Source organism: Rhinoderma darwinii, chromosome 9, assembly GCF_050947455.1.
Source record: "Rhinoderma darwinii isolate aRhiDar2 chromosome 9, aRhiDar2.hap1, whole genome shotgun sequence".
NCBI classification, from domain to species: domain Eukaryota; kingdom Metazoa; phylum Chordata; class Amphibia; order Anura; family Rhinodermatidae; genus Rhinoderma; species Rhinoderma darwinii.
Window position 1 is genome coordinate 103,279,422 of NC_134695.1, and position 144,179 is coordinate 103,423,600.

At 43.2% G+C, this 144,179-nt stretch overlaps 4 protein-coding genes across 5 annotated transcripts in view; all 4 read left to right on the forward strand.

The window, feature by feature from the left end:
* Positions 1-917: 917 nt before the first annotated feature.
* On the forward strand, positions 918-21,525 carry NUP93 (nucleoporin 93). Of its 2 annotated transcripts, none has more exons than XM_075838683.1 (22): positions 918-1,016; positions 4,924-5,115; positions 5,643-5,760; positions 7,244-7,306; positions 9,277-9,405; positions 9,498-9,572; positions 10,356-10,448; positions 10,619-10,758; positions 10,899-11,031; positions 11,112-11,269; positions 11,588-11,753; positions 12,323-12,416; positions 12,497-12,688; positions 13,143-13,269; positions 15,373-15,445; positions 15,521-15,565; positions 15,779-15,895; positions 17,360-17,478; positions 18,096-18,213; positions 18,823-18,906; positions 21,104-21,232; positions 21,329-21,525. In XM_075838683.1, the coding sequence occupies exons 2-22, from the start codon at positions 4,937-4,939 to the stop codon at positions 21,437-21,439; spliced, it is 2,463 nt and encodes an 820-aa protein (XP_075694798.1). In that variant the 5' UTR covers positions 918-1,016; positions 4,924-4,936; the 3' UTR covers positions 21,440-21,525. The 2 variants fall into 2 exon arrangements, with proteins under 2 accessions (XP_075694798.1, XP_075694797.1); XM_075838682.1 differs by lacking the exon at positions 918-1,016 and adding an exon at positions 1,261-1,323.
* Positions 21,526-33,208: 11,683 nt separating this feature from the next.
* On the forward strand, positions 33,209-82,997 carry SLC12A3 (solute carrier family 12 member 3). Its single transcript, XM_075838684.1, has 26 exons — positions 33,209-33,532; positions 36,987-37,109; positions 38,927-39,002; positions 39,083-39,178; positions 40,715-40,854; positions 40,939-41,049; positions 42,899-43,010; positions 43,110-43,240; positions 44,974-45,058; positions 46,752-46,906; positions 48,605-48,712; positions 49,188-49,311; positions 60,791-60,892; positions 62,451-62,606; positions 64,115-64,214; positions 66,896-67,007; positions 68,950-69,084; positions 70,846-70,952; positions 72,770-72,852; positions 72,924-73,007; positions 74,035-74,136; positions 74,987-75,098; positions 78,138-78,224; positions 79,733-79,868; positions 80,380-80,447; positions 82,600-82,997. Exons 1-26 carry the CDS (start codon positions 33,236-33,238, stop codon positions 82,739-82,741), a joined length of 3,084 nt encoding a protein of 1,027 aa, XP_075694799.1. The 5' UTR covers positions 33,209-33,235; the 3' UTR covers positions 82,742-82,997.
* Positions 82,998-93,415: 10,418 nt separating this feature from the next.
* On the forward strand, positions 93,416-101,561 carry HERPUD1 (homocysteine inducible ER protein with ubiquitin like domain 1). Its single transcript, XM_075838687.1, has 8 exons — positions 93,416-93,658; positions 97,370-97,447; positions 97,562-97,612; positions 98,300-98,424; positions 98,548-98,649; positions 98,889-99,224; positions 99,785-99,890; positions 100,949-101,561. The coding sequence occupies exons 1-8, from the start codon at positions 93,524-93,526 to the stop codon at positions 101,093-101,095; spliced, it is 1,080 nt and encodes a 359-aa protein (XP_075694802.1). The 5' UTR covers positions 93,416-93,523; the 3' UTR covers positions 101,096-101,561.
* Positions 101,562-105,789: 4,228 nt separating this feature from the next.
* CETP (cholesteryl ester transfer protein) overlaps positions 105,790-144,179 on the forward strand; it is a 47,396-nt gene continuing 9,006 nt past the window's right edge. The window contains exons 1-13 of the mRNA XM_075838688.1: positions 105,790-105,939; positions 116,673-116,787; positions 117,764-117,895; positions 120,629-120,699; positions 129,338-129,425; positions 129,516-129,585; positions 131,860-131,920; positions 134,535-134,626; positions 135,323-135,502; positions 137,091-137,141; positions 138,392-138,544; positions 140,110-140,177; positions 141,552-141,594. Of these exons, the coding sequence (XP_075694803.1) occupies positions 105,816-105,939; positions 116,673-116,787; positions 117,764-117,895; positions 120,629-120,699; positions 129,338-129,425; positions 129,516-129,585; positions 131,860-131,920; positions 134,535-134,626; positions 135,323-135,502; positions 137,091-137,141; positions 138,392-138,544; positions 140,110-140,177; positions 141,552-141,594 (1,248 nt within the window). The 5' untranslated portion in view covers positions 105,790-105,815. The remainder of the gene's footprint in view (positions 105,940-116,672; positions 116,788-117,763; positions 117,896-120,628; positions 120,700-129,337; positions 129,426-129,515; positions 129,586-131,859; positions 131,921-134,534; positions 134,627-135,322; positions 135,503-137,090; positions 137,142-138,391; positions 138,545-140,109; positions 140,178-141,551; positions 141,595-144,179) is intronic.

Sequence of the window (144,179 nt, forward strand, 5' to 3'; positions counted from 1 at the left end):
AAATCCATTTAGCCCTTTCCCCGACATCTGCCGTATATATTTGGCGGAGGGGGCGGGGGTACGGAGCAGGCTCCATAAGTTCACCGTGCCGGCTGTATGTTACAGCGAACACTTCTGTGCAACGAGCGGGATCCTGCTCATTTAACCCCTTAAGATTCTGGGGTCAGTAGTGACCAGGGCATTTATGCCGTCAGAAATAGGGGGGCGGCTCCCGCTGATGTCCCATCAAATTTTAAACTGCCAGAATCACTGTTTTTTTGGTCACCTTTTCTCACACAAAACATTTTTATAAAAAGTGATCAAAAAGTTTTATGGTACGAATCGAAAACTACAGCTCGCCCTGCAAAAAATAAGCCCTCACACCGCTCCATCGACCGAAAAATAAAAAAGTAATGGCGGTCAGGATAGGGCGACACAAAACAAATTTTATTTTAAACAATTTGTTTTTACTTGTAGTAAACCCAGAAAAAACAAAACAAAAAAAACAATATAACTTTGGTATCGCAATAATCGTATCGACCCACAGAATAAGATTAACATGCCGTTTTTGCCGCATAGTAAACGCCGTAAAAATAAAACCCAAAAAACAATGGAATCGCTGTTTTTTTCCTAGTACAGATTTTTCCTAGTACATTATATGGTACAAAATTTAGCGCTGTGAAAAACTACAATTCATCCCGCAAAAAAAATTTAAAAATCCACATACGGCCATGTCGACGGTAAAATAAAAAACCGTATGGCTTTTAGGAGATGGGTAGGAAAAAGCAAAAGAGGAAAACCGGCTACAGAGGGACAGGGTTAAGGGAACCAGGACAATTTTTGTTCCTGTCAGATTATTACCTCACATTTCAAATCCCGCCAAATTGCGGCAAGGAACGCCCACATCTACACGAGAACGCCCTTTTATGCTAATTTCCACAAACCCCACCCTGTCGTTCATGAGATAGACCAACAAGAAACCCTAATTTGTGATCAAAATAAAACGGCCACACCGCATAACGAGACGTGGTATAAAGGTAAACGGAGCATGTGATACGTGAGGCCGGTGGTGGACACTATACTGAGCAAATAACCCGAACCAGAGTTCCCCGAAACAAGATATAAAAAAAAAAAATGACAATTATATAACATGGTCGCAGGGCAAAGACTAGTATTGACCAGTCCGCACTCGTCTACCGTAACCACACTCCATATCAAGACTTTTTTCTGTTAACATTTCCTACTGTTAATAAAGTTGTTTGAATCGTATTGCATTCTGGGAGGGACACACGGGCCAATCAGAGCGTTGCGGCTTGAGAGCGGGAGGAGAGCCCCGGAGAAGAGGTATGGGCACACCGGGCGAGCTTAGGCCACGCGTGTAGCACTCAGGGTGCAGTAGAGCTACAAGTACCAGCAATATATGCTGGGAGATTGAGTACCACAGCAAGTGAAAAGCCATGAGAGGGAGAACAGTGGGAGAGGGGAGGGGTGTGTGTGTGTGTATATATATATATATATATGTATATATATATATATATATATATATATATATATATACACACACACACACGTAGGCGGGACAAAGCAGACTGACAGGAAAATATAGTATAATAAAGTGACCACTAAGAGGAGCGACTGGAGGTAGTGATATAAGAAAGTGATCCTCAGTCATAGTCTGTAGTGGTCCTGTCAGAGCTGGAGGTCTCCTGGGTGATGCCCATAGCTACCAATAATCATTAGATAGTGCCACATATTCTGCAGCGCTGGGCAAGTAACAAACAAGTAAAATGTCAAATTATCAAAGAAACAAACAGACAATAGGAGAGAGCTTACAATCTAATGTGCTGGGAGGAGCAACACAACGTGTACAAGGTACTAATGACCGCAATCCTTAAAAAAAAAATCAGTTCAGGCATGGTTAAAGGGTAACTAAACGTTTGACAAACTTCTGACATGTCGGACGTTTTGATTGGTGGGGGTCCGAGCACTGAGACCCCCACTGAACGCTAAAACGAAGCTGCAGAAGTGCTCATGTGCGCCCTGAGCCGCTTAGTGTCTGTTCGGCTTTTATCAGAAATCAATGTATCGGAGTACGGGCTGTACAGAAAGTCTATGAGCCTGTACTTCGCTACATCGGCTTTCCGTAAATAGCCAAACAGACCCCCACCAATCAAAACTTCTGATATGACACGTCCCCTTTCAGAATGTGGCCCCAGGGGCGATCAGCCCCAAGTCCGGCTTTTTTTTTTGCCAGGAAGGAAGCTGCAGCCGGCCAGTAATTTCCCCTGCAGCGGATGAATGACCGTCCTTGTAATCCAATGACTGCTCGTTCAGAGCAGCTCTCCTCTCTGGCTCATAGTGGGGGATCCTGACTCGCGCACTTTGATGTCTATGTGCCCTAAAAGGGAGCGTTGACAAGGGTTGTCTTTATAAGACAACCCCCATAAGTCTTTATATTTTCACATACACTATTAAATACTTAATTATTAAATTATAAAACATCTTGCGCATTGGACATGAAATAGGACATGTTCTATATTTTTCAACGGCACGGGCACCTTCCCGTAAGCATACAAGGAGGTACCAGTGGCCAATAGAAGTCCATGGGCCCGTAATTACGGGCGTTTTTACGTTCCTGTGCATGGGGCCTTAGTCAGTATAAGCGCTAGACAGATAACCTGGCTGCTTCGTACATGATGGATTGAAGTGGAGCCATAATGAAGTTATGCAACTTTCTGAAATAATTTGTGTTGCATTTCAAGATGTCTGCTCCTTGTCGGTGAATATAAACATACTTATTTCTATCCAGAGACTGAAAACCCACGCTGATCATGTGATTCTCACCACATAACTTGTTACAAGAGGGAGCTCTGGTACACTTTTAACCCCTTAACGCCAAAGGACGGATATATCCGTCCTCAGCAGCTGCTAGTTCGCGCAGGAGGACGGATATATCCGTCCTGTGATGGCGCGGGTACTGAGACTGTACCCACGCGATCAGCGGCAGGAGCACGGCTGTTATACACAGCCTGGCTCCTGCTGCAACTGCCGGAATCGAAGCGCGCGCCGATTCCGGCAGTTTAACCCATTAAATGCCGCTGTCAATAGTGACAGCGGCATTTAATGTGTTTGACAGAAGGGGGAACTCCCTCTGTCTCCCGATCGGCTCCCCCGCAAACAAATCGCGGGTCGCCGTCGGGTTTCCATGACAGCCGGGGGTCTAACAAAGACTGTTAGGCGATGCCGGAGGCATGACCTAACAGGTTGCCTGTCAGTTTTACACTGACAGGCAATAATGCTTTGGTATACGAAGTATACCAAATCATTATATATGTGATCGGCACATCGCATAGTGAAGTCCCCTGGTGGGACTAAAAAAAAAAAAATGTAAAACAGTTAAATAAAGTTTGTGGGAAAAAAAAAAATGACAGTCAAAGTCAAATAAAACTACTTTTTTGCCCCAAAAACAAATCACACATACACATATATGGTATCCCCGCGATCGTAACAACTTGACCAATAAAATGAACACATTAATTAAACCGCCGGATGAACGGCGTCCAAAGAAAACACAAAAAACAACGGCAAAATTCTCTCTTTTCTCCCATTCCCCCCATAAAAAATAAAATAAAAGTTAATCTATAAGTCCTATGTACCCCAAAATAGTACTAATGAAAACTACAAATTGTCCCGCAAAAATCAAGCCCACGTACGACCACATCGACGGAAAAATAAAAAAATGACGGCTCTTGGAACGCGGCGATGCAAAAACAAGTAATTTTTTTCTAAAAGGGTTTTTATTGTGCAAACGTAGAAAAAACATATAAAACCTTTACATATTTGGTATCCCCGTAATCGTGCCGACCCATAGAATAAAGTTAACATGTTATTTACGCTGCATAGTAAACGGCGTAAATTTATAATGTGAAAATGAATGCTGGAATAGCTGCTTATTTTCAATTCTCTCCTAAAATAAAGTTAATAAAAGTTAATCAATATGTTATAAGCATCTAAAAATGGTACAATTACAAAATACAACTCGTCCCGCAAAAAACAAGCCCTTATACGGCTATGTCGACGGAATAAAAAAAAAGTTACGACTCTTGGAATGCGACCGTGGAAAAACAAAAAATAATCCTTGGTCATTAACGTGCAAAATGGCCCGGTCATTAAGGGGTTAATGTGTCAGTTGGATGTGATCAGAACTGGCTGTAAGCCTCTGGATGTAAACACAAATGGTTTTAGTCACTGACAGCAAGCAGGGATCATGACAATGGTGAGGAATTAACAGACAAAGTATTGTAGTGGAGAATAACATTCTTTATACTGATATAAGCGCTCCCACTGTACAGCTCCCTGAGTATTTTATTTTTTTAGGGGATGGAGTGCCTGCTATCCAGTTGAGAAAGACTCTCAATAAGATGTTCTCTACCAATCGGCATCTTTGAGATTAGCGGATTGGCAATGCTGATTGGCAGAGAACATCTGACAGACATGGCTCTTCAATACTCCCAAATTTTCCTTTCAGCCGGATGGCAAGCACAGTGTATAACCCCATACTGCACAGTGGACTCTCTTAGTACCCATAAGTTCTTTCTACAGATGTCCTTGTATAGAATGTCCTCGTGTCGTGACAGTGGCAGTACGGCATACAGTTGCGTTCTTGGCATGCTTATTTCATCACTGCTTTTAGATGTCAAAATATTGTGCTACAAAGTGAACAATTTTCACTTCTCTGGTAAAAATGGGTTTCAGAGCTCCATCGTTCTCCAGATCGGTATTTGACTTTGCTGCCAGACTTCCGCCATATATGTTTGATTGACATACGTGTCAAACTTGGAAAAACCCCTACCTTCCTCATTTCTTCCTCCATAGTTTTGGTGAGGGATTTAATTGCATTCCCCTGCTTTGGAAATACTGACTTTATAACTTGTTTTATGACAGATCAGCCCCCAAGATGGATATTGAGGGGTTTGGAGAGCTGCTGCAGCAAGCAGAACAGTTGGCTGCAGAGACTGAGGGAGTAACAGAGTTGCCTCATGTGGAAAGAAATCTTCAAGAGATCCAGCAGGCTGGAGAGAGGCTCCGATCCAGGACAATGACCCGCACCTCACAGGAGTCCGCCAATGTTAAGGCGTAAGGGATGATTTTCAGTTAGGAGTGTATGAGCCTTAGACCCCCATTTATTTTAACTGGTCTGGTTTTTTTTTTTCTGAATCTGGATTGTCTACATTTGACCAGCGTTATACTAGCTAATTTAGTAAATGAGTAAGTGAAATAATGACTACTGTTCCACCTAAAGGTAAACCCTAAGCAAAACCGATATTTTTGGAATGCCTAGTGCAGGGCCTGAGGTGGTGCTGCCCCACTAGGCATAACAGTGTAACAGTTTTGCCTAAAGTGTTCCTTTAATGAGCCTGTCCTCCATTTCTTAAAACTAAATGTGGGATTTGGCAAATCGTGAGGACTATACAATATAAACTGAGCCTATATTTAAAAGCCTAAAGAAGGAATAAGCATAATTGTCTGAAAAGATCTGCACATTTTATCATTGTGACTTTTATTGCATTTTAGACTAGGTGTTTTACAGGGTTGTTTTAGAGTTAACGGAGTGCTAGTGAATTTGCACGGTAAGTCGAGCTTTCTTGCTGTCTCCTCTATAGGTCTGTGTTGTTGGGTTCCAAAGGATTGGACATCTCTCACATATCGCAGAGGCTTGAGAGTCTGAGCGCGGCTACAACGTTTGAACCACTTGAGCCAGTAAAGGACACAGATATACAGGTGAGTGCTTAACCAGTTCAGGTCCGCGCTATTTTGCACCTTCAAGACCAGACACCGTTTAGCCATTTTTAGCACGTGTTAGTTAAATGGCTATAACTTTTTTATTTGTTGGGCTAACGACGTGATTTTTGCGACGTTTTTTCCGTAGACAAGGCAGGTTTCTTTTTTTATCGTTTTTATACACACCTTTTTTGCTATTTTAGAATTTTTATTCATAAAGTTTGAAAATAATAGTAAAAAAAGAAGCTTTTTTACGTTTCAGCTATTTTTTTTTGGTAATAACATAGTTTTACCCTAAAATAGACCTTTTATTTGTAATCGTCATTGTTTACCGTAAATTTTAATATATTACATGTCTATATTAGGGTAATTGGGTCAGCGCTAGCGTTACAACAATGATTGGCGGGGGGAACGTTTTTTTTGGGGTGGGTATTTTATGTGTATTTATTATTTAATTTTTTTTTTTGCACTTTACTTTATTATTTTTTTATTACTATGGTCTGTCCCTCAAAGGTCAAAAAAGGCCTTTGGGGAACTTTATATATTTTTTTTCTTTCTTTTACACCACGTTTTCCACTGTAACTGGAGCTGCACCGCAGCCCCAGTTACAGGGGAAATCAGGCCTCTCATAGGGACGATTGTCACTAATAGGGCTGTGCTGAGTCTAGTTAGACCCAACAGCAGTCTGTCAGTAACAGCACCCGGCGATCATGTGGCCAGTCACATGATCACCGGGAGGAATAGAGACAGCGCCGCTGCTGCTGCCTCTATTCATATACACAGCGTTCATTGAGCGCTGTGTAAAAAGACATCGGAGAAGACAGAAGCAGTGACAGCTGCTTCTATCCTCTCCTCAGGGTCCCCGGCAGTCACTGACAGCCGGAGACCCAACATTCAGCTGCCCGATCGCGCGGGTAGCAAGTTAAAACCCGAGCCGTAAAAAGTCTATGGCTCGGGTTTTAAGGACCCTGACCGCTGGCCGTAAAAATACAGCCAGCGGTCGGGAACCAGTTAAAAAGCTAATGTGACTGTGAGATCTCATTTGGCGGACACAAGAACAATGGCGTTGAGCTAAAATACCGGGAACCTTCACTAAAAGTCATTAATGCCGCACTGAAGCAGATGTGAAAACACAAAGCTGTATATGAAATATATAGGGTAATTGTTATTGGCATTTTATGATCTAATAATAAAGTGGAAGTCTTTTAGCTCTTTGGATGATAATGTAGCTGGTTGTTGCTGATTCAGTAAATGGCAGTGCACATGTTTTATTCAGTACTTCGATGTGCAGTCTGTACCATTTCAGAAATATATTTGCGATACGTATAAGCGGTCTAAGCTGTAATTGCTTTAAAGATTATATGAACAATATTTATATACAGGCATGCCCCGATAAAGTGTAAATATTGGGGCTGTGAAAGAGATTTGACCATAACCTGAAGGTTCAGACATTGCACTGACTTGCTGTGTGTTTTATTTGTAGGGTTTTTTGAAGAATGAGAAGGATAATGCTCTGTTGTCTGCTATTGATGAATCAAGGAGGCGGGTGAGTGTCTCCAAATACACACAAGAATTAACTTTTTATATTGAAAAGGACCTGTTATGTCCTAAAAATAAATAAATAGCAGTTATACCTGGATTCCAGCCTATCCCCTGATTCCAACTCTGTTTTTTTTTTAAATATATATCTCTCTACGTTCGTTCGTTCGTTCGTTCGTTCGTTCGTTCGTTCGTTCGTTCGTTCGTTCGTTCCCCCCACTATCCGCCCAGTTGCTTTTGGCCGTCTATGTTCTATTGAATGAATAAATTGACAATTGCAGTCTCCACCACCCAGTGACAACTGGGGATGTACAACTAAGCCGTTCTGACACGTCACTTAAATGAGGAGGAAGGCAGGAACCCAGTTATGGCCACAATTTGTCATGTCCTCCTTCAAACAATATGAGATGTGAGAAACCAAGGCCATATAAGACTTCCCTTCAATCACTAGACCCTGTACAGTAACTTACATGGGTGTAAAGTCACAAAGTATATAAAAAAGTGAACGGCAAAACATGTATCATTTTTTACATTTTCATAATTTCTCTATAATATACAAAGTGTATTAAATAGTTCAGCTATAACATTAAAACCACTGACCGGTTAAGTGAATAACATTGATTATCTTGTTACAATGGCGCCTGTCCAGGGGTGGGATATATTAAGCAGCAAGTGAACATTCAGTTCTTGAAGTTGATTTGTAGGAAGCAGGAAAAAGGGGCAAGTGTAAGGATTTGAGCGACTATGACAAGGGCTTAATTGTGATGGCTAGATGACTGAGGCAGGTCTTGTGGGGTGTTCATGTTATGCAGTGGTTAATACCTACCAAATTGGCCAAGGAAGGAAAACTGGCGACAGGGACACGGGCCCACTGATGCGTGTGGGGAGAGAAGGCTAGCCAGTCTGGTCCAATCCCAGAGAACCACAAAACTAAAAGTTTCCACAACACTGGACTGCAAGTGGGTGCACGCCTCAATTGGACCTGGTGCACGGTCCTTGATATCAGGCAAACTAAAAGCATGCTTGAAAAAAGTCCTGTTGGACTGAAACGTCGAACGGGTGAATAAACAGCTGATGCTTTTTTGAAAGTGCTGCCTCTGTCCATTTCTTGTTTGCCCAATCCCACAGAAGACCTACAAATTTCACAAAGTTACTTCTGGCTATGATAGAAAGGTGTCAGAATACACAGAGCATTGTAACTTGCTGCAATTGGGACTGTAGCCACACACAATCTGAGTGCCCATGCTGACTCCTGTCCACCGCCAAAAGCACCTATAATGGGCACATACGCAAAAAAACTGGACCATGGAGCAATAGAAGAAGGTGGCCTTGTCTGGTTAATCATGTTTTCTTTTACATCATGTGGACGGCCAGGTGTGTGCGTGCGTGCGTGCGTGCGTGCATGCGTCTTAGTCTTAGCTGGGGAAGACAAAGCACCAGGATGCCCTATGGGAATGTGCCAATGCCTTCGTGCCAGATACCACAGACACATTCAAAGGTCTTGTGGAGTCCATGCCTTAACAGGCTGTATTGGCGACATGAGGAGGAACTACACAATATTAGGTAGGTGGTTTTATTGTTATGGCTGAACAGTATACACATACAAACAGTATAGAAAAAATATATACAAAGTATATGTACTTTGTACTTGGTAATGTATTTTTGCGTAAATACACACCAGAAAAGTCCACGCAGTACAGCCTTGAAGTGATCTCAGCAATGACAATGTCATTCTCCTGAAGACTGGCATAAGTATTGTCATAGAAAATCTAAGGCAGTTGTACTCCTTGCAAAGCATCTGCCACTACAGTCTGGAAGAAGTAAAATATGACAACTTTTATTCTTTTTACCCATTTTGAACCAAAATAAAAAACATATGATATGTAATGTGCTATTTAAGGAAGTTCCCAAAACTTTGTAAGCTTAAATATTACAGCTACACAACCTGCAGCATTTTTGTATGTATATGTTCTCCAGACATTTGCCATGGCAGAAGAGTACCATAGGGAGTCGATGCTTGTTGAGTGGGAACAAGTAAAGCAGCGAATCCTCCACACACTTCTTGCTTCTGGAGAAGATGATCTGGGCTTCTCACAGGAGGCTGAGGTATGAAACAAGTTGTTTCTCTTTCATTCATGGTTTCTGTTTTGATAGTGATGAATTCTGTTTTTAATATTTGTTATTTGCTTCTGCGGCAGACGAGTTACATTAGTGATCTTGGAGCTCCGGGGCGCAGTTCTCTTGATAATGTGGAAATGGCATATGCTCGACAGGTGAGCCAGAATAAAAGCTATTAATAAGGACACAGTGTCATTTTAAAGTGTATCTGTACTTTCAAAAAACGTTTGGCATGTCAGAAGTTTTGAGCACTGAGACCCCCCCCCCCCCCACCGATCGATAAAACTAAGTGGTGTATGGTTTCAACAGAAAGTCTGAGTCTGAACACTGGTCGCCCGGCTTTACAAGGAAAGCAGGGCAGACCCGAGCACAAACGAAGCGGCAGAACACTCACCTGATCGCTTCTGTCACTTTGTTTTAGCACTCGGGGGTCTCAGTGCTCGGACCACCACCAATCAAAACTTTGACCTGTCGCTATGACATGTCAAAAGTTTTTTGAAAGTATAGGTACACTTTTAGTTACTGTATTATCTTTGTTTTACACTCCTTCTGCCAGTGAACGTGACACATACGTTCCCTTTAGTGTAATTTATTGTTATGGTCAATCATTAAGGAGAGATCATTGGTTAAACACTCCTTTCTCTATCCCTGCCCAGAATGCTGTGCAGGGAATGCTGGGACGTTCAGTGGAGGTCACGGGTCCGATATTATTTTTAATGTGTTTGTGCATGGGATGAGTATGGGTTCACCAGGGCTCTGTGAGAGTATATGCTGCAGCTGTTTCTATTTAATTTCTTCAGTTCTACAATAATCGTGGTATTGTTTTAAAAGTATTCAGTCTGAGACAGATCGTTCTTCCACTAATTTCACTATTGCACATAACACCAGGAAACAAAGCATGATTTGTTTATTCCTAATAAAACTCTTGCTCACTGCAGATATATGTGTACAATGAGAAGGTTGTAAGCGGAAATCTAAAGCCAGACCTGGTAGACCTGTGTACTTCGGTTGCTGAGAGATTGGATGATAAGGTAGGAAATCAAACCGTGACATGAAGCGTCCTGCTTTTTTCCATTGGCTTTACCGTTTGTAGTAAATAAAATATACAGTTGTATTCAGACATTCATTTTTCTCCCATTATATGTACCTTGATGATACAAATATAGATATGTACATCATCTTTTTTTTTTTTTCTCTGCAGAATATATCTGATGTTTGGGCGATGGTGAAACAGATGACTGATGTTCTGCCGGTTCCAGCCTCTGATACACTAAAAAGTCGCTGCTCAGTTCAGATGCAGATGACTTTTGTGAGACAAGCTTTAAGGTTCCTTGAAGAGAGGTAAATTTAAGAACAGCTGTCAAATGGTATTTAAAACGGCCGGCTCCACACTAATGATATATTGATAGGAAAGTGTTGCTTTGACCATTTAATATAACTGCTGTATTCTTAGCACATATGTATATGCGATTGATTTCCAGTTATAAAAACTACACAATGACGAGTGTATACGCCAATCTGCAGCAAGCACAGCTGGGAGGTGTCCCTGGGACTTACCATATAGTGCGAAGCTTCCTTAATATCCGGCTTCCTGCCCCTATTCCTGGACTACAGGTGAATATAAAGCCTAGTCCTGCTTTATAAATTATATGTTATCCATGAAGCATAATTCTTAAGAGATTCTACATTTACAGGATGGCGAACTGGAAGGATACCCAGTTTGGGCGCTCATCTACTACTGCTTGCGCTGTGGTGATATTTTGGCAGCACAACAGGTCGTGAACCGAGTACAGCATCAGTTGGGGGAGTTCAAGAACTGGTTTCAAGAATATGTTCACAGCGAAGACCGGAGGTAACTGCAGCAACTCACGACTACTCTTATATTGATGTACCAACAAGCTTCATGGAGAAGACTAGTGCACATAAAAAGGTGTCAATGTTGCTTATAGTAACCACTCAATTCTAATATTTTCCAACCCGTATGGGTAAAATAAATGTTTGAATATTATTGGTTACTATGGACAACGCCTATTATCTCGCCATAATGCCTATACTGTGTCATGTTAACTATTAGCAGTAGCTTTACTATTTTCACCAACTGTCTGCATTTCATGTTTTTGTAGCTGTTCTGGTCTCCACATGTAAATTGAACAGTTTTCTTTTGCTCCAGGTTATGTCCATCAACGGAAAACAAACTCCGTCTACATTACAGAAGAGCTGTAAGGTCAAGCAGTGATCCCTACAAGAGAGCGGTCTACTGTATTATTGGTCGCTGTGATGTTGCAGATAATCATAATGAGGTGGCAGATAAAACTGAGGACTATCTGTGGTTGAAGGTGAGTGGTTATATTTCATTGCTTACCTTATTCTTTAGTACAAATTTTCAAATTTGCAGTCGTATAGACTTGAGAGTAATGAGCACTAAATCCTATAACTATTTAGCCTATTGCCATGTCTGGGTGTATATGTATCCCATGATGTGTCTACAGACGCTGCCCTAGCTTTATCATGTACAGCTTAAATTCAGTACTAACTGGTGTACATCAAAGTATTTCATATTGGACATTACGGAGGAATTCTCGATTTCTTCATGAACTGAGATTTACTCCGTGATCAGACAGAAAAAAGCTAAATTTAAGCAATAATAATGTGTATTAAAGGGCTTTACACATCTCTGAGAACAATAGCACTGAACCGTTCACTGCCTTAGCCATAAGCAACTGAGGAAACCTATTGATTATCATTTTTTCTTATAAAGTCCACAGTAGCATATTTAGTACAAATAAGCAAAGGATGCTTTTTAAATACAATAATGTTGAGCAGGCTCTTTCTAAATATTATATATGTGTGTGTGTATGTGTATGTATATATATTTACAGCTCGCTGTTCTGTGTTTTATGTACAGTTAAATCAGATTTGCTTTGACGATGACACTAGCAGCTCTCCTCAAGACAGACTTACCCTGCCACAGTTCCAAAAGCAGCTTCTTGAAGACTATGGTACGTAAAATACATATATGTGTACAATGAATGCAATACAGATTTGCACAAGATTTTTACATGACTGTTTTGTGTTTCAGGGGAATCTCATTTTGCTGCTAACCAACATCCATTCCTGTATTTTCAAGTCCTATTTCTTACTGCTCAGTTTGAGGCTGCTATTGCCCACTTGTTCCGTACAGAACGCACACGCTGTCATGCTGTACACGTGGCACTTACTCTTTTTGAATTAAAATTGCTTTTGAAATCATCTTTGCAGAGTGCACAACTGTGTAAGTATTCATATGTTAATTGCAGTTATGTCACATTTGTTTTTTATGTTTTTTCTACACATAGCAGTGAACGGGGTCATAGTAATGCAAGCCTGGACTTATTGCATTTATAAGTAAATGTACTGTAGATTGACAACTGCCTTAACAAAATGTCAATCTCCCACTGAATAGATGCAGCTTAAAGTGGTTTTCCAAGACTTAAACATCTGATCAGGATAGGACATCAATGTTTTTTTGGTGGGGGTCTGACCCCTGGGACCACGCTGGTCAGATTAACGGGGCTGCAGCTCCTTTGTTTACACAGGCATAGCGCTGTACATACAAGTATGGCTGCGACTGGTACTGCAGCTCTGTCCCATTCACTTGAATAAGATTGAGCTGCAGTACCAGATGCAGCCACACATACGGGTAAGCCCCTTCATTTTCTGATTGGTTTATGCGTTTGTCATTGTAGTAAGCCAAGAAGGTGGAGACCCTGTTGGTGTCAGACGTCTTAACTTTGTCCGTCTCCTTATGCTATACACCCGGAAGTTTGAACCAACAGACCCCCGAGAAGCTTTACAATATTTTTACTTCCTCAGGTATGTGTCCGTAAAAAACTAATGTCTTAAACAGTATGTCTGCTAAAATCACTAGTAGAGGCTTACCAGAATGACAGGTCTATTCTGCCTCAGATAAGATGCAGAAGAAAAAGGGTGGACAGCAGAGCCAAGTGAGTGGCAGACTTATCTGGGTAGGGTTAATGATGTCTCTGTTCAGCTCAAGTTCCAAACACTTGTTGATTTAAAGAGGTCACTAGTTTAGTAATGCCCAATCCCCTAGCCAATCCAATAGGCGCTGTCACACTGATAATACCAGTGAAAATTGTGTCCCAAAAAGTTTATTTTAAAAGTTATGAGCTTTTTTTTCTAAATATGCAAATGATTCTGTACTTGACAAGTAACTGTCAACAGCAGCGATTCTCCGGAGGTGGAGCCTCTTCACAACCTCTGACTCTGTCCTATCAGCATGAAGCTGCTTCACACAGTGTGAGAGACGGAGGCTGGAGGGAAGGGGGATCACTACAAATAGCCATATCTCCGGTTGTGGACCACCTAGAACAGTGGTTCATAATCTTTCATATGGTACCAGCAGTTCTAGCTGTGAAACATCCGGAGATATCATCAGTTGAAAACACACTCGGGAATGGAAGCTGTATACCATATGATCACACTGTGTTGCTTGGCTGGGAAGAGGAGAACTGTATGATGCTGATTGGACAGCGTCGTACAGAAAAAATTACACCGCCCAGAGTGAAAAGAAAGAGTCCCCTCCTATTTGGCTATTATAGCCAAATTAGCATATTTAGAAAGTGCACGTTACTGCAAATAATAAAAGTTTTTGAAAAAAATCCAACTAGTTATCAGCATCATAGCGCCTATTAGATTAGATAGGAGATGGGGCATTAATAAACTACTGACAGATACTTTTTAATTGTCAAGCATCCCTCTCCTGCTGTGATGGAGGGTTATGGCAGAGATTAAGTTTGAGATTTAGGCTAGTTTCACACATGGCATGGTTTTTTTTAAGCCACAGCCTGGAGAAAGGAAAAGGAAAGAAACGTATACAGGACAGATGATTTTTTTTTTTTTTTTTTTTTTATCCATTCCTGTCTTTAGCTTAAAAAACTATATGAAATACGTCACCAAAAACTGCATCAAGGGCAGATATCCTAGCACTGAATGCCACAGGTGCCGTTTTCCCAGATCTGATTTTTGGCATATGATCTGGGATTGTCCAGTGGTGGCCTCCTTTTGGGGGGAGGTGTTGAAAGTGGTTGAGGAAGTGGTGAAGCAGCCGATCCCCTTTTCACCCAAGATTTGTCTATTTGGGGTGCTGCTTGAAGATCAGTGGACATTCCACATACGTATTTTATTGCAAGAAGTATTGTTCATGGCAAGGAAAACCATCGCACTTCGGTGGATGGATCAGAGACCTCCTAGGGTGACGAAATGGAAATCGTTGATCAATTCCATTATTCCATATGAGCGAGTATTATATAAGAAAAGAGGGTGTATTGGTAAATTTTATAAAATATGGCAGATTTGGTGTGATTCATCGGGTACCCTGTATACTCCGCGTAGATTTACAGACCTGAGGGACCAGCTGCTGCAACCTTGAGGAGGACGGATGTTGCATAATTGGTTACTTATAGGATTTCTATATTTTGTATGGAATAACTCAAATTGGCCTGGGAAAGTATTTTGCCCGCTGGGATGCTATTATGTTATTACTGAGGGTTAACTATGTGATCTATTAGGTTATGACATGTTAAATACCACCGTAGCCACTATGCATCTGTGTTCAAAATTTGTATGACTACATAAATGTGTTTATTTTCTGTTATGTACTATGGACATTTGTATTGTACAATTCTTTCAATAAAACGAGTTTAAAAAAAACAAAAAAACTGCATCAAAATGGCACGTGTGAATTTAGCCTTAACCTAGCTTTTACAGCTGTAGAAGAAGGTTTCTGCTGCAGGAAGCTCCCTCCCATTTAGAGACAAGGCAGCCTAAGCCCTACTCCTTTACTTAGATTTGTTTTTTACATGTATTAAACTCTGAATTATAAAATAGTATGTACAGTATATGTTATTCTAATACTGGGACTAGATTGCATCATCAAGTACATTTTTCTTCCAGAAATGAGAAAGACAGTCAGGATAAGAATATGTTCCTGCGGTGTGTCAGTGAACTGGTGATCGAAAGTCGAGAGGTACAGACGTTTCCAATCTTAAGACTTCTATTTTCTTGCTTTCAAGCTGGCTTCTGATTTTTATTTCTTCTGTAGTTTGATATGCTTCTCGGAAAGTTGGAGAGAGATGGAACAAGGAAGGTAATGGAATTTGTTAATTGTCACATTTGCCATTTACAGCAATATGCAGTATAAAGCTTTACCATTATATGTTCAATGTTACATGACCTAGAAAAATGCCTAGCTTATTTTGTCTGTCTTGTGGATAGTCAAATATTTTCTATGTAAGAAAAAAATATTTATACCTGATTTTAGTATCTTTACAACACTTAACTTTTTTTATTATGTTTGTAGCCTGGAGCTATTGATAAATTTACGAGAGAGACAAATCCTATGATAAGTGAGGTGGCATCTGTAGCAGAACAAAAGGGGCTATTTGAGGAAGCCACTAAGCTCTATGACTTGGCAAAGGTAAATATTTCACATTGTTTACCAGTGACCATCGAGTGATAAATATACCAACAGGCACTGTTTTTTATTTTTTTTTTATTTTAACTCAAATTTTTATTCATGACTTTTCTGAAGATGGTCTATATTCACAAATCACTTAAAGCGGTTTTGCCATCAGGGACATTTATGACATAGCCACAGGATATGCCATAAATGTCAGATAGATGCAGGTCCCGCCTCTGGGACCCGCACTTATCTCTAGAACGGGGCCCCCTAAACCCCGTTCTACCTCTCTGTGCTCCCGCTGATGCTTGTGATTCCCGACCATGAAGAAGAAGAAAATGGCATAGCTCGCTGAGCTACTCTGTTTCCGTAAGTCCCATAGTAGTGAATGGTAGCTACGAAAGCAGCGTAGCATGCAAGCTAAGCTGTTTCTGTAACTACCGTTCAGTTCTATGGGACTTATGGAAACAGTAGCTCAGCGAGCTTTCCTTCTTCATGGTTGGAGATCTGCTGCTTCAGCCACAACGCAGAGAGGTAGAACGGGGTTTAGGGGACCCCGTTCTAGAGATCAGTGCGGGACCCGCATCTATCTGACATTTATGGCATATCCTGTGGATATGTCATAAATGTGTCTGATGGGAAAACCCCTTTCATTTTTCAATCAAATTATTCAGAGATTTCTATTATGGTGTTGTTACTCTGTAATTATCCTCAATAGTACCGTGTTTCCCCGAAAGTAAGACAGTGTCTTACTTTCTTTTTATCCCCAAAATCCCCACTATGTCTTACTTTCGGGGTATGTCTTATATTGCGTTGCGTTGCTCGATTTTCTAGATAGTCACTGTTCATGGTGCTGAAAGAGTTAAACTGTTTCAGCACCATGGACAGTGACTTCCGATCCCAATAAACATGAACCTGTCAAAAAAAAAAAGAAGTTCTGACGTACCGATAACTCCCGGCGTCTTCCTCCAGTCTGACCTCCCGGGATGACGATTCAGGCCAAGTGACAGCTCCAGCCAATCACAGGCCAAGCACAGCCTGCAGCAGTCACATGGACTGGCGCGTCATCCAGGGAGGTGGGGCCCGATGTCGAGAGGACGCGTCACCAAGGCAACGTCCGGGAAGTTCTCGGTAAGTACGAACTTTTTCTTTTTTTCACGGCATTCACTGTCGAGGGTGCTGAAAGAGTTAGCTCTTTCAGCACCTTGGACAGTGACGGGCGTCGACTAGACTCATCTCTATGATGGCGGCTGCGCGAAAATCACGCAGCCGCGCATCAGAAATACCCCCGTGTTTCCCCGAAAGTAAGACATATGTCTTACTTTCGGGGTACGGCTTATATTAGCCGACCCCCCTGAAACCCCCGATACGTCTTACAATCGGGGGTGTCTTACTATCGGGGAAACACGGTAATCTCTGAGAATATCTGACTCCTAATTAGATGCACATACAAATTCCGCTCTTGTTCACCTCTTTCTGCAGAATCCAGACAAAGTTTTGGAGTTGACAAATAAGTTGTTGAGTCCAATTATTTCTCAAATCAGCTCTCCACAGTCGAACAAGGAGCGACTTAAAAATATGGCACTGGCTATTGCTGAAAGGTGAGTAAACCCACTTTCTACTGCACTGTAAGGTGATGCTCAGAAGTTTAAATGTAGGCAAGCTATATATGGCCACGGCAGCTATATATGGCCACGGCAGCCATATAAGACCAGCAGGGTTAGTAGCGTATGTTTAAAATGAGCATATTAATCCTGTTTGGAGTTAATTTTTATGACCGTGATGGATTTTTAGGCTATTTTTATTAAGATGCTACTTCAATATATGGAAGCACAGTTTTATTAAGTATTCACTTAGAGGGGTTGTCCCACATTGGATGTATATTTTGAGAAGGATTCAAAAGAACATTACAGAAACGTCAGCACAAATATCTAGACACAGGAAAGTTATTTGAAAATTATTCCAAATGAGAAATATAAATGTTTTGTGTGGTCTGAGAGATTCAATATTTAATAGTGGGACAACCCCTTTAACAATTTAATATCCATCTATTATTTTAACTGCTTCATGAATCATTACTGTATCTGAAGGGTACGTTTATCCTTCATTGTTCTCATGTCCAATTACATTTAAATCATTAACAGTGACAAAGAATCTTGTTTTTAGATGGTTAATAATTTGATTTGTACATTAATATTCGAATTGTTTTCTTCTCCAGGTATAGATCCCAAGGAGTAAGTGCGGAAAAAATGGTAAACTCCACATTTTATTTGCTATTGGATCTGATGACTTTCTTTGATAACTATCATGCTGGACACGTTGATCTAGCTTTTGATGTAAGTTCACAAAGTAGTGTAATATTTTTACTGCCAAAAAGCCTGAGAAAAACCTCTTTATTTAGTGTGACTGTTTTAAAAGCTGGAATCACACATGTGGTGGTTTTTGTATGAGGTTTTTCAGCCAAACACAGTGGATACGAAAGAGAGGAGACACAGTATTAGTCTTTCCTTCATAATTTTACTCTTTGTGTGAATCCACTCTTGTTTTTGGTCCAAAAAACTGCATGTTTGATTCCAGCCTAAGGCTAGGATCACACACACCATTTTGATGCAGTTTTTGGATTATTTTTTTTAGCTGAAAACAAGAGTGGACACAAAAGTAATGAGATGTATCAGTCTTTTCTTTATACCTTTACATTCTTTTAGATCCACTTCTGCCTTTGGCTAAAAAAAATTATCCAGAAACTGCGTGTGTGTGATTCTGGCCATAAAGGTATAATATTTATTTCATAGCAGTGTCACTGCATTAATAGAAGCCATGCAGTTCTTCTTCAGGATTATTGTTTGTCTATAGTGACTTAAGTTACCTAAGTTGAATCTGATACTTGAAATGGAATGAGTTGAGGCCAATTCTTTTGGATCTTAATAACTTTATCTTATTGATAGATTATTGAGAGGTTGAAGATTGTGCCTCTGAGTCAGGACACAGTGGAGGAGAGAGTTGCTGCATTCAGAAACTTCAGTGATGAGGTAAGTAAACCAGGACCGTAGGATGGCAAACCATGTATGATTGGTGGGGGTTTGGCCACTGGAACCCCCACAGATTTGCAGAATGAAATGCCACGACACTTAAAGGGGTTTTTCCATCAGTGACATTTATGACATATCCACAGGATATGTTATAAATGTCAGATCGATGTAGGTCCCACCTCTGGGACCCGCACCTATCTCTAGAATGGGGCCCCCTAAACCCCGTTCTTCCTCTATGTTGTGGCTGAAGCGTGTGATTTCCGACCATCTATTACCGAGACAGCGTAGCTCACTGAGCTACGCTGTTTCCATAACTCCCATAGTAGTGAATGGCAGTTACGGAAGCAGCGTAGCGTGCGAGCTATTCTGCTTCCGTAACTACCATTCAGTTCTATAGGACTTACAGAAACAGCGTAGCTCAGTGAGCTACGCTGTTTCCGTAATTCATGGTCGGGAATCACACGTGTCAGCCACAACATAGAACGGGGTTTAGGGGGTCCCGTTCTAGAAATAGTTGCGGGTTCCAGAGGTGGGACCCGCATCTATCTGACATTTATGACATATCCTGTAGCTATGTCGTAAATGTCACTGATGGGAAAACCCCTTTAACTCCTTAACGCCGAAGGACGGATATATCCGTCCTCAGCAGCTGCTAGTTCGCGCAGGAGGACGGATATATCCGTCCTGTGATTGCGCGGGTACTGCCACTGTCACTGTACCCACGCGATCAGCGGCAGGAGCACGGCTGTTATACACAGCCTGGCTCCTGCTGCAACTGCCGGAATCGAAGCGCGCTCCGATTCTGGCAGTTTAACCCATTAAATGCCGCTGTCAATAGTGACAGCGGCATCTAATGTGTTTGACAGAGGGAGGTCCCTCTGTCACCCCATCGGCGCCCCCGCAAAGAAATCGCGGCTCGCCGTCGGGTTTCCATGACAGCCGGGGGCCTAACAAAGACCCCCAGGTCTGTCTTCAGCAAATGCCTGTTAGGCGATGCCGGAGGCGTGACCTAACAGGTTGCCTGTCAGTTTTACACTGACAGGCAATAATGCTTTGGTATACTAAGTAAACCAAAGCATTATATATGCGATCAACAGATCGCATAGTGAAGTCCCCTGGTCGGACTAAAAAAAAAATCTCAATCCGTTAAATAAAGTTTGTGGGGGGGGAGAAAAAAAAAAATGACAGTCAAAATCAAATAAAACTACTTTTTTTGCCCAAAAAGTAGTTTTATTTTGTAAAAGTGTCAAAACAAATAACACATACACATATATGGTATCCCCGCGATCGTAACAACTTGACCAATAAAATGAACACATTAATTAAACCGCCGGATGAACGGCGTCCAAAAAAAACGCAAAATACAACGGCAAAATTATCTCTTTTCTCCCATTCCCCCCATAAAAAATAAAATAAAAGTTCATCTATAAGTCCTATGTACCCCAAAATAGTACTAATGAAAACTACACATTGGCCCGCAAAAATCAAGCCCACATACGGCTAAATAAATAATAAAAAAATGACGGCTCTTGGAACGCGGCGATGCAAAAACAAGTAATTTTTTTCTAAAAGGGTTTTTATTGTGCAAACATAGGAAAACATATAAAACCTTTACATATTTGGTATCCCCGTAATCGTGCCGACCCATAGAATAAAGTGAACATGTTATTTACGCTGCATAGTAAACGGCGTAAATTTATAACGTGAAAATTAATGCTGGAATAGCTGCTTATTTTCAATTCTCTCCTAAAATAAAGTTAATAAAAGTTAATCAATATATTATAATCATCTAAAAATGGTACAATTACAAAATACAACTCGTCCCGCAAAAAACAAGCCCTTATACGGCGATGTCTACGGAATAAAAAAAAAGTTACGACTCTTGGAATGCGACCGTGAAAAAACAAAAAATAATCCTTGGTCAATAACGTGCAAAATGCCCCGGTCATTAAGGTGTGGTTAATGTGTCGATTGTGTTCTGCTGAATGGTGGGGGTCTCAGGGGCCAGGCCCTCACTAGTCACACATTGATGGCCTATCCTAAGCATAGGCCATCAATGTAAACTTGTGACAAACCCCTTTAAAATAGGTTCAGCTGTGTCATTGCTGAAAAGTTTTCAATCTGATTCTGCCGACTCGTGTGTTTGGTAAACCTTACTGAAGTTTATGCTGTTTTCCTTTATGCTTTCTGTATCCAGATCAGGCATAATTTGTCAGAAGTTCTTCTTGCTACAATGAACGTATTATACACAAAATACAAGAGGTTGAAGAGCAGTGGCCCCTCTTCTCTTGGTAGACCACAACGGGGATTAGAGGATAAAGACTCGGTGAGTAGAAATCTTTTTTTTTTTTTTTTTTATATAGGTGATAGCTTCCCTTGTTTACACTTGTTACAATTATTTTTTACATTTTATCTCATACAGGTGTTACGCAGTCAAGCCCGAGCTCTTATCACCTTTGCTGGAATGATCCCGTTCAGAATGTCGGGTGACACAAATGCACGCCTTGTACAGATGGAAGTCCTAATGAACTGATGCAGTTACTTGTTTAAACCTCCTACCAGCACTATGTTCTATGTGTTTTTGTTGTAATATCCCAAATACAACTTGTTTGTTTTCAAGATCCTGTGTTTGATTTATTTTATATGAAGTATAGAAAAAAGTCAGCACACCAAAATAGGACAAATGAAGGCAATATATCTGAGTAAATGTGAAAATAAATACAATCTTTCTCGTTCGTTGCATTGGAGAACACAGACTGTGGGTATATGCTGTTGCCACTAGGAGGCTTGACACTAAGAATTAAACTGCAGTCCCTCCTACAGGATATACCTGACCTACAGTCACTGAACTAATCCAGTCAAAGCTTAGTGTCTGTAGGAGGCAGACACTCCTGCTAGTGTAGCAGGGTCTTCACCTTTTTTTATGTTACTTTATTTTTGTATTTTTTTTTCCTCTTTAGCTGGGAAACGGGTGACAATGTCCCCCTGTTGTCCCTTCCAAGGTGAGCGCATGGTGTCGATTCTACTACGCCGTTGTCCCACTGCCTATGGAAACAAATGGGACAAAAGGGCCAGCTCCTCTGTTGCCCACCAGCCCATGGTGCATCCTTCATGTAATGCTCCTCTCCAGTGTTTCCCCTCACCTGAGGGTAACTCACTGATTGAGTGCGCCTCCTGGTTGGTTCCTATATCTGGAAAGAAGATTGGAAAAGTAATTTTATAATCCCTGCCAATGATAGAACCCGACGCTCCCCCTTCCACCAGGCATCCGCTCGTTTACATCATCTCACTGTTGTTAGGCACTGCCCATCGCCCGGTAACATTGCGGCCTCCCTGCCTCTTACTTGCAGAAGCATTCTTCCATACATTGGCGAAATATCACTCGCAGCGCTATCTTGCAGGGAGAACAGGAGCTACATTTTTTGTGGTGGGTGTGTTTTTCATGGCGACTTTCCATCTTTACGAGGATTGGATGTCTGTAGACCCCTCACCACCAGCATCCAATCTCAGCATTTCTAAGGCGCATGTCCTTTTTCTCCCACTCTGTCTCTTCTTCAGTTGGGCAGACGCTGCGTGGGACACAGGTCTTGCTGCCTTTGCCTCTAGGGTGGCGCAAACACGACTACTGAAATCAGGTAGGACCAGCACTTGGGCCCTCTTTTTCACTATCCTTAGTCTCTGAGCAGTTTTTCTTTACAGTAGGGGTCCTTCATCCAGCATACCTAGGTAACTAAGCAGCCATTATCCCCTTAAGGAGGAGTAGTTGCCCTGCTGTGCAGTACCTGAGTGGACTCATCGCCAGATATTGTTTGGGTCACTAAGTAGATGGCTACTGCAATGTCAGAACCTAGTGGAAAGCCTTACTGCCAAACAATCATCAACATTATTTATGCCTGCTCTAAATTCAGCGCAAAATGTGTGGTCAATGTTCTTGCTTGTGTGATGCATGCCTGCCTCCTGGCCAAGCATCTGTGGCCCCGCCATCCCCAGCATTACCCACTCCTGGTACTGTGGGGACTGAACTGGATTGGGCCAATTCCCTTTCTAGGACCGTCAGTGAACATCACACAGTCCATGATGGCCATCTCTGCTCACCTATCTAATCAGCCACATCTGGACTCTTCGTCTATGTCTTCCTCATGTGGTAGATCCTAGAAGTGGGCCAGGTTTACCCGACTGACATCGTTTTTCTTCACTCCCCTCTTGATTCCTCCCCTTCCAGAGAGGCCTTGTCAGAAGGGGAGCTTTCTGAATCGGATCTGGATGAGAAAAAAATCCTCAGTTATCCTCTATTGTGGAAAGTCTTAATAATACGGTCCGTGACACCTTACAGGTCACAGACGCTGTCTATTCATCTGTCTGTTTATTTTGTTCAGCGTCAAAGGTCGCAGGTTTTTTTTTACTGCTCATTCTGAGCTTGAGTGGAGTGGTCTGTAAGGAGCGGAAACTTCCTGACAAAAAGTTTTTTTTCACTCTAGCCGGTTAAATGTTTATGTATCCCTTTCCAGAAAAGGACTTTTCTAAAATCGGGTAAATCGCCAGCGGTGGACCCTCCAGTCTCCCGCCTGGCCAAGACTACTACTTTACCTATGACCGATGCAACTTCATTCCACGACCCCATGGATCGACATGTGGAGTCTTTTTCCAAGTCTGTCTTTGATGCCACTGGTTCTGCCTTGCGTCCAATTTTCACTACGTGGGTTAGCAGAGCTTCCACTCAATGGGCTCCACGATTCCGTCACGGTCTCCTCCTCTAAGCCTCTCAGGAAGAGGTGGTTCATCTTTCCCACTACCTGTCCAATGCGACAAAGTATTTGTGCAAAGCATCTCTCGAGGCGACTTTTATTCTGACATGTTCTTCAGCTTCTATCGTCTCTATCTGCAGGACATCCTAACTGAAGAGTTTGTTGGTCCACAAACAAGGCATCCAAAAGGCTGATCATTCCTTTTCAGGTTCCCATCTTATTGTGACCCGCCATGGGTGGAAAAAGTACTCGTCTACCACAGAGTCAAACATCACGCTCTTGCCAAGAAGACATCCTCGTTTTCAGTCCTTTTGTGCGTTCACCAGCCCTCTGCCTTCCAGATAGCTGTCCCACCAGGACTGGAAGACCAAGCCTTCCTTCAAAGTCTGTCCTTCCTGGCACCCTCAGTTTTAGACTAAGACAGGGGTGGGCTAACCAAGATCCTCCGCCTGATGGTGCGCACCTGTTTGGTTCAGGTGGGGGGCAGGCTTTTGCACTTTAAGGGACGTTTGGCTTTCCCACATCTCGGCTGTCTTGGTTTAGGAAGTGGTATCCTCGGGATACAAAGTCTAATTTACAAGTCTTCCTCCCAAGCATTTCTTCCAGTCCGCTGTTCCACCTTCCAGAGCGGCCGCCTTTTTTTGGGCAATAGATTCTTCTGTTTCGTCATTGTAAAGGATCTGCCAGACACAACTTCTGTGTCGACGCCCATAGGTAATCAGTCTGCACCTACTTCTATGTCTGTGAGACTGACTCCATCTTCCACCACCCAGGATGGCAGGCTTAGGAGTGGGAGAGCCTATCACAGCCTGGCCAGACGGAGCTAGCTCCCGCCCTCTGTCTATTTATACCTGCCTTTCCTGTTCCTCCTTTGCTTGTGATTCTTCTCTGTTTGTTTCCTGGCCCTGCTGCAGCTTCTTGAACTACTGATCCTCTGCTTGTGATTGACCTTGGCTTTTCTGACCACTCTTCTGCTCTGCGTTTTTGTACCTCGCTCATCTCCTGGTTTGACTCGGCTCGTTCACCTCGCTTGTTGCTCACGGTGTTCCCGTGGGCAACTTCCCCATTTCCCTGGCTTCTTTGTACCCTTGTCTGTTTGTCTGTCGTGCACCTATTGAGTGTAGGGACCGTCGCCCAGTTGTACCCCGTCGCCTAGGGCGGGTCGTTGCAAGTAGGCAGGGACTGAGTGGCGGGTAGATTAGGGCTCACTTGTCTGTTTCCCTACCCCGACATTACAGTCATCGTCCCTGTACCTCCAGATCAGAGGCTTTTACTCCTGAACGCGTACCTGCACATCCCAATTTGTCAATCCCACCACCGCTTTCTGCACTTTGCGGTGCCATTACTAGTTTGTGGCTTTCCAGCTGGAACTGGCAACGGCCACGCTCGTTCTCACTAAAATTCTGTCTGTGGTGATGGTGCTCCTTCGCTTACCCCCTACCTGTATGACATTTTAAACACGGCTGTTCTGTGGATACCTTGACCCGATTTGGTTGAATTGTGAACCACTCCAAGTCTTGTCTGTCCCCCTCCAAGACACTTTCTTTCCTGGGCGTGACCTTCCATACTCAGTCCCCCGCCAGCGCTATAAAAACCTTATAATCGGTGCGACGGGGGATGTATATTAGCGAGTGTACCCCCATACTGCAGCGATTATACTGCTAATAATTTTCGGTCCGCACATAACTCCTTTTAAAGGGGTTGTTCAGGGTTAGAAAAATATAGCTACATTCTTCCAAAAACAGCGCTACACCTGTTCACGGCTTGTGACTGACAATGCAGCTGAGCTCATTTTGAAGTTAATGAAGCTAAACTGCAGTACCACGCACAACCTGTGGACACAGGTGTCACTGTTTTTGTAAGAAAGTAGACATGTTTTTTTAAGCCTGGAAAATCCCTAATGTTTTACACAAAGGCTCAGAACCCCTGGCCACATATCATGATTGCAAAGGATCACTCACTCCTGAAAGTCCTTAATGACTATAAGTGTCCTATAATGTGACTGGTAAGAAGATCTTTATCCAGGTACGTTATGAAAGGTACCTATCTCTTTAGCGGGTTGGGTTGATATGAACATTACAACCTGTGTACAGATTTTTTTTCTTTTTAATTACTCTTTGTAATGTATCACTGTGTTTCACTAAAGTCTATGCCGTAGGTTATATTAGCTGACCATTTGAGTAAAGTAATGTTCTAGTTTTATCTACCCTTGATCTCTGTAAACAATTTCGCATATATATTTATGCAAGTTGTTGGAGCTGCAAAGATGCATTCCTTGACCAGCAAGCGTGATTTACAGACTTGACTGAAGTGCCCTACAAGTGGATTTGTGATTAAGTACAAAGTGCACAGTACATTGTTTTAATATTTGGAAGCCGAGTCTTTAAAATAAAAGAGCACCAAAATGTTGCAATGTAAAATGTCACATCACTGATAGGCTTGTGCCACACACCAACAAAAGGCAAAAGATGACGCCTTATGGTTGGCTAAATATCATTTCCACCTACAATCAAAAAGTTGTTGAGTTGTCCCCCTTCTGTCAAGTTGTTAAGGAGTTACATCTTTGCAACACATTTTTCTTCTATTGATCAATGTAGCAATTTTGCAAAGTTTTACTTAAAAATCTTCTACCAAGTTGTTTAAACTCCAAATCAGACCTATATGTCTCCATGGTTACAGACTACAAACAAACCATGCATGTAGTCTGATCCTGCAGTCATATTTCCTTCCACCTGTCCCCTCCTTTCTGCTAAGATTCTTGACTATACATAATCATGATGTACGAGACAGATGACATCCATATCCCTAATACGGACAACCCCTTTTAAATAGCATGTAAACTAAAGCTTACAAATCCGTGTCTTGAATCGTGCTTTCTTTTCCTTACAAGTTACAAATTCTAATACGCCATTTTGTAGTTATATGTTTCTGGTACAGCTGAGTCAGAGCAAAAATATCTAGCTGTCTATACAACCCTCATTGGGGTTCAGCACAACGTATTTTCAAAAATCCTGAATGGTAAATTTGATTAGCTGTGCAGTGATAGAATAACCGGGAATTCATTGCCGCATTTAGGAGCCCGGTTACAACACTTATGTGACGCCATTTAGGAAATGTTAGGCATTTTCAGCTGTCACTGAGAAATGATTCAGTGGAATTTTTAAGGGGTATGTATAATTGAAACCAATTTTTTGTTTGGGTAAATTCACACAGGGCGGATATACTGCGTAAAGGTACGCCGCGTATCTGCCCCGGCGGCCGCAGGGAATTCCGGACGAAAAACCGCAGAAAATTGTGGTGCAGTCTTTCGTCCAGAATGTCCACTGCGGAAAACCGAAACGGAAAAAAACACTCGTTCTTAGGCCTCATGCCCACTTCAGTGTTTTTCTTCAGGGTGCTAGCCGTTTTTCTGACAGCTAGCACCCTGACCCATTCATTTCAATGGGGCCATGTACACTTCAGTTATTTTGACGGTCCCGTTGCACCGTTCCGATCCAAAGTAGAGCATGTCCTACTTTGGTCCGAGATTCCGTGACCGTGAGGCCCATGCAAGTCAATGGGGCCGTCAAAAAACGGAAGGCATCCGTGTGCCGTCCGTGTGTGACGGAGCCGTTGCCTAGCAACGGCCGGGCGGGCAGAAATACATTACAGAAATATATTACACTAATCGTCAGCCACTTGTCTCTATTAATCACTGATAGAGAAAAGGGGCTGCTGATTAAAAATAAAATAAAATGCCGTTCATACGTACGCGGTCGTTGTCTTGGTGACCAGTCCCTCTTCTTCCTCCAGTCCGACCTTCCTTTCTGATGCGGCAGCCTGTGATTGGCTGCAGAGGCGGTCACGTGGGATGAAGCGTCATCCCTGGAGGCCGGCCTACTGGCGTCATCCTGACGTGCGTGACCGCCACTACAGCCTGTGATTGGCTGCAGCGGTGACATGGATGCAACGTCATCGCTGGAGGCCAGACAGGAGGAAAGTAAGTATGAACTTATATTATTTTTTATTTTTTTTATTATTTAATTAAAATTGTATTTTCCGAGCGCCGAGCATGATACTGTCCAGGGTGCTGAAAGAGTTACCGCCGATCAGTGCAGCCCATTAACTCTTTCAGCACCCTGGACAGTACCATGCTCGGCGCACGGAAACACGGAGTGCACACGGGAGTGCACATGGCCGCTAAAATGGGCACACGGATCCGTCAAAAACAGCCGTGAAAACGGTGGTGGAAGTGTGCACGAGGCCTTACACTCTGACGGCCTGCAGACCGGCCTCGTGGGAGGACGTTTTATCTCGTGTGCCAATCACAGGCTGCAGCAGTCTCATGGGATGAAACATCATCCTAGGAGGCCGGCCTGGACGAAGAAGCACAGAATTCTGGGTAAGTATAAGATTTATTATTTTCGTTGTTTTTCGTTTTTTACGGAGGAATCGCAGATTTTCGTCTCAAAAATCGCAACTTATGCTGTTTGTTTTGCAGGTTTTACTTCCCCATTGTATTCAATGGGAAGACCAAAAAAGCACAATTCCACAAATACAATTGATATGCTGCGGATTAAAAAAACGCACTGCGGGTCAATTTCTGAGCGTTTTTTCCCGCTTATCATTTACGCAGCGTGTGGATAAGAATTCTTCAAATCTCATCCACTCTGCTGCTACTGTATTATGCTACGGATTTTACAAAATATATTGCAGAAAATCCACAGTATTTATGCTGTGAACCTGGCCTTCCAGTGCATGAAGAAAAACAAAAATGAGCCAACTTTGCCCATAGTCTTGGTACAAAAAATACCCTACCATTTTGTGTGTGCAGGTCCTATGCAGACCTATGTGTCTCCATGGTTACAGACTAACCATGTGTAGAGTCTGATGCTACAGTCATACTCACTTACATCTGTCTCGTACTTGCTAACATACATGCGGACTCCGCACGACCGAGTATTATATGGTCGTTCATTTAATTTTTTTTCTTTATATGTCCTCAAAACCATATTTAGATCTATAGTTTCCAATTAATTCCGGGGCTGTATTCTCTGGATGTGTACTGCTCTGATGCTTTGGTCAATATTTGCTTTTTCAACCTAAAAGAAAAGTATTGCAGTGTTCATCCTTCGTCTTTACCAATATAACGGCGTGTTCCCAGCACGAGTAAAGTTAATTCTACCAGCCCATAAAATTCCCCTCACCCGGAGGGCAGACAATACACTTTTTCCATTAACTTTTCAGGATACTGCAAGTCATTGTAGTGTAACTGATTTACCCTCTGTCTCAATTGCTCTTGATCAAGATTTTTATCTGTATGGCCAATTACAGCAGCATGTGACCTAAAACTTCAATCATTTTAATGAGCATTGCAATCTGTTGCCTTGAAAATTAAAGTTTTGACCCTTTGTAGAAAGTTTTACAGCAGATCTGTTGGTTTATTTTGTATTGTGTATACAGTACGGCACTCAGTCAGAAGTAAAAGGGGATGTTCGCTTTGTACCAACCCAGATGATAAGATGATGACGGGATGTCCTGTTGTTGGGACCCCCAGTGATCAGCTGTAATCTATGGGGGAACCCAGCAGCAATTGTTCGATTACCCTGCAGTGCCACCACAGGGGAAATTAAGTATTACACCGTTCTCATTTAAATCAACTGTCTGTCCATGTAATCTACTGACATGCTGTGTCCTCCAGAGTAAGAGACGCTATTTGTAGCTGCTGTTTACGCTAGCTCATAGATGAGGGTCTTGAATGGAAAAAAAACGAAAGTATTTGAAAATGGGTATTATAAAACCCCTTTAAGTAGTTGAAGTCATGTCTAAAAAATCTGCATCGATTTAGAAAGGTCTCAAGTGAGCTTTGCGTCTGACATTAAAACCTGGAAATTATATGAAGTTAAAGCGGTAAAGGATGTCACTGTAGCGCCATCCAGCTTCACACATGCTGAATAGCATCTAAATCAGAATATTAAAGGGAACCTGTCACCAGAATTTCATCTATTAAGCCAGAAATACCTGGTGGTAGTGGGTGAAAATTCATTTTTACGTAGCCTATAATAATCTTCTAAGTCGGCTCTGTACCTTTTGTATTCCGCTTTTTTTTAGTGTTCTAGCGCCGTATACTAATGAGCAAAAATGAGTTCTATCTTCATTCCTCAAACTTTTCATAGTTCACTCCGACTCCTTTCTTTTGATTGACACATGTGTGCTATCTCAGGCAAGATTTCGTCATTCAGGGCGGGCCAGTTTTCGGCGGTGCGCGGGCGTAAGAAGAGGAACGAACGAGACTTATTTTTTTAGCATAAAAGGCACGGACTGTTTGCAGACCGTTATTTACGGTCGGAGGAGGAGTTTAGGAGAGGGGATAATGGCAATGAAATTTTGACAGCAGCGGCCAGAAAGGGGTGATTAGAGTTCAATAGGTGAAATGCTGGTGACAGGTTCCCATTAAAGCATTTCTATTATCTATAGTTAGTGAATCAGGAGACTAAAGTTTTTAAAAAAAAATTAACAGTCTTGAGAGGGTATTGTAGTGCAAGTGTCGTGTAAGGATAGGGGGGAAAAATCATTTAAATGTTCAGATGGTTTTTATTTTTGAATAAAACATTTTGGAATAGCGGTTTAATGTTTAGTAGTGTATTAACTCTAATTTCCCGTTCTTATAATATCTCCCAGTTAATTATAACGCTGCGCTCTAGCCTAAGCAGTCCTAAAATGTGTGGACCACTGTACAGTGGTGACCACGTTAGATATCCATACTGCTGTGGATCCATTGTTGGCACTCACATGGATAAGAAGGGTTTGTGGGAAGTATTCATATGTGCCGCCAGGGAGATCAGCATCTCTAGTTCCCTTGGGCTGGAATTACTTGTATTTTTCAGTGGTGTTTTTTACAACTTTTCTTTTACACGGCTTTCACAAAAAAGTTGTGTTCAGTGTTACTATAAAGTCTATTTTAAAAATGATTCAGTGTTTTATTGGAGTTCTTATTGTGTGTGATTGTTTTATGCGTCTTTTCTACATTTTATACATTGTTAAATATGGTATGGTATGCTTTTGATCGCACATCATTGGTGGAAATGAAAATGTGTCATTTCTGGTTTGAGTGCTGGATAGGTCCTGTTCACACCTGGGTCGGTGTTTCAGTTCTGCTCTGTCAGAGGAGCAGAAAAATTAAAATACCGGAACCGGCGGATCAGTTACATGATAGACACCATCGGTGCCCAACGCAACCCATTGACTTTAATGGGTTCCGTCGGATTTCCGTAATGGTGTCTGTGGTTTTACCAGATGCAACAGCGCAGCATCAATTCCGGTATTTTCAGTCCTATCTGTGACAGATGCCCCTAACAGAGCCTCCAATGCAGATGTGAACAGGCCCTTACGTAGTGTAAATACCATGCTATACTGCTTAATTCCTGATGAACAGACGGGAACGGTTTTGAAACGCGTTGTATATCTAATGTTCACCTTTTATTCTTCTTGATGGTGGCAGCACCCGCTGTATTTCTGCTTTTCCTTTCCCCTGAATCATTTGTTTGGTAGCCCCGAGTCCACCCTTTGGAAAACTCTGATTCTTACATGCTACATAGTGTTGTGTCTGGTCATTGTACAGCCAACTCCGGTGAGCGAAATTGTATTGGTTTGCACACTATTTATCCTGGATTTATTGCACTATGGAGAAATAAATCAATTTTTGTATACCATTTTAAAAATGAGAAATCCTACATACACAGCCTTTGTTTTGTGGTGTTTTTGGGCTCAGAACCTTTTTTGTCAAAAAGCAGCATGCTCCAGGGATAGCGTTTTATCTGGTATTTTTTTCCATAGACTTCGCTATAGGACTTCAAAAATTCCTGTATAAAATGTCCCATAAAAAAATACCATTAAAAATGCGTTTTTTACATGCACTTTAAAACACTAAAAAGGAAAAGTGTGTGTGGAGGAGGCTTTGCACACATCAAAGCCCTACTACTGTAACCTATTACTATACTGCTTCATATGGAGTCGTCATGGAGTTGGTTGTATATACCGTTAATTATAGACAGTCAAAAACAAAATGAAACAAAAAAGAGAATGACGAAGATGAAAAGACAGAAAGCAATTCACCCAAATGACATAGAATTAAAGAAACCAGGACTGTCATTTTGCTTTTCTAATAATAGACAAGTGCTCTGGTTAATACAGCCGTGTATTGTGCTAGTAAAGGATGTAAAAAATGCTATGGAAATGTAACTTTATATAATAATCCTGGGTATTTTTGGTGACTACCAAGGGGAGGTATCCACCGCAACCCACTCATGGACCATCTTGTCAGCCGAGTTCCATCTACTTCTATAATATTGATACAGGATCATGTATATCAAGGGACTCCATTTGGCAAAAGGTAAGAAGAGAATTTAAGCCTTCAGTAAGAATCAATTTATCAGTCCTGTGTGAGTGAGACTAGTTGATCTGATGAATGCGATAGTGAATCTCTCGCCAGGCAGTGACTTTAAATGGCGGACGTTTGAATGATGATCTTTAGGTCAGGATCACACAAACCGTTTTAATACAGTTTTTATAACAGTTATTGTCTCAGTTGTTTTAGCCAAACACAGGTGGACACCAGAAATTAGAGGAATCTGTATTTTCTTTATATCTTTACTTCCTTTTGGATCTACTTTTATTGGCTTGAACAATGGAGTCAAAAACTGCATCAAAACGGTGTGCGTGTGATTCTGGCCTTAGGTCGCTGTGGTAATTCAATAACGGATGTGCCATAGTAGTGAACAGGATCCTATAAGGTCTTACATAATACTGTGCTGTGTTTACGTCAAACTATGGTGTTTTTGTTTTTTGTTAACTTCAATGGGATAAAGTTCAGCATAAGGCCAGGACTACACCTAGACATTTTGTAGCGCTACTGATTGATTTCAACTCTTGAGTAGCAGATGTGGTCCACAAGACTGCATGCAACTCGATGTATTCATTTGGACGGCAATAGTTCAAATCAATCAGTTGATGATCATCAATATCAATCAATATGTTGACTATCATGGGTGCAGTCATTTTTCTGAACTTCTCAGATGTCTGTCACGTCCCAGCCTGATATGGTTGCTTTACTTGGGACAACAGATGTAGTAGATAAGAGAGGGCACTGGTCCTATAAGATGGTAATGAATAATCAGTTACTAAATTAAATGGACAAACTGAAGCCAGGTAGATAGCTATTCCCTTGTTAATTGATAGAACTTCTTTATTTATCAATATTGACTACCAAATATTTTAACCTACAAAATGTTGATACAAAAAGAACCCTGCAAAAACAACATGTTATACTATGACATGTTAAGCGGATGGGGCAGTGGTTACTTTTGAAGGCTACTCCACCCCTTCCTCCGTGTGGTTTCTTATCAGTTCTCTCATCTCAATGTGTTCTCAGCTCACTGAGCAACTTTCTTTGGCCTGAGGCTGTGACATTTTAAGTTGAAGCATCTAATCGTCTCTTATTCTGGTTAGTGATTTTCAGGTTTGGTTTCTACTAGTTCCACGGAGTATAAAACCCTCATTCCCATTTTAATGGAATAAGTTCCCTGAAACGCCAGTCCGGTGATGAAATGGCTGAAAGCAGAGATGAGACCACAGTAGAGAGCACCCCATCCAGTGGCAGGTTCACCATCCGCTCCTTGGTCGGCACTGAGGAGAACACCAAATCCCAGTATGGACAGCAAGAAACGGCATATGATACCTTCAACCCCAACAACCTTACCCACTCCAATACCTTTTACATGAGGACGTTTGGATACAATACCCTTGATGCCGTCCCAAACTATGACCACTATGCTCATACTGAGGTGTCCGGAGAAGTAAAAAAAGTCAGACCAACTTTAGAGGACCTTCATTCCATCTTAAAGGTGAGATCCACACAGAGCTGAATAGGTCATTTCACTTTTCTAGGCTGCATTGTGTCCATTATATCAACACGCCAAAGTAACTATATATATATATATATATATATATATATATATATATATATATATATATACACACCAGTAGAAATATATATATATATTTGCCCAATACAAACACATATATCCTTTACCATCCTGTGTGCTATCTTCTACATTGAAACCAACTTTTATCATTTTCTTTAAAATTTACGATTACTATTATAATTTGTACTTTGCACTTTTTTTTTTTGGTACTATTCTAACTTTCTCCTCCTATTAGTTTATCTAATCTTTCTCTTCAGCTTATCTCTTAGAAGATGCTGATTCACCTTGCAGGGATCCAGCTGGTAGTGAATCTTCAGGGCAATGCTTCCTGGGAAAAAGTATGCAAAATAGCTCTCCTCCATGAGGAAGAGAGGTCTCTCTAGTGCCACCTATCGGTGACTAACCTGTAAGTCAATGTCTGACCCTTTATAGAGCCTTGAAACATTTCTCTTCATTCTGAAGCATTTTTTGAGCTTACATAGTTATTCAGGCCCAGCCCAGACACTGAGACCATCCTATTAGCTTGTCCCATATGCTCATTGTCCAGTGGGAGAAAATAGCGTTCAAGCCCTCTGTAGAGAACAAAAACATGTAACTCCAGGACTTCTACTGGCAAACACCCTGTCACTGCTCTCTGGAGTGCTGTGGCATTTGTTCACCAAGAAAGGGAAGATTCTTTTCTTTCTTTGTATTTAGAAACAGGCGTTCTAAGAACCCCACGTGACTTGAATGCCGTTTTTGTGCTCCCTCTGCAGAGATACCTGTTATCTTTGCTGCCAGTGATTCCATTGCTTCCAAGGTCCTACTCCTGTCTTACAGTAAATATATGCCTATTATGTCTCTGTGTATTCTTCTGGGATCTAGCAGTTGTGTATACTTAAGAGTTTTCCCAGAATCGACAATTATCACCTATCCACAGGACACCACCGATCGCACGAACAGGGGGCCAGAACCCCCCCCCCCATTCCTCCTTACTGCACCAGAATCTTGAATGAAGCGGCGGTCGAGCATTTGCCCGACGCCACATTCATTGTCTATGGGACAGACGGAAATAGTGGAGTGCTGTTCTCAGTTGTTTCCGTCAGTTCCATAGACTTTGAACCGCGGCAGTGGCGAGTAACGGGAGGTTTAGGACCCCCGTTCCCATGATCGCTGGTGGGCCCCTAGCGATCCGAAACGTATCACCAATTTTGTGGATAGGTGATAATTGTTGGTTCTGGGAATACCCGTTTAACTGTTGCGGCATATATTATATTTTTATAGTTTTGGATAATGCAAAAATTACTGTAAACAGATCTCTCCCTATAAACCATTTATGCAATTTGGAGGGTGTAACTGTTGTTGACTAATCTATGTATATAAGCTGCTTCAAAGGCTGTATAAATTGATTATTTTAAAGTTACAAACAAGAAAACTCATAGGGGCAGATTTATTACGATTCATACGCCAGTCTTAATATAAAGATCGCTGGAGTAAGAAGCACCTAATTTATTGGGAGTCGCACGCCTCTTGGCACCTATCTGGCTGTCTGTGCACCTGAAAGGGAAATCTATGCTAGCTATGAGCTGACGTAGATTTCCATTATAATTTATGCCAATTTCTGTAAATTACAGTAAATGTTTTGGGTTGTGCCAGGCCACAACCCTTTCACTAAGCCCGCCCACTTTTTGGAAAAGTGGTGAAGGCAGCCTAAAAAAGCCAAAAGTGGCAAAATTGTGACACTTCTACACCACATATCTGGCGTAATAATTCTGCCCTATAGTTTTCATATAGACACAAGAAAGGGAGGATACAATGAAAAGGTAGGGCCAAAATAAGTACTCTTTCCTGCAGACCCTGAGTCAACCACCTACCATCCTAATAGACAGCATGTTCTTTGGTTTGTATATATGCTAGATGCTTCGTTTTTCTCCAGTGCGTTGCAGAGGTTGTAATGTAAACTCAAATAAGTTTGTTAGGAAACCTTAGCATGTTTTATTTAGAATTTTATTTTGTACAGGAATAATGTAGGAGCCACCTTGTGATATGAAACACTGCCCCCTTGTGGTCACATATAAAGAAAAATGCACAATATCTGCAAGGAAATACTGTTCTGGCGGTTTATTTATCTTCAAAAATTTCTGAAAAAATAAATTGAGGAGGATAAATTAGATTATGTATCATATATATATATATATATATATATATATATATATATATATATATATATATATATTTATTGCAATGCAAATGAAGCAGCTTTGTACTTTTATTGTCAAATATCTACTGTTACCCCGTTTGGTCCGCCGTTAACGTGATGACGCATGCCAAAAAGACTCTTCTTCCACTGTCGTCATGCACACATCACCCCATAATTCTGTGTGCGGGTATGTCTTCTCCAACGTCAATATCAGTGGGCCGGCCATTCAGCATATTCATCTGAGCATGCGCCTATCGGCTACCCAGTCGCATGCTCAATTTACCTTACCCATTGCGCCCGTGCCAGATCTCTGTTACAGTGAACTAATAGAGGCGCTCACTATTTGCAGCGAATATTGACTGAGCATGCGCTTATCACAAATTTTTAAACGCATGCTCAGTCCTTTTTTCGTTACAATTCTATTTTACATCTGTAAACTTGAGAGAGAAGAGACACCAGCGCTATGACATCGCTGGAAACTAACGCCGACCAGAAGTGAAGGAGGTAAATAAACGGACTCGTTGGAATTTACTATGGAAGACTTAAGAATTTAATCAAGTTAGGATAAAATGTATTTGGGAAATGTATGGATGCGTTTACAGTGTGGTCAACAGTTTCAAAAATTGGGAAATCATTATCAGAAAACCCCTATAAACATTTGGCCGCACCAAAAAAAAAAAAACACATTCAAAACAATGTGTTAATTCAATCTATTAAAAGTGATATTTCACTTATATGCGCAGTCCTTAGACCTTTTAAATGGCGCAATCAGATAGGAAACCACGTGCCTTCTGACAGATTCCCTTTTAACAACTTTATAATTTACTCTGTGTTAGAATTCCTCACTGTCTACAAGATCTCTGCTTGCGGTCAGTGACCTTTTTCCAATAAATTCTTGCTCTCACAGCTATTTTTTAAAATGCATTTGGGTTAAGTCAATCAATCTGAAGTCAGGGCAAGGGGAGACTTGTGTTGCGGCTATGTGTAGCAAACTGAGGATCTCCTAGGCTGATACATTGTAACAAACCCGAAGCTATTAGGGGTCATGGGGGTGAAAATACTTTTTCACAGCGCTATTAAGTCCATTCATTTTTTCATGTACTTATAGTATGGGATATGCAGCTATAGAGTCCGCTTAGACTTGGAGACGATCATAAAAGATTATATGTAAACTCATACATTTTGTCTCCGCAGCAAGATCATCTGCAGCCTCCTGTGTATGAAGCCAGTAATGACTCTCCTGATGGAGAAGCTGAGAATGTGGTGGAGAAACCAGAAGGGGAACCTGTCAGATTTGGGTGGATAAAAGGAGTAATGGTAAGTTCTAAATAGAATAATGATCTCATGTTTGTTACTTGCTGCATATTCTACTTTGGTATTTTGTATTTTATGGGTAATTTCGAAAGTCACTTTTATATTATCTTATCGTTACAATAAATTATTGCCCGGTTCTTATGCAAGTTGCACTGATTTGTGCATGCTGATAGTTCTGCTGGGCAACCGTGGTGCCCTGCATCTTAACCCCTTAACGATCACCCATACATGTTTCTGTAGAAGCTGCTGAGTGACTTTATTCTGAAGCGCTGTTACTGAGAATAGTGTAGAGAAGACAGAAATGTTTTTTATTTCTTTTTATTTCTGGCTTAAAGAGGCTCTGTCACCAGATTACAAGTGCTCTATCTCCTACATAATGTGATCGGCGCTGTAATGTAGATAACTGCAGTGGTTTTTATTTTGAAAAACGATCATTTTTGAGCAACTTATGAGCAATTTTAGATTTATGCAAATTAGTTTCTTAATAGACAACTGGGCATTTTTTACCTTTTGACCAAGTGGGCGTTGTAAAGAAAAGTGTATGACGCTGACCAATCGGTGAACAATCAGCATCATACACTTCTCTCCATTCATGTCCATTTGCATTAACTGCACAGCGTGATCTCGCGAGATCATGCTGTGCTGTCACATACACCCACATTAACTATACTGAAGTGTCTTGAGAGTGAATAGACATCACCTCCAGCCAGGACGCGATGTCTATTCACACTCCCGACACTTCGGTAAAGTTTCTGTGAATGACAGCACAGTGTTATCTCGCGAGATCACGCTGTGCTGTGTGAGTAAGTCCCACACAAACTTTACCGAAGTGTCGGGAGTGTGAAAAGACATCACGTCCTGGCTGGAGGTGATGTCTATTCACTCTCAGGACACTTCAGTAAAGTTAATGTGGATGTATGTGACAGCACAGCATGATCTTGCGAGATCACGCAGTGCAGTGAATACAAATGGACATGAATGGAGAGAAGTGTATGACGCTGATTGGTCACTGATTGGTCAGCGTCATACGCTTCACTTTACAACGCACACTTGGTCAAAAGGTAAAAAACGCCCAGTTGCCTATTAAGAAACTAATTTGCATAAATCTAAAATTCCTAATAACTTGCTCAAAAATGATCATTTTTCAAAATAAAAAACACTTGTTATCTACATTACAGCGCCGATCATATGTAGGAGATAGGGCACTTATAATCTGGTGACAGAGCCTCTTTAAGGGGCATAGCTATAGGGGATGCGAAGGCCCCTCTGCCACATAAAGAGACACCAGTATTATAAATGGCACATGGGAGGGGGAGGGCTTATTACAGATATTGCAGTGGAGCTAGGCGTTTTAAAGTTGTCCGATACTTTAAGAAATTAACATGGCTGCAGGGAGTGTTATAAAAAAACAAAACACCCATACTCTGTAAAATCCAGTGCCATTGGTTCCCACCGGTCTCTATTTATTTTGCTGCAGCGATGACATGCTGTGCATCCACATGACCGCTGCATCCAATCACTGGCCTCATCGGTGGCGTGCCCTACATGCTAGCATCTCCGCTGAGGTCAGTGATTGCAAAGGTTCATCCTGGCAATCTAAGTATCTATTCACATGTTGCTGTCAGATTTTCTCAAAACGGCTGTGTTCTGCCACGATCTCCCGAAAATCAGACCGCAGTATTTCTGCAATGTGTCAATAGACCCAGCACAGCTCTAACAATTCTCACTTGTCAGGGCCGTTTTCTAACTAAGGCTGGATAAAATGAGCAGTCTAATTTGCCCAGACTACGCTGTCATATTTCTTTTCTTATATCTTTCAGATCCGCTGCATGCTTAATATATGGGGAGTGATTCTTTATCTCCGACTTCCTTGGATAACAGCTCAGGCCGGCATAGGTCAGTACCATGTTTTACTAAGCTACATTTGCTCATATTTAATATTTTATGCATTAATTCTTTGCTTACTCTTCCTGAAGCACTGACTTGGCTTATAATCTTCATGTCTGTAACGGTCACCAGCATCACAGGATTGTCCATCTCAGCCATTTCCACCAATGGGAAAGTCAAATCAGGTAAAGTAATTCTATTCGTAAAGCATTAGAAAAGGCCCATAAAAAATAAATAAAGCCTCAGTTCTACGATCAGCCTTAGTAGACCGTATAAATAGGACTCTGGTAAATCTAGGAGAATGCGGAGAGTTGTGGTGAGATTTCTATCCATCGACAACTATGGCTGAGACCAGCGCAAAATGCGTCACATCTACACCAAATGAGATTGCATTTGTGTGGGGCACTAAGCTCTCAGCAGGATCTTTCTGCTAGCTTGTCATCAATTTTTATGTGGAGCCGTAAAGTGAAGATGTTCACGTTTTAACTCAAAGTTGTTTTCAGGTCCAACATTCTGAATTGATTAATCTTTTAATATCTCTTCTAGTGGTCATATATCTTTAGGGCATGTTCACACAGGGCGGATACGCTGCGTAAAAGCACACTGCGTATCCGCCCTGTGTGCCACACGGTATTCCGGATGAAAAACCGCACCAAATTGTGGTGACGTTTTCCAGTTGGAAGGTCCGCTGCAGAAAAACAGCACAGAAAAAAAAAAAAGGATGCTTACCATGGTGATGCGTCCCTCTGATGTCATTACGCTCTGCAGCCCTGGGATAAGGTTTCATCCCATGTGACCGCTGCAGCCTGTGATTGAATGCAGCAGTCACATGGGATGAAACGTCATCCCAGGAGGCCGGGCCTGGATGAAGAAAGACTTCTGGGTATGCATAAGATTTTTTATTTCTTTTTTAGTTGCGTTTTTTGCGGCAAAATCGCCACGATTCCGCCCAAAAAAAACGCAATATCTTTTATTTGTTGCAGGTTTTACCTTCCCATTTAATTCAAGAGGGAAATCCCGCAATAAATAAGCAGGATTTCTGCAAATACGATTGACGTGCTGCAGATTAATAAACCGCAGCGCATGTCAATTTCTGAGTGGTTTTCCGCTCAGCATTTATGCAGCGTGTAGATGAGATTTGTTCAAATCTCATCCACTTTGCTGCTACTGTATTATGCTGCGGATTTTCTGCAACTAAATCCGTTGCGGAAAAACTACAGTATTTTGGCTATGTCACTTATAGTCGTGCAAATCTATAGATAAAGAATATAAAGTTAAAGTTCTGGCTGATAGGAGCCACCTCTAGGGGGAGCTTACTGCATATACTGTAAGTTGTATGCAGTAAGCATCTAAGCTCCCTCTAGTGGTGGCTGCAGGAATCTAGATTTTTATTTAAACAGTACTCAAAGTATTTAAGAGCAAAGGTAACCTTGTTCAAAAACAATCAGTGGACAGCCCCTGAACTACATATTGTTTAGCCTTTTAGACACTCAGAAGTAAAATAATAAGATATCTGTTCTAAAACTAGCTGGGTTAATACTAGTGTGATCTCGTTTTAATGTGAAATGCCTTTTCTAACCCAACAATGTTGGAGAATGATGCCTCTGCCCTGGTATAACTTCTTGGTGTGTTACTAGTGAACTACTTGTGATTAGTTTCTGCAAATTTAACTGTTGGGGTCTTTCTTTACTCAAAATATGTTGTGTTTTATTACAATTTAGGCGGCACATATTTCCTTATATCTAGAAGTCTTGGACCTGAGCTGGGAGGATCCATTGGACTCATATTTGCATTTGCCAACGCCGTTGCAGTCGCCATGCATACCGTTGGTTTTGCAGAGACCGTTCGTGATCTAATGCAGGTAAAAACTAAATAACCAGGATTAGTAATTTACAATTGATAAATATACGCTGCCATAAACAACATTTATAATTTATGCAAATAGGAAAACGACTCAACCATTGTGGACCCTTCTAATGACATAAGAATTATCGGCATCATTACTGTGACTGTCCTATTAGGGATTTCACTAGCTGGCATGGAATGGGAAGCTAAGGTAAGGATTACAATCGAAAATGGAGTTGGGATTCAGGTTTGTAGGTGGTATGAGAGTTTATTGTTAGTGTCATTAAATATCCAGAATATAATATTTAACACTTCGTTGTCTCCGAGTGTCATACAATTACACTTGTCTATTGGATTACCATTGCACTATCGAATCTCTATGAGCCACAGCTGACAAATGTAAATTCAGTTGTTATAGCGGGTGATCCTTTTTACATAGACATTGAAAATATATGTAGGTTTTTTCTGGAGTTATTATTTATATACTTTAAAAACTTTTTACATGGAATATATTTATTCACAACTGTCCTTGGCCCATGAGAACATATCAACTGAAAGGGGCTATCCACTCTGGACAATCCCTTGTTGCTAGGGGTGTAATTGTAGAGGATACAAAGGTTGCATTTGCTCCCAGGCCCTAGAGCCTTAGGCCCTGTTTACACAGAGTTTTTTGGCGCTGTTTTTTACATGGAAACCATGTCGGAAACTGCGCCAAAAAACGTCCGAAAACACCTCCCAGTGATTTTTCACGGGAAAAAGAAACGTCACGCGCTTACTTCAAGCGTTTCCGTCTCTGACCTCCCATCGACAGCAATGGGAGGCAGATAAAGAGGTCTTCGCTGCGTTTTTTGCCCGCGGCGCTCAATAGCCACGGCCAAAAAACGCTGCGATAAATGCGGCAAAGAGAGTGCAGGCAGGTCAAAATCTGCCTCAAAATTCCTGAAGGAATTTTGAGGCAGATTTTTCTGTCTGTAAAAACGGTGTGAGCAGGGCCTTAGAGGGCCCCTCTGCCCCATATAAGAAGACTGGTCTTAAAAATGTAAGGAACCTCTTATCTCGGCATTTTTACCGCTTAAATGCCGCAATTAATAGCGACTGGAATTACGGGCTGTAATGCTTTGATAAACTGAATATACCAAAGCAGCGATCAAAAGATCACATTGTGAAGTGCCCTGGTGGGAATAAAGTAAAATAAAGTTCATTAAAAAAATAAAAACCAGTGCACAGTAAAATTATATATATATATTTTTCCATAAAGTGTTTTTATTTGTAAAAGTGTAAAAAAAATGACACATATATGGTATTGCCTGCATTGTAACAACCCGAAAAATAAGGTTAAACAAGTTAAATAGACCACATGGTGTTCGCCGTCTAAAAAAAACAAAATGCAAAAATCAACGGTGAAATTGCTTTGTTTTCCATTCCCGCCCCCAAAATATAATGACAGTTAATCAATAAGTCTCATGCACCCCAAAATCGTACCAATGAAAACTAAACCTTGTCCCGCAAAAAAACAAGCCCACATGTGGCTACAGATGGAAAAATACTAACGTTTCAGCTCTTTGAATGCGGCTATGCAAAAACAAATAATTTTTGGTTAAATGTTTTTATTATGTAAAACATAAAAAAACTCTACGTATTTGGTATCATCGTCATTTTACCAACCCATAGAATAAAGGTAAACATGTTATTTGCGTCGCATAATGAACGGCATAATGAACGGCGTAAATTTAAAAACTGAAAAACAATTTTGAAATTTCTGGTTTTTTTTCAATTCCCTCCCCAAAAAAGTAAATAAAAGTTAATCTATATATTATATGCACTATATGTCATTGAAAAATACAAATCGTACTGCAAAAAATAAGCCCTCATAAGGCTATGTTGATGGTCTGATTGACGTCCGGTTATTAAAATTTTAATGTACATTTTTTAAAATTTTCGACCGTTAAATGTTTATTTTTGCAATCGGTTGTCATTGATCAAATTCTAATGTAATATTGTATTTTCCAGTACAATAATCAAGCGACTGCTCCAATGTAGTTTCTATCTCTTTTCCTCAGGCTCAGGTTCTCTTCTTCATTGTGATTATGGTGTCATTTGCAAACTATTTGGTTGGGACGGTGATTCCAGCCACAGATGAAAAAAAAGCTAGAGGTTTCTTCAGCTATCGGGGTGAGTGTTGGAGATGTCACATGACTTGGTTAACGCTTCCCCCTGTTATTAAAGTGTAGAGTTTCGTTGTAATTCTACAAAAACTGTCTCCATATACAGCTGACATCTTCGCTGAAAATTTTGTGCCTCATTGGAGAGGGGAGGATGGCAGCTTCTTTGGAATGTTCTCCATTTTCTTCCCATCAGCCACTGGGATTCTTGCTGGTGCCAATATCTCCGGGGATCTTAAGGTACAATGAATATTGTTGATCACAGGAAACTGTAAAATAGAATAAACTACTTGCAAACACATTTAAATTTAATTGTAGATGTAAATAGTTTGATGTCTACAAGTAAGCGGTACGAAGTTTAGACGTAAACGGTAGCGATGCCTCAAAGTAAACGGTGGCGATGCCTCAAAGTAAACGGTGGCGATGCCTCAAAGTAAACGGTGGCGATGCCTCAAAGTAAACGGTGGCGATGCCTCGAAGTAAACGGTGGCGATGCTTCAAAGTAAACGGTGGCGATGCCTCAAAGTAAACGGTGGCGATGCCTCAAATTAAACGGTGGAGATGCCTCGAAGTAAACGGTGGCGATGCCTCGAAGTAAACGGTGGCGATGCCTCGAAGTAAACGGTGGCGATGCCTCGAAGTAAACGGTGGCGATGCCTCGAAGTAAACGGTGGCGATGCCTCGAAGTAAACGGTGGCGATGCCTCGAAGTAAACGGTGGCGATGCCTCAAAGTAAACGGTGGCGATGCCTCGAAGTAAACGGTGGCGATGCTTCAAAGTAAACGGTGGCGATGCCTCAAAGTAAACGGTGGCGATGCCTCAAATTAAACGGTGGAGATGCCTCGAAGTAAACGGTGGCGATGCCTCGAAGTAAATGGTGGCGATGCCTCGAAGTAAATGGTGGCGATGCCTCGAAGTAAACGGTGGCGATGCCTCGAAGTAAACGGTGGCGATGCCTCGAAGTAAACGGTGGCGATGCCTCGAAGTAAACGGTGGCGATGCCTCGAAGTAAACGGTGGCGATGCCTCGAAGTAAACGGTGGCGATGCCTCGAAGTAAACGGTGGCGATGCCTCGAAGTAAACGGTGGCGATGCCTCGAAGTAGACATAGGTTAATATAATAATATAAAATGTCAAGCTGCATAAAGCATATAAATTAGAGACATTTTGTAAGTTTTGTGTCGTATTCTCTATTATCAGTGAAAATTATCTTTGAGACCATTTCAAATCATATGGAAAAGGTTTTCTCCAATAAAAGCCTTTCCCATCTCTGGCTTCTCAGCTGTATACACTTGCGTATGTCACCGTGGCACACTCTACCGGCATGTGTAGCGGCAAAGAGACTGTAGAACGTGGTGGGTTTCTGTGTCTGCATTGCATTGATATAAACGGCACCTATATTCTGAAAAAAACTCCTGCAGGGCTGTTCCCACACAATGTGTAAAGAAAGTAATATGAACAATGATGACATTGCTTTTTGGGCAATAACATGGCTCCAAACCAGAGCTTCATTCTTAAAGGAGTTGTCTGCTTTGGACAATACATAATGTACTTGGGTCCCCTGGCAATTAGCAGATCCAAAGTATCCCCCTGCTGGCAATCAGCTGTTATTTGTGGGGAAATTTGGCCATAAGTGTTCAGTTTCCCTGCAGCGCCACCACAGGGGAAATTAAGCATTACATAATGTCCATTCAAATCAATGAGTTATGCAGGACAGGCCCTCCGGAGCGAGAGACGCTCTTTGTAATTGCGCTCTGCTCTGCTCTAGCCAAGAGATGAGGAGCCCCTCTATTATCTCTGAATTCCCAAATAGGGTATATGAAGATGGGTTTTCTGGACGACCCCTTTTAGTGCTATAACAAACACACACACACATTCTGTTTTCTTAGTAAGTATAAATTAAACTATAAACTATACTATTCTGAAGTGCTGGTCATATCATTGATGGCAAAATTCACTTTTTTTCTCATTCAGGACCCAGCAGTGGCAATTCCTAAAGGCACTCTTGTGGCCATCTTCTGGACGACATTCTCTTATCTGGTTATATCTGCCACTATCGGTATAAGATTAATAGATAAACAACTACATTATACAACAATAATTGTGAAGTGTGCAATTTTACCAAGAGACTGCATCCAGTAAATACCTAAAGTTACTTTATGTACATGTTTATTAAAACTTATAGTCAATAGCAATTTTTTTTCTGTTTATATCAACAAGATATCATACCGGTTTCTCAGTGATAGACTCCGGCTCTGGTGCCTGAGGTAGTCCAAAAGGCCCCTGTGCCACATAAGAAGACACCAGTATTATAAATGGTAGATGGCAGGGTTGCCAATTGTCCGTAAATTTGCGGACAGCCAGCAAAAATCGGGTGGTTTTTTTCTGCCGTCCACAGTGTCCAGCAGAAAAAAAAAACTCAGTCCGGGATTTTTTTCCCTTCTCCGAATCCCCACCAAAACTTTACACTAAGCATGCGCCAAAATCTACATGCGCAGTGCAAAGAACATGGAGGAAGACTCTGTCTCTGACTGAGGTCAGATGGGGACGGGTCAGCTGACCTCCCGTCACGATGGACCGAGACCAGTCACCAGGCAGAGAGCGGTGGGGGACCGGGTGCGGGTGGAGTGAGACTCAATCACAGCCCCGCTTGCAGCTTTCTCGCACTAAGTGGGATAACTATAATTAGGGTTGTGATTGGTGAGTCCCACTCGAGTTCCAGTCCCAGCGCAGGCAGCAGTCAGAACTGTACAGTGCACCTGGCGGTCCCTGACACGCGGCAGATTCTGCCGTCAGACACCGTGACTAATCATCTGAGCGGGTATTTGACTGTTGCGCTCCGGTGCTTGCGGGAGACTACGAAAGTGAGTGCCCGACTGCTCTGTACTAGTTAAGTTTACATGACACATCAATCAGTTTTGAATATCACAGTCTTTCTAGTGTAGTGGTTATCATGTTTGCCTTACATGAAAAAGGTACTTGGTTCTAAACCGGGCAGAAGTTGTTTATTATTATTATTATTATTATTATTATCATCATCTCAATTGTATTACTTTAATCATTTTTTAATTCAACTTGAGTAGTGCCCGTACTCATCTTTACTATACCACTCATGTGAACCCTTATAAAAAGGTGTTACTTATGCTCTTTATCACTAAGGGCCTGTTCACATCACCGTTCATTTCCGTTCCGGGGTTCCGTCCGAGGTTTCCGTCGGGTGAACCCCGCAATGGAAAGTGAAAGCACAGCTTCCGTTTCAGTCACCATTGATCTCAATGGTGACGGAAACCTCGCTAATGCTTTCCGTTCATCACCATTCCGGCTGGTTTCCGGTTTTCCGACGGAATCAATAGCGTAGTCGACTCCGCTATTGATTCCGTCGGAAAACCGGAAACCAGCCGGAATGGTGACGAACGGAAAGCATTAGCGAGGTTTCCGTCACCATTGAGATCAATGGTGACTGAAACGGAAGCTGTGCTGTCAGTTTCACTTTCCGTTGCGGGGTTCACCCGACGGAACCCCGTAACCGAAATAAACGGTGATGTGAACAGGCCCTTACTCTTGATTTTGTGATGTGTCCGTAAAAATGTTGGTTTGTCCGTGATTTTTAGCTCAGTTGTCCAAAAATTACTGAAGTGAAGATTGTCAATCCTGGTAAATGGGGGGCCTGTTGCCAATTGTCTATTGGGGCTCAGGAGCTTCTGATCTCTGGTCAAATTTGCATGAATAACATACTGTATTTTTTCCTGCAGGCTCCTGTGTGATTCGCGATGCCTCTGGCAGTCTGAATGACACCATTATCGAGGGAGGCACAGACTGTGTTGGGCTGGCATGTGAATATGGGCTGAACTTTACCAACTGTGCTCTTAAACAGAACTGTAAATTTGGGCTGATAAATCATTACCAGGTGATGTTATTACATTACATTATTTTCAGTTCTAATTTTTTTATTGGCTCCTGAAATGTTGACACTTGATACCCTGGTGTAAGGGATGTGACATTTCTGGTTCAGTGTTGAACTTGTCATAATATGATCTCCTAATGACAATGCACATTAGATAAATAGGACAGTCTAACGGTCCTCCGACAGCAGATTTCTACATGCCAAATCCTTTGTTTCCTATGGAGATAAGCTTTGACAGACGCCTCTTGTTTTTCCTTTCACTATTGTAATAAACATGCACACGGAGATGATCGAAGGGTCCTATAACATGGCACGACATGGGCCGTTTAAGCGATCATTACTCCGATTGTTCGTCCCTATACATTTTCATCATGTCGGCAGCGCATCTCCCTGATTATACAGGGAGATGTGCTGGCGAAAACGATGATTTTTAATTTTGCATAAAAGAACGGATCAGCCGATGAACGAGCGTTTGCTCATTCATCATCTGATCGTTGCCCTGTTTACATAGGGCGATGATCGGGAACGAGTGCTCATTTGCCCGATCATTGGCCCGTGTAATAGGGCCTTAAGTGTGCATGTTTTTGGGGGTGTACTGGGAGTTAGCTACTGGCCGAATAAGTGTTTACACAACACTTGTATGACCATGTTTTGGCCATTTGGCTAATAGCTAACAAACAATATAGCAGTCTCATTGTTACGAGTCTGCTGTATTCATGAGGGGAGCGCTTGCTACTGCCTCACCCTCACCCCACTCATCAGTGACTGGCAGCTGCCGTGCATCTGCAGGTATACATGCAGGTATACATGGCAGCCATCAATCACTAGTGAGGGGGTGGGGAGTGCTCCCCTCAAGAACACAGCGGACTCCTAACTATGAATCCACTGTATTCTTTATAAAAGAGAATCCGGCACACCAATTTTGGTATTTTTTATTTTGTTTTTAATGCCAGTGGCAGAGTGTGACGTTTTGGTCTAAGCGACCTTCATCAGGCACTGAGCCGTGCTGGAAAACTGCATAGACGAGCGCTTGTGGTGCTGATAGCGGCTGGCCGTTGTGTCATGGCGCCATGTTTCAAAATTCGTGTGCCGGATACTCTTTTATACTCATCTCCGGCTTGGGCCCCTATCCGTGCAAAACCCCATCCTTCCACATATCTGGTGCTGTCTGAACCTTTACACAAACCACTGTATTCTTTGTTAGCTGCTATTAGCCAAATGCTACAATATGTTTTTGTGCCATTTGGGCTAATAGTTCAACAAACCTATCTCTATACTTTGCTGTCCTTAACATAGTATGTCCTTAGCATAGTTTGATGACAGATCCGCAAAATTGTAAGGGAGGGACCTGCAGTGCTTACGTGGTCACCCATAACATATCATTATGTGAATTTGAAAGTCCCAGATTTTGAATGAGGTATATATTCCAAGTAAATACATAATGTAGCAAAATAAAGTCGGTCGTATATGTGGCATTTTTCAGCCCGGTATTTTATCTGGGCGATAATCAGGTCATGTAGGGGAAGATGTCGACTATTCCTGATATTCGGACGTGCTGGACCTTACACAAATCTTTTCCAAATAATGAGTGATCAAAGATGAACAAGAGTCTCATCGAGCATCATTAGTACTGAGACATCAGCCCATGCCTGGCCTGCTGTGTGCAATGTGAGATACTTATACAATGTGTGTGTTTTGCAGACTATGAGTATGGTATCTGGATTTGCCCCTCTTGTTACTGCTGGAATTTTTGGTGCCACTCTATCCTCTGCTTTGGCTTGTCTTGTCTCTGCCCCTAAAGTATTTCAGGTACAGTATAATACTACAGTATGTATGTGTCTAAATATTATCATATGTTAATGTGTGGCTGTAAAGAAGATCACCACAAGAACCCTGGAACAGCGGTCAAGGAAGTATAATCCTAATGTGCAACTAAGTAAGGATCTGTTTATACTGCCATTCAGATTCAATTCCGTTAGGTTTGCATTGGCTCTGACGGGCAGAATAGTTTAATCTATAGTGTCCATGATTGGAGGATCCCATTGAAAGAAGCCTTTAGGATCTGTTACAAAACCAAAAAGATCCATCATATCCGCCAATGGGAACAATGACGCCAATGTAAACAGAACCTAACACTAAGAATTTCAATGAAAAGAAATTAAAATATTTCCTTATCTGAACTTCAGTCCTAGAGCAGGATATACAATAAAACAAACTTGTTTTAAACCTCATTTTGCATTATTGTCAATATCCAATCATTCTGTTGTTTTTTGTCTTACTGCAGTGTCTATGTAAAGACAATCTCTACCCGTTAATTGGCTTCTTTGGGAAAGGATATGGAAAGAACAATGAGCCAATTCGGGCATACCTCCTAACCTTCGTGATCTCATCTGCATTTATTTTGATCGGTATGTCTATCGCATTACAATGCTACAATATATTGTGTTACAATTAGTACAGTATCTCTGGTTCAAGCAGCTTCTACCTAAATCTTGGGTAAATGTGCAATGTGGCAAACTCTCACTATAAGAGGATTGTGCATAAAATAAAAAAAGTCTGTGTGTGTATCTCTCTCATATATATATATATATATATATAGTGTATATGTGTGTGTGTATATATATGTATATATATATATATATATACCACACAAAAAAATGGCGACAGCACTCTGCGAACACTAATGTCGCTTAAACCGCTAAATATGAATTGCTGCTAAATCTACTTACAATAGGGAGGTTCTTAGTGCACATTTTGATCAAATTGTGTTTGCTCGCCTGCCACCACAAATTGTCCCCCATAGGTGGGGACCTACTCTGCACATACACCCAGAACTGGGACTAAGCCTACATATATCTGGGGATGGTAGGAACCAGCATTAAACTAATTAAAATCACCCAGGGCAGAATGGGAGGAGTGCAAGAACAAAAAATGGAGGCAGTCACTAACCCCACATATATGAATCAGATAAACACAAAAGTTTGAACAGCACATTCCAACAAAATGATACAAAACGTGTATACAGGTGCAAGAACATCTGTGACTGCAAATTTATACAACACACAAGAAAATGGCGACAGCACACTGCGAACACTAATGTCACCTAAGCCGCTAGATATAAATAAATATGCATTACTGCTAAATCAACTTACAATAGGGAGGTTCTTAGCGCACATTTTATATATCTTGTGATATATATGTATATAAACACAATCACACACACGAACACACTATGTGGACACTCCTCCTAATTGTTGAGCTCATGTGTTTTAATCAAGATTACTGCAAACAGGTGCATAATATCAAGCACACAGCCATGCAATGTCCTCATAAACGTGATAGTCGCCATAGGGAAGTATTGAGTGCACTACCTGTTTACCATTTAGTTGCCATGGTCAATAGTGACCGTGGCCTGTTAGCCATTAGAATGAGGGGGCTAATGAAGGCCCCCAGGTCTGCCATCTTTGCACTCCTATTAAGCCCTCAGGAATTCTGAGTTAATATAAGCGTCCGGTGTCCCAGTTCAGGACCCTCATCTATTAGTAAAAGGGGAGAGCGGCTGCACAGATTACAGTGGATCGATGGCAGGTCCCTGCAGAGCAATACTTTATGATCTGCTTGTCATCAGGGGACCCTTCTAACAAAAAATTATTGTCCAAAGCAAATGACCGCTTTAAATGTTTTATTTTTTTTTTAAATCAAACAACTCTTTATTAGATGTGAACAACATAGAATATACATCAGGTACAAATCAACAAAATACATAGTCTCTTTGGTTACAATATACACGATGCATGCATAACCCACCTGGACCACCGTCACAGTACTGTACACCCCATATCCCTCCCTCCCTTGTTTCTTTGCACCCGATCTCTTCAGAGAATCTACCAAACCTCTATCCACCCCTTCCTATCACTCTCCCTACCCCCATGGGAATAGATGTCAATACAGTCCAATCGTAAGTCATCCACTGCATCTGAAAATAGACCCCTGTTCCCTCCCCCCAACTCACCCATCCCCCCTCCTCGCAGTACCCCCACCGTTCCCAGGCACTACCAGCCAACCGTCTCGTTGCATTAGACATGTAGAACAAAAGCCCTTGCAGAGTTACCCTGAGGAGGCTCCTACTGACCTGCCGTTCCATGACAGTGCAACCATTTACCCCATTGTTTATCATATATATCCGTTGTTCCAAAGATACCGTACGGTTAACATAACTCACTAGCTCAGACACCTCCGGGGGATCCGCTTGTAACCAGTATTTTGCGATCAGTTTCCTTGCATGGTATAGTACCTTTTTGATAGACCGTAATTCAGCTCTATCCCCTTCGGCCCCACCCATACTTCCCAGAAGAAATATCTTAAGGTCCAACGGAAAGTCTCTACCATACACCCTCGTTACCATTCTTCAAACCTCCTCCCAATATCCATTTAGTATTGGACAGCTCCAGAACATATGTTTCAAGTCCGCCCCATCCGACGAACATCTTGGGCACTCCATCGTTGGTCTAAGCCACATTTGCCATAGCACCTTAGGCGTTCTATACACCCTATGTAGAAGCGTTACGACCTCCTATGTGCTACACTGATGGAGAGGACTTTTGACGATTCAAGTATCTCTTCCCACTCGTCCTCAGTAAAAGTCCCCACATCCCCTTCCCATTTGTGTTTGATCTCTGCCAGCGGATCACCAAGAAATTTGGAGAGCAACGTACCGTACAGCAAAGATATAAGCCCTTTTGTGTCTCTCGCCCCCAATACCTGCTCCACGACCCCCATATTGGAGCAGCTCAGATCCACAGATCTAACTTGGGCTTGTGCAGCGTGCCGCAATTGAAGGTACTGGTAGAACAGCCTATGTGGGAGTCCAAACTCCTCCTGCAATTGTGAGAACAGCTTAAGAATTCCTCCTTCGTACAGCTGACATACTAATCTGACCCCTTTGTGTTCCAACTCCTGAAAATCGTCCAAGGTGTTAAATTCCCATAAGTACGGGTTGTCCCAGATAGGCATGTAGTTTGAACACCCTGGAACTCCCAATAATTTCTTGCATTCCCACCATACCTTATGTAGCAATAACAAGGTCGGTTTTCCCCTCGCCTCCCTCTTCAATTTATGGGATTCTATTGCTTCCAACAGATCAGTGTGCTGGCCTAAATAAAACAGCAATTTCCCACTAGAATCCCATCAGTCCCTATCCTTCCATCCTTTGAAGTGTTGCAGCTGAGGCGCCAAATAATATATCCAAGCATTCGGTATAGCCAAGCCTCCATGTTCCGTTGGCAACTGTAATTTTTCCAATTTGATCCGCGGAATCCCCCTTTTCCACACCAAGTCTCTGAACAAGTTATGTATCCTCCGGAACCAGTACTTAGGCAACCACACTGGGGCATTATGCACAACATTGAGAATCTGAGGCATATGAATCATTTTTATCAAGTTTGCACGACCTAACGCTGAAAGCGGCAGCCCAAGCCAAATTTTTGTCCTATCTTTCAGTTTTTCTAACAATGGCTTCACATTTAAAGCAACAAAGTCCTGTACCCTTGCCGAGACTGTGATCCCCAGGTATTTAAATTCCGTCACACAAGGGACATTTACCCCCCCCCCCCACACCACCAGCGGCGTACTCAGAGGCTTAAGTGGCAGCAGTACCGACTTGTTCCAATTAATTTGTAATCCCGAGAACTTACCAAACCTTTCCAATACATTCATAACCACCGGCAACGACCGGTCCACCCCTCCCAAAAATAGCAGAATATCGTCAGCATATAAAGCTATACGCTCCTCCAAGTCACCATATCTAAACCCTTCTATACCCGGATGTTGTCTCACTACATTCGCCAAAGGCTCAATCACCAACGCAAACAGCAGCGGGGAAAGTGGGCACCCCTGACGTGTCCCCCTCCCCAGATCAAAGGCTTCCGACATCATTCCATTAGCTCTAATTCTAGCTACTGGTTCCTTGTATAGCAATTTTACCCATTTAACAAAATTCCTCCCAAATCCAAACCGTTCCAAAACAGCCCATAGGTACCCCCACTCCACACTATCAAACGCCTTAGCGGCATCCAAAGACAGCACTGCTCTAGACCGCGTGTCTCCAGTATCTGCCTGTATGTTCAGGAACAATCGCCTCAGATTAACCGCCGTAGACTTCGATGGCATGAACCCCGACTGATCCGGTCCAACAATTGTAGTCACTACTTTTTTGTCAGTCTATTAGCTAGAACCTTTGCCAAAATTTTTACGTCCGAGGTCAACAAGGATATTGGTCGGTAAGATTCCGGTTGTGTCCGGTCTTTCTCATCTTTAGGAATAACCACTATTGCAGCTTCGTACATCGTCTGCGGCAGACGCCCCTTCGCAAAACTATCCTGGAACACCCCCAGTAACTCTGGCAAAAGCACATCCCCGTAGGTTTTGTATAGTTCCGCAGGTATGCCATCCATCCCCGGAGCCTTTTCATTTGCCATAGAACTCACCGCCTGCTGCATTTCCTCCAGAGTTAGTGGTGCATCCAGCATCTCCCTATCCTCCGCCCTCAAAGTAACCCATGCTATGCCCTCCAGGTATTCTGCCAAAAGAGCCCCCGAATAGTCTACTCTGGAGCGATACAACTCCGTATAGAAGGATTTCAACACATCCAATACATCTCCCGTTTCCCCAACCAGTGTCCCATCTTTATCCTGCAAGCGATTGACAAATGCGGCTTCCCGCACAGGTCTAGCTATAGTAGCTAGCAGTCTGCCCGTCATCTCCCCCTCTTCATAATACTTTTGTTGCATAAAAAGCCTTTTGTTAGCCGCTTGTACCATCAGATGTTCCCTTAGTAACTTTTGGGCGACCTTCCACTGAGCTAACGTATCTGCCGTGCTATTTGCAACATGCCTTTCCTCCGTCAATGTCACCCTACGCGTCAGGGTTATGCCCACTTGCCTTGATTTGTCCTTTATGGCCGTGATCTCCCGTATATACACCCCTCTTATATATGCCTTCATAGCATCCCATAGGAAATCAGGAGGAACCGTACCTGTATTAAAATCAAAATACTCTCGCAGACTCGCAACTATTTTATCCACCCCCACCAATTGTATCCAGAACGGATTCAGCCTCCAGTGCAGTCTCAACCCTCCCACCTGCGGACTAGTTCTGACCTTCAGCAATACCGGGGAGTGGTCAAACAGCGAGCGCGGTAAATACTCCACCCCCTCCACGTACATAACTCCCAAACCATTGCTAAACCTCAGATCTATTCTGGACAACGAGCCATATGTAGAGGACACACAAGAATATTGTGTAGTGGAGGGCCACTTCGCGCGCTACACATCCGTGAGACCAACCTCTGTCATATTTCCCAAATTGTGTCAGACCAGTGTTTCCCACCCCCACTGCTTTCGGAAATTTATCACGCCCCTTGTCCATAATGTTGTTGAAGTCCCCCATTAGTATAGTCGGAACCACAGGCCAACCAGCCAGTCGCTCCAACATCGCTCGTATAGGAACTACGGAGTACGGGGGAGGCACATAGATTACCACAATAATACATTCCCAGTTAAATAATTTACAATGTACCCCAACATACCTGCCCTTCCCATCACTGAATGAAGCCAAACAACTAAAAGGTACATTTCTATGGACCAGGAGACTAACCCCCCTTGAGTATGTGGAATGAAAGGAATGAAAACTGTGCCTAATCCAAACCCAATGCGCCTGTTGCGCCGTATCATTGGTAAGATGCGTCTCCTGCAATCCCATCACACCAGCGGACTGTCCCTTCAGGAAATCAAATATAGCCCAACGCTTTGTTGCCTCCCCCATACCTCGCACATTCCAGGACTAGAAATTTACCCTACCTCCCATTCGGTCATTGCTTTTATTTGACATTGGTATTGGCCACACAACTCAATGAAACTCGTTGCGTACTGAGATTCAAACCCCCCCCCCCCCCCCACAAAAAAAACATTTCCCTCCCCTCATTCACCTCCCTCACCCACCCAACACTCCAGAAACTTACCCTCCTAAGAGGGCCAGGGCTGGCGAAGAAACCTCCACCAGTATGACATTTCAGCTTCCAATCACATTGCAAAAAAACATTAGCAATATCCACCCCTTCATTGCACACAGTGTATCCCGAGGAGCTCCGATCCTCCCGCCACCGTAACACAATATACTGGTATAAAATCTGAAAAACATACAATTGCACAGAACAGTGCCTTATTCCCCCCCTTGCAGTGTACCCCCTTCCTTTAGTAGCGGAGTCCCTTCAGGAACCATCCATCCCAGGATCACGCAGCAGCTTCCTCCCGATCCTGACGAAGGCGATCCTCATGACTGTCCAGCCACCTGAGCGCATCCTTTGAGTTCTCAAAAAATTGCACTGACCCCAGCGCCGCCACCCGAAGCTTCGCGGGGTATAGCATAGAATACTGAACACGAAGAGTCCTCAGTTGTTTTTTAATGTCCAAAAATTGTATTCTCCTTTTTTGAATCTCAGCAGAGAAATCTGGATAGAAGGAAACTTTCACTCCGTTCACACTTAGGTCCTGTCGTTCCCGGGCTTGTCGTAGAATCAAATCTCTATCTTTGTAATGAAGTAGCTTCACCAGAACGGGTCTTGGCGGCCGACCAGGTGGGCCAGGTCGAGTAGGCACTCTATGGGCTCTTTCCACCGCGAACAACTGGGTCAACGACTCCTTACCAAACACCTCCAACAACCATTTTTCAAAATAAGAGTCCGGATTAAACCCTTCCACCTTCTCAGGTATCCCCACCATCCTCACATTGTTGCGACGTAAACGGTTACGGTTCTCTTTCATCCGTTTTAGACAAAAGGTAATTAACATCCACGGCCGTTGCATTAACATCCCTCCTCATGGACAGCATTCTATCCTGCAGCTCGCTAACACGGCCTTCCACCGCCGTCGTGCGCTCAGACACTTTTTGTAGATCATGGCAGATGATGGAGATATCTTCCTTTATCCCCCCCACCTGGCATGTAAGTTTGGCAAGCGTAGTATTGCATTGGCTTACCGCTGAAAAAACATCTGCCAATGTGGGTCCAGGCTTTTCCAGGCCTTGTGGGCCATCCTCCGAACCGCCTCCCGAGTTTCCTGGTGTATCCTCTCCGGTCTCATCCTCCATCCGACTCCATCTGTGTCCGCAGTGGCTCAAACCGGGACCCTGAGCCTCCAGCCATCACCTCTCTACCACCCGACGTCCCTCTAGGGGTACCAGACTTCGTGGGTGTCTGCCGTGCAAAGCGCTCCAGTCTGGATGCCGCATCTACTCTCACATCTCTGCTCTCTGCAAAAGAGCACGTGTCGGCGCCATCTTGTGCTTTCAGCTCACCGTCGTCCGCCACTTTAGATTTCCTGGATCGGGTCATAGCAGCCGCAAATGGTCCGGAATGTCGTCCCCAGGGTCTCCTCCGTCTCTCCTCCTGTGACAGGTACAGTACCCCCAGCAAATTTCACCCACAGGATAAAGATTTAGGATATCGGCAGCGGGATCTCCGGATCCTGCTGCTGCTCACATACGCTGCTAGGCCACGCCCCCGCTTTAAATGTTATTAATCAGGTTCTTACCTAGGGTTGCTGTAAATGCTTCGATGCTCCATGTCACAAAGATCCAGTTATTATGGAAATGTTCCAGAAAACTGACATTTAGTTTACTTTATTTTAGTGGCCTGCACAACCTTAAAGAGGCTCTGTCACCAGATTTTGCAACCCCTATCTGCTATTGCAGCAGATCGGCGCTGCAATGTAGATTACAGTAACGTTTTTATTTTTAAAAAACTAGCATTTTTGGCCAAGTTATGACCATTTTTGTATTTATGCAAATGAGGCTTGCTAAAGTACAACTGGGCGTGTTTACAGTAAAAGTACAAGTGGGCGTGTATTATGTGCGTACATCGGGGCGTTTTTACTTCTTTTAATAGCTGGGCGTTCTGACGAGAAGTATCATCCACTTCTCTTCAGAACGCCCAGCTTCTGGCAGATCACGCTGTGACGTCACTCACAGGTCCTGCATCGTGTCGGCACCAGAGGCTACAGTTGATTCTGCAGCAGCATCAGCATTTGTAGGTAAGTAGCTACATCGACTTACCTGCAAACGCCGATGCTGCTGCAGAATCATCTGTAGCCTCTGGTGCCGATGTGTCCTCGCTCGTCTGACACGATGCAGGACCTGTGGAGTGACGTCACAGCGTGATCTCTCGAGAACACGCTGTGTCTGCACTGCCAGAAGCTGGGCGTTCTGAAGAGAAGTGGATGATACTTCTATACACAACGCCCAGCTAGTAAAAGTAGTAAACACGCCCCGATGTACGCACATAATACACGCCCAGTTGTACTTTTGCAAGCCTCATTTGCATAAATACGAAAATGGTCATAACGTGGCCAAAAATGCTCGTTTTTTAAAAATAAAAACGTTACTGTTATCTACATTGCAGCGCCGATCTGCTGCAATAGCAGAAAGGGGCTGCAAAATCTGGTGACAGAGCCTCTTTAAGGTTCCTAACCTAATATAGGGCAAACTGTGGGTATACAATATGGCTGGAATCATGTCACCAGGGTACAGCACATTTCCGACACCATAGAATACAGGCCATGACACATAGGGGCCCTTATAAAGGTTAAAAAGAAGTCAAACTCTCACTGAATATTCCTCCCATAGAATCACAGCATACAGGACATCTTACTGGTAAATTGATAGAACAGATGCTGAATCTGCTCCTCTCTAATATTTTCAGCATATCTGTCTGCACCAGTAGGCAAGATTTAGAATTATATTGGTAAGAAATTGTGTGCTGTTTTTTAGCCAAAAAAAGGCCACACAGAAAAACTAACGTTTTTTTGAAAATAATACAGTGTGCTTATTTTAGGTGGCGTTTTTCACATTGCAACTCAAGTGATGTAAAGAGGCTCTGTCACCAGATTCTCAAATCCCTATCTCCTATTGCATGTGATCGGCGCTGCAATGTAGGGAACAGTAACGTGTTTTGTTTTTTTTTTAAACGATAATTTTTGGCTAGGTTATGAGCTATTTTATATTTATGTAAATGAGCTTTTCTAATGAACAACTGGGCGTGTTTTCTCTTATTTCCAACTGGGCGTGTATTGTGTTTGTAGCAACTGGGCGTGTTTACTTCTTTCACTGCACAAATCACACTGTGCTGTGGATCATGCTGGGCTGGAACAATGAGAAGTGCAGGACACTGATTGGTCACTGATTGGTCAGCGTCATACACTCCTGTACAACGCCCAGTTGGTAAAAAGTAAAAACGCGCCCAGTTGTCCATTGAGAAACTCATTAGCATAAATCTAAACTAGCTCATAACTTGCTCAAAAATGATCGTTTTTCAAAATAAAAACCACTGCTGTTATCTACATTACAGCGCCGATCAGACTATGTAGGAGACTGGGCACTTATAATCTGGTGACAGAGCCTCTTTAACCCCTTCACGACCAGCCCACGTAGATTAACGGGCTGCCGTGCCGGGCTTTTCCCCTGCAGCCCGTTCATTCACGGGCTGTCAGAACAGAGTGCACAGCGCTCTCCCTGTGCTCTGAATCTCTCAGCACACGCTGCTACTAGCAGCCTAAGTGCTGAGAGAAGACATCAGGACCGGATTGGTGTCGGTCCTGATGACGTGATCACCATGATAAAGCTATCATGGTGTTCACAGCAAAGTTTGTTGCAGCAACAAACTTTCTGTGCTGTTTGTTACAATGTTTCTCCTCCCTTCTGAGACAGTGGGGGAGAAGAAGCTGTGCCGAGCAGCTGCTGTGTGTCTCGTATAAAGACACAATGACTGTGAAACACACAAATAACACCTCCACATAGATAGTTTAGTGCAGGCAGCTAGTTATAGTTTAGGTAGATTGTCCTAGTCTGAGTACTATTAATTAGTTAATAATCAATTAGGGCTTATAATGTGTTTGTGTGTGTATATATATATATATATATATATATATATATATACACACACACGTAATATATATTATATATAGACATATTTGAAATTTGTTAATACTAAAAATTAATAATTAGGGATGTTATATATCTATAACATCATATAGATATATACATACATGTAATATATACGTATACACACATATACATATATAAATCTCTTCATATATTTTACACGTCTGTAAATTCTAAATACATTGATTCATTGTTAGGCTGTGTTCACACGGAGTTTTTTGCAGGAGGAAAATTCCTCCTGCAAAAACTGCTCCAGACGGTTTTTGCATAGTGGTTTGACAAAAACTCGCCAAAACACTCGTCGAGGTGTATTTTTTACCCTTCTGACTGATTGAAATGGGGTTTTGGAGGCGGAAACCGCCTCAAGATAGGTCATGTCGCTTCTTTTTACCGCAATGCGTTTTATATTGTAATAAAAAGGAGGCTTCAAAATCCTCTAGTTGCTCCTTTGCTTCTGAGGCCGGTGTTTCAGTCCACGAGCACACTAGGGCCACATGTGGGATATTTCTAAAAACTGCAGAATCTGGGCAATAAGTATTGAGTTGTGTTTCTCTGGTAAAACCTTCTGTGTTACAGAAATTTTTCTATTACAAATGAATTGTAAATTACACCTCTACTTTGCTTTAATTCCTGTGAAATGCCTAAAGGGTTAAGAAACTTCCTGAATGCTGTTTTGAATACTTTGAGGGGTGAAGTTTTTAAAATGGGGTGAATTATGGGGAGTTTCTAATATATAAGGCCCTCAAAGCCACTTCAGAACTGAACTGGTCCATGAAAAAGTAGGTTTTGGAAATTTCTTGAAAATATGAGAAATTGCTGCTAAAGATCTAAGCCTTGTAACGTCCTAGAAAAATAAAAGGATGTTCAAAAAACTATGCCAACATAAAGTAGACATATGGGGAATGTTAACTAGTAACTATTGTGTGTGGTATTACTGTCGGTTTTGCAAGCAGATACTATCAAATTTAGAAAAATGCAATTTTTTGCAAATTTTCTCTAAATATTGGTGTTTTTCACAAATAAATACTGAATTTATCGACCAAATTTTTTCACAGACGTAAAGTACAATATGTCACGAGAAAACAATCTCAGAATCGCTTGGATAGGTAAAAGCATTCCCAGGCTATTACCACATAAAGTGACACATGTCAGATTTTAAAAAATCACCTGCGTCCACAAGACCAAAACATTCTGTGTCCTGAAGGGGTTAAAGATCATGTGATGCAAAGATTCCTCTTTGCAATACATTACTTTTTTCTAAAAAAAAAAACGCAACACACATTGACACTTGCGTTTTATTAAAGAGGGAATAAACCTATGGAGGTCTATGGGACAAAAATGCCTCAAAATTATGCAAAACCCTCCAAAGCCAGGCTTGCTGCGATTTTGGTAAAACGCCACTGATTCAAAAAAAAGAAACGCAAGTTATAAATAAAAAAATGCCATTTTTGTAGGGCGTTTTATATTTCCTCATTGACTTCAAGCTTAGGGTATATTCACACGAGGTCATTACGTCCGTAATTGACGGACGTATTTCGGCCGCAAGTCCTGGACTGAACGCAGTGCAGGGAGCTGGGCTCCTATCATCTTACTTATGTACGATGCTAGGAGTCCCTGCCTCGCTGCCGGACTACTGTCTCGTACTGAAAACATGATTACAGTACGGGACAGTTGTCCGGCAGAGAGGCAGGGACTCCTAGTGTCATACATAACTATGATGCTAGGAGCCCGGCTCCCTGCACTGCGTTCGGTCCGGGACTTGCGGCCGAAATACGTCCGTCAATTACGGACGTAATGACCTCGTGTGAACATACCCTTACAAACGTGGCAGAAAAACACCATATAAAAACAATAGTGTGTGAATCCACCCTAATGCGGTGCTTCTTTTTCCTGCAGGTGAACTGAACACTATTGCTCCCATCATCTCTAATTTTTTCCTGTGCTCATATGCTTTGATTAATTTTAGTTGTTTCCACGCATCTATAACTAATTCACCAGGTGAGTACAATATTCCTGATAAACCCTAGTCGGATACAAAATGTGTTAAAACTGTTTGAGATCTGTTCTTATTTAATTAGACACATGCATCTGAAGGATATCCATAAAGGGTTGATGTTCACATGGGGCAGATTTGTTGCAGAAATTTCTGTGACTGAAAAATCTATTCCACACATCTGAATGGGGTGCTTTGGGCATCCATTTCAGATGAATAGGACATTTGCAGAAGTTTCTGCAGTATATCTGCCACATGTCAATTTACCCTTAGGTAGTGTAGTGTGAGAGGGGTCCCTGGCTATTTCTCTACTCTCAGCCAATCAAAGCAGTCTTTTTGATTGACCAAGAGCAAGGACATAGCCAAATTTCCCCTCAACTCCTTTTTTAAAGGGAACTTGTCACTACATTTTAGGACACTAAACCATCAACATGTTGTTATAATGCTGGGGTTTAGTTAGTCGCAAATCACTATACGGGCGTTTGGGGCGGCCGCCGGGGGCCGGTGCTCCTGGGGGGCCCATGGCTGCCAACGAGTAAAAGCACCTTGCAGTTTTGTCCATTTTTTTGCCATGAATCGCCGCAAAACCGCGACTAAACTGCTTTGTGTATGACCTGCAAAAGGACCTGCAGACATAAGGTCACATGATCATGAGGGCAGGTCCTGAAACAAGAGAGTACAGCAGCAAGACTGCATAGAAAAGAGTGTGAGCTGCTATGTAAGTATATGGGGTCTGTATTAACTTAAGGGGTCTGTATTTAGGAGAAGTCGTCATAACGGTCTGTGTCAGATGGAAAAGAAAAGAGAACAATTGTCATCAGAGAAGACTTCACCTGTGAGTCACTGTATTTCTATAGAAGCTGTCGCCTCTCCTGACATGTCGGTTATAGGAAATTGTTGTATTCCACAAAAAGTCTTTGAGTAATCTAGGACTAATAGACTAATGGATGTAACCATTCCCATTGTCAGGAGGATGTGACAGGGGGAACCGTAACACCCATTTGTCAATTCTCGCACAGAAAGGTGATGTTGACTACAGGCACAGCGTGGCAGGGCAGCCGTGTAGAGGGGGGGGGGGCCCAACTTTGTGGAACAGCCCAGGGCCTATGGTCTACTTAATCCGCCTCTGGGTTTAGTACCCTAAACATGCCCCTCTCAAAACCGTCTAAAAATAAAATATAATAGTGTGTGCAAACCAATGTAAACGACCAGAGAAGACTCTTGAGATGAGTCCAACAGCATCCTGCACATGCTCAGTACTCAGATGAAGCCAAGGCCAGTACACCTGAACTCATCCCAGGACTCTTCTCATTTAGACAAAATTATAAAACTGACAATTTGAGAGGCATGTTTAGGACGCTAAAACGCAGCGGAATTACGACATGCTGGTGGTTTAGTGCCGTACAATCTAGTGACAGGTTCTGCTTAGTCCTTAAAATAATTTGGGATTTTTTTTTAATGGGAGGGGGCCCTGATAGAGTTTGTATGATAGGATTTAAAATAATGGCTGACCTACACTCTAATAACTAACTTCAGTAATCCTATGAATAATTTCCCCACCAGGCTGGAGACCTTCATTTAAGTATTACAGTAAATGGGCATCATTGTTTGGAGCAATAATATCTGTCGTCATCATGTTCCTCTTGGCCTGGGAGTCCGCTCTCATCGCTATCGGCATTGTCATCTTTCTATTGGCTTACGTCCTGTATAAGAAGCCTGGTGAGCGACCTTCACATATCTCCATGAGTAAATAGTGAACTGTGTGTGAACTGTGCTCTGTAATGATACACAATAATTACCTTACTTCTCAAATTGGTAGTATATAATCTGTTGGTTTCAATGTTAAATATCTAGTCTCCAGAATGTGAATACGACATACAAGTGATGTGACGTTGGAATGGATGAGAAGACAAAAATTCCCAAAGGAAAGGTTTAGGGAAGTTTTTTTCCTATAGGCTGGGGTCCGTTAACATTGTTCGCAAACGCTTCTCATAGACATCAGAATTGTTTCAACAAATTCCACCACAATCTAATTTCTAACGGATTTGGCAGACTGTGGGAGGAGACAGATTTGTCTGCTTGATTGTCTGTCTAAACCTGTTGTTTCTCATTCGACAGAAGTGGCACTGACCAGAATTAATGTCCACGTTATAGGGAATGACAAATCCGTAAACTTATAGTACGTGTGACTCCATCCTAGTAAGTAGTAGTATAATTGTATGGATTTGTCTCCAGCGAATCGCAACAGAATCGGCACGTTATAGATGCGGATTTCCTGTGGATTTCAGGGTAAATTCCGCAGCAGTACAGGGAAAATCTGCATAAAAATTTGCCGATTTTGCGGGGGATTTGCTGAACGCAAATCCATGGTGTAAAATTACACCTTGTGTCCACCCTAAATATTGTTTTATTCATATTGGTAGGGTTGGTTTCTTAATTAGATATTCCTCTCTGGACTAGACGTTATTTTGATCTATCCCTATATAGCATTTCCTGGCGCCTTAAAACCCCATGAATATAAAATGTTCCATATGGCTACTGTAAGTGCAGAACTGTGCCATTAGAGACCCATGTATATGTGATATGTACTAGTATGTGTGATGTTATCTGTATGTAATATTATATGTGTTATGTACTAGTATACTATGTATGTGTGATGTTATTTGTATGTGATAATATATATGCATTATGTACTAGTATACTATGTATTTGTGATATTACATATATGTGATGTTATGTACTAGTATACTATGTATATGTGATATCTGTATGTGATATGTGTGTTCTGTACTAGTATACTTTGCATATGTGATGTTATCTGTATGTGATATTACATATGTGATATGTACTAGTATGTGATGTTATCTGTATGTGATATTACATATATGTAATATCACATACAGATAACATGTACTAGTATACTATGTATATGTGATGATCTCTGTATTGATATGTCTGTTGTATTCTTTATATGTATGTGTGACTCGTACCTCACAAATGCCTCTTTTAAACAGAAATTCCCTGTCTCTCTTCTATCTCCAAATATCTTTACGTGTAAAATTAATACATGAATACAGTGGCTCCAAAAAGTGGTTGTTTTTTTGTATGTTAATTTTTGTCCGTGTACAATCTTGTGAGACACTGTATGTATGTATGTATGTATGTATGTATGTATGTATGTAATATAACATTTGACATTTGTTAACATTATTTTCTTTACCTTTTAGAGGCAAACTGGGGCTCCTCTGTGCAGGCAGGTTCCTATAACATGGCTCTGTCTTACTGTGTGGGGCTTAACCAAGTTGAGGATCACATCAAAAATTTCAGGTGAATATCCTTTTTTTTTTTTTATTCGTATCACATGAGGTAGCCATAGTAACTAAGTGGGGAGGGCTGGCGGGGCACGTGCCCCAGGTGCTAGTTGTCAAGAGAGGGCGTCTACAAGCCAGACTCACATGGCCGGGGTATTTAGACACATGGCTAGGGCAGTAAACTAAATCTTTGCCCCATGTTAAAGGAACAGTGTCACCACAATTTTTTTTTTAATATGTTAAAGATGTTAGTGCTTTATTAAAAACGTTTGGATTAATTTGTGTGTTTGTGTGTTACTTTTTTTTATTTTTACACTTTTTCTTCCCTATGGGGGCTGCCATTTTTTTTTCCATTTCTGTATGTGTCGATTAACGACACATACAGACATGGAATACGGCAGCTCCAGTCCCATAGGGACTGCGAACGGGGCCCGTTCCATCCACTATGGTGTACGCCGTGTGTGTGGGAACGGCGCATGCGCCGCTCCCACACAGTCCAATTTGAAATGCGCGCCGTCCGGCGCCATTTTACTGTGGACCGGAAGTCGCGGCCGGACAGTAAGATTACTACTTCCGGTCGCGGCTTCCGGACTTGTGCACATGGAGCAGCGGCAGCAAACGGAGCGGATGGACCGGAGGGAGCGGCGGCGACTGGAGCAGGTAAGTGATTTCTATGTATGTTCGTGTTTCAGTGTGTTTTACTACTGTATGTTAACCTTCTACACTGTGTGTTAGCTCAAAAAATGGCGACACACAGTGTAGGAGGTTAGACCGTTCAAACCCCTCGTTTCTCCCAGCACTAGCCAGGATAAAGGAGGGGGGGATTCTGAGAGCTCACTAGAGCGAGGGATTTTTACCCAATTTTGCAGCATAAAGCAATGTGGTTGCTTTACCACATGCAATGCTGCAATTTTGGGAATAGCTCCATCTAGTGACCAGTGCTGGGAAATATTATAAATTGAATCCAATTTATAATATTTCCTGACTCGTGAAAAAAAAAATAAATTAGAACAATGTTTAATCACCTATACACTAATTGTTTAACTAAAAAAAAAAAAACATGTTTTGCTGGCAACACATTCCCTTTAAGGAAAGATTTATACTACTCGGCTATGAGCAAAGTCCCGTGTAAGGAACCCTGCACATGGAGCCTAAATGATCCGTAATTTTGCAAAGTCCAGAAAGTCTACAGCATTTACACAAGATAAATTGACTTTCTGCAGATTGAGAATCTTCACCGCGGGTCAATTTCTGCACGTGTTTTTTTACGGATTTTTTCTGCAATGTGTGGTTCAGATTTGTTTAAATCCCATCCACTTTGCTGCTACTGTAATACTCTGCAGAATTTTGACACTAAAATTCCACTGTATTTACACAGCGTGTGCCAGAGCATAATATTTTTCAAATTTTCCAATGGTTCTTTCCACAAATTGGCTCCAAACTGCTCAATTTATTTTAATATTTAAAGTACTAAAAGTATTATGTTAAAGAATGTGTAATGTGATTAAATCGAATCCGACCTCATTTTTGTTATATCTGAGAGCGTTAAAGAATTGCACAAATAGCAATTCTCAAATATAATGTTATCAGCATCACACGTTTTGTTAATAATCCTTAGTTTAAAGAGGCTCTGTCACCAGATTTTGCAACCCCTATCTGCTATTGCAGCAGATCGGCGCTGCAATGTAGATTACAGTAACGTTTTTATTTTTAAAAAACGAGCATTTTTGGCCAAGTTATGACCATTTTTGTAGTTATGCAAATGAGGCTTGCAAAAGTCCAAGTGGGTGTGTTTAAAAGTAAAAGTCCAAGTGGGTGTGTATTATGTGCGTACATCTGGGCGTGTTTACTACTTTCACTAGCTGGGCATTCTGATGAGAAGTATCATCCTCTTCTCTTCAGAACGCCCAGCTTCTGACAGTGCAGATCTGTGACGTCACTCACAGGTCCTGCATCGTGATGGCCACATCGGCACCAGAGGCTACAGTTGATTCTGCAGCAGAATCAGCGTTTGCAGGTAAGTCGATCTTACCTGCAAACGCTGATGCTGCTGCAGAATCAACTGTAGCCTCTGGTGCCGATGTGGCCGTCACGATGCAGGACCTGTGAGTGACGTCACAGATCTGCACCGTCAGAAGCTGGGCGTTCTGAAGAGAAGAGGATGTTACTTCTCATCAGAATGCCCAGCTAGTGAAAGTATTAAAAACGCCCCGATGTACGCACATAATACACGCCCACTTGGACTTTTACTTTTAAACACACCCACTTGGACTTTTGCAAGCCTCATTTGCATAACTACAAAAATGGTCATAACTTGGCCAAAAATGCTCGTTTTTTAAAAATAAAAACGTTACTGTAATCTACATTGCAGCGCCTATCTGCTGCAATAGCAGATAGGGGTTGCAAAATCTGGTGACAGAGCCTCTTTAATTCAGATTTATTGCGGTTGCCACTAGATCCGTCAGCTGTTCTATATGTAATGGGTCTGAAGAGGTTGTGTGCAGCCTTAATGCAACGTGCCCGAGTGGCTAAAGAGAGAATTGCCCATAGTATGATATCAGGAAATGCTATTTAGGCAATTCTCTAAATTTAGAACCTGCAGGATTGAAATGCACTTTAAAATGCTTATATTTTTTTCCAGATAAAGTCTGGCTCGTGTATGAAATTTTGATTCACATTTATATCCTTTCTGTATAGGCCACAGTGTTTAGTCCTAACAGGACCTCCAAATTTTCGACCAGCTCTGGTGGATTTTGTAGGTACATTTACAAAAAAGCAAAGCCTGATGATCTGTGGGAACGTAATCATTGTAAGTACAAGGCAAACAAGGACATTTTTGCTATTGTACAGCTCCTATGCACAGCTATGTGTCTCCATGGTTAGTCGTGTGTTCCTCCCTTTCATCTGCCCCCTCACAGGGTTTGTATTAGCCTGTAACCATAGAAACACATAGGTCTGCATAGGATCTGCAGACACAAAATGGTATATGGGAGCCTGAGGACTACAAAAAAACTATATAAAAAAAAAAGCATAATATCTGTTTATACGAGAATGACAACATTTTCAGGTTGGGTTCACATATATCAGTTGTGTCCGGTCAGTTGTTTTATGCCTGGGCCGGACACAACTGATGACATTTTGTGTGCACTTGTCCGGTGTCCATAGCCTGATATAGCTGGACAGAAAAGCGCTGCATGTATCGTATTTTCTGCCCCACACAAGGGGACATCCAGCATCAAAACAGATTCATCAGATGTCAGAACTGCTCCCATAAGAAGGCATGGGATAAGTTATGGCACCAGTTTCCCCCCAGCGTTACCACAACGGAAGGAAACAAATCTGAATTGCCGGACATATTGTATGTGAAGGGGCCTTATTAATGGATTGGCGCACATATGTGAAGACGACCTTACTAATGCACGTCATCAAACACGCTACAGATTGCTGGGTGTTTTTTTACGATCTATATACGTGTGTGTTTTCTCATTAAAGTATTCTCTGGGGGACACCGTACCATGGGGTTAGGCTGCCGTCACTAGGTAAATATGAAAAAGTGTGATTCCACCCAGTGAGCTATACCCTCTACTGAGCACTCCGCTCCTCATTTGTAACCAAGAGCGGTAGGAGGAGCAGAGAAGGTTTAAAGAGGCTCTGTCACCCGTTTATAACTTCCCTATCTCCTACCTAATCTTATAGGCGCTTTGATGTAGATAACTACTGTTTTTTGTTGTTGTTTTTATTTTTTCTATTCATCAAGTGGGCGTTGTATAGAAAAGCGTATCACGCTGACCAATCAGCGTCTTACACTTCTCTTCATTCCAGCCCAGCTTGATACAAAGCACAGCGTGATCTCGCGAGGTCACGCTGTGACGTCACTTTCTCCCGCACGTCCTTCACCAGAGCGGCGGAAGACTGAACAGACATCACCTCCAGCCGTGCCAGGACGTTTATCCGAATCTGCGGCGGCTGGAGGCGATATCTGTTCAGTCTTCCATCGCTCCGGTGAAGATCACGCTGTGCTGTGAATCAAGCTGGGCTGGAATGAAGAAAAGTGTATGACGCTGATTGGTCAGCGTCATACACTTTTCTATACAACGCCCACTTGGTGAATAGAAAAAAAAAATGCCCAGTTGGGCATTTAGGAAAAATTTGCATAAATAGGGAAGTTAGCCTCTTTAACACAATATGTTTTCAATAAGAAAAGAAACCTCAAGAAGCCCAAAAATATAACAAAGAAATAGGGTGAAACCTGTGTCCGTCCAGTGAATTCCACGAGAAAGGGTGGGAAAAAAGAAATATAGCCATGCGAGCAGCCTAAACCACGGCTGCTGGCAACACCATCCGACCCAAACTGGCATAGTCAGAGGCCAAAGAATGGATCTGGTAGAAGCTTGAAAAAATATGTAACGAGGACCAGGTGGCGGCTTTACAGACCTGAAGGGCAGAGGCTGCACCAGCCAGGAGGCCCCCACAGTAGAATAAGAGGGGACCCGGAAGGAAGGTTACCTACCCTTAGCAGAGGAGGCCTTTTTAACGGCCAACGGTGTCTAGGGATATAGCCATGGTACTGTGTCCGCCAGTGAATTCGACAAGAAAGGGATTTTACTGGTAAGTACAAATATCCTGTTTTTCATGAATTGTATTATTTTTGACCATTATGCCCTAATTTATGTTAAAATCAAGTACTGATCGATCCCACATATTAAACTTTGTGCGTTTTATGATTAAAATCCCCTTATTTTCTTACACAGGGCCCACGGAAACAAAAACTGCAAGAGTTGAACTCAGATGGCCATGTAAAGTGGCTAAATAAGAGAAAAATTAGAGCGTTTTATACAGGACTTATTGCTGATGATCTACGCAGTGGAGTCCAGATGCTCATTCAGGTACAGATGTTAGTTCCCTCATGTATTATACCTAAAGAATAAGACCTTATTCACACAAACTTATTTCTCGTCACTGTGCTGTCCATTTTAACAACGGACAGGACACTCACCTATGCAAGTCAATGGGGATAATTTCACATCCGTTTTTTTCTTCACGGAACATGTGTCCGTTGTGAGAAACTCACAACGTCTCTTATTGTCATAGACTTCACACACCTATAGACTTCAAAAACATAAGTGTGTGAAATTGTAGTCTATAGGTGCGTGGAAAAAAAAAACATCTGTGTGCTGTCCGTTTTTACTGATCAGTTGCTAAGAAATGCAGAGAAAAAAAAAAGTGAAACCAAGAAGTGCTTGGGAAGGAGAAAAACCGATGACACACGGAAACAACATGGAGGCAACACGAACCAATCAGAAGCTGACTTTGAATTAGTTGCTTTGGAAAACTTTTTTTTTTAGTTGGTTTTGATACATGAGGCCCAAACTGTATTATTTAAAAGGCTGGATTCACACATCACATAATTGTTGCAGATTTTTGAACCAAAGCCAACAGTGGTTTCAAAAGGAATGGGAAATATAAAGGAAAAAACTATACATCTCCTTCCTCCTGGATCCACTTCTGGCTTTGTTTTAGAAAAAAAACAAACAACGCATTAAAAATTTTCAACAAATACGATGTGTGAATCAAGCCGAAGAGTTTTATTCACTCCAAATTGCACTTCAAGGTGAATATTCACAGAGAGAGAGAGAAAAGATGCACATATATATATAAATGTGTTAATGGAAACTTTCTGTGTCTGCAAAATTTTTGCATAAAGAGCACGTCCTGGTGTCAGAACCTGACGATTATACAGAGATGAGCGGCGCTACATAGGCACTACTTATCTCTGCAGAAGCAATCAGTCTCTGATCCTTTTTGTAGGAAGTACTTTCTCCTGTGCCAACCACTGATTCACTGACACGTAGTGCTTCCTCTGTCTGTAAAAAGAAGTTCTTCAGCAGCTGCAGTATTATACAATTCTGCACCCCAGCTACAGCTGAACATCATCATACGCACCTCAGATGCTGCAGTCCTCTTTTTTAAAAGGATGAGAATCTATCATTGACAGGAATCTTCCGCTATTAAAGAGAACCTTTCACCTCCCCATACATGTGCAGCTGAGTGCAGCATGTAATGGGGAGGGCTGCACAAACCCTGGGGCACTTTACAGTTTTTTTTCTACCTCCCTCCGTTATTTAGATATCGGTGCTGTTATATTTGGGGTCCGATATTTAAATAACCCCCCCGGAACTGTCTATGGGGCGTGTACTGGCAAGGGGGCGTGTTACTATGGCTGTGACACTGTCCAGATCTGATTGGACAGTGTCACAGCCATAGTAACACGCCCCGATGACAGTTCAGGGGGTTATTTCAATATCGGGCGCCAAATATAACGGCACCGATATCTAAATAATGGAGGAGGGTAGAATTTTTTTTTTTAAAGTACCCCAGGGTTTGTGCAGACATCCCCATTACATGCTGCACATGTATAGGGAGGTGAAAGGTTCACTTTAAGGAGAGGTTCTGCAGCAACTGAGGTGTGTATTATAAAAAAAAACAAATGTACCCCCTACTACATTATTAAAGGATATTAGAAGTCTCTCCTGGGTTCCGTCACCTGTATGACATTGAATAGTCTTATAATTTACAGCAGGGGGAAATTATTCCATATCTTATGTGCTATTATCTTCTCACCATTGTTTGTTCTTTCCATTATGTAGGCTTCTGGGCTCGGTCAAATGAAACCAAATATCCTGTTTTTAGGATATAAGAAGAACTGGCAGTCGTCTCACCCAAGGAATGTTGAAAGTTATGTGGCAATACTTCAGTACGTAGGAATATCTTGGATGAAGTATACATTGTGTGTGTGTTTTTATATATATATATATATATATATATATATATATATATATACACACATACATACACACACACACACAGGAAATCAGGACAGCACCCAAATATTAATAGTCAATGGCGGTTGCAGAGCCCACGACTTGTAGCCTGCAAGCCTTAGATATACAATAATAAGAAAATGTGGAGTTTGTATGTTCTCCCCGTGTTTGTGTGGGTTTCCTCCGGGTACTTCGGTTTCCTCCCACACCCCAAAATCATACCAATAGGGAATTTAGATTGTGAGCTCCAATGGGGACAGTAAAAAAGAGGACCTCTGTACAGCGTTGCGTAATATGTTGGCGCTATATAAGTAACTTAAATAAATAAAATAGGCAGCACTCCAAAAAATAAATGAAAAAAAGTATTACTAAAGTCCAAACTTTTTTAATTTATCTTTTGAAGTGCTGCCCATTTTCTTCTTATTAGAGATATATACATACACACACACACATATATATGATGCCTTCCTCAATTTTTATTGTACATTTCATGATAATGTTACAGCTTTGAATATGTAACACTGTTTATTATTGCAAATGGAATCAATTACATGTAGTATATTGTTTATTTAAAAAAAAAAAAGTAGCTTTGTGATATAAATCTTATTTGCCTAGTTTTCTAGTTCTTTGAGTGAAGCCACTAACGAAAACTACCCTGTTACTACTGTATAATGGGATCTAATATAAAGATTTCTGATACCTGGAATAATGTCACCCAAGTAATAGAACATAATGTAGGAGAATAATCAAAACTGGTGCAAAGGAAAAGTGGAGCAGATTTCAGTTCTCAGAGGCCCCTTTGAAAATGAAAGACACAATTGTCATATTTTACTTTGCACCGATTTTGATAAATATCCCCCAATGTGTAAAATTTGAAATTTTAGTTTAAACATTATCTCCTCCTGGTTAAATATCTTGAGTGGCTCCTCTGCTCATTCTAAGTGGACTTCATCTTATAAAAGAAGAAAGGTGACAACCTATCGGAGCACATTTGAGTCATTTTGCTGTCCCTTGGCTGTTACAGGGTAAAAGACCTGCTCAGCAATATAAAGAATAGTGCCATATGTAGTCTGTATTTTAATTTGTAATGTACAGTACCAGCTCTGACCATTAGGTGGCAGATATCACTCACTAAAACGTACTCTGTTTACATTATACCGACCAATAATCCTACATAGCATACTTCTGGTATTATATATGTGTTTTATCAGCAGATGTAGAATTTGAAGTTATTTGGTTTATGAAACCCAATTTTCAAATACCCTGCTAGAGAATTCTTATTTAATAGGGGGTTAGCCCATTCAAGATCCTCATCTATTAACCAGAGTGGCTAAGAAGAGAGTCTAGCTCTGGAGGACCCATCACACGGAAGGCCAATTGATTACAATAGGACCTGTGTAATTCTTCAATTCGCCAGAGGTGGTGCTGAAGAGAAATTCAACACTTGCCACCAAGTTTTCCAACAGATTTTAGCTGATCGCTGGGGGTCTCAGCATTGGGACATGCTGTGATAAGTTTATGGTTTGGGGGGCCCTTCTAACGAACATGGATTGTCCAAAGCGGATAACCCCTTAATGAAAATAATGATACTATGAATGTCATTAGTAAGTACATATTGTACCATGTTTATGAGTATTATGGCTACAGGGAGAATACAAAGCTAACTTCCTGCATTTGTCTCATTTACTCCTCAATGCTCTTGGATCTGGGTCTGAAATAATCTTGAAATAAATAATCTCATGTTTTGTAGTGATGCTTTTGATTTTAACTGTGGATTGTGCCTGCTGAGGATGAAAGAAGGTCTGAACATGTCACGTGTCATGCAAGCTCACAGTAAGTGCACGCTCACGATATATTTCTGCCTTGTACCGGATATAGTAACAAACTCATATTGTTCTATGTAGTAAATCCTGTGTTCCAACAAATGGAGGAACCAAACCTGAAAACTGGTGCAGAAAACGGAGCAGACTGCATGACTCAAGGAACGTGTAAGTGACGAGTGCGGTTAAGGAGTAGGGGACGCTGTTGCATTATGAGATGACCATAAGTTTGTAACTGACTGATAAAATGATCTGCAAGTTATAGTAACATCTATATTGGTCATTACGGATTGGCAAGACCAATAGAGATATGCATGTTAAGTTCTGACAGGGTCTCCAATGGCATTTTCAGAACTTCACAATTCTGCTCCCTTGTGCAAATGCCATGCCCGCCTCTTTATTGAACATCTGATTACCCCGAGAAAATATAGCGGAGACGGCATTGTGACAGACAACCGAAATCCACTTAAAGGCTATGTCCATCAAGCAACCGTTTTTTCATTGCTCCAATGCATCTGAAATAGAAAAATAATGAAGTCGTTTTTCAAATAGTCTTTAGTAAAAATATAGTACTGATTTATGTATTAACCTCCTATGCAAACCTATGTGTCTCCTGCTTCTTACTAGCCTAACAAACGTACTTTAGCAACCAAGGGAATAGAAGATAGAAGTAGGTAGAACTGCAGGCTCTGACTACACATGGTTTGTTTGTAGTCTGTAACCATGGCGCTACATAGGTCTCTATAGCAGCTGTAGACCCAATAGAATTTTTCTGATCAAAAATATTTGCAAAGTTTTATTATTTTTTTTACGTTAGATGCACTGGAGCAATAAAAAATATATGGTTGCAGAGGTGTACATAACCGTTAACAGTGCTATAGATATATATATATATATCGGCTATCTTGCGATGGCCTACCTTTTAGCCTCAATCATGGACTCATCCATGCTATGATTCACAGAAAGAGTGGGCATTTGTGCCCTGTATTTTATCTTTGCCCAGCTTACTCCCTTTATGGGTCCCATTGTTCTTGTTGCGTAATGTGTGGACTTATAAGACACTTTAATAAGCAATGACTTTTTGCTGTTTATAGATGTTACATGATGTACAAAAATGTTCTGAAGATGCTTGTTTTAGATTAATCAATAAATTCTAATAAATTAATTAATAACTTTTATATTTTGTGATTTGCAGTGGATCCAGAAGCTGTTACAGTCGAGCAGCAAGCCAGCACCATTTTCCAGATTAACCAAGAAAAGAAGACCATAGATATTTACTGGCTGTTTGATGACGGAGGTATATATATATGTATATTGGGCTTGCATTTATAAAAATAAACCTTAAAATCTTCAAACTAAGTATAATACATGTGACAAGAAAGTCAGAAACCCTATACAGCCATGGCAGTATTAACAAAGTGCAGTTTTATTAAAGGGTAACTAAACGTTCAACAAACTTCTGACATGTCACTCACCATCTTAGTGCTCGGACCACCACCAATCAAAACTTCTGACATGTCACTATAACATGTCAGAAATTGAACGTTTAGTTACCCTTTAGGGTATGTGCACACACACTAATTACGTCCGTAATTGACGGACGTATCTCGGCTGCAAGTACCGGACCGAACACAGTGCAGGGAGCCGGGCTCCTAGCATCATAGTTATATACGATGCTAGGAGTCCCTGCCTCTCTGCAGGACAACTGTCCCGTACTGTAATCATGTTTTCAGTACGGGACAGTAGTTCCACGGAGAGGCAGGGACTCCTAGCATCGTACATAAGTATGATGCTAAGAGACCGGCTCCCTGCACTGTGTTCGGTCCGGTACTTGCGGCCGAAATACGTCCGTCAATTATGGACGTAATTAGTGTGTGTGCACATACCCTTTTAAGATTTTAAGTGTGTACTCTTATGTGCTGTAGAGGCAACTCCTTTACCTAATGGCTCATGAAGAAGAATGGCCTCTGTTCAGCTTGTCCTCTCACTCGGTAGTGTGAATCTAGACAGGGCTCACTTGTTGTGCCCAGAAAGCAGACAAGGGAGAGGGGACTGGCCCAAGCGTCAGGCTACCACTTTCTCCTACAAGGTTTATAGACTGAACAAGTGTCATTGCATGGTTTATCCAAGACTTCTCTTCCTGGCAGGACTTACTCTACTGATCCCCTACCTTCTGAGCCGTAAAAAGAGATGGGAAAAAGTTAAAATTCGAGTTTTTGTGGGAGGACAGATCAACAGGATGGATGAAGAGCGCAAAGCGTAAGATTGTCATTGAATAACATATGGCACAATTGTACACACACTGGTCCAGATACACAGCAGTGTGCAATCTATCACAACACTGGCATAGCCATCATACAGTAAACTAGAATTGATATTTGGCTTAATTTGCTAATTCTATTGGTGGTAGTTGTAAGTAATTGGAAGTTCCTAGGCTCTCTTAGTATGAATGAGTCCCATGCAATGGTTATCAGAGTTGTTGCTACTTCCATTCCCTAAACATTTTCATAAAAGTTTACAAATGAAAGAGGCTGTCTCATCTTGACCGCCCCTTTTTTTAATTGAAGCCGGCCCAGCGATCCGCTGATTGGGAAAATATCAGCTGCAGGGAAAATATAGTATTACATACCGGCCATTCATACAAATGGTCGTCCATGTGGACGAGATGGCTCTGATAGTCGCTCGTTGTTAGCAGCTCTCCCCTTTGGCTCACAGTGGTGTCGTTTTCCATATGCCCTAATTCTTTGCTCTCCTCTTGTCTGCTCCTCATATCATAGTTTCCACTATTTCTCCAGTGTATCCTCCATTCTCTGGAACACTCTACTCGAACACATCAGACACTTTACCATCTCTCAAAACTTTAAAAACAACCTGAAAACACCCCTCTTAGTCCTTATTCAGACGAGCGTTTTCGTTTTGCGTCCGCAAATAACGGACCGTATTTAATACATTTCAGTTCGGTGTGCCATCAGTGTTTGTTCAGTGTGGCATCACTTTTTAATGTCCGTGTTGGTACACATTTTTTTTTCCGCAACATTTCTTTAGTAACTGTTGCGTGAAACACGGACAGCACATGGAAGACGTCTGTGTGCTGTCTGTGATTTTCACAAACCCATAGACTCCAATGGGTGACGTTGTCTGCAAAAACGAACCAGAATAGGACATGCAGTGAGTTTCACGCAACAGAAACACGCTGCATGAAAAATCATGGATGTCTGATTAGCCCCATTGAATTGCATAGGTCCGTGTGCTGTCCGTTTCTTTTACGGACAGCACATGGACATATACAACGTTCGTCAGAATAAGGCCTTAATAATATTGCTTTTAGTATGTCATTAAAATAAAAAACATTTATTTGTGTTTTTGTGTTGTACTTTTTACTTTCTTTTACTTCTCTATGGGGGCTGCCATTTTTTTTTTCATCTCTGTATGTGTCGATTAACGACACATACAGAGATGGAATACGGCACATACATCCCCATAGAGAATGCGAACAGGAGCCGTTCCATTCACTATAGCGTACGCCGTCTGTGTGGGAACGGCGCATGCGCCGCTCCCACACAGACCAAAAGGAAGGTCTTTTGTAGAGCGACATCCGGCGCCATTTTCATGTGGACCGGAAGCCGCGTTCGGACAGTAGGATGACTTCCGGTCGAAACTTCCGGCCATATGGTCAAGGCAGCGCAGACGCAAGGACTAGGAGCGGAGGCGGCAGCAGCAGGTAAGTTATGTTTATGTATGTTCGTGTTATACTGTGTGATTACCACTGTATCTAATCCTCCTACACTGTGCACTCGCTCAGAAAATGGCGACATACAGTGTAGGAGGTTTGAACATTCAACCCCCTCCTTTCTCCTGGCACTAGCCAGGATAAAGGAGGGGGGATTGTGTGAGGACACTAGAGCGAGTGTGTCTACTCCAAATTTGCAGCATAAAGCAATGAGGTTGCTTTACCACATGCCAATGCTGCAATTTTGGGAATTGCTCCCTCTAGTGACCAGCACATGGAAATGTTATAAATTAGAATCTAATTTATAATATTTCCTGACTTGTGAAAAAATTAAAACAATGTGTAATCATTTATATACTAACTGTTAAACTGGAAAAAAATAAAAAATTTCTAGTGACACATTCCCTTTAAGAAAAGTTTACAACCTTATAAACCTACTGTCACTACTCTACCTTATGAGCAGTTTCTGCTGACACCTACGGTCTCTTCCTTCTTCCCTTGTAGTTTGTAAGCCCTTCTCTACCAGTCATAGTTATTCTTATTTCTACTGTGTCGTGTAATTAAATCATTTTTCATAAATACAAAGAAGAGCAACGAAGCTAATAAGGGGCATGGAGAATCTAAGTTATGAGGAAAGATTAAAAGAATTAAACCTATTTAGCCTTGAAAAAAAGACGACTAAGGGGGGACATGATTAACTTAAATAAATATATTAATGGCACATACAAAAAATATGGTGAAATCCTGTTCAATGTAAAACCCCCTCAAAAAACAAGCGGCGACTCCCTCCGTCTGGAGAAAAAAGGTTCAAGCTGCAGAGGCGACAAGCCTTCTTTACTGTGAGAACTGTGAATCTATGGAATAGTCACCGCAGGAGCTGGTCACATCAGGGATAGTAGATGGCTTTAAAAAAGGAGCGAAAAAAAGGAGTGGTAGGATCCAGCGCTAGGTGGAGTAAAATGGAAGCAATTTCCAAGTTTAATGGTCAAAGTTCGATAAAATCCAATGCTGTGAAGTCCTGGTGTGAAGAAAGCAAGAGGGAGATGTCCTCAGAGCCTACGCGTTTCCGACGGCTTCGGCGTCCTTAGACTTGGCAGCCAAGTCTAAGGACGCCGAAGCCGTCCGAAACGCGTAGGCTCTGAGGACATCTCCCTCTTGCTTTCTTCACACCAGGACTTCACAGCATTGGATTTTATCGAACTTTGACCATTAAACTTGGAAATTGCTTCCATTTTACTCCACCTAGCGCTGGATCCTACCACTCCTTTTTTTCGCTGCTTCCTACCGTGTACCGACACGAGGATACCGGGCGCTACCAGTGACACGTCCCATTGTGTCAGGTGAGCTGGAGGATTCCTCCCCACTTCCTATTTTTGCTTTAAAAAAGGCTTAGATAATTTCCTAGAACTAAAACATACTAGCTCCTACGTGTAGAAATTTTTCCCTTCACTTTTCCCATCGCTTGGTTGAACTTGATGGACATGTCTTTTTTCAACCGTACTGTGTATAAGTACAGAAAATAAATATTATAATATATTTCAACCTAGTTATCTTTTACTGTGTTACAGGATGATCTCTTTGTTAAGTAAGTTCAGAATTGGATTTCATGAGGTGCACGTTCTTCCAGATATCAACCAGAAACCACGTCCTGAACAGTAAGCACATTGCGAACCTGTAAAATGTGTCCAAAAAGAAAAAGTAGTATTATGCCCGCATATTCCTCTGATATGTAGACACACGATAACCAACTCACATCCATTGGTTGTACTCTGAGCTCAATATTATAGAGGGGCATATCAGTGTTGAGGATGATGGTATTGCTATGATAGCGCAAGGCACCTTCAAAAAGGTTTTCCTGATTTACTTTCCTCCCAACTCTCTTACTGGCCAACTCACCACAGGCTGGTCAAAGTTAATGTTCATCAGCAACTTAATGGAACTCGTTTTTGTATAGACTCCAGTCTTTATCTGAAAATACAAGAGAGAATTTGGACAGCCGGAAAAAAGTTAAATTTAGACCATTTTCTGTTGACTTTTTGTGACATGAGCGAGAGTGGCCGCTATCTGTAGAAGATTTGTTTTGCGTGTTGTATGTTTTCAGTCGTTATTGGGTGCAGTCCTTGGAAAGTAATTTACGTCAAATGACAGATCAGCAGCCAATAAATAGAAGCCCAGACCACAGATCAAGACAGAGATCAATCGTCGATTTGTCTTTTTAACTTATGGTGTCATCTAAAACGACATTTACAGACATAACCGTGAACAACAAGTCACTCAGAAAATGGCCATCTAAAATAACTAATGTATGACCAGCTTATGGCTTCACATTTATGCAGAATGTAATGATAGTAGGTTAAGGCCTCATTCACATGTGTTGTATAGATCCTTAATACAGCACCCATAGTCTGCTTTGGGCTCATATTGTACCTCAGTATGCCCCCTTTGGTTGTCCTAGAATTGGGACTTTACTGTTATGTTGTTTTATGTAAATATATTTTTTTATATAATTTAAAGGTTGCTATATTTAAAAAAAATAAAATAAATAAATACAATATTATCAATAAAATAACACTATATAGAAGCATTAAAGGAATATCCTAAAGGTTTTGTTGAATTTTGTCAATAAAATTACATGTCTACATTTCACCAAGTTCACACTTCACTTCCTACATCAGTTTTTCCACTTTTCTTCCCTCATTTTTTTTCTGGAATTGTAGTTGTAGCTTTGTGCCAACCCTTTTATGGTACCGGACAGTGTGGAATTTGTTTACTTACCGATAATCTGGAATCTCACAATAATGAAACAGACTGACGGGGTTAGACAGCTAGAAAATTTATACTAGGATGACGCAGTATTGATCTATCATTATAACCGAGCGGTAGTATCAGCCGTTATCAGCACCCCCAGGTAATGTAAATCAGCACGTAGTCCAAAACAGCATTTTACTCTACAAGAGGTAGACGTCACACCCAGGCCCTGGTGCCTGAGGGGTCCCAAAGGCCCCTCTGTCACAGAAAGAACCAGTATTCTAAATTCACACATAATAGTTGGGGGACCCGGTTACAGATTTTGCATTAGGACCCAGGAGCTCCAAGTTATGCCCCTGCACTCTACATCTCATGCTACGTAATAGTCGTATAAACCATATATGATTGTTGACAGTGTGAAGCGGTTTGAAGACCTCATTGCTCCTTATATGCTGAACGACGGCTTCAAGGATGAGCTCCTGGTGAACGAAATGAGACGCGACTGTCCATGGAAGATTTCAGATGAGGAACTCAAGAGAAACAGGGCCAAGGTCTGAATACAATTACATTATGTGTGCAGGAGCGCCTGTGATAAATCAAAACGAGACAGATGTCGCCAGCAGGAGGTTTTTGTGGTCTGGGAATTATAGGGAAATGATTATCATCATCACAATTCATGCAAAAAAGACAAATCTAATTGCAATAGTTGACTCCTTAATTGACTCTTCATATATTGTGTAGTAGTTTGTATCACAAGTGCCAAGTAGTGGCATAAGTACCCATTGCTAAGGGTGGCTGGTTTTGGTTCATGTCTCCCTCCTCTCCCTGGTTCACTGCGGTTTGTCAAGGCACAGGAATGAAGGAGAACTGTTCTACATCCGGATTTAGTTTTTCCATAGACAAGTACTGTAGCTAATCTGGCCCCTGTCATCTTTAGGAAACACTCTTGAGTAGATGAGCCACGTGCGCCACATACTGAACTCCGTACTTTGCAATAGAAATAATTTCCTTGAGAAACTGGATGCTTTGCCTTAACATAGTTATTTTCATGTTATTTTACAGTCTTTGAGACAGATCCGACTGAACGAGGTCCTGCTGGATTATTCCCGGGATGCTGCACTAATTGTTACGTGAGTACAAAGAACGAATTAAAAACACATACTGTATGTATGACAATCCACAGCCGCCCTACTGACAAAACTGGTATTTTTTTTTACTTATAAACATATGTTCTTGTATAAAGCCAGGGTCGTGCTGGCCCTACAGAGTATCAGAGGAGTCAGACTCTCACAATAAAAGACCCCAAAGGTCCAGCAGAAGACAATTCCACTATGTGGAAAAGACTTGGTGCCGACATGCAGCAGTAGTTTGAAAACTAAGACATTAACTTCAGTGTCGTCACTTGCAAACAAAGAGGAAACTCAAATATAACTATGTCAAACAATGAAGAAGAAAATCAAATATAACTGCACGTATGGTTCTGTATGTCTGTAGGAGGCACTTATCTGAGGCCAGGTAATAACTGGTGACTTGTATATATCCAAGGGACAGAGTTGAGAAGACTTGTGATCACACCCATTCTCCAGAAGGAGAGCTTAAAGAGGCTCTGTCACCACATTATAAGTGGCCTGTCTCCTACATCGGAGATCGGCGCTGGAATGTAGGTGACAGTAATGCTTTTTATTTAATAAAACGATCTATTTTCACCACTTTATTAGCGATTTTGGATTTATGCTAATGAGTTGCTTAATGCCCAAGTGGGCGTACTTTTACTTTAGACCAAGTGGGCGTTGTACAGAGGAGTGTATGACGCTGACCAAACAGTGACCAATCAGCGTCCTGCACTCCTCTCCATTCATTTACTCAGCGCATAGGTATCCTGTTAGATCCTTATGTGCTGTCGTATACTAACACATTAATGTGTAAGTATAAGACAGCACATAAGGATCTAGCAGGATCCCTATACGCTGAGTAAATGAATGGAGAGGACTGCAGGACGCTGTTTGGTCAGCGTCATACACTCCTCTGTACAACGCCCACTTGGTCTAAAGTAAAAGTACGCCCAGTTGGGCATTAAGCAACTCATTAGCATAAATCTAAAATCGCTAATAAAGTGGTGAAAATAGATTGTTTTATTAAATAAAAAGCATTACTGTCACCTACATTATAGCACCGATCTCCGATGTAGGAGATAGGGCACTTATAATGTGGTGACAGAGCCTCTTTAAAGCAGCAAAGTGCTGGACGCGTCCTGCAAGAAGTGAGGGAATGATCACCCAGTTAGGATTCAAGTAGATCTATCATAATACTATGCTGTCCTGTTTAAGGGTGGCATAGTATGGCGACAGGTCCGCTCTAACATAAACGTGACAAAAACATATTGTGCAATTTGGCTAATCAAGCCTAAAAAGAATATAGTGGACACATAGTTATGAGTCCGCTGTATTCATGAAGGGATCGCTCCCCTGCCCCTCTAAGCATAACATGATGACGGATCTGCTTTAATTTTGGGTCTGATCCCGTTGTGTATATCAAAGGGTAACTAAACGTTCAACAAACTTCTGACAAGTCATAGTGACATGTCAGAAGTTTTGATTGGAAGGGGCATGAGCACTGAGAACCCACTAATTGCTAAAACGAAGTGCTCGTGTGAGCGCTCAGCCGCTTAGTTTCTGTTTGGCTTTTTCCGAAAATCAAATGTATCGGAGTACGGGCTCAATAGAAAGTCTATGAGCCTGTACTCCGATACATCAGCTTTCCGGAAAAAACCGAACAGAAACTAAGCGGCTCAGTGATCACATGAGCGCTTCTGCTGCTTAGTGTTTAGCGATTGGTGGGGTTCTCAGTGCTCGGACCCCCGACAATCAAAACTTCTGACGTATCATTATGACAGGTCAGAAGTTTGTTGAACGTTTAGTTACCCTTTAAGTCCCCATGCACACGAACGTGCTTTTGCGGCAATTCCCCCGAAAATCCACGGGAGAATTGCGGCCCCATTCATTCCTATGGGGCCATGCACATGATTTTCACGGTCCGTGCATGGCCCGGGAGCCTGGACCGCAGAAAGGCTCATTGAAAAGAATGGCCGCGGCCATGTGCATGGGCCACGATTTGCGGGCGGCTGACAGTCCGCTGCCGGCCAACCCGAAAATCATGGCCGTGTGCATGAGGCCCAAGTGTTTTTTTGGGGAAGACAGGTGTTATAATATAATAGAAATCAACCAATCTACATCTGTTTCTGTACTATCTTACAAAGGCGTAATATTTTGTATTTTTTATTAGAACAATGCCCATTGCCAGAAAGGGTAAGTGTCCCAGTGCTCTATACATGGGCTGGCTCGAGACCTTGTCACAAGACCTGAGACCACCAGTTCTACTAGTTAGAGGAAACCAGAAGAATGTTCTTACAATGTACTGCCAGTAAGAAGAGGTTCATTACCAAACACACCAGCAGAGGCAGATGAAGACTGTTGGAAGATAAGCATGCTAATAGCAAACTTGTCCTTGGCTACATCATCGGCTTGTATTGTTTTTGGCTTGTACTTGTCCCTGCATACTAAATTACTGCCATCCACACCACAGGTTTATAAGTTTATATTGTGTTAAAAAGGTTACATTGAGCGTCCATGATGAGAAAAGAAAGAAAATGTAATATATATAAAAAAATATATAATAAAAAATAAGAGATATTATGAAGCTATATCAACACTATGTATATTAAATGAATACTAAATGTAAAAAATAAACAAAACATAAAAGTAATAGCAAAACATACCATAATATCCTCCTCCTCTTTTACTCTTTTCTAATATGTATTTTTTATGTTGATAGCATGTGGTTCTTTAACAAGAGACAAGGCTGGTTTTATAGAAAATGCACTGGCACTGGTTGAAATAAAAGTAGAGACCCCCTCACCATTTTATGGACAGTTTTTACCTTATATCAAATGATGCCAAATAATACTTCCATATGATGCCCGCATAATATAGCGGTTTATTGACCAAATGGTACAGCCATACATTGTCCAAATAAAACCTCCATACAATATCCAAAGAATACTAGTGCCCACATAACATAGTAAAATGGAAAGTAAAGCTGAAAAAAAGACAAAAGGCCACCCAGTTCAGACTATTCTCCTGCAATAGAAGAAATAGAAAAGTTCTTCTACTACCCACCGTGGACCGTTGCGGAGACCCGTGCGAGGTCGGAGTGTCAGGCGTTGGATTGGTGAGCTGGAGATTTCCTCCCCTTGTCTTATTCTCCTGCAATGTTGATCTAAGGGAAGGCAAAAAAAAAAAAAAAAAAAATCGAAGCAGCAGAAGCCAATTTTCCTTATTTTAGGGATAATATTCCTTTCCGACTCAAATATGGCAATCAGAATAAATCACTGCATCAATGACCCATCTCTAGTAACTGTATTACTTGTAATTACATATAATCTTGTAATATTACTGTCAAAAAATGCATCCAGGTCCCTTTTAAACTCTTTCAATGAATTCACCAGGACGACTTCCTCTGGCAGAGAGTTCCATAGTCTCACTGCTCTTACAGTAAAGAATCCCATTCTATAATTGTGTAAAAACCTTCTGTCCTGTAGACCTAGGTAACGCCTCCTTTTTTAGTTACAGTCCTGGGTATAAACATATAAGAGACATCTCTGTATTAACCTTTGATATATTTATACATAATTATCAGGTCACCCCTCAGCATTCTTTTTTTTCTAAATTAAATAACCCTAGTTTTCATCATCTTTCTGAATACTGTAGTCCAAAGTTATTACTTTGGTTGCCCACCTTTGAACCTGTTAAAGCTCTATAATGTCTTTCTTGTGCATCGGTTCCCAAAACTTTTCCCATTTAGAAAGTAATGTTGTCATGTATTTTCCCTTCCCAAGTGCATAACCTTACATTTATTTAGTGTTAAACCTCATTTGCCACCTCTCTGCCCAAGCACCCAACTTATCCAAATCCATTTGTAACATTGCTCATATATTTTCAGTCCTGTCCTCGAATTCCCCTAGGAAATTATGGCAATTGCCCAATTTGCCACCCCAAACACCGGCACTGCATAGAGGTACGCCTTGATCTATTTTTAACAAGATGTTGTTTTTGGGATATATAGCTAATATTAGATATAATATATGCAATATAAATACAATGCTTGTTTATGTCCACATGCTTTTTGAAGGTTAACATCAGCCATTTCCATGGCAGATATCTTCTACCACGTGTGACTGTGGCTTTAATATGGTCTTTGGTAAAGAATATACCACCCGCAATTACTTATTTAATGGAATATGCCTTACTCATGTAAGTTGATCAAGATTAATCACTGAATTTAGCTGATGCCACATAGTAAGAGAATGGTTACTATCATATTTATATCCGACCTGTTCGTGGCAGACCTGCTTTAAAGGGGTTTTCCCATCAGAGACATTTGTGACATCCACAGGATATGTCAGATAGATGCGGGTCCCACCTCTGGGACCGGCACCTATCTCTAGAACGGGGCCCCCTAAACCCTGTTCTACTGTTCTGTGTTGTAGTGTGATTTTCGACCATGAATTATGGAAACAGCGGAGCTCGCACGCTACGCTGCTTCTGTAACTGCCATTCACTACTATGGGACTTACGGAAACAGCGAGCTCCGCCGTTTCCATAATTCATGGTGAAAATTACACTATTCACACAGAGCAGTAGAACGGGTTTGGGGGGCCATGTTCTAGAGATAGGTGTCGGTACCAGAGGTCGGACCCGTATCTATCTGACATTTATGACATATCCTGTGGATGTGTCACAAATGTCTCTGATGGGAAAACCCCTTTAAAGGTTTTAAAAATGTATGAATTTTGGCTTAAAATGGCAAAATAAAGTTTGTAGGTGTAATTATAAACCCCAGAAAACCCTTTAAGGGATAATTATCATCTTTATGATGTACATAAAATGTTTCCCAAGATAAGACAATCATTGAAATGTTTTTGATTTTGGAATTATTTATATTTTGTATTATTTCACATAAATATGATATGTGTAAAGGATCTGCCAGGCACAACTTCTGTGTATACTCCCATTGGTAATCAGTCTGCACCTGCTTCTATGTCTGTGAGACTGACTCCATCTTCCACCACTCAGGATGGCAGGCTTAGGAGTGGGAGAGCCTATCACAGCCTGGCCAGACGGAGCTAGCTCCCGCCCTCTGTCTATTTATACCTGCCTTTCCTGTTCCTCCTTTGCTTGTGATTCTTCTCGTGTGGTTTCCTGGCCCAGCTACAGCTTCTGACTATTTGATCCTGCTCCATACTGACCCTGGCTTTCTGACTACTCTCCTGCTCTGCGTTTGGTACCTCGTGCACTCCTGGTTTGACTCGGCTCGTTCACCACTCTTGTTGCTCGCGGTGTTGCCGTGGGCAACTGCCCCATTTCCCTTTGCTTCGTGTTCCCTTGTCTGTCTGTCTCGTGCACTTACTGAGCGTAGGCCCCGTCGCCTAGAGCGGGTCGTTGCAAGTAGGCAGGGACAGAGTGGCAGGTAGATTAGGGCTCACTTGTCCATTTCCCTACCCCCGTCATTACAATATGATAGTTGTCTGGTTGTGAAAAAAACGTTTAATAGCTGTTTCAAAGTAATTTTCTCTATACAAAAATACCTTTCTGAGACATTCGGCAGCTTCTAGATCTTGCATAATTTGACCACCCACCTATTGTACAGATTAGACATTAATATTTTTATTTGACTTTCAGGGTCATGCTAGGCATAGGTAACAAATATGCATATCCTCTATCTGTAACTCTACAGACATTCCGTCTATCATAAACATATATATCTCACAGGACAATAATTCAATATTGAGTCCAGGTGCTTCATACTCCTATTCTATCACCTCCGCCATAGTGACACACGGTAAGTAATAGAAACTCCAATGTATAGCCACATTTTATCAAAAGAAGGAAGTCATTTACTATCCGTTTCGTTATAAAAAAGTAAATTTTATTATGTATCGTTAAAAATTATATCACAAACATAATCCATTTTCAAGAAGGATTCTATAGAAACACACAGGGTCCGGACGGACCAAATACCGCAGTGCATATATTAATACTAGTAAAAAATATAATGTTAATGGAACCATAACAGTCACAAATATAATTCATATAAGTCCTAACATAATGCAAATAACTCACAGTATATCAATTAACGTAGGAGTGGAAATCGCAGTGTAAGTGCTCTATTCCTCAGACAGGAAAGCCGTTAATACAGCCAATGGCTTTAATATTGCGTAGTGCTAGCTAGATGTATATGTTTAAGGTATATGATATATGTTTAAGGTAGTATATGCATCCAAAAATCATAAGTAAATGTCTAATCCAATATTTATCAGTTGGTGCAGCGGCCAGACACGCATTTCGCATATATAGCTTTTTCAAGGGATCCTGATTACATGTTCGAGACCTTTTTAAATAGAAAAAACAATCATGTGATGTTTAGTTAGCCAATAGCATCACAGGTCAACGGTGCATGCGCGGGATTACACAAGACGTTGCTGTTGCTATCAAGTGCAACAGCGCACGTTCCGTGTCTGGGACGCGTCACCAGAAGTGGGAGCATGTACTGAATCCAGGACGGAACACCCGGCTAACCCAGATCCCATGCGCACTCCAGATCGCTATGAGCAAGGCTAAAAAGAAGCAATTCATTCATTATAAATTCTCCAAAAAACAATATTTTATCTCCAAAAGAAGATTGAATACATATTATATTCCACTGTGATAACCATGAACTTTTTACTTAACATTGATCTTGCACAGGTCACTTTATATGCAAATCAACTAAATACAAAGTAAATCATGTACGAACAAGGGCGACAACTTGTCAGTGTATGCACTACATCAAAAAAGTAAGCAGAGGTGCTATGCAATTTTAAAGTGCCCCAGTCATGAAGTGGTTAACTATAAAAAAAAAACACAACCCGTATCTAAGAAACATATTGCAAAAATGTGGTATGAACCAAGCCTTACCTTGAGTTTTAATAAATGCGCTATCATTGCGGGTATGTGATATAGGTATTGTATCTTTTTCATGTCTCTGTTCTGAAAGTGTTTAAAATATTCTTTGGTTGTTTTGAAGATTTAATATAGAAAAAATGTCAGTACACCCCGCCCTGGGGCTTAATGTGAATAGTCTTCATTTTATATGGAGTATGTGGATTTTCGGGGGAAGTATCATACTGGGTTAACAGCTGGCTGAGACTAAAAACCACATCTAAAAATTATCACCTCCGAAACCAGAACATCTGCAGTCACAAGCACAGGCAATGTACATGGCACACAAAGGAAGTCATAGATATTACACGTGTTCACTCAAAGGTGCGGAGGGTTAATGTGGACATGCGGCTCTTACTTAAGTGGCGGTAGCCATTGTACAGGCTGAGCATGGCCCTGAAAATCTACTAGGAAACACGGACATCACCAAGACCTTACTTCTGTGCGGAGTTATCTTATGGCATTTTTTATTCTGAATTCTGTCACTTTAAGAGGTGCCATGGAGATCACCATCCACATCAATGTCCCGTATAATACACACACATGACTGGTACTATTTCGGCCATTTAGGATGTAGACATTGATGTGAATGGTGAGAAGACTAATGTAAGCGCACATGCCTGTCCGAGGAACTCCCAGAAAAAAGGGAGACCTGTCACATTCCCAGAAGAGTAGACTTTCCTCCCGCATTACCAGCGCTGCTATTGGTGGTTTAGTAATGGCAGCAGGGACTGGCAATTTTCCCTACCTGCACAATAGCGTGTACAAATGCTCAGGGTATGGGTGCTCAGGTTTGCAGGCACTACCGTGCAGGCAGCAAGGGCAAATGCCTTTTCCTGCTGCTGTCACTCAACTACCAATGGCGCCATGACAGAAACCAGCTTAGCTACTCTAGGTAAGAGAAGGGGCACTGTTGCTGGCACTCCTATCCCCCATTATTATGGAGGAACTGTGTCTGACACTGATCTGTGTTTTCTGCGGATCATCAGTTATTAGTTACTAGTGCCGTAGTCACGATTTAAGATCACTAGTTTGGGGTCGTTTTGGGGACACAGCCCCCAATTAGGGGACGGGGCATATGTCTGTCTGCCATCCACATTTCTCAAAAGTAGGGAAGTATGAAAGTAGGGCTCTGTTCATGTAGTGTTAGAGCCCTACATTTGGTGTATTCTATAAAGAGGGATGCAGTACAAGAACGTATATGGATTTTTTTTTTTAAATTGGTGCCTATTGACGACATATGCCACAGCATGCTACACGGTGGCATACATCGCAGCTTTCCGTTGGAGTCAGGAAATCCTCCCAACCTATACCTCGGCTGGAAGGCTCCCTAACATGTGAATAAAGCCTAAGAGGTCAGCCATGTGACTACAGCATAGAATAATGTCAGGACTTCAGAACCTCTAATGTGGTTGTGTTGTGTGTACAACAAAGTGGACAAACCATATGTGCCACCTGTGCCGCTACACCGGGGCAGAGTAGACAAGGGGCCCACTGCCACCTTAAAACAGTTTTCTATAGTCTATTGGATTACTTGTAAGGGACTAAGCTAATTTCTTACAGTACAAAATTACTGGTGCATTGTTAGAAAAACATAAGAGGGAACTTTGATAAGCTACTAGAGACTGAGGGGCCCATATACTGTTCTTGTACAGGGGCCCTCTGCTGGCTACGTCCACCTCTGGAACAAAGTACGCTCACTCCACACTATACAGTTCAAGTGAAACATTCGCAGTAATGCCTTCATGGGTATGATGCAGAATTGAGATGTCAATAGGATGTGCCTGCTATAGATTTGTGGTTCTGTTATCATCACTTTCTTCTGTCTGCCTCGCACTTACCAAGTGCCATTACTGTTCTTGTACTTGGATCTGTTTGTAGACTACGTGTAATCTCTCTGCCGGTTGCACTATGTGAGCTCTAAGAGGACTCTCGGGAGACGGCTCTGCAATACTTTACATAACTGTCATCAGCACCTGCTCATGAAACCAGATACCATATCCATGCAATGGTTTTTTTTTTTCTAACCTATATGCAAAATGGTCTACATTTATCTCCTGTAAACAGGACAGTCCCCTCCAAAACCTTTACATTACTACGTATGTCAATTTACATATAAATTTGTAGTATACATTACTTAAAGAGTACTTTCCCCTCAAGTAAAAAAAAACCTGAAGTGATAAAGTCCTTGGGGTATCACCTTCCATAAAGCTGTAAAAAAAAACTTCTATCCAGCCATTTCTTAGTTGTACCGTTTCTGGAAATACTGGGTACAACTTGGCCAATTTGGCCTCCATTATAGTTCCCGCAGGAATTGCCACACAAATTTACAAAATGTTTTTAGATAATCTAAGTATGGTTAATCCACTTCACTGTCAACTTTAGATGGGGTTCTCCACTGCTGGACTCCTTCCTGTTGAGGCTGGGCCCCATTTTAATATTGGTACCCGAGCCAGTAGTGCCACTACTTTTACCCTTGCTGGCCTTGTGCACCACTTATAGAGTGGACTATGGATCCTTTTGGTTCCTGCACACTACCGTATTGTGCGGGTTCCATAAACCGTGGGCATATGGAGGTTTGCCATGTTTTATTGGATGTTCATGTATCTTTATAGCAGTTGGGTCTTTTGTTTTTAGGATACAGCACACCAAACCCCCTGTATGGGCATTTATGAAATGTAAAAAGTCGCCAATGCATCAGAAGTCGCAATTTGTGCGCAAAAAGTGACTTTTGATGCATTTACACTACTTATGCCACTTTAGCAAAATTGGGTGGGGCTTAGCAGAGGGGACGGGGCAACCTGCAGCCAGACACATTTACTATAATTTACACTAGAAACTGGTGCAAATTATAAAATAAATCTATGCTACCTCGCAGCTGGCGTCGATTTCCATTTCAGGCGCACGGAGAGCAGAAGATGCAACAAATTTATTAAGAGGTGTCCGCTAGTATTAGTTAAATGAATTCAGGTTGCCTGCAACTACCACTAGGGGGAGCTTATTGCATACAGTTTATTATTGAGTTCAAAGTATGAACAGTATGCAGTAAGTGCAACGTCCGTTGCTTCCCGTGGCCATCATGTACTGACCTCTCCAGGGCATCCTCTGGCTCCAAGCCGCCGCATCACTCCGGGCTTGTCACTCTCTCCATCACTCCCGCTCTACTGCTGCATTTCCTAGTGCTCGTGCTGACCCTTCTACTCATAAGGGCCAGTGCACGCCTAATTATCCACCCAGCATTCCCAGGGTATAAAGGGATCTTCCCTGGTTTAATTAATTGCCTGAGCAATTTGGTTCCTCCTTGCTTCCTAGTTATACTTTGCTGATCAAGTGAAAGGAATTCCTGTTTTTGATTTTGTCTGTACCTTTGACTATCCTTGCCTGCCTTTACCTCTTGCTAGTGACCCATCACAAACCTCTGCTGCCCGCCACGACCTCTTGCTAGTGACCCATGATGAATCTCTGCCACCTGCACTGACCCTTTGCTCGACCAACCGTGAGTGCCTGTTGCCGCCTGCCCTGATCTTTGTATACTGTCTGCTGATTTTAGTACTACACCTCTTTACGTTAGCTGTCACCAAGGGAGACTACTCTGGGGTCCCTTTGTACCCCAGAAGTGAAGGCCAGATCCCTGTATAGGGGTTAAAGTGTGAATACTTGGAGTCCCCTTAGACTCCGCTCTCTGATTTAGGGTATGTGCACACACACTAATTACGTCCGTACTTGACGGACGTATTTCGGCCGCAAGTACCGGACCGAACACAGTGCAGGGAGCCGGGCTCCTAGCATCATAGTTATGTACGATGCTAGGAGTCCCTGCCTCGCTGCAGGACAACTGTCCCGTACTGTAATCATGTTTTCAGTACAGGACAGTAGTTCCACGGAGAGGCAGGGACTCATAGTGTTGTACATAAGTATGATGCTAGGAGCCCGGCTCCCTGCACTGTGTTCGGTCCGGTACTTGCGGCCGAAATACGTTCGTCAATTACAGACGTAATTAGTGTGTGTGCACATACCCTTAGCCCTATGTCAAATCCCTTGGTGAAATAGCAGATTCACACAATCCACAGTAGGCCCCGTAACAGTCTCACTAGCCACGGGCTCCGTGACGGTTGGCTCCCTCTTGTGGTAGCAGCAAGCAGCCAGAGGTTAATCAGCACATCATTTTGGTCCTATTGAAATAAAAAATAAAATGGTGTTAAGGGTGAAGATTCCTTATTTTAAGCTGACCATGCACATAACATATTTGTCAGCTCTGTGCCCTTCTCTCGGACACTGGGGGCACTCATAAAGGGGTATGTGAAAAATCTGCTGCATTGGGCATGCCTGATGTTGAGTTGTACCTATTTTTGACTCAAGAATGTTCCTGTTCACTGCAGGGGAAAAAGTATGGCTAGTCGGAGCTTGCCTGCTTCAGGATCTGGACCTGCATCGATCAGCTGATTGTTAAAATTTCTGTTTTAGGCCCTGTTCACACTGAGGTTTTTTTGCAGGCAGAAAAATCGGCATCAAAATTCCTCTAGAAATTTTGAGTCCGATTTTGACCTGCCTGTAGATTCTCGCGTAATTTTTCGCCCGCGTCCATTGAGCGCCATGGGTAAAAAAGAAACGCTACGAAAAACACTTTCACTGGGAGGTCAGAGGCGGAACCCTGGCAAGAAAAAGCATGCCGCTTTTTTTTTACCACGCCGGAAAAAAAAGCCTCCACCTCCCATTGAAATCAACGGAAGGCGGTTTTGCCACGGATTCCGACGTGTTTTCTGCGTCAAAAAACAAAATGTGTGAATTGGGCCTTACTGGCGAGACAACCTCTTATGCTAATTTACATGGGGAAAGATGTGCAATTTTGGAGAGGCCCAAAGGCATCAGCCAACTTCTGCCTACAGACTACTGAGATGTAAACCTATTAATACCCCAGCTTAAAGCGGATCTGTCAGCCTAATATGCCGCCATATGTGAGGGCAGCATATTACAGCTACACGTCCATACTCCTAGTAGCCAAAACGGCACAAAAAAATGGCTAATATGATCGCTGAAAGAATACAGCGGATAGGAGTCCATCGTATTCATGATAAGAGCACTCTCTGCGGTGACAGACCGGCTGCTTGGCATTCACGGAAACAAATCCGCCTGTCAATCGCTGGCCTGAGGGGCAAGAGGAGGCGAGGGAGCGCTCCCCTCATGAATACCCTGGACTCCTAACATGGATTCCGTTTTATTCTATCAGCGCTCTCATTAGCCAAACGGCACGTCTTTTTTTTCCAAGGAGCGTCGACCTGTAATATTAAACTGACAGAGCCACTTTAAGACCTGTATTACACATAATAACAATGAGCACAGGGGTCAGCAACCTTTGGTACTCCAGCTGTTGTAAAACTACAACTCCCAGAATGCCGTGACAAGCTGCAACTGTCATGGGTTGCTGGGAGTTGTAGTTTTACAACAGCTGGAGTGCCAAAGGATGCTGACCATAGTCTAGAAACACATAAGGTAATCTTGGTTATGGATTTCAGGCTGCGGTCAGTGAAATACGGGGCTTGATGCGGTACCTGCGGCTCTGTACTACATATGTTGCCATATGGTGCTCTGGAATACCTCCATTATACAGTATCAGTTGGAGACATACAGAGGTACAGTAAAGCCCCTTAGAGATCTCTAGATTTCTATTAGTGTAAAAGTTGCACAACAGATTGAACTATTTTTCCAAAGTTTTTGTCCTAAATTCCTTCTCAGTCGAGCTGCTTTGATTTATATTGTCTAAATAACTGAAGTATTCTGCACAGCATTCCTCCCTGCTCACCAGAGGTCAGAGCAATGTAAATAACCAAATCCAACATGGCTGCTTAACAACCCTTCCAGTCCATTGCGCACGCGTAAAGGATCACCACCTCCGGAATTTTCTGCTCTGTACTTTTTTTTTTTTTGGATTGCATCAGATATGCCCCGCCTACTGTCAAATCTATCCACGTTGATTGGTACACGTGTGGCCACGAGACCCGTGAGTGGCCAATCTCCGCCAGCCACACACTGTGTTTTGGTCACCAGAACGTAGCTATAAAAGCGAAGAGCGTCCGCTCCGCGTTCACTCCCTGTGTGAGAGTGTCGTGTAAAGGGGGAAATAGCGGCGTTAGGATTTTTGTGACCGGAAGTGGCGTGTCCTTGATCCAGACATGGCGGACGGAGAAGTGACATTGTTAATCCGTAGTCCTAGCTTAAAGCAGGAGGAGCGGGAGGTGAAAGCTCCACGTAGCTTCACCGTCCGAGACCTGAAGTCGCAGCTGAGGAGGGAGTTGCCAGGACATCCGGTAAGAACGGAACTGAGCCCCATAGTGGGAGGGGCTTCTGATTGCATCATAGTGTTATGGCTATGGAGTTGTGGAACCGTAAGTCCCAGCAAGCCTTGTCTATGCGTGATCCAAAGGACGTTTAACTGCTGTTGTGCTGCGTGATCCTGATCCTCCTCTACATATACTGTGCTGTTGAATACAGTCTACTGTTCTCTGTTAGCAGCCATTCCCATCTGGGAAGAAGCTGACTAATTTATAGGTAGCCCAGTAAAAAGTTTGCCCCCATGATAACTTCCCCATCCCACAGATCTCCATAAACCTTTATGTACAATTATTTGGCAACTTTATTCTACTTTCTAATTAAATTATAATGCTTATTTCCTATACTATTGAACATATCTGCTTGTTGTCAGTGAATGTGATTCAATGGCACAAACCTGAGCTGTCATTTTTAGTTTGGTGTTTAGCTTACAAAATGCCCAGATTGTTTTATATTTGTATCGAAATCCCAGCTGTGAGAAGTTTCGGGTCTGTACAGGTTCTCAAACCTCAGAATGTTTCCTTTCACTGACAGCTAGCTGAGATCTTGTAAGTACATAGTATGTTCGGAAGTTGCAGAACTTTTCATTATACACCGATTAAAGTGTAGCCAAACGTTTAACAAACTTCTGACATATCATAGTGACACATCAGATGTTTTGATTGGTGGGGGTCCGAGCACTGAGGCCCCCGACCGATCGCTCAAACGAAGCAGCTGAAGCGCCTGTGCCGCTTTGTGTCTGTTTGGCTTTTCCAGAAATAAATGTATCGGTGTGATACTATTCGGCCCGTACTCCGATACGTTCATTTCCGGGAAAAAGCCGAACAGAAACGAAGCGGCTGAGCGCTCACACGAGCGCTTCAGCTGCTTCGTTTTAGCGATCAGTCGGGGGTCTCAGTACTCGGACCCCCACCAATCCAAACTTCTGACGTGTCACTATGACATGTCAGAAGTTTGTAAAACGTTTAATTACCATTTAATCTTTATTCTCATGGAAACCATTTAGGCCCCGTGCGTACGACCCTAATTTTCATCTGTAATTACGGCTGAAAACGCGGACCCATTCGTTTCTATTGTCCACGGACACCTTTCCGTATATTTACAGATGTGTCCAGGCCCAGAAATGATCCGCATAATATAGAACACGTCCTATTCTTGGCCGCAATTGCTGCACGGACTCGCCCATAGAAGTCTATGGGCGCTTCCGCAATTGCGGACGGCATGGATGTGTATCTGTAGCCGCCGGATCTGTATTTGCGGACAGTAAAAACGATTCCGGTCGTGTTCATGAGGCCTTAATGCATTGGTATGTGGTCTGTGATATTGCCTAAAACTAACGCGAAAAATCCCCCTTTCCTCTATGAAATCAGTGGTAGACATTCTGACCACTGCCTATCCGGAACTTTTGTCAAATCTACAGCAGGGCAGGGGATGTCACAATATAATAAACCACCAGATTCTCACCCCTGAAGTGCCCCCCCTGCTCCAGCGTTTACATGCAGTTGATCACCAGTGATTGGCTGCAGGGGCACCGGAGCGGGGGGGGGGGGGTGGAGAATGGGGCCTCAGTGCTGGAGCTGGGGGCACTTTAGGGGGTGAGTGTCTAGTAGTTTTTCATGTTATGCCATCACCTGCTTTGCTGCAGATTTGAAAATGTCCTAAATATCCCCTTTAACAGCTGTCAGGCGAATGTTTGTCCGGCATGTTAAAATCCAACTTGCCCGATCTTCTTTTTTTTTTTTTTTTTCTCCTGCCATTACATTCAGGGGGTGTGGGGGGAGGGAGTGGGGACGCCACCGTACACATCAGATAGTAGACCAGTCTCCTGAAATTGTTGGGTTACCGCCGACTGTCCTGACGTGTATTGGCACATTTAGAGCCACTTCTAATGGGTGATCATCTCCTTGACGTCGCTCCTGTGCCAATGATGTCAAGCTCTTGTGTGCTGGTATTTTGTGAACAGGTGGCGCTAGGAATCCTGCAGGTGTAAACTAACAGACCCCACATGTTTCCACAGTAACCAAAGCCCAAAGTGTGTTTTTTTTTTTTTGTTTTTTTTGTAAGTCTTAAAGGGGAACTAAACTTTCAAAAAACCTTTTACGTGTCGGAAGTTTTGATCGGTGGGGGTCCTGTAGGCACAGCGTTCATCTGGGCGCTTCCGCTGCTTCATTTTAGTGTTTGGTGGCGGGGGTCTCAGCGCCAGGACCCCCATTAATCAAAACTTCTGCACGTAAAAAAGTTTTTAAAAAGTTTAGTTGCCCTTTATTTTAAGAAGGCCCCTCTGATACTGTCATTAAGTCATAGGAAACATCTCAGTCCCACCCCCCAGTATAGTCGGGTTTGTTAGGCTTTGCTCATGGTGCCAATTTGGCTGCCTGTACATGGGCATTTGTCACCAGATGTCTCTGCCACACATGAAGCTGTTGGGAAGCTTTGCCCTGGCATGGCACGTATCAATATTTTTTATCGTGCAGGATTGTCCTGAATATTTTCTCTTCAGTTAAGGAAGCCATTAGTTCCCATCCTGGAGTCTGTTCGATTGTTGGTGGTGTCTATGGGGTCGCTGACGTCTTTGTAGGAGGAGGTCCATGTAATTGCCGAGTTTAGGATGATGCAAGACTTTCCACTAACTTCATCCCCTGCTTATTGGAGCTCGACCGTAATAGTCTGTGGGATGATCAGGACGTGTCTGTTTTGGAAAATAAATGCTCCAGATTTTTGCAGGATTGTCATCTGCCATAATGAAGCCGAACTAGTGCGTTCAATGGCACCCACCAAACTATGATGTGCTTATTGGATAGTGAAATGATGTGGCAAGAGGTGGGCAAAATTGTCATGTGGGCCTTAATTGGTGTTCATCACGGGCCAACGTTGGCTGGAACTACATGGCGGTTTGTAGCCAACGGCCTGATCAGACCCGGCATAGATGGATGCAGAACCAGTCTTTCAACCTTGATGGAAATATGTTTGCAGAAGTGCAATGCAGGGTGACTGACTGTTGTGCCATCTTATATGCCAGGCATTGATGGGCGGGCTTGATGAAATATGCAGAAGCATTGGGCGCTCAATATTGGCTCATCTGTGGCTGCTGTTCACAATTTAGATATTTTAGTTGGAATACTTTGCATGCCGGTTATCAAAGAATGAGGAACGTACCCTACAAGAAGCGCATCAAGTGGGCAGCAAATGCGCCGGCTTTAATGCACATTTTTCTGTACCAGCTTGTGTTTTTTTGGTAGTGTGCTGCTTCAGCTGGATCTGTCAGCTAGGTGGCGTAGTGAGAAATAACCACTGCAGTCCCCTATTCCACCAGGTGAGGCGGCAGACGCGTCCACACGTAGATTGAATGGAGAGGTTGTATTACAAAAACTGCAGGGCAAGCCCCTACCTAGTGGAATGGGGTCAGGGAACCCCTGTTCTCTCAAGCTGGGGATCCCAGAACCCTCACATGAATAAGAGAAGAGCTGCAGCATGGCCGCTATACAGTGGCTGGAGACATCTGCTTCCGGCATCAAACACTGCACAACATCCGGTGCTGGAGACAGCCGCAACACTGGATCGATAATCAGTATGAAAAACTGGTCCGTGCCCGGACAACCCCATTAATGTATATGGTGATAAAACCCCCTTTAAAGTTGATAAATGCCTTTGTTAGCGGACACAATACTAACCAGCTGTCCTTACTGCAGATGGAACAAGAACAGAGACTGATCTATTCGGGAAAGCTGCTGCCCGACCACCTGAAGCTTAATGAAGTCTTGTCCAAGGTAAATCTCCTCTGACTGGGCATTGGTTTCTGGTGCGTTAACCGGTTACCAATTAATTGAGCAATGTTTGTATTTGCAATGTCAACCATAATCGACTTTATTTTTGTTTTGCAGGAATCCCGACACGTATTGCACCTTGTGTGCTCCATCAGACTGCAGAATCAGGTACTTTGTTTCAGCCATGGTTTTTTTTTACGCCCGTTTACAAATGACCCTTTTGAGGATGTCTGTTTGCCGACTTTTATACTGTAACATAGTCTATATATTAACACGGGTACTCTTTGATCTCTACGTACACCCAGTAAACATGTACTCCGATGTGACTAAATGGGGACTGCTCCCCCCCCCCCCCCCCCCAAGAGACACAAATCCGGGATTCTCACTTTGTGTTTTAACATAATAGGCATCTTTCCGTTTTCATAGGTGGAGTAGTTATAAACCTCACATGGATCCCTATTAAATGTCAGGTACCGCTCCATTCACTGTCTATGGGACTGCCGGAAAGCGAGTACAATTTTCGGCTATCTGCGACCGCGCCATAGAGAATGATTGGAGCAGCAGGGCACATGCTCGCCCTTCCGCTCCATACATTCGGAGGAATAGGACCCCCATTCTCGTGATCTGCGGGGTTCCCAGCGGTCGAACCTCCACTAAGCGGTATGTTATCACCGATCCTGTGGTTAGGGGATAACATTTAATCTTGGAACAACCCCTTTATGCGGCACCTTGCACTCTCCCAATGACAAACTGTTGCTCTCGCGTCTGGTGTAACCTCTATAATGATGAGCACTGCTATGTCTGAACTGTCTGTCACATGGTTATGTCTATAATTGATGAAGTGTTTGTTTCCAGGCTCAAGAAAGCAAGCCGCAGCAGCCGACAGCTGGCACGACCAGTACACCCAACAATGCCGCTCCCCAGGCAGGTGGCACCAGACAGCGCAATGTCACTCCTGCCGCACAACCAGACACTCCCAGGTATTTCCATCACACATTCTTATGACGCCGGTCACTACTGATTCCAGGTAATGATCTAACCTATGATCACTGCTACATTCTACTACAGAACTTAACGTTTATTTTTATTCATTTCTTTCTAAGGTCTGAAGAAGCGAATCCGGCATTCTCCCCATATTCTGTATACAGCCCACAACAGATCCTATGGCTGCAGCAAATGTATGCCAGGCAGTACTATATGCAATAGTAAGTTTTCATTTATTTCACTTTTTTTTTTTTTTAGAGGGATATATAGCGAATAAATTCCATTCAAGTGTAAATTGGGTACACGATCGTCTTATCACATGGTGATTTGCTTCTACTCCCAGGGACTAATTACGACACATTATCCCTATGCCTTGGGGGATTTGTAATTGCCATAAGCTTACATTTGCTCGATTAAATATTTATTTCCTTTTTTTTTTTTTTTTTTACTTGTCTACCAGCTATGCCGCTGCTACAGCCTCTAGTTCTCCGTCGCAGAGGAGGCAGGAAATACCAGTTGTACCACCTGCTGCTCCCGACCCACTGCCTCATCCTTTCCCAGCTGCCAACCAAGCTCCTAATCCAGAAGCCCCTGCTCCGGTCAATCCTGTAGCCAACCAAAACCTGCGTATGAATGCCCAAGGAGGCCTGGTTGAGGAAGAAGACGACATAAACAGGGACTGGTTGGACTGGGTGTACACGGCCGCGCGCTTTTCAATCTTCCTCAGTATTCTCTACTTCTACTCCAGCCTGAGCCGATTCATGATGGTCCTAGGGGCGATGATCCTGATGTACCTGTAAGTGTTATATACCCGTCATACGTTTTATTAACCTAGAGGTTTCACTGGCAAAGATATTGCAGTCAAAGAACATGTCCACTCTATAGTATCCAGAAAGACAGGGGAACGTCATTTGGGCTGAAAGTCTTCTTCCGAATTGTCACACACAGGTCTGTCCTTTACTTTGTACACACTCTTGATACACCGGGCCAACTGTCTACTGCCAGCTATAGAATACTATACATACTTTCGTTTGGGGGGATGTGCTAAGACCCCCCATGGATATTAGTATGAAGAGACTTCGTCTTCCGTCTGTTTCATTTGGCACAGGTGAAACTGAGCGATACTTTGCATTGTAGTCTATGGCTTATATTATACTCGCCTGATTGAAGCAGACGGGAGCGAAGCGCTCTACAGCCCCATTATTCCTGCTAGCGAGAGGGTCTGTACACTGACCGGAGGTTCTGATGTTTTTGACAGGTCAGATATTTTCTCTAATGTTGGTCATTGAAATCGTATATACCTATTACACATGAATATAACATTACTCTGCTGATTCATCATTGCTTTTATTTCAGGCACACGGCAGGATGGTTTCCCTTCAGACAAAGACCCCCCCAGGAAGTCGCAGCCCCTGCCCAGCAACCTGTCCCTAATCAACAGGATCCGAACAACAATCTGCAGGTGTGTATGTAAGGCCGGATTCACACCAGCGTGTGCGTTTTGCGCGTTGCAGTTCCGTGTGTCATCAGTGAATGGTGCGTGGCTGCGTGATTTTCACGCATACGCCATCCTTATGACACGCGGTTTTGCTGTTTAGATGAAGAAATGAAGGAAGTGGTTTTATTTTTTCCTTCATTTCTTTATCTACTGTTGCGCGAATCACACGCGGCACACGGAAGTGGGCCGTGCGCGATTTTCACGCACCCATTGACTTCAATGGGTGCGTGATGCGCGAAAAACGGCCAAGTATAGGACATGTCGTGAGTTTTACGCAGCGGACGCACGCTGCGTGAAACTCACGGACTGTCTGAACGGCCCCATTCACTAACATAGGTCCGTGCGACGCGCGTGATTTCCACGCACGTTAAATACGCTCATGTAAATAAGGCCTTATGGTTATTTTTACACAACATTCATTAGAGTTTGGACGATATTGTTCATGCCACCCAAGAGTAGAATATCTTAACAGCTAGGATTCCGTGGTCGATATTGGCGGCGGCATCTAAGGGGTTAAAAGAGGTGTGTGTGTGTGTGTGTGTGTGTGTGTGTGTATGTATGTATGTATATATATATATATATATATATATCTCACACGTATGGCAAATTATGGGGAAGGGGTTAGAGATGATGCCTGTATTTATTCGGGAAGCTTCCTTGTTGTCCATAGCAAACAACCAATTTATTAGGGGTTTTCCAGCCCAAAAATGTAATGGCCTATCTTCAGGAGAGGCCATCAACAGCTGATGGGTCGGGGTCCGACTCCCGGGACCCCTGCCGATCAGCTGTATTAAAGGGGCCGCAGTGCTGAGGATAGGCCATCAATTTTTATTGGCTGGAATGGAGGAGACGTATCAAAACTAGTGCAAGCAAGAAGTGGAGCTGCGGCCTTCACCAAGCAATTATGCGTCACCTTTCATTTTCCAAAGGGCCTCTTAAAAAAGAAAGTTCTGGAATCTTTGCTGTCTGTATTGATGTATTATATAAGCGGATGATGACCAGAATTGTCTTTTTCTCTGCAGGAAAATGAACCAGCGCGAGATGATGTGGTCGATGAGGCCGCGGCCGCCACGCTTCCAGCATATTCCTTTGTCTCCACAGCCTGGGTGTTTTTCAAAACTTTTTTTGCCTCTCTAATTCCTGAAGGACCTCAAGCCATGGTTCAGTGATGGCCGAAAAATAAGAGACACTTGTAACACTGATCTGGACTTCGGGCCGCATGCTTCTAGTCTTCCATCCTTTACATAGCCAAGTATTGGCTTGACTGAGGAACTGATCCTTTGTAGTGTTCTGCGGGAAGACTCTCCATGTGATGGATTTCCTACTTTCGGCATACTGTTCTATACCAGTCCAAAGATGTGTATGCAATTACAAGTCTGAGCGGACCCTCTCTGCTCATATCATTTTGATTCCTTGTGGAATGTCTGGATAATTTACACTAATTGTAGTGTTAACGTTTACAAACGGCAACAAAATCGAAGCATACTGGCCAGTCTTGCTTTGCTGCGGAGCAGATTTTACGGTTATCGGTTTGCTACTTTGCATTTCAAAATCTTTCTTTGTGCTCATATTTCACGCACAAGCCTGCACTTTAGTAAAAACTTTCAATAAATTTTGAAATGCTTTTGTATAGTGTTTGATCATCTGTTTATTGATGACACAGGGTTATTCTGTGGCCGCACCAGATAGTATTGTTGTATAATGGAAATGTCTTGTTTTCTGCTTTTAGTGATGTTAATAATTGCGTTGCATTATCTATATGTCTCCGCTGCATCTACTACCCCCTAACCCCCGTCATAAAGCCGCCACCACCCCCCAGAAAGACAAATCGGATATAATGTGTGGATTTCAATATGCTAAAGTTCTGTTCACACCTGCTCGGTATTTTGTTCAATTGCTCTTTGATTGACAGTCGTTTACTAGGCTACACTATTCTATCCTATGGGGAAAAAGGAAAACTGACAGATCCCAAAGCAAGAAAGAAGATGGGTGACTAAGGATTTGTTCACACGTAGGGTAAGGCTGGATTCACACGAGCATGTTCGGTCCGTAATGGACGGAACTTATTTCGTCCGCAAGTCCCGGACCGAACACACTGCAAGGAGCCGGGCTCCTAGCATCATAGTTATGTACGACGCTAGGAGTCCCTGCCTCGCTGCGGGACAACTGTCCCGTACTGTAATCATGTTTTCAGTACGGGACAGTAGTTCCACAGAGAGGCAGGGACTCCTAGCGTCGTACATAACTATGATGCTAGGAGCCCGGCTCCCTGCAGTGTATTCGGTCCGAGACTTGCGGCCGAAATACGTTCCGTCCATTACGGGCCGAACATGCTCGTGTGAATCCAGCCTAAACATTGCAGAATTCCAACTGGATTTTCTGTGCACAAATTCTGCAGTGTATTACAGTAGCAGCAACATGGATGAAAAGTCAGCTAATTTTTTTTCACACGCTACATAAAAAATACATGGAAAAGAAGCGCAGTGCAGATTCTCAAATTGCAGTATGTCCATTGCTTTTTTTTTTTTTGTTATTGATGGCGTATCGATCTCAGATTGGTAGGGGTCAGACTCCCGGCATCCCCGCCGGTCAGCTGACTGAAGGGGCCGTAGCACAGCACTGTACATATCCATAGCGGCTGTGTCTGGGATTGCAGCGAAGTCCTATTCACTTGAATACGAGCGCTTTGTCAATCGTCGCTGGTTTGCCCCCTTTCACAAGGAGCTATGATCAGTAATGTACGGAGACGAATGATCGTTACTAAGATCGTTCGTCCCCATACATTTCCATTATGTCGGCAGCACGTTTTCCTGTTTACATAGGGAGATGTGCTGCGAACTAGAGGACATTTTATTGGCCTCCTAAACAAACCAATGAACGAGCGTTCAGCTGATCGTTGCCCTGTTTACACTGGGAATGGACGCTCGTATGAAGATTCGTCTGCCCGATCGTTGACCCTTGTAAATGGCCTTTAGGCAGGAAGCCAGGTAAATTCTGCACGGGTGGTAATGTATTTCATCTGAGGTTACCTTTAGGGTCTATTCACACACTGGTTTTGCTGCACGCCCAAAAACCGCACAAAAGACCCACGCGTTTTTTCGGTGCTGTTTATTTCTGTGCAGCAAAACGCGTGAATAAACGCTTAGTCTTTTAAGTGTGTATAGATGAAACTAAATATAAACTTTTCTTTTAACTATTTCCACTGAAAATGAAACCATACATAGTTCTGGACTCCCAGGAAGGAAAAGTTTTCATTTTGGGAAAGCTTTTCTTGCAGGAACGAGCTGTGTTCTCTTCCAAATTTTCTAGAAGCAAAAAAAAATAAAAATCTAAACCGACTTCATTCACGTGCCGGATTACTCAGAATATAGTCTGATTTCCATAATTCACTACCAGGACATAATTGTCAAGTACAACAAACAAACCTGACTGGTTCTGCCAGTAAATGCCCTGAAGTCGCATTGTATGACCGTCCTGTCACACTATAATTGTTCTATTACCTGCCCTACTAGTCAAATATGAACCACATATGCAAATGCAATTCTCCTTGGAAGTTCGAGGTGTCGACAACCTGTGCCCCCAGATCTCGAGCTGTGACGTGTCCTATTATGCGCTGCTGCCCATACACATGAGGTAAAAGTCGGCCGATTTCAGCCTGCCTTATGTTTAAACAAGTAAAGTGAACAATTGGTCTGCCGAAAATGTGATCCGCCAGGTCAGAGGCTTTCAGTCGTAGTCGCCTGACGCTACATGTGTATGGCATGAGCGCCTGATCGTTTGCCACTTTGAGTTTCTATGGCCATGCAAGCGCCTGTACAGATATATTCTCCCCTTATACCTCTATACACAAGGAATCCACTGGAAAGTGTACTCGTGGAATAAGGTAATGAACCAGGAATGCTGTGAGTGACGACTGCAAATCCGCGTGGCCTTGTGTTCTGCTGTAATCATTAAATCCTCCGTGGGCAGTGACTTATACAGTGAAGATTGCGGACAGAAACTAGGAAAATGTATAATCCAGACTCCTAAAGGACAAATTCCACCTTGTACATTCATATGGTGCTGGGAATGTATAATCATTGCATATTGACTCAAGGTTTATCTTGTGGTTGTCTAAAGGCCCTTTTACACGTGTCAATGATCGGGAAATGAGCGTTCGTATGTGTAAACGGCAATGATCAGCCGATGAGAGCAAACGCTCGTTCATCGGCCGATCGTACCATTTGTGCAGCAATAAATATTATAGTTGTCGGGCGCACGTCTCCCTGTGCTGCCAACATGATCGTAATGCATGGGGACGAGCGATCGCGGTAACAATCGCTTGTCGCTATACATTACTGATCATTGCTCCTTGTGAAAGAAGCAGACGAGCACCAAACAACGATCTGTATCGTTGATCGGCACTTGTTTTTTACGACCCATATTGGACAATGTAAAAGGACCCTTAGGCCCTGTTCACATGGTGCAGATTTTGCGTGTAATTTTTTTTTATGTCAGACAGGAATGGAATCTAAACAGAAGAAATATATAAAGGGAGGCCTTATAGGTTTGCTATTCTGAATCCCATTATGGTTTTGGCTTAAAAAACTGCATCTGCACTGTGTGAACAAGGCCTAAGAGATTTGCTCCACACACCCCCCCCCCCTTCCTCCCCCTTTATGACAGTCATATTGTCACCCTATTTTCCTGGAAACAGATACAGTTTAAAAGGCTTTCCAACATTAACTGATTGCTCTCTAATTGGTGGTGGTCTGACTGCAGGGATCCACACCGATCGTTAAAGCGTAGCGGATGAGCCCCCTTTCAACATTTGTTTTGCACGGCTCCAGTCTGGGGAATGAGCCGAAACGACAACGTAATCCCGTTATTTGATAATTATTTTAAGCGTTCGCGAACAATCCCTATATGGGGGCAGTCACACTTGGCGTATTTGCCTCCTATCTCTGCGGCGTAAAAATATGCTGCGGAAAACGACACAATGTAAGGCCATATTCACACGAATGTGGGGAAATTCGGCTTGAGTCTATGGAGGGATCCGTGAAAACAGAACAAAATAGGACAGGTTCTATTTTTCAACAGACTTTTCACACGGTCAGTTGAAACGGCCATGCGAACGGCCCCATGCGTCTATGTGACAGTTGTTTTAACGGCCATCACACGGACTTACTCTACATTCGTCTGAATTCGGCCTAATGCTAATGGGATAAATATTCTTGAATGCAAGAAAAATTTGTTTTTTCCAATTGTATTAATTTGTAGCGTTTTCCGCAGCGGTTTTCCATGCTGCACCCTCAGGTTTGCTGCGGTACTCTCTGTTGAGTGCCATACGGAGCTCATTTTCTCTAGAAGCTTTGCTTTTGAACAATACCGGCGTACATACGCCTTCCAATACTGCATGCCATGAGTTTTAGTTATAGTTTTTTAGCCTCTGTAGTAAAATGTGTATACGTATATTAGGCTTGTAACGAGATCACTTTTTGAGACGGTTTTCTATGTAAACGGACCTTTAATAACTATCGCTTGTTTTTCCTGTAGTACTAACGTTCCAGTGTATTTCCCTGACCTGTGCAATAGTTCTGGAAGTAGCTTCCGATGAACTTTTTTTTTAAGAAAAAAAAAATCTGTGAACATAAATGCGCTGTGGTCGTAATTCCATTTCTTTTTGTTGATGACCTTTAGTGAACTGTGCAGATGGGTAACCTTTTTCTATCGTACTTTGTGCGACCCATTTCCAGCAATTGTAACAACTGATAACCCTGTGCCCCTTTCTAAACACAAAGGAAATTGGGGATACTCCGAGAATGTGCAGCTTCCTTCCTATTTTTTTAGTAAACTGTTTGGAACACAAGAACCAGATCTCACTTGCGTTTTCTGTGCCGAACCATCACCATGTGGCCAGTGATCCTCTTCTCCATCTACTTTCTGAGAATTTCATCAGCCTGTGAGTTTACGCCGTCATCCCCTCAAGAGACTGGCATAGTCTGCAGGGTGACGATGCCAGCTGCCCTAGTGCGTAAGTTATTGCTTCATCCTTGGGAACCTTTTCATGTTCCACTTGATCTCATGAAGAACTTATTGTCCTTAATGAATAAGTATCCCATAAACAATGCACAGCTATCGATATATATGGTGGACGGAAAGTGCAGCAAACTGATTTGTAAGATAAGGTTATGTCTATTAATTTTTATTGACAATTTTTTCTGTCCGTGAATGCATTGCAAATGATAGAAAATATAGTTTTGTGGGTTTTTTTTATGCCATAAGGCTACAGCTAGATGACCCCCTTTACCCTGTGATGGTACCAGTATGTGTTCGTCACTGTCTCAGTGGCATGTCAGCCGGCAACCGTAAGGCTACATGCACTAGTTGCAGAGTTTGAGGCGAAAAATCTGCATCAAAACTGCAGATAAACGCTGGTAATTCCGCAGGTAAAATCCGCACTTAATATTGTGTTTTTGTTTATGCGTTTTTATACTTTAATCAAGTTTTGTTAGCCCTCAAGTTAAAATGACAACGCTGGTACATGGCAGAGACATCAGTGCAAGGAAAAAAAGACATAAAGCAAATATGTGAGCACCAATTTTCACAAAAGTAAAAGAAATACAAAAACAGGAAAAACATCTCAAAAAGGAAAGACCGAGCATGTACACGTCAGACAGACAAACCATAACAAGGACAACGAGACAAAAGGAGGGGCGGGGGAACCAGTGAACCCCATAAACTTCACAAAGCTTCAGGAAGGGTTAAACTTGGCTGAGTTGTTTGTGTTTTTATGCTGTGGATTTTGGTGCGCTTTTTCATAAACTTGTCAGATACAATTCTGAGATGGAAGCGCAAGATAAATTGGCATTCTGCGGATTTTAAAAGCCACACAGCAGGTCAATGTACTATACTTGTGGAAAAATTCTGCAACGTGTAGGTAAGATTACTTTACGTCTCACTACTTTTCTGGTACTGTAAAATGCTGTGAATTTACCGCAGGAAAATCTGTGCAGCAACTCCGCACCTAATATACATCATCTGCATGTACCTTATAGTTAAAGGGGCTGGTCTTTTTTTTTAATTATTTTTTTACTGATGACCTATAGGATCCTTGCAGGTCCAACACCCAGACCCGCATCGATCAGCTGTTCTGACTGCCTCCGGGTGCCGGAAGCAGAAGGCTCCGACCACTGTATAGCGGTCATGCTGGGTTACTGCAGCTCTGCTCCTACTCACTTCAATAGGAGTAGAGTTGCAGCACGGCCTTTATATAGTGGTTGGAGCCTTCTGCTTCCGGCACCGACCCCTGCATAGCGTCTGGCACCCAGAGACAGCCGCAACAGCCGATTGGTACGGGGTCTGGGTGTCATATACTGATGACCTATCCTGTGGATAGTCATCAGTATAAAAAACAGCCCACAACCGGGACAACCCCTTTAAAGACATTTTCCCATCATCTCCCCCCAACGGTGAGTTGATCAGCTGTGATCGCCAGGAGTAAGCTGATGGCACATGCACATTTGGTAGTGGTAAAGTTATGATTACATTAAACGATGGTTGCATTGAGTACTCCAGAGAGACCCTCTTTGCATCAGCTCCCCATTTTTACTAAGGCCTCATGCACACTTCCATCGGCCGTTGTACGGCCGTTAATGACGGTCCCGTCACACACGGGCTGCACGCGGATGGCTTCCGTGTGCAGCCCGTTGTTTCACAGACCAAATTCAATGCAAAAGCCGAGACTGTTCCGTCAAAAACGGGCAGGAGTAGGACCTGCACTACTTTTGACAGAACGGCCGCACGGTTCCGTTAAAACAACGAAAGTGTGGATGGCCCCATTGAAATGTATGGGTTCAAGGTGCTATCCGTGACAACAACGGATAGCACCCTGAAGGAAAATACTGAAGTGGGCATGAGGCCTAATAGAGAGCAATTCAGTTGGGGACCCTCTCTATTACGTCCATATGCACTAATAAGGCAAATGGACAGGAGTTGTCCTGATGGGACAAGGTCCAGTCACAGTTGAGAAGTCAATGGAAAATACTGCAGAGCAAATGTATGTCAGCACATATGTCCAGTTGTAGAAATAATACGGTCCAGTAGTAACAATTTGGAGGACAACCATGTTCATCTGAACTATATAATGCAAATGTGAATGGCAATTATTATGTATAAATTCATTTATTTTATTTTTTTCCAGATAGATCCAAACAGATTGGGCCTCGTTTAAAACAGACAGCCTTGTTGCCAATAGCAACTGATCACAGTGCAGCTTTCATTTTCCCACAGCCATTTAAAAACTAAGCTCAGATTGGTTGCTATCGACAACAAGGCCAGTTTCTTTGTTAGTTGTGATAAACGAGGCCCATACTATGAAAATTTATTTGTTTAAATCAGTCTGCCCATTGACTTCAATTTTATATATATAAAGGTAGTGTGATATACATTTATGCCACTTAATAACAAAACTGTATTTAGACATAAACCTGCCAAAAGGACACACTTTCGGCATAAATTTACCTCAGAAACTTGGTCCTGGCCATATCTGTGACAGAACTTTTCTATAATAGAGGAACATAATATCATCAAACATTCCCTACGTCCCGTGTACTACAATTATCAGTTTATATTTGTTTGCGTACAGGACTAGACGAATATATATACCGGAGGGTTAAGCTTAGTAACAGATCGCCCTGTGTTGCATTTAATCTTGTGTTTATCTTAAAATGTCTCATATAACAAGCCTCCTGGCATCGGCCCGATCATTCTCTGTCAGAAAGAGTTTCATTTTACTTAAAGGGTAAATAAACCTTTAAAAAAAACTTGTGACATATCAGAAGCTTTGATCAGTGGGGGTCTGAGCGTTGAGGCCCCCACCAATCGCTAAAACGAATTGCTAAAGCGGTCGGATGAGCGCTGTGCCACTTTGTTTCTGATCAGCCTTTCACGGAAAGCTGAGCGAGTGGCGTGCGGTCTCATAGACTTTTTATTGAGCCTGTACAGCCCTGAATTGGCTTTCCAGGGAGAACTGAGCAAAGCCGATCAGAAACGAAGGGGCACAATGCTCACCCGAGCGCTTCTGACGCTTAGTTTAAGCGATCGGTGGGGGTCTCAGTGCTCAGTGTTATTCCTCCTGGTAATAAATAAATTGACAAATAGGTTGTTAACTTTCAGTACTGACTGGATTAAACATGGTGTCAGTCATGCATCTAAATATGGAAGTTATTATGGTAGAAATTAAAACACACACACACACATGGCTAAACTACTATCTGAACTTGCATTTTTCTTCCTTATAAATGGCATAACGAGGACCTGTCACTAGGTCAGTAAAGCCCAATTTCCTACCTCATGTCATAGGCGATGTCACACTGATGACGTCAGTGTAATTTGTATCCCAATCCATATTTTACTTTCCGAGTTATGAGCCATTTTCTTGTTATGCTTGTTAGGTAAGACTAAACGTGGACACCACAACACTACTCAGTTCTTTTCTAATCAACGGTTTACTGAAAAATCACAATTTCAAACAGGCCAAATAGAAACAATGCAGTATTCAAGTCAAGTCTCTCAGTAGCTGGGGCCCTCGCCCTCGTGGGAGTCCCACTCGCCCTTGGGTGGCTGCGCCTGGCGCTCACTGACCCGGCCCGGCGGGTCTCAAGAAGGAATGGGCCGTCTCCGCGGATCACTGTGGTGCTACCACTCACACTGCGGAATCCCCAAAGGTGGAAGCTATGCCCCTCGCCCTTTGGCTACGGCGTGAGTCCGGCGGATATATTACCGCGTGCGCCTCCGCGGGTCAGAGTGAGAGCTACTCACTACCACGCGGCATACCACCCTTACCTCCGATTTCTGCTCCTCTGTTGATGAAGATGACGTCTTTTCCCTTGTGTCTCCTGACACCGCTGAGCTGTAGTGAATGTCCAGCTAGTCCTCTTTTAGGAACGTTGAGCCAAGGATACTTCTCCTACAAATGGCGGCAGCCTGGTCACTGTGCTCTCTCTCTGTCACACTGCAAGTCCTCTTTTTCTTGTCCCCACTCCGCTCTGCATCCTCTCTCCTGCCCAAGTCTCCTCCCTTTTTTCCTCCTCCTTCCTCTTCCTGGGGTCCTGCCAATTTCCCCTTCCCTCTCTCTTCATCTGTGCTTTTGTTCCTCCCTTTTTCTGTCCTAATGGCCTGTCTGTTTTCTCACTCCTGCTGTGTTCCACTGCCCCCCAGTGGTCATTGTTAACTTTACGGTTTCTACACATTGTTTCTAAGACATATGTCTAACCTTTGCTGCAAGCGGCCTGACGTCACACAAACGGGGGAAAACACGAGGCCCAGAAGGGGCTGAGAGCACAAATGGACACCTAAGGCTCGTGGAGATGGTGGGAGGCGAGGGGGCTGCGACCCCTATCATGTCATGAGGGTGCAGGAGGCTGGTACCCCCATTACACATCTCCCTTGAGGAAATAGTGCAGTCCCCGGCACTACAGTCAAAATCCCTGTAACGGGACGGTAAGGTCCCTCTGTTCTCCCGACGGGGGTAACGTACCGTCCCTTCTTCTTGGTCCCTTTCACCTGTTGTTGAGGATGGGACATCTGCGACCGGGACCACTACCCACCATTCGCCACTAGGTTCAGCGGGGGTAGTGTCAGGTGCCGTAGCCGGTGTCAGCTCCCTCATCTGCTCAGCTGGAAACGAACAGGGTCTCAGCAAGTTTCGGTGTAGTTTCCGTACCCTGCCGTTTCCGTCTTCTCGCTGTACTTCGTACACTGAGAGTTGTGGACTCGCTCTTCGGATAACGACATAGGGCACTCGCTCCCAACGTGGTGCCAACTTACTGGCTCGTTGTGCTTGTTTGTTGCGGACCAATACCCTGTCCCCAGGGTGGAATGGTTCTATGGCCTGGCTGGGTCCGGCCGTTATCGAGGGTTGTTCATGTCTCCTTGCTGCTTGTACTCGATCTCGAGCTCGCTGAATCCTGCGCTGGTGCTCCACTATCCACTGAGACGGGGTTCGCCCACTATTTTCTTCAGGTTGCTCCATGAGTAAGGCTATTGGTAGGCGTCCCATTCGGCCAAACATGAGCTGATAAGGAGTGTATCCAGTAGTACTGTGTATGGTATTATTATATGCCCATACTACGTCTTCCACATAATTAGGCCACCGCTCTTGGTGATCGTCGCCCAAAGTTCTCAGCATCCCCAACAGAGTCCGGTTAAAGCGTTCACACGCCCCGTTGCCCTGAGGGTGATAGGGTGTCGTTCGCGACTTCCGTATGCCGTGTAGCACACACAGCTCTTGAATCAGCTGTGATTCGAAGTTTGGACCCTGGTCAGTTAACAGTCTCTGTGGACACCCATAGGGCCGTATAACGTGAGTCCATATTAGTTTGGCTGTGGTGGGTGCTGTCTGGTCCCTGGTGGGGATGATGATCGCATATTTGGAGAAATGATCTACACACACCAATGCGTATTTGTGTCCGGAGGTCACTTCATGGACGGTAAGGAAATCCATTGTTAACAGTTCAAAGGGTTCCCCCGTGTGTATGGCCTGCGGCACGGTAGTCTGCACTGGTCCTTTGTGGATAGCACAGTTGGCGCATGTCCTGCATATCCGCTCCACCGTCTCACTCAGTTGTGGGCTGTAGAAATAACCTCGGACCAGGGCCTCCGTTTTCACAGCGCAGAAGTGTCCTCCGACCTCATGTAGGGTCCGGCAGACTGACTCTACTTCTTTGATCGGCAACACCAATTGCCACACGACTCGTTGCTCTTTCGCCATCCAGAGCCGGCGGTAAATGACTCCACCTCGAAGGAGCAGCCGCTCCTGTTGTCTTGCAATTTGGCATCCCCTTCGTGTCAGCTGAGCACGTTCGGACCCTGTCGGCCGCCGTCTGGCCAGAAGCCACCCATGTAAATGTTTTAGGTCCTTATCAGACCTCTGTTTCTCCTGCCACTCTAGACGACTGTACAGTTCACCCACTTCGGGCCCTCCATTCCTGACCTCCAGTTGCGTCACCCTGCTTGCCACCCGCAGTAGGGGGATCTCCACCTCTTCCACTTCTTCATCCTGATCCCCGACAGGGTTCGTTGTCGGGTTCCGGGACAAGGCATCCGCATTGCCGTTGTTGCGCCCAGGCTTATAGCGAATTATATAATCAAACCGGGCGAGGCGTGCCACCCAGCGCTGCTCTAGTGCACCCAGTTTGGCGGTGTGTAGATAAGCAAGCGGGTTATTGTCAGTATAGATCTCTATCCGGCTTCCCGTCAAGTACTCTGCAAATCTTTCCGTAACGGCCCAGACTACAGCTAGGAGTTCAAGGCGAAAGGAACTGTAATTCAGGGGGTTCCGCTCGGCGGGCCTCAGACTCCGGCTACCGTACGCAATCACCCTTTCCACTCCATCTCTCTTCTGTGACAGCACCGCTCCCAAACCGTGCAGGCTAGCATCAGTATAGAGTTGGAACGGCTGTGAATAGTCCGCGAATGCCAAGATGGGCGCAGTCGTTAATCGCTCCTTTAACTGTTGGAAGGCCTGTTCCTGAGTCGGGCCCCATCGGTTGGCCACCGATGTACTCTGTTTCCCCCGCCGTTCTGCCGGCTGCCCCCGTAACAGTTCGTGGAGTGGACCGGCAATCTTGGCAAAATCTTGGATGTATCGCCGGTAGTATCCTACCAGCCCCAGGAAGGCTCTCACTTCGGTAGATGTGCTGGGTGGTGGCCAGTCCATGACGGCTTGAATCTTGCTAGGATCAGGTGCCACTCCCTCTGGGCTGACTACATGTCCCAAGTAGTTGATCTTCTGTCTCGCAATCCGACATTTAGTCGGTTTTAGTTTCAGCCCGAACCTCGTCAAACGGCTCAGTACGGCCTCCAGGTGACCCAGGTGCTCTGGAAAGGTGCTGGAGTACACTACGATGTCATCTAGGTAAATCATGATGGACTCGAAGTTCATGTCTCCTAGGCAGTGTTCCATCAACCGTTGAAATGTACTTGGGGCGTTATTCAACCCGAATGGCATCCGGTTACACTCAAATAACCCCATTGGTGTGATGAATGCCGTCTTCTCTTTGTCTTCCTCTCGAACGGGAACTTGCCAGTACCCACTGGCTAGATCGAGGGTAGTGAAATACTGAGCCTGACGGAGTGCTGTGAGTGACTCTTCCACTCTCGGGAGGGGATAAGCGTCCCTATGTGTGCATGCGTTCAGTCGGCGATAATCGATACAGAATCGTAGGGTGCCATCCTTCTTCCGCACTAGCACAATTGGCGCAGCCCACGGGCTTGTACTTTCCCGGATCACTTGGCCCTCCAACATCTTCTGGATTAGGTCTTTGACCTCCTGGTACAATGCAGGTGGTATGCTTCTGTATCTTTCCCGCACTGGGACTGCACCCCTAGTGTGAATGGCGTGTTCTATAGCGTCGGTACAGCCATAGTCTTCCTCGTGAGAAGCAAAAGCAGTCAAGTAGCGTTGTAGGAGCGCCCGTAGTGCTTGTTCAGACTCCGGGTCGGGGGCCACCCCCTGCAATTTTAGTTGTTGCCACAGCCAGGTCAGTGTCCCTCCAGCCTCCTCTGTCTCCTCGGGCTCTGGCTCGTTGGACTGCCCGTGGGGTTCCGACTCAGTTACATCTTGAGGTCGTATAACATGTACTGCCGCTAGAGCTGTGGCGGGAGGGATGACAGTCACCACATCATCCAGATTCATCAGCCGAACGGTGGCGCAGCCCCGCGCTATTCGGCACACGGTCCTTCCCACCATCCAGTTGGAGGCTGGAGAGGCGTCGCTAAGTGGTTCTACTATCACAGTAGCATTCCTCAACCGTAGATGTGTCTTCACCTCCAATGGTAGCGTTAACTCTTGTCTAGGGGGCAGTTGAAGGGGTTTTCCTCGGGGTGACCTAATAGTACCCACTTGTCCTTCCTCTTGGGCTACTCTTTCTTTTTGTCGGCAGATTCTCTGTAACTGTTGAAGAGACTGTTGCACTCGGGTGTTCCCGCCGACTCTTTCCCAGTAGACGGTTCCCATCTCCCGCAACAGGAGTCCGTCTAACTCTCGTAGTATGTTCATGCCGATGATTACGGGAACACCCGGCCGGGCATAGTTAGGCACGACCAACACGGCCTGTCTAGGGATTGATTTTCCGAACAGCTCCATATCTAACCAGGTCATTCCAACCACTGGGATGGGGAGGTTGTTGGCAGCTGTCAAGGTGAGCCAAGGGTTCTCCAACTCATCAGACCCCGCAAAGTGTCTCTCATACACTTCCTTTGCCATCGTCGTAACTTCAGAGCCCGTGTCTAACAAGCAACTCACGTCTATCCCCTTTATCCGGGCCTGTAAGATGGGCGATCTGCCTGCGATACGGTGATATTGATCATTCGGGCCGATGGAATTGGAGGTCCCCGCCGCTTGGCCCTCAGCCGCGGGTGATTCTAGTTTAAAGGTGGCCGTTCCATCCTAGGGGCCTGACAGTCTCTTGCCAGGTGTCCTGGTCGGCCACATTCCCAACACCGGCGAATTTCGGCCGGATCAAATCTTCTCTGCCGAGGACGGTCCTCCCGGGTAGAACTTGCCGCCTTCAGCTGGTTGATCTCTTCTCTCATCTCCCTCATGGACTCCCTCACATCCCTGGCAAAGTCTCGGAGGAAAGCACTCTCTGGTGTGGGGTCCATTTTCGGAGGTGGTCCGCTTTTGGTAGAGTTGTGTACACTAACGTGAGCACCATCCTCTCCCTCGCGCTGCCACTCTATGGCCTCTCGAACTACGTCCACTAAGGCGGTATGCGGCTCCGTCCGTATATAGTCTCTGAGGCTCCTTCTTAGAGCTCTATTCTTCAACCCAGACACGTATTGGTCCCGCAGCACCCTGTCCGGGTCAGGAACAGCCGCACACCCCTCTTGATCTTTCTTGCTAAGTCGGTTCCACAATCGTTGGAGTGCGACCGAGTACTGTTGGACAGATTCATCTTCCCGCTGACTACGGGTATAGAATTTTTTCCGTAAATCGGTAACTGAGGTAGTGTCTCCGTATAGGGTTTCGAGCCTGGCGATGATGTCTTCCAGGGTCGCTCTTTGACTGACTGGGAGGACTACTACTGCTGCCCGAGCATCTCCTTCTAGCAGGCTCAATGCGAGATCCGCTTGGTGTGGGGGAGGTACTTGGTAGAGTCGGGCCGCTGCTCTTAGCCTCTCAGCCCAATCCATAAGCGTCACGCTCTTTCCGTCATATTTGGGCACATTAAACATGGCTGCCCCCATAGGGAACAGAATTGGGGGTGGGGCTGGGGCACTGATGGCAGGCTCCGCTGAAGTTCCTGGTTGGCTCATCCTGTTCGTGACGCCACGTGTTAGGTAAGACTAAACGTGGACACCACAACACTACTCAGTTCTTTTCTAATCAACGGTTTACTGAAAAATCACAATTTCAAACAGGCCAAATAGAAACAATGCAGTATTCAAGTCAAGTCTCTCAGTAGCTGGGGCCCTCGCCCTCGTGGGAGTCCCACTCGCCCTTGGGTGGCTGCGCCTGGCTCTCACTGACCCGGCCCGGCGGGTCTCAAGAAGGAATGGGCCGTCTCCGCGGATCACTGTGGTGCTACCACTCACACTGCGGAATCCCCAAAGGTGGAAGCTATGCCCCTCGCCCTTTGGCTACGGCGTGAGTCCGGCGGATATATTACCGCGTGCGCCTCCGCGGGTCAGAGTGAGAGCTACTCACTACCACGCGGCATACCACCCTTACCTCCGATTTCTGCTCCTCTGTTGATGAAGATGACGTCTTTTCCCTTGTGTCTCCTGACACCGCTGAGCTGTAGTGAATGTCCAGCTAGTCCTCTTTTAGGAACGTTGAGCCAAGGATACTTCTCCTACAAATGGCGGCAGCCTGGTCACTGTGCTCTCTCTCTGTCACACTGCAAGTCCTCTTTTTCTTGTCCCCACTCCGCTCTGCATCCTCTCTCCTGCCCAAGTCTCCTCCCTTTTTTCCTCCTCCTTCCTCTTCCTGGGGTCCTGCCAATTTCCCCTTCCCTCTCTCTTCATCTGTGCTTTTGTTCCTCCCTTTTTCTGTCCTAATGGCCTGTCTGTTTTCTCACTCCTGCTGTGTTCCACTGCCCCCCAGTGGTCATTGTTAACTTACGGTTTCTACACATTGTTTCTAAGACATATGTCTAACCTTTGCTGCAAGCGGCCTGACGTCACACAAACGGGGGAAAACACGAGGCCCAGAAGGGGCTGAGAGCACAAATGGACACCTAAGGCTCGTGGAGATGGTGGGAGGCGAGGGGGCTGCGACCCCTATCATGTCATGAGGGTGCAGGAGGCTGGTACCCCCATTACATGCTGATTAGGCGATACTAGCCAAAGGGGCGGTAAGACTGAGGTGTCACTGGGGGCGATGTCTGTGTTGTCTGTATAACACTGTCCTGTCAACGTCATACAGCTTCTCCCCTTTCCTGCACAGCAAGATCTTGCAGTAGAAGCTGAGATCACGCTGTGCAGCGAAGGGGAGAAGCTCTATGATGCTGATAGGACAGCGTTATACAGTCAACACAGACCCCACCCCCAGTGAAACCTCAGCGTTACCACCCCTTTGGCTAGTATCACTTAATTAGCATAAGAGGAAAATGGCTTGTAACTCAGAAAGTAAAAAACAGATTGGGATACAAATTACACAGACATCATCAGCGTGACAGCGCCTATGACTTGAGGCAGGAAATTGGGCTTTACTAAACTGGTGCCAGCTCCCCTTTAACTTCTACATCATGTGCTTATCAGTGAATGAGAAGACTTCTGAAGTTATCCAGGCCGCCTTTAGGCATGCATCTTTTCCTAACATCACCGGAGAAAAATCTGTCAGATTTCTGGGGCAAGTGACGTATGGTTTAACAAAGTAAGTGTCACACTTTTGCAGAATTGTATTTTTGCTGAAAGATACAAACAAGTAATGCGTGGGCAGCACTAGATTAGGATAGGTTCTTCAGGTTTTCACTGACACGAAGCAGAGACCGTGAAAATCTTGAGGAATCATATAGTATATTAGAAGACAGCGTAATCCCTTTAACTATCAGGGCTCGAGATAAACTTTCAAAGAGGAACCCTACATTTAATATAGGGGCGTAAACCGGATTAATAGGGCTTCATTGCAAAACTCAGAATGGGCCCCACTGAGACCCCCGTCTTTCCATTTTTAGGCCCTAAAATAATTTGGACTCATTTCATGATACACTATATGGACAAAAGTATTGGGACACGCCTCTTAATCAGTAAATTCAGGTGTTTCATTCAGTCCCATTGCCACAGGTGTATAAAATCCAGCACTAGCCATGCAGTCGCCTTTACAAACATTTGTGAAAGAACGGGTCATTGTAAAGAAATCACTGAATTTCAGCGTGGTACTGTAATTGGATGCCAGCATTGCAACAAGTCAGTTTGTGATATTTCCCTCTCCTAGATATTCCATGATCAACTGTGAGTGGTATTATTGCTAAGAGGAAGTATTTAGTAACCACAGTGGATCCTGAGGTGTAGTGCAAAAAAAGTTGCCAACGCTCGGCTGATACAATAACTGTAGAGTCCCAATCCCACAAAAACTGTGCGCTGGGAGCGTCATGGCACAGGTTTCCATGGCCGAGCAGCTGCATGCAAACCTTACATCACCAAGCACATGGCAGGTTGGGGGCCTGGTGCAGATTTTGTATTGTGGCCCAGTAGCTTTAAGTTACGCCTTTGGAGCTCCACCATCAATATATAGCAATCTGTCCATAAAGATTTGGAGCAAGCAGCAGACAAAACTCCATCCCACCAATGGTAATTCACAAATGTTATCACTGGCGTTAGTAATACTAGCTAATGTGTATCTGCTTCAGTATCCAGGTCAGTAATTTGTCGATAGAAAACAGTGAAGTGGAATTGAAGGAGGATGACGCTGTTGAAATCATGATCAAAAACGTGAGCGCATCTTTTAAAGGAACTCTGAACTACGGATATGGGACCTGGTTGTAAGTGGACACATGACTTATACACAATATAAGGCCTGATATACATGAGCGTGTTATACGACCGTGTGACGCGTGTGCTTTTCACGCGGGTCGCACGGACCTATACAAGTCTATGGGCAGTGCAGACAGTCCGTGAGTTTTGCGCAGCGTGTGTCCGCTGTGTAAAAGTCACGACATGTTCTATATTTTGCCGTTTTTCGCGCATCACGCACCCATTGAAGTCAATGGGTGTGTGAAAACCACACATGCCGCACGGAAGCACTTCCGTGCGAACTGCGTGATTCGCGCAACAGCTGTCAAACTCTGAATGTAAACAGAAAAGCACCACGTGCTTTTCTGTTTACAAACATCCAAACGGAGTGTCATAATGATGGCGGCTGCGCGAAAATCACGCAGCCGCGCATCATACACTGATGAAACACGGAGCTGTTAAGTGCCTTTTGCGCACGCAAAACGCAGCGTTTTTTGCATGTGCAAAACGCACACGCTCGTGTAAATCAGGCCTAATAGAGAGAGAATAATCTCTATCCATATCTACTTTCTTTAAGCGTGTATTAATAGGAATATGTTCATTTTTACTTGCGCAACCTTAAAGGGGCTATCTCATAAAGGCAAAGATTTTTTTTAATTAGCGAGAGATCCCCTATATGACGTCCGTATGCCCTTATAGTGCGTATGGAAAGGGATTGTCTTTGACAACTTCTTTAAAGGGGTTTTCCAAGACTTTAAAAACTTCAATCGGCTGCTGGATGTGTACTAAAAAAAAAACATAACTCACTTGTTAAATCCCATGCCGCTCCAGCACCAATACTCGGATTCCGTCAGCCTTTGTTTATTTTCCTACAGCAATGACTTGCCATACATTCACGAGACCACTGCAGCCAATGCAAGGCCTCAACGGAGGTGCTTGCATGCGTGGCAGGTCACCGCTAGGGCCAGTAATTGGCTGCATCGGTCACCTGGATGTATGGCAAGTCATCGATGTAGGAAAATAAACAAAGACCCACAGGGACTACTGGACCATCGGTGCTAGAGTGACAGGGGATTTAATAGGTGAGTATTGTTTCTTTTTTTATCTTATAACATATCTAGCAGCCTATTTCATTTCATAAAGTCTCGGACTACCCCTTTAAGTGCAATCCAGTCATTGGCTGGCTCAGCATGCAGAATTTGCCCATATACAATATATTACGGATTCAAATTATTTTTTGTTATAGCTATATGGGTACGTTCACACATACGGGTAGTGATGTGGAATAAGGTCAAACCCACCTTATCAGTAAAGTTTTACCATGGTTTTATTGGGTTTAAAAATATTTTTTTTTTGTTTAAAGAAGATCATATTTGTTGACCTCCTTCTATGGAAAACAGCATTTCATTTAACAAAACGTTCTCCAAAAATGGACATTACCTTTAAAATGTCTATTAAACTACGGATAGGCCAAATTCACACAGATTAAGATAAATAGCTGTAATATAAAAAAAAGTTGATATGAAAAACTGATAAGGTACAGTATACATATGGCATTAATCTATGTAAAAAGTTGAGTAACTTTGCAAGTAAGCAGCAACACTGATATTGTATGAATTATGAGTTACAGCCTATTGTTTTAGTCCTGAGCAGCATTCACAATTCTGCGAGCTTCAGAGCTGAAATCTCCCAGCATTTCTGTTAGCACAATCTGCACAGTGCTTGATGTAGTAAAATCTCTGCATAGGAGCTCAGCTCAAGCAGTTAGGTATCTGACAACAGGCGTGTTGACCTTTTTAAATAACAACGGAACCGTTTCCAATAACAAAATCAGAATTGTGAATGCAGCTCTGGACTATAATACAGGCTGTAACTCAGGATCAATGTATTTACAAAGTAACTAAATTAGTTATGCAGATTATATCTATATATAAACTGTAAAGTGGTGTTTAAAGAGGATCTGTCACTAGTTTAGTAATGCCCTATCTCCTAGCTAATCTAATAGGCGCTGTCACACCGATGTTAGTGAAAATTGAGTCCTAAAAAGTTTATTATTTTAAAAGTTATGAGCTTTTTTCTAAATATGCAAATGAGGCTATACTTGACAAATGGGCGTTAACACCAACGATTGTCCTGAGGTGGAGCTACGTCACAGCCCTTGACACTGTCCTATCAGCATCAAGCTGCTTCACACAGTGTGTGAGAATGGAGGGAAGGGGCATCACTTAAAACAGCCATTTCTCGGGCTGTGGACCTTCTAGAACAGTGCTTCTGGTGGCATATGATCGCAGTTCTAACTGTGAAACAACTGGAGATATCACCAATTGAATACACAGTCGGGAATGGAAGCTGTATACTATATGATCACACGGTGTTGCTGGGCTGGGAAGAGGAGAACTGTATGATGATGATTGGACAGCGTCGTACAGAAAACATTACACCGCCCACAGCGAAAAGAAAGAGTCCCCTCCTATTTGGCTATTAGAGCGAAATTACCATATTTAGAAAAATGCTCATAACTTTGCCAATTATAAAAGTTTTTGAATAAAAAATCACACTAGTTACCAGCATCATAGCGCCTATTAGATTAGTTAGGAGATTGGGAATTAACAAAAAAGTGACAGATCCTTTTTAAAGGTGGAAATACCCTTTGAATCCTGTGACTTTAGAAGTAATCTAGAACATTAGATCTGACACTTTTATCTTTACAATATTAGTTTTGGCGATGATTTTAATCTAAAACTGTTATCTTTAATTTGTAGTGTTAAGGTCGAACAATCTGTTGACTTTGAAATCTTTTCCTCCACTGATTTACAAGTGAACACCAAACTCAGTAAGTAGAGAAGATGTAAATGCCCGACATTGAAGAAAATGTATGTATGTGTGTATGTATATATATCTATATATGTATATATATATAGTAGGTAGTAGGTATTTCCTCGTTTATATATATATATATATATATATATATATATATATATATATATATATAATGTTTAGCAAATAATTTTTACCAACGTAAGTCTATAGTATAAATTAGTTTACATATAGTATAACTGTAATAAACAAAATGTTTTTCCAAATTGTATCCATACAATTTATAAGTTGTTTAGCCTGCACCTATCAATTTTCTATGGTCCGGCTCTGCAAAGCTCTCTGTTACGACCAGCAGGTTTGTGGAACCTCATGGGCCCTGGTGCCCCCTTCCCCGCAACTTCTTTTTATGGCCGATGTCTGTGGTCCACCTGTAACTTACAGCTACATCGCTGCGTATTGATGCAGCATTAGCAGCCAGAGGCGTTGCTATGGTCAGAAAAGATCATGGGCACTAACTCAAAGACATACTTTGTACCGCCCACCCCCCATACCTCTAAATAATGCAGCCCCCAATAAGTGTCAAATACCAGTTCTACACAGTGAATAGTGAGCATAGTAATAGTTACATCCATCTCAACTTCTTCCAAGTTCCAGTCATGACTCGTTTTTGTGCACACACTTCCTATTCTGTTGCTACCCGCAGTGCTTCTACAGATTTAGGCTATGTTCACACAGCGAGGATACGCTGTGGCGCAGGGAATTCCGGGCAAAAAAAACATAATAAAGTCATACTTTTGCATAGTCATGGCGACGCGTCCCTCTGCCGTCCTGCAGGCTGGCCGCCTGGGATGACGTTTTATCCCATATGACCGATGCAGCCTCTGATTGGCTGCAGCGGTCACAAGGGATGTCCCAGGAGGCCAGCCTGGATGAAGAAACACAGAACTCTGGGTAAGTATAAGAAATTTTTTTTTTCAACGTTGAATCGCTGCTTTTCCGCCGCAAAAAAACCACATCTGCTATTTGTTGCAGGTTTTACATCCCTATTGAATTCAATGGAGAAAACCCGCAAAAAAAAAATACAATTGACATGCTGCGAATTTAAAATCGCACCGCAGGTCAATTTCTGAGCAGATTTTCCGCTCGTCATTTACACAGTGTGTGGATGAGATGTGATTAAATCTCATCCTCTTTGCTGCTACTGTATTATCCTGTGGATTTTTTGCAACAAGATCCGTTACGGAAAATCTGCAGTATCTACGCTATGTGTGAACTTACCCGTATAGTATTCCTTTTTGTGCCCCCAAAGTAATAATCCTCTCTATGCCCCCCAAAGTAATAATACCCCCTGCAGTTTGCGGAGACAGAATGAGAGGTCCGCTGCCGCCCCCTTTTATCATGACAAGTCTTTACTGGCAGTGTGTTTATTGCATATATATCTAAATATAAAGTATTTGCAGGTTTTTTTTTAAATAACTCAGTGACCCCGTTCTATGGCTTTCTCCCTCCAGTTCCTTGTCTGTTCCCGGTTGGTTGGCGGGCAATCCTTGTAGGCCAGCACAGCAAACACAGTTTGGACTTCTACACCAGCTTAAATGGGTTTTCTCATCATGGACAATTATGGCATATCCACCTCTGGGACCTGCACCTAGCTCTAGAACCGTGCCCCCTAAACACCGTTCTACCTTACACGGCTCTCCTGGCCATATCCTGGTTAGGTGGTCGGGAGTTACGGAAACAGCCGAGCTCACTGAGCTATGCAGTTTCCATAACTCCCATAGAAGTGAATGGGAGTTACCGAAACAGCGTAGCTATGTTGAGCTATGCTGTTTCCGTAGCAACCGAATTCTGGAAATAGCGTAGATCGCCGTGCTACGTTGTTTCAGTAACTCCCATTCACTTCTATGGGAGTTACGGAAACAGCGTAGCTCAGCGAGCACTTGGCTGTTTCCGTAACTCCCGACCACCTAACCAGGATGTGCCTGGGAGGCAGCGGAGATGAAAAAGCTAGAATGCGGTGTAGGGGGTCCCGTTCTATAGATAGGTACGGGTCCCCTGCGGATATGCCATAATTGTCCAAGATGGGAAACTCCTTTAACAGGCACTATTTTACGATTTGTCTGTTTGTATCTTTCATGGGCAGTGAACACTGAAGTGATCACTACAATACTGTGAGCGTGCACTGAGCTATGCACAGCACAGATATAGAGATCTAAATATCTCTGCACACTCCAGAAGAAAGCAATCAGAGTTTTTATTTTGACTTTCCCTGGCAAGTGCAGAGAAGATAAGACGGGACTGGGTGATTGCGGGGACGGAGCAGTCCTAGTCTTATCTAATTAGCAGCTCAGCTCTCAGATTACAGTGTCCTGAGAGTCTTTGCAGGAGGGAGGGGGGAGAATAACCCAGACATAGATATCAGTGCGCACAGCAAGTTCATCCTGATGACGGAGAAGTAAGAGCACAGCAGTGCATGCAAGTCCATCACTGCAGCCTGACACAGCGCGGAGTGCGGCAGTGTGATTATCCTGGCTCCTCCTCCTCGTTAGTACAGCCCAGTCAGCGTTAGCGTGGCGAGGGAGGCCTGCGGGCCCCCTGGCTTAGGGGCCCGGTTGCAAGTGCGACCGCTGCAACCCTTATAGCTACGCCACTGACTCCACCGGTTTGGCTTAGTGCCACCTCTAAGGTGTTATCTAAGTAGCCTCCCCGGTCTTCACCCTTTATCCTCTGTACAGGGTTCTGGTCTTCGCTGCGGGGAGGGTACCAAGTAGCTACCTCTTGAGGTGGTCCCACTGGAGTAGCTTCTGGCCAAACAGACACTGGCCGATGGTACCTTGAAGGATGGAAGCTAAGAACAGATCACTGGTCACATATAGATATCAGATGGCTGGCCGCAGGCAGGTAGCGGGTACCTGGACACTGGCATGTAACTGATAGCCCCAGCGGACTGGATAAAGGATGGTAGTGGATAACTGGATACAGGCTGACCACAGATAGCAATAGCGGACTGGATACAGGCTTGTAATGGACAACTGGATACAGGATTCTAACTGATAGCAATAGCGGACTGACTCAAGTACATTTCCTATTTCCGTGATAGCTAACATTGCTGCCCCTGTGGAAACCACATCCCTGTGAAGGTTCTCACTACCCATTAAAATGAGAATGAGACCAACCTAGAATAGGCCCCCACTATATGGGGGCCCCATAGCAGCTACATAGGTGATTCCGCTCCTGTAGAATCCTATGTTGGAGAGGCAGAGTAACAATGTCTATGAGTACCTTACATGACAAGTACCTTACACACCAATGAGCTATTTTAAGCCAATGGATTTGAGAACTATGGGAAATGGGGGCCCTGGACAATTACCCATTTTGCCCCCCCTCCCCCTTATTTTGGTTCTGAATGGACGTGTACCAAAACACGAGTTAATATAGAATTGTCCTGGCACAATTGTCACCTGCTCATCTCTTTAAGTACACAAAGCCATGACTTTACTGAGGTCAGCAGAATACATTCACCCTTCGTGGGACTTGATACTCCATTTTACTGTAAACACATGTACGTTTTTTTCTTACGTTTCAATAGCTCAGGGTGTTTGAGCTGGCTTCTAGCCTGTGTGTCCTGCCGGTTCATGTATTTCATGTGCTAGTACTGATCTCCTGGACTTTCATCAATGTGAGAGTAACTACTGTGACTATTGAGAAGCTTTTACTATAAGCAGAATGGTGTTCTTCATAAAAAAAACTGCTGTAAGAGGGTCCTGAAGTCTGATGCAAGTGGAGAAGACCATATTTATGAAAAGGCTGAGCCATTTCTTGAGACTGTTAAAACCCCAAAATCTACATACACATTAGCTTTGCTAAACCCACCATTTGCAGCCGGATCGGCCAACTGTCTAATATGGTTGGGGGCATCCAGACTGTCTCCCAACTTTTACTATTGGTCACAAGGATTGGGCTGAACTTCAACATTCTTGATCCTTTGTTCCACATGAGATAAGACACCATAGACAGCGTTTTATCCCCCCCTTGTCTTATTGAAATAAACCCTAATGTGATCATGAAGTTCAAGGAGAATGCTTGTTTGTCCAACAGCTATCTTATAATTATGGCCAGTTTAAGATGCTTTTGAAGGGTAAAGGGTGCAGTGGGGTGTGGACTGCAGGATATTTATGAATGTCTAGCGGTGGGTTTATTCACAAGGGGTGGGGTATTTATAAAGCGATTTGCATCATTTTTGCCGCATTCCCGTTTAGCGCAAAAATGTGCAACTTTTTATTATTTTATGCTACTCTTTCCACTTTTTAAAAATTGGGCAAGACTTAGCTACAGGCCATTCGTAGTCCGACAGATTACCCCAAGGGAGTTGGACAGAGAGATTACTAAAAACATTGGCAGAATTGCTGTTTTTTTGTTTTTTTTTGTTTGTTGTTTTTTTATTCCCCCCTCAAAAAAATAATAATGAAAGTTTCTCAATCAATTATATGTACCCTAAAATGTCCATTACAAAATACAACTCGTCCTGCAAAAAACAAGCCCTTATCTGACTTTGTGGAGGGGAAAATATAAAAGTTATGGCTCTTGGAATGTGACGAGATAAAAACTATTCTTTTTCCATAAAATAAACGATTACTGTGCAAAAGTAGTAAAATGTAAAAAAATCATAAAAAGCGCTTGGTCAGGAATGCTCAAAATAGGCTGGTCCGTTACGATTTAAAGGGGTATGCCCATTTCTGACGTTTAAGGCATATCCGCGGGAGGTTTTGTGGGTGTTCCTGAGAAGATCAGGGCTTAATAAGCCCCACAAATAGGAATTCAAATGTTAGGAAGTATGGATCTCACCTTTGGGACCCACACCTATGTGGAGACTGTGGGTTCCCCGACCCCCTTCCCACCTAGTGAGGCGGCCGCTACATCCAGGCTGAGAATGATTGTAGAGGTGGTGCACATGTGCGCGGCTCTCCCCATTCACTTCTATGGAAGTTACAGAAATAGTCGAGCACGGACCTGTCAGACATTTATGGCATATCCTGTGAATATACCGTGGAGGTCTGAGGTGGGAATATGTCTACACAGTAGTATTCACTATTATACTACTAACGCTCTGTACACGCCAGGGGTCCTCTGTTGTCGGTGACTTTTACTGCACAGTATGGAGCCCGGCTCCCTGCAATGTCCGGGAAATGCAGCCGACATACGGACCGTATATCACGTACCGAACACGCTCGTGTGTGGGAGGCCTTAAACGGTGTCACGTCCAATGGGGTTGTGGATCCACTGGGCTACTCTGCTGGAACGGAGTAGCTGCAGGCCAGACAGGTGATAGGCAGGCACAGGCAGATAGCAGATACTGGATACAGGCTGGTGCCGGATTACTGACTGTTAACGAATACAGGATACAGGAACCTTCACAGGACAACTATAGGTGAGTACAACATTGCTCAGGCACTAGCATACAGGGCAGACTATCTTTAACCCCTTAGTGACCAGCCTATTTTAGGACATAATGACCAAGCAATTTTTTCCACTTTTCAATCGACGCATTTAAAGAGCTGTAACTTTTTATTTTTCTGTCGACATAGCTGTATGAAGACTTTTATTTTTTGCGGGATTAGTTGTATTTTTTAATGGCACCATTTTGTGGTACCTACTTTTTTGGTGGGGAATAGGAAAATAAACAGCAATTCCGCCATAGTTCTATGCGTTTTAAATTGACACCGTTCACCGTGCTGCGTAAATAAAATGTTCCCTTTATTCTATGAGTCGGTACGATTACGGCGATACCACATATGTAGAGGTTTTTTATGTTTTACGACTTTTGCACAATAAAAACACTTTTGAACTGAAATTATTTATTTTTGCATCGTCGCTTTCCAAGAACCATAACTTTTTTATTTTTCCATCAATGTAGCTATATGAAAACTTGTTTTTAGCGGGGAGAGATGTAGTTTTCATTGGTACTTTTTTGGGGTACATGGGAGTTATTGATTAACTTCTATTATTACTTTTTTGGGGTGCAATGGGAAAAAAATAGCAATGCCGCCATCGTTTTCGCATTTTTTTTTCTATGGCGTTCACCGTGCGGTTTAAATTACATGTTAACTGTATTTTTTGAGTCCTAAATAAAACCACGTTTTGGAAACATAGTTTTATATTTTTTTAACTGTAATCTTTATAATAATTTTAATTTAACATTTATTACTTTTTTTTTTTTTAGTCCCACCATGAGATTTCAGTATGCGATCTTCTGATTGCAGCTATAATGCTTTGGTATACTTAGTATACCAAAGCATTTTTGCCTGTTAGGGTATGTTCACACGCAAACGTAAAATACGTCTGAAATTACGGAGCTGTTTTCAGGAGAAAACAGCTCCTAAATTTCAGACGTAATTGCTCGTACTCGCGTTTTTTGCGGCGTCTATTACGGACGTAATTGGAGCTGTTTTTCAATGGAGTCAATGAAAAACGGCTCCAATTACGTCCCAAGAAATGACATGCACTTCTTTGAGACGGCGGTCTTTTGACAGCGGGGCGTAAAAAAAAAGCCCGTCTGCACAGAACACGTAAGACCCATTGAATTCAATGGGCAGATGTTTGGAGCCGTAAATAGGGCGTGTGAACATACCCTTAGTGTAAAACTGACAGGCAATGTATTAGGACGTGCCTCTGGCTGATTGACCTCGGCATTTAAGGGGTTAAAGGGCCTCGATTGAAGTAATCGATCGCTACCATTGGAGCAATTCTGGACGGAAAATACGCAGCAATTCCGCTACGTGTGGACAAGCCCTAACAGCTCTGATAACTTCACTGTAACGAGTCATGTACCTGTATGACCAGGACAGATTTTCATCCTTTGGAAGAAAACAATGAAGCATCCATTCAAGGACTACAAGTAGGGATCTTGAAAAATGTAAGGAATTGAAACAAAAAGTATATTAGAAAGTTAAATAACTTTTCATTATACAGTGCAGTGGCGTAGCTCTAGGGGATGCAACGGTTGCAGTTGTGACCCGACCTAAGCCTGATGGGCCCACAGGAACCCCGTAGCCACACTGCGCTGATCGCGCTGGTCCCGCTTCCTGAATGCTGGAGCAAGGAGCGGACTGCTCCTTGCTCCAGCACTTATTCTGCCATGAGCGGCTCGGCGCAGGCAGGCGCGATGTAGTGACGTCATCGCGCCTGTCTGCGCCGAGTCACTCAGAGGACAGACCAGAGGAGAAGTATCCTCCACCCGTCGTGGGAACGGGGATAGGTAAGTAATTATGTTATTATTTTTCTATTAGGTACTATGGGGCATTATACTGGGTAGGGAAGGGGGGCTGATATGTTTGCAGCTATAGGAGCATTTTACTATATGAGGGGCATTATACTGTATGGGCAGCATTACACTGTGAGGGCATTATACAGTGGGGACAGCTATGGGGGCATTATACTGTGGGGGCAGCTATGGGTGGCATTATATTGTGGGGGCAGCTATGGGTGGCATTATATTGTGGCAGCTATGGGGGGAATTATATTGTGGGGGCAGCTATGGGTGGCATTATATTGTGGCAGCTATGGGGGGAATTATATTGTGGGCGCAGCTATGTGGGCAATATACTGCATTGGGGCAGCTAAGGGGAGCATTATACTGTGGGGGCAGCTATGTGGGGCATTATACTATGAGAGCAGCTATGGGGGGCATTATACTGTGGGGGCAGCTATAAGGGGTCATTATACTGTGTGGGGCATTATACTGTGGAGACAGCTGTGGGTGGCATTATACTGTGGGGGCAGCTATGGGGGTCATTATATTGTGGGGGCAGTTATGAGGGGGCATTATACTGTGGGGGCAGCTATGGGGGGCATTATACTGAGGGGGCAGCTATGGGAGGCATTATACTGTGTGGGTACAGCTATGGGGCATTATACTGTGGGGGTAGCTATGGAGTGCATTATACTATGTGGGGGGCAGCTATGGGGTTATTATGCTGCATGGGGCAGCTATGGGGCATTATGCTGTATGGGGGAATTTGTTTTGGCATTGTACTGCATGGTGGCATCAGTGTGGGCATTATACTTTATGGGGGCATCTGTGTGGGCATTAAACTATTGGGCATCTGTGTGGGCATTATACTGTATGGGGGCATTATACTGTATGGGGCATTTGTGTGGGCATTATACCGTGTTGGGGCACCTGTGTGGGCATTATACTGTATGGGGCATCTGTGTAGGCATTATACTGTATGGGGGCATTATACTGTATTGGGCATCTGTGTGGGCATTATACTGTATGGTGGCAGCTATGGGGGCATTATACTGTGTGGGGGGCACTATGGGAGCATGATACTGTGTTTGTGAACCGGATGTTTACAGGGGGCGCTGTATAGCACTGTCTACTGGGGGGGCTGTATAACTCTGTATGGGGAGTCGGTATAGCACTGTGCACCGGGGGAGGGCTGTATGGCACTATTTACAGGGGGGGCACTATCTACAATGGCGGGCTGTGTGTGGCACCCAGGGGAGGGGGCCCCGAGTAAAACGTTTGCTATGGGGCCCAGTGTTTCCTAGTTACGCCCCTGATACAGGGAGTTATCTTTATGTATCTCTCATAATCTCGGTTTGTTGCTTTATCATACTGTGCGTAACATCTCAGATCTCATATTTTCCAGCTTGTGGGAATAATCGTGTTGCCGCTGACACATCCGACTGCTACCTGACCTTTCATAGGCTGATCTTACATCTTCACGGAAACAGGCAGTAAGAGATCCAGATCTTAATAAATTTCTATAGCCAAAATAAAGACAAATAAATTGTTATTCTTGGGATTTTTTTTTAATTTTTTTACAGCCCTGGTTGGTTCAAGCAGCTGTTCACAGATTTTATTTCATTCACCTTAAAGCTTGTGCTGAAAAGTCAGGTGAGAACTACAATTCTATGCTTGAGATTGTGTTTAGCTTGAACTGTGTGGGCAACTTGTATTTTTGCTAAACATGAAGATTAAGGAGAACCTGTCCGCTCCCTTGACATGTCTGTTTTAGTAAATTCTTGTGGTCCTCCTTAAAAAATGATTCTAGAGCACCTATTTCATGTACCTGCGTTGTGCCGTTCCTCTGTTATTCCTACAAGAAATTTTAGAATACATTGACAACTGGGTGTTACCATTCCCCTCGTCAAAAGGCGTGTCTCTACGCAGTCTGAGACTTTGAGCACTGATTGGACAGTGTCAGAGGCGTAGCTAGGGGTTTAGCACAGCGGGCGTAAAACATCTGAGTGGGCCCCCAATGCATGTTTACAACTGCAGAGGCGCATCCGGCATTGTCAGGCTTATGTAAACAGGGTAGTTTGCTGTGATACTCTGTTTCTATAAACTTCCATAGAAGTGAATGGATGCCACAGAAACAGCGGAGCATAGCGAGCTACCCTGCTTATGTAACCGCTGTTTACGTAACTTCCGTTCACAATATAGTGCCACCCCCACACAGTATAATGCTCCCATAGCTACCGCACACACAGTATAATACCCCTATAGTTCCTCCCCGCACAGTATAATGCCCCCCACACAGTATGATGACCCCCCTTAGGGGCCCTCACACAGTATAATGCTCCTATAGAGCCTATCATACTGTATAATGCTCCAATAGTGCCTCCCCACACAGGATAATGCCCCCATAGCTGCCCCCACACAGGATAATGCCCCCATAGCTTCCCCCACACAGGATAATGCCCCTATAGCTGTCGCCACACAGTATAATGCACCTATAGCTGCCCCTACACATTATAATGCCTCCATAGCTGTCCCCACACTGTATAATGCATTTATTGCTGCTCCCACACAGAATAATGCCCCTAAAGCTGCCCCACACAGTATAATACCCCTATAGTTTCCCTCACTGAGTATAATGCCCCCATAGCTACCCCCACACAGGATAATGACCCTATAGTGCCCCCCACACAGTATAATGCCCTCATAGCTGCCCCACACACATTATAATGCCCTCATAGCTGCCCCCGCATCTAGCATAATGCCCCCAGACCTGCCCTCCACTGCCAGTATAATCCCCCCCAGTATATAGCCCCCAAACCTGCCCCCATACAGTGTAATGCCCTATAGTGCCTAATAAAAAAAACCTCACCTAACCCCGTTCCCATGACAAGTGGATGAGATCCCACTGCTCCCCCACTATGCAGTGTGTGACTCGGCACAGACAGGCGCGATGAGGTCACTGCATCACGCTTGTCTGTGCCTGATCCGCTCACGGCCGGCGTCGCACAGTGAATGCTGGAGCAGGGAGCTGATGGTTCCATTCTCCAGCATTGGATTTAACTGTATCTGCATCCTGAAGACGCAGATACAGTTGCGACAGGGACATGCCACCGCTGGGGGATCAGCCCAGCCCGCTGCACCATATCAGAGGGCCTGGGGCCACCGCCCTTCCCTCTTGCTAGCTACGCCTCTGGACAGTGTCATACTGTGTAGGGATGCACCCCCAACTGGTAACACTCAGTTGTCAATGTCTTCATAAATTTGGAGGAGGAATAACAGAGGAACGGTAAAACACAGAGTTCTAAGAAAAGATTCTCCAGAATCGTTTTTTTATGGGAAATACAAGTATTTACTAAAACAGGCATGTCAGGGGAGCTAATAGGTTTTTATGACATATCCACGTCCCACCTGGTGAAGCCGCCGCCGCTAGCGAGTGGGCTCAGCTGTTTCCATAACTCCTATAGAAATGAATAGAGGGAGCCGAGGCCACCTATCCATTCTCCGTCTGAATGCCATCGGCCGGGAGCCACTTCACCAGGAGGTCCCGTATCTATCACACATTTATGGCATACATTTCCTCTGCAATGGCTGTAATATTACATTACGGTGGTAGTATTAAATGTAGTATTGCATAGCGCCCATTGTCTACTGCAGCTCTCCACTCTGGGTAACGGAGAGGGGTGTGAGTGACGAATCTTCTTCTGTGACAATTATGTTCCCTAATAGACCATGTGGACAGTGGTTGTCTTCTTGTACCACTCTAAGCTATTTTTACATAAAACCCCTTGAAAGGGTTTATGTTAACTATTAATGGGTGCTGCTTTCGGGTTCATCTGGAGGTGGGTAAGAAAAACATGTACATGTTGTAGAGATGACTGGCGTGATGCACGCCGTAACTTATACATTCTACATATTTTTATTCTGAAGATTTGCAAAGAAATTAACTACGTCGCAAACCTACTTGCTGATTTCATCCAAGAAAAAGCAGGTATATCTTATGAGACATTACTTATTATGTTCTCTGTTTATTTAGGAGATAATGGTTTAATTTGTTGCACAATAATAATTGTTGAGATGATGTTTGTCAATGGTTGGGTTACAATCCAGAAGGTAAAGGAAATGTTTGTATTAGTGAACCTACAGTGGTATTACTAAGAACCAAAGCCATATGTATCATAGAGGCAGACCAACCTGCTGGTATGGGGCCCTTAGACAGATGGGGCCATGCCCTGAGTGGACGCATTCCTTTATTTTAATGGGTGTAAGAATCTGTGCAGGGGTTCCTTCTCTACAGGCCCTTCAGGCTATGTGCACACACACTAATTACGTCCGTAATATACGGACGTATTTCGGCCGCAAGTACCGGACCGAACACAGTGCAGGGAGCCGGGCTCCTAGCATCACAGTTATGTACGATGCTAGGAGTCCCTGCCTCGCTGCAGGACAACTGTCACGTACTGAAAACATGATTACAGTACGGGACAGTTGTCCGGCAGCGAGGCAGGGACTCCTAGCGTCGTACATAACTGTGATGCTAGGAGCCCGGCTCCCTGCACGGAGTTCGGTCCGGAACTTGCGGCCGAAATACGTCCGTAAATTACGGACGTAATTAGTGTGTGTGCACATACCCTCAACGTACGCAAACAAGCGTGGGAAGAATAAACCCAAGGATCAGGGGAGGAAGACTGGGACAAACAAGCATCAAATCCTCCTGTCCCAGGTGGTTAGGGGTGTGGTGGTGTTAACCAGCGTCAGACTGGGGCCCTTGCACTTCCGTGTACACCCCTGCTAAGAACAGTGATTAATAAGTATTATCCCGCAATGATAGTCGGTAAAACATCTCCTGTTACATGGTTACATGGCCCGGCGTGGGCCGTGTACACAAGTGACGATCAACGAGACAGATCGTTGATCGGCGCTCATTTGCTCCTTTTACAAGGAGCTAGTATGGGGACGAGCGCTCGTTACGCTGATCGCTCGTCCCCATACATTATTATCATGTCTACACAGGGAGATGTGCTGCCAAGAATGATAATAGTTTCGGCATTCAAAACTATGCAATCAGCCGATGATTGAGCTCGTTCATCGGTTGATCACTGCCATTCACATAGGGCAATTATTGGGAACGAGCATTCTGTGAACGCTCGTTTGCCCGATAATTGGGCATTGTAAAAGGGCCTTTAGAGCTCATTCAGACAAGCATAAAATTAGTCCGTGTGCTGTGCATGAAAATCACGCACAGCACACAGACCCATTGATTTCAATGGGGTCGTTCACACATGTTGGAATTTTCACGCTGCGAGAGTCTGCTGCGTGAAACTCACTGCATGTCCTATATTGGTGCGTGAAAACCTGGCACAGCACATGGATGCACTTCAATTCCATTACATTGCGCATCAATTCCATTAAAAAAAATATATATTTTTCTCCTTTCACAAGGAGCAATGATCGGTTATGTATAGGGACAAGCAATCGTTACTATGATCGTTCGTCCCCATACATTTCTATCATGTCGGCAGCACGTCTACTTGTTTACACAGGGAGATGTGCTGCCGAGAACGCTAAGGGTATGTTCACACGCCCTATTTACGGACGCAATTCAGGCGTTTTACGCCTCGAATTATGGCCGAAAAAACGGCTCTAAACCATCTGCAAACATCTGCCCATTGAATTCAATGGGTCTTACGGTGTTCTGTGCAGACAGGTTTTTTTTTTACGTAAAAAGACGCCCGCCTCAAAGAAGTGCATGTCACTTCTTGGGACATAATTGGAGCCGTTTTTCGTTGACTCCATTGAAAAACAGCTCCAATTACGTCCGTAATGGACGCCGCTAAAAACGCGAGAACTTGCTAAAACGTCTGAAATTTAGGAGCTGTTTTCGCCTGAAAACAGCTCCGTAATTTCAGACGTATTTTGCGTTTGCGTGTGAACATACCCTAAGGGTATGTTCACACGCACTAATTACGGACGTAATTCGGGCGTTTTTGCCCCGAATTACGTCCGAAAAATGCGCCTCGATAGCGTTGACAAACATCTGCCCATTGAAAGCAATGGGCTGACGTTTGTCTGTTCACACGTATATTTACGCGCCTCTGTCAAATGACGCCAGGTAAATAGACGCCCGCGTCAAAGAAGTGACCTGTCACTTCTTTGGGCGTAATTGGAGCCGTTATTCATTGACTCCAATGATTAGCAGCGCCAATTACGTCCGTAACTGACGCGGCGTTCAAGCGCCTGCACATGCCGTTACGGCTGAAATTACGGGGATGTTTCCTCCTGAAAACATCCCCGTAATTTCAGCCGTTACGGACGCCCTCGTGTGAACATACCCTAATAGTTTTGCATTCAAAACTATGCAATCAGCCGATGATTGAGCGTTTGCTCGTTCATCTGCTGATCGCTGCCCTGTTTTACACAGGGCAATTATCGGGAACGAGCGTTCTGTGAATGCTCGTTTGCCCGATAATTGGCCAGTGTAAAGGGACCCTTAGTCCATGAAAGGATTTTTTTATGGAATAGTTTTATGTTTATATGATAACTATGGTATATACTTTAGCTTAGATATACAACTATTGAAGTCATGTCTTTTCAAAATCTTACAGAAAACTTTCTGAGTCATGGAGATATTGGAGTGAATATTGATATCACATCCTTTCCGGTCATAAAAGAGAACTACATGGAGTCCTACCACAAGGTCAGTCATAATACAAGAGTCGTATTCTAGTAAGGACATCATCAGACCTGAAGTTAATGGCTTCATTGTGTAAAATGAGAAGTGGAATAAGATTATGGTGGAAATTGTATAGAAAAGGTTTATATACTTAATGGAAGACATTTATCTGGTGGTAAATAAATTTGGCTTAAAGGCATTACTACTAACATCAACCAATAAGGTCTTTGATGCTATTATTTTATTGTCGATAAGTACACATTCTTCCCTACCTGAGATGTACGTATTAAACTTAGTGGTTGTCCAAGATTACACAAAAAGGTTCTGCTTTTTCTTTAAAAAAAAAAAAAGAGTGCCACACTTGTCAACAGGCTGTGTCTGGTATTGCAGCTCAGCCCCATTCGCTTGAGAGATGAGCTGCAATACCAAACACAACTTATGGAGAAGAGTGGCGCTGTTCCTGGAAAAAATAGGTAAATAAAATAGACCTTTTTCTCTAATGCTGGACAAATCCTTTTAAGAAAATAGTTGTTAAAATATTATATCCTGCTATGTTTTAACTAGATGTGTTAAAGCAGCCATTACAACTTCCACAAGTTAATTAAATGACCTCTATTTTAAAATAAATGCTCGCACAATATATCTACATTTTCCAATCATGGTGGAATACAATAAGTCAAGCTAAATCTCATGAAATGCGTGTTTTCCGCTCTTCCTCAGGGTCTTCTGGCCTACAAGAACCTCACTGTTTCCTACAAAGCCTCCACATTCTCTCCTTCAGTCCTAACAGACAACAGGATGCTGTACTTCTGGTTTTCAGAGCAGGTCTTGGACTCTCTTGTGCGGGCATATTTCCTTGATCAGCGTTTGGTACTCACTCTTACAGGTTCTGAACTTAAGGTAAATCTTTAGGGGTCTGTCTCATCAGGAAAACCCTATTCTTATGCCCTATTAGGACATATGGACCTCATGGGCGGATCCCTTATTTGGGACCTCATGGGCGGATCCCTTATTTGGGACCCCTCTAAGAGCTAGAAGAGAGAGTCGCTAACAAGCAGCAACTCTTGCTGTGGTGGACTTTAGCCTTTTATGTACAAAAGAATGTCTGTCTTGTAATATAATACTGCAATTCCCCTACATGGTAAATGTATAACCAGCCAAATCTTCTACTTCACGGTAATCATCTGCTGAGGGGTCGCAGCAGCAGCAGATCGGCGTGGTAGTTCTCGTATTGAAGAGGTTGTCTGTGATGTGTCAACCACTTTAAAAAATATTCAGACCTAAAATAATCATGTTTATAAGTTGATATATATTTTACTGCATAATTAGGCAGATTTGCCACTGGGAAAGTTGGCTGGCTACTCCCGCAGGAGCTATATTGGCCACCATACTGCTTGCCAACTTTCTTTCTCAGAAACAGGTAAAGGAGTCGATCTTTTAAGATGGATGTTCACCTAAAAAGGATATTCACCTTTTCATATGTTAGTAAATAAGTATAATAACCATCAAAGTTTGGTATTTATGTGATGTGAGATGAGATATTGTTATTATTCTATTCAGTTGCGGGCGGCAGACATTTTTGCAAAAGTGACAAGAAGTGCGAACATATTTGATTGTTGCCTGTTAAAGGGATTTTCCACGTTCTGAAAACTGATGACCTATCTACCGGATAGGTCATCAGTATATGATCGGTGCGTGTCAGACACCTGGACCCCGCACCGATCTGCCACTCCGGCTGCCTCTGTGCACCGGAGGATATTACCGGAAGCTCAAATAATAGCGGCCGAGCTGCAGTAGTGCAGCTCTGCTCCTATTCAAGTGAATAGGAGCAGAGCTGCAGTTCTGCCGAACCGCCACTATGCACTGGTTGGAGCCATCTGCTTCCAACTCCAACTACTACATCCGTTCAAAACATCCGGTGCCCGGAGGCAGCCAGAGTGGTGGATCGGTGCGGGGTCCGGGTTTCGGACACGCACCGATCATATACTGATGACCTTTCTGGTGGATAACTCATCAGTTGTCAGAACGTGGAAAACCCCTTTAATGATCTTCTCAGCAACTCTGCACTATAGACTACAAGTTCATTTTTTTTAACCCCTGAAATTAGTGCGCTTTATTTATTCTCTCATTGCATTCTATGGACTGGCGAATCAGGCAAGACAATTCGCTCATCTCTATAGCTAAACGGGTTTTTCAACCATAGACTTTTATGGCGTTTCTGTAAGATATGTCATAAATGTCTGATAGGTGGAGGCTACATCTAATGGGAGAATGGAGGTCCTGTGTTCAGCAATCCCAAAGTGGCCGGCAGGGCCAAGAAACAGAGGAAAGCAGTCTATGGGCATTACAGGAACAGCCAAGCTGTTTTGAGAAGGGGAAGGCCCCTTTAAACTAAAATAAACAGCAACACAGATTAAAACTTCTATTAAAAATTTCTGCATAACTTTGATAAATGACAGAAAAACATTGACCATTTTTTTATATTTAGGATATTTTTAAGGATGATGATGCAGAGTCCCATCAGGAAATCCTACAAGAGGTAACTTGGAGTATTCACAACTACAATGTATAAGTTATGTGCCATATACTACAACATGAGAAACATTATAGTTGATGTGGCCTTGGATTTTAAATAAATGTAACCCTAAAAGAAGAAATAGAGCAAGGCCCACTGTGACTGGCACTGACAGGGCCAGAGTCAGCACAAGGCAAACCTGGGCAGATGTCAGGGCTAACTTGGCTTATGAGACCCATAGCAATATGGGTAAACATGCTAATTAGCACTTGTCAATCTAAGGGTGGGGGAGTTCGGATGTTCACTGTGACTCTGTCACCCAAGTGCCCACATACCTGGTGTCGGTCCTGAGCTGTGGGTTAGTAGATTTTTGGGGCACAGTGCTGATCTTTGGTATTAGATTTTAATTTTTTATAGGTTTTTTTTTTGTTTGTTTTTTAAATGGACACAAGGTCCAAATATTGTACATGAATGTATTTTGTATATTTCCCTATGGATGAAAGAACTAGAATATTTCTGCACGTTCACACAGGATTTTTCATGTGGAAAAATCTGATGTGGATTTGGCTGAGCTGGGGTTAACCTCCGTGTGGCTACCCTACATATCACTTCTTGTTTTCCATGGCGCCTTTTTCAATACCGCGGGCAGAAAATTCAACCTAGTATGAACAACGGGGCAGTTTCCCATTTTAACTAATGGAATGATTTTTCTAAGCAGTTTCTTCTTGTATATTCCCGTGGTTTCCACACATGAAAATCCTCCATATGAACTTAGTCTCATAGTGCTTAGAGTAATTTATTATTTTATTCCACTGAAAGCTGTGACCTCTATGACCTCCATTACAGCGATCTCCGTTTTGGTGTTTTAGCTTTCCTCCAATCAGTAATGGCTTTCCCACTCCCACATCATTGAATAACTAGACAGATTTGGCATTTAGGACTGCTGGGTGACAATCCCTATGAAAGCTATGATCGCTCCTATATTGGTTATCAGCTTCCCAAGGAACAAGGGTGCTAAGAAATGTGTAATGCTTAATTTGACCTGTAGTGGCGCTGTAGAGAAATTAAACACTTGCTGAGCGTTTTCCCACAGATTACAGCTGATCGCTGGAGGTCCCAGCATTTTGTGATCAGAATATCGTCATGGGACCCTTCCAACAATTAGGAATTGTACAAACTGGACAATCCCTTTAAAGAATCATTAAATCTGTGATCTGCAACTGATTTTATTTCCATGTTGTGGTCTGATTAATATGCTTGTTTTTATTTGCTAGATCCTCCAAGAACATCCAGTGAACCATACCGCTGCAAACGTGTGGAGTCTCACAGCCCCGAGAATCGAAGTTACCCCAAAGGGGACTATTGTTACCTCTTTTGTTGCTGTCCAAATTAACACACCTTCCTCAGCAGATTTATATTTTGAAACGGTGAGTGAACCTAAGGCTGGATTCACACGAGCGTGTGCGTTTTGCGCGCGCAAAAGGCAGTTGACAGCTCCGTGTGTCATCAGCATATGATGCGCGGCTGCGTGGTTTTCGCGCAGCCGCCATCATTATGACACTCTGTATGTTTGTAAACAGAAAAGCACGTGGTGCTTTTCTGTTTACATTCATACTTTTGACTGCTGTTGCGCGAATCACACGCGTCCCACGGAAGTGCTTCCGTGTGGTGCGCGTGATTTTCACGCACCCATTGACTTCAATGGGTGCGTGATGCGCGAAATACGCACAAAGAACGGACATGTCGTGAGTTTTACGCAGTGGACTCACGCTGCATAAAATTCACGGAACTGTCTGCACGGCCCCATAGACTAATATAGGTTCGTGCGACGCGCGTGAAAATCACGCTCGTTGCATGGACGTATATCACGTTCGTCTGTATAAGTCCTAAGAGCGATTAAACCACATAAAGTCATGCTCCAGTAACTTGTAGAACACAATTTATTGCTCCACATTAAAAATCAGTGGCATTTTTTAAGGGCTTGTTCACATCTGCTTCGGAAGCTCCATCACAGATCTGGTGAAAAATGGCAGACAACATGACAGAAACCCATTAGCGTCAATAGGTTCCGTCAGGCACCGTTAGTGTCCGTCTTGCGATGGTTCCGGGGCTTACGGTTTTCAGTTGTTCTGCTCCTATGACGAAGCAAAACCAGTAATACACCAGAATGAAGGTATGTTCACACGCACTATTTACGGACGTAATTCAGGCGTTTTACGCCTGGAATTACGCCCGAAAATACGACTTGAAAGCGTCGGCAAACATCTGCCCATTCATTTGAATGGGCTTTACAGTGTACTGTGCAGATGGTCATGTCACTTCTTGGGACGTAATTGGAGCCGTTCTCCCTTGACTCCATAGAAAAACAGCTCCAATTACGTCCGTAATGGACGCTGCGAAAAACGCCTGCACATGCCATTACATCTGAAACTCAGGAGCTGTTTTCACCTGAAAACAGCACCGTAATTTCAGGCGTATCGGACGTGTACGTGTGAACATACCTTTAGAAATGGCACGTTAGGTCTGGGGACCTATAATAAATTTTGCATTGGAGACCAAGGACTTTAAGGTACTATACATCTCAGGTGTCACTAGTTTATATGGTAATACCACTCAAAATGAACCCTCTGCCAGTCAGAAGTGCTGAGTCGACATAAAGTCTCTGCAACCTTTCTGAAACTTCCCGACTTAGAGAGTCATTTTGAGTTTTGATAAATGCCTTACAAATGCAGGCAAATGACTTTGGGAATGGTCAACAGTGTCATTACAGTCATTTTAATTTGTTCTTTATGGGGGTGGGTTACAGGGCCTCAATGCAACCTTACATTCAGATGAGACCACCACCAAATGTTGATGTATCAATTCAACAAATTACAATGATTTTCCTATTTTTTTTAAATGACAAAATATTGTGTTGTTACAAGGAAGTTTTGTGGCTGTTGAATAACATATATTTCTACATGACATTGAAATCAATTGCTTTTTATTGCAGGAAATTGTTACTGCCATCCAGGCCTCGTATGCAGATAAAACACTCATGTTGCACCCGTCGGATCCTTTGTAGGTTTAATTACAACATAAATGTATCTAACCTGTTAAATTACAAATCCTTATTACATGATGCCAACGGAATTGTACAGATGGTTACAGCCAGGGGCGGACTGCTATTTGTCTGGGCACCCAAGCAATAAGGGTCATGGGCTCCTTACCATCCATAATTATACATTTCTACTTCTCGTTTTCATTTACAGGAATTTTCCTGGTATTATATAAACCATGAAACGCAGGTCATCACTAGGGGCTGCCACTAGGGAGAACTTAATAATTATGGATTTATACAGCCCCATTCAACGCAATGAGAGGTGTATAAGGCCCTGTTCACACAGAGGTTTTTTTTTGACGCGGAAACCGCATCGGAAAACAGAAGAAAATGCCTCCCATTGATTTCAATGGGAGGCGGAGGCGTTTTTTTTCCGCGAGCGCATTTCGCCGCAGCGCTTAATAGCCGTGGGCGAAAAATGCAGCGAAAATCGCGGCAAACTGCGTGCAGGCAGATCAAAATCTGCCTCAAAATTCCAGACGGAATTTTGAGGCAGAATTTTCTGCCTGCAAAAAATCTGTTTGCGGTGAGCTCCCCCTAGTGATGGCTGCACGGAAGTGTGTGTAGGAAGTCGTGTGAAGGAAATCGTGGGATGTGGTGCTCTGTTTTAGGCCCCATGCACACGACCGTTTGTATTTTGCGGTTCATTAATCACGGATCCGTTTTCCGTTTTTGTGGTCCGTGTGTCATCAGTGTGTCCTCCGTATCCGTTCCATATGTCCGCAAACACGGTTGGTATTGCATCCGTATGTTATGCGTATTCATCGATCCACAAAAACAACAAAAGCCAGGAATTGTATCCGTGTTCCTTCGGTGATTTTCATGTCGCCATTGACTTGAATAGGCAAGACCGAGCATCAAACGACAGGAATAGAACCGGCTTTGAGTTTTGTGGCCCGGTCCCTCGGCCACCACACGGATCCGTGGAAAACACGGCAGTGTGCATGGGGCCATAGAAATTAAGTATGCTATCCGTAAAAAAAACGGATTGTAAACTGACGAAAACAACGATGTGTGTATAAAGCCTGGAATCTTACATGCCGTTTTTGAGTCAAAGCAAAATTGGATTAAAAAAGAAAGAAGTGTAAAGGGAAGACTGATATGTTTCCTACCAGTTAGATCCACTTTTGGCATTGGCTCAAAAAACTGCACCCAAAACTACATGTGTGATTTCAGCCTAAAAAAAAAAAGCTCTGACCCCTAATACTTAGGTCCTATTGCCAGATTGGTCAGTCTATCCTGTGGTTACAGTTTACTTTTAATAACTTTACTCATGATGATAACTGATGGTTTAATGCAAATTCTAATAGTACTTCTCTTTTTCTTGATATCAGAGTTCATATTCAAAATGTCAGGAGCTCCCTATCAGTTTCTCTGGTGAGTATATGAGTTATATCTGAAAGTGTCAACTTCTCCAGTGACATTTTATGAGAATAGTGTTCCTGATCCCGACCAAAACAAACATGCTGAACTAAAGCTGGCCATACACTTAGGCCCCATGCACACGAACGTGCTTTTGCGGCCGCAATTCCCCCGAAAATCAACGGGAGAATTGCGGCCCCATTAATTTCTATGGGCCCATGCACACGACCGTGGTTTCCACGGTCCGTGCATGGCCCAGGAGCCTGGACTACAGAAAGAACGGATATGTCTTATTACGGCCGTGTTCTGCGGTCCAGGCTCATAGAAAATAATGGCCGCGGCCATATGAACTGCCCGCTATTTGCAGGCGGATCGCGGGTGACACTCCGCGGCCAGCCGACCTGAAAATCACGGCCGTGCACATGGCTACGTTAGTGTGCATGAGGCCTAAGATGTATGTTTGCTGAACCCGCCGATTTCCGCATGGCTGGCCGACCATCTAATGTGTATGGTGGCATACTAACTCTCCCCTGATGGTAGATATCGGGGGCGAGAAATTAATTAGTAAAAAAACTGCCAGACTCGTTTGTGCATCTGAGAACACATGCACGATTGGCCGTGTGTGAATGGGTATAGTGGAGTCGGGAGGAATAGCTGTCGGTTGAACGAGTATTCGGCCGACAGCTATCTAAAGTGTATGGCCCACTTTAGACGAAAAAAAACTCAGATAGTAATGTTAAAATACATTGTCATTTTAATTATATTAAAGGAAAACTCCAGTGGAAAAAAATCTAAGAGCTCAGTTTCTGTCTTTCACACTCCCTAATGAATTTTAAACATGCGCTGCTGAAATGACTCTGAGGGCCCATCCTCCAGCTATACAGAACATGTACACGTCCACTTTTAATTGAATTGTAATCTTGTTGTTATCATTGTACACACAGGACATATCATTGATATAGGCCCTTTTACACGGGCCAATTATCGGGCAAACAAGCGTTCATATGAATGTTTATTTCCTATGTAAACAGGGCAACGATCTGGTAAATGCTCGTTCACCGGCTGATCGTATAGTTTGTGCAGCCTGAAATATTATCGTTGTCAGCAGTGTGTAAACAGGGAGACGAGCTGCCGACATGATGGTAATTCATGGGGACGAGCGATCGGGGTAACGACTGCTCCTTGTGAAAGGAGAAAACGAGTGCCGATCAGCCATGTAAGAGCACCCTAAGATCTTTTTAAGTTGTTTGTGAATCATCCCATCAGAAATATAAAACACTGGCGAGTGATTTACTCCAAAGTCCACTCTAAACTACCCCTAACATTCAGTAGAAAGACTAGGCTCAATGTGACTGAAGCTGCAGTTCAGGTCCCAGCTGCCAAGGAATGGAAGGTGGCATCTGAAACCCATAGCTGGATCATGAATCTCTCGGCAAGAACTTATTTATTTAACCCCTTGCGTGCCTTCGACGTAATAGTACGTCGCTGGCCGCTTATTCCAGCGTACCTTCGACGTACTATTACGGCGCAGGAATAAACTGTCACTATGTGAAATCACATAGTGACAGAACAGCGGCGGCAGCTGTCATTGACAGCTAACCGTCTCTGCTACCGGCCTGGGGACCAATTAGCAGTCCCCAATGCCGGCGATTGCTGTGATTGGTCAGTCTCTGAAGACTGACCAATCACAGCCGTCTGTGACGTCGTCTGCAGGAGAAAGCTCCTGTCACTTTCTCTGATCTCCTCACTTCTGTGAGATACGTGAGGAGATCAGAGAAAGCGGTGTAAAAAAAAACAAACCACTTTTTATTAACCCCTTCCCGAAAATGGGCGTATAGTAACGCCCTGAGGATGAAGCGGGCACAGGAGCTGTGCTCGCTCCATCTTCATCGGATGTCGGCTGTAATATACAGCCGACATCCCACTGCAACTACAGCGATCACTGTCCTCTCCGATCGCTGTAGTTTAACCCCTTAAATGCCGCTGTCAATAGCGACAGCGGCATTTAAGTGATTGATACAGAGGGAGGGGGCTCCCTCTGCACCCCATTGCCCACCCGCGAAAAATCGCGGGGTTCTGATGGTTGCAATGGCAACCAGGAAGCCTAGCAACGGCTTCCTGGTTGCCAGGTACGGGGGAGCCTATTAGGTCCTGCCCAAGGCAGGACGTAATAGGCTCAACTGTCAGTTGTAAAGTGACAGTTACAATACACTGCACTACATCAGTACATACAGAAGTAGTGCAGTGTATTGTACAGGGGATCAGAAGATCAGATCTTCCAGTCCCCTAGTATGTGTAAAATAAAAAGTGAAAAAAAAGTTAAAAAAAAGTTTTAGATAAATAAATACGTTTTACGTAATAAAAACAATAATCGCCTTGTTTCCCTGATCAAGCCCTTTATAATTAGAAAAAAAAGACAAAAACTAGACATAATAGGTATCGCCGCGTTCGTATCGGCCTGACCTAAAAAAAAAATCATATTATTTATCCCGCACGGTGAACACCGTAAAAAAAATACCATAAAAACCAATGGCAGAATTTCCTTTTTTGGTCACGTTGTTTCCAAAAAAATGGAATAAAAAGTGACCAAAAAGTCGCGC

Bases quoted from the DNA above. Each gene is read 5' to 3' on its own strand.
- NUP93 (XM_075838683.1), top strand. From the start codon at position 4,937: ATGGATATTGAGGGGTTTGGAGAGCTGCTGCAGCAAGCAGAACAGTTG. The intron at 5,116-5,642 runs GTAAGGGATGAT...TCTCCTCTATAG, and splicing joins GAGTCCGCCAATGTTAAGGC to GTCTGTGTTGTTGGGTTCCA. The intron at 15,896-17,359 runs GTAAATATTTCA...CTCTTTCTGCAG, and splicing joins AGCTCTATGACTTGGCAAAG to AATCCAGACAAAGTTTTGGA.
- HERPUD1 (XM_075838687.1), top strand. From the start codon at position 93,524: ATGGCGGACGGAGAAGTGACATTGTTAATCCGTAGTCCTAGCTTAAAG. The intron at 93,659-97,369 runs GTAAGAACGGAA...TCCTTACTGCAG, and splicing joins GGGAGTTGCCAGGACATCCG to ATGGAACAAGAACAGAGACT. The intron at 99,891-100,948 runs GTGTGTATGTAA...TTTTCTCTGCAG, and splicing joins ATCCGAACAACAATCTGCAG to GAAAATGAACCAGCGCGAGA.
- SLC12A3 (XM_075838684.1), top strand. From the start codon at position 33,236: ATGGCTGAAAGCAGAGATGAGACCACAGTAGAGAGCACCCCATCCAGT. The intron at 40,855-40,938 runs GTAAAAACTAAA...TTATGCAAATAG, and splicing joins CCGTTCGTGATCTAATGCAG to GAAAACGACTCAACCATTGT. The intron at 73,008-74,034 runs GTAAGTGACGAG...TGTGATTTGCAG, and splicing joins CTGCATGACTCAAGGAACGT to TGGATCCAGAAGCTGTTACA.